General features: G+C 41.3%; 1 protein-coding gene and 1 pseudogene across 1 annotated transcript; both read left to right on the top strand.

The window, feature by feature from the left end:
• Nucleotides 1-18,729: 18,729 nt before the first annotated feature.
• Nucleotides 18,730-19,641, top strand: LOC132405777 (small ribosomal subunit protein eS7-like; annotated as a pseudogene).
• Nucleotides 19,642-26,478: 6,837 nt separating this feature from the next.
• On the top strand, nt 26,479-130,913 carry rexo1 (REX1, RNA exonuclease 1 homolog). The gene is made up of 16 exons (XM_059991084.1): nt 26,479-26,827; nt 79,513-81,338; nt 87,953-88,048; nt 90,022-90,223; nt 93,345-93,505; nt 96,325-96,459; nt 97,322-97,445; nt 99,846-99,971; nt 111,211-111,351; nt 112,090-112,203; nt 113,135-113,208; nt 118,514-118,624; nt 119,346-119,461; nt 120,442-120,580; nt 123,610-123,730; nt 127,129-130,913. Exons 1-16 carry the CDS (start codon nt 26,674-26,676, stop codon nt 127,215-127,217), a joined length of 3,729 nt encoding a protein of 1,242 aa, XP_059847067.1. The 5' UTR covers nt 26,479-26,673; the 3' UTR covers nt 127,218-130,913.
• The last annotated feature ends 6,827 nt before the right edge of the window (nt 130,914-137,740 follow it).

The raw sequence follows: 137,740 nt of genomic DNA, 5'->3' as shown, positions 1-137,740 counted from the left end.
TATCTAACTCTTTCTCAAAAGCATCCAGAGAATTGGCCTCCACTGCCTTCTGAGGCAGAGCATTCCATAGATCCACAATACTCTGGGTGAAAATGTTTTTCCTCAACTCCGATCTAAATGGCCTACCCCTTATTCTTAAACTGTGGCCTCTGGTTCTGGACTCCCCCAACATCGGGAACATGTTTCCTGCCTCTAGCGTGTCCAATCCCTTAATAATCTTATGTTTCAATCAGATCTCCTCTCATCCTTCTAAATTCCAGTGTATACAAGCCCAGTTGCTCCAATCCTTCAACATATGATAGTCCCGCCATTCCGGGAATTAACCTCGTGAACCTATGCTGCACTCCCTCAATAGCAAGAATGTCCTTCCTCAAATTTGGAGACCAAAACTGAACACAATACTCCAGGTGTGGTCTCACCAGGGCCCTGTATAACTGCAGAAGGACCTCTTTGCTCCTATACTCAACTCCCCTTGTTATGAAGGCCAACATGCCATTAGCTTTCTTCATTGCCTGCTGTACCTGCATGCTTACTTTCAGTGACTGATGAACAAGAACACCTAGATCTTGTTGTACGTCCCCTTTTCCTAACTTGACACCATTGAGATAGTAATCTACCTTCCTGTTCTTACTACCAAAGTGGATAACCTCACATTTATCCACATTAAACTGCATCTGCCATACATTTGCCCACTCACCCAACCTGTCCAAGTCACCCTGCATTCTCATAACATCCTCCTCACATTTCACACTGCCACCCAGCTTTGTGTCATCTGCAAATTTGCTAATGTTACTTTTAATCCCTTCATCTAAATCATTAACGCATATTGTAAATAGTTGCGGTCCCAGCACCGAGCCTTGCGGTACCCCACTAGTCTCTGCCTGCCATTCTGAAAGGGACCCATTAATTCCTACTTTTTGTTTCCTGTCTGCCAACCAATTTTCTATCCATGTCAGTACCCTACCCCCAATACCATGTGCTCTAATTTTGCCCACTAATCTCCTATGTGGGACCTTATCAAAGGCTTTCTGGAAGTCCAGGTACACTACATCCACTGGCTCTCCCTTGTCCATTTTCATAGTTACATCCTCAAAAAATTACAGAAGATTAGTCAAGCATGATTTCCCTTCGTAAATCCAAACTGACTCAGACTGATCCTGTTACTGCTATCCAAATGTGCCGTTATTTCATCTTTTATAATTGACTCCAGCATCTTCCCCACCACTGATGTCAAGCTGACTGATCTATAATTCCCGGTTTTCCCTCTCCCTCCTTTCTTAAAAAGTGGGATAACATTAGCTACCCTCCAATCCTCAGGAACTGATCCTGAATCTATAGAACATTGGAAAATGATTACCAATGCACCCACGATTTCCAGAGCCACCTTCTTAAGTACCCTGGGATGCAGACCATCAGGCGCTGGGGATTTATCAGCCTTCAGTCCCATCAGTCTACCCAACACCATTTTCTGCCTAATGTGAATTTCCTCAGTTCCTCTGTTATCCTAGGTCCTCTGGCCACTATTACATCTGGGAGATTGTGCCTTCCCTAATGAAGACAGATCCAACGTACCTGTTCAACTCGTCTGCCATTTCCTTGTTCCCCATATTAAATTCACCCGTTTCTGTCTTCAAGGGCCTAACTTTGGTCTTAACTAATTTTTTCCTCTTCACTCCTAAAGCAGCTTTTACTAATATCCAGCATCTCTTGAGCCTGTTATTCAAGATTCATTTATTATCAAAGAATATATAAATCATACAACCTTGAGACTTGCAAGGAACCTGAAAGGACCCAATTTGGAAAAAAAATACAAAACAATGCAAACTATTGAAGCAAATGACAATGGCATTCAGAACCAAAATTGAGTCCTCAGATCCAAACCCCGGAGTAGGCCCGAAGCCTCACTTTATCAGTTCATCACATTGGTGCGTACGGAGCCTCAGCACCACGGAGATGACCATCGCGGAGGACTGGAAAGGAAGGGTTAGAAGGCCAGAATAAAGTGTGGAGGGGAGGGAGGGGAAGAAGGCTAGCTCGAAGGTGATAGGACCTCATCCTGAGCTGGAAGGATCTTCACCTGGAAGATGTACAGATGGGTGACAGCTGAAGTAGAAAGACTGGCCCAGGGAGAGGGCACTGTGGAGCTGCTGCTGGTGACCACTGCCCTAGTAGCAGTGATGAGCTTAAGATGATCAAAGTTCAAAGTAAATTTATTATCAAAGTACACTGATGTCACAATATCCAACCCAGAGATTCATTTTCTTGCTGGTGTACTCAATAAATCCATTAATGGAATAATAACCATAACAGGAGAAATGAAAGACCACAACAACCGGGTGTTCAAACATACGTGCAAAGATCAACGAACTCGGCAAATGCAAAAAGAAAACTAAATAAGCAATTAATATCGAGAACGTTAATTACTATCCTGCTTTGGGAATGTATTCAAAATCTTGCACTAATTTTATTTTGAAATTCTGGAGCACCCTACCTAGCAGCACTGCACACGTCGTCATCACAAAACTCTAAAAGGTGGGTTTTCAGCACCTTTACTGACACTTAGGCACAAGCAACGAAACGGCAACCTCACCAATGGTGCTCAGGGATAGAAAACCGAACAAACAACCAAAAATAGAACACTTCACTTTAGAATGTCGAATATTCATTAACATATCAAAACAGCTTCAAAGTGATTTAATTTAAGTCACCCTCTTTACAAATTATTTTTAATTAGGAACAACCAATGGCACTATCACTCCAGCATTAGCTGTTCCCTAATTTGTGTTTCTGACTTGTCTTAGATTCCAAAGATCATCCATTCTTAAATTATATTCCCCCTGGGTAGCCTGCAACCTGATGGAATAAATATCGATGTCTCCTTTCAATAGTTTTTCCCCCTCCCAGTCTGCTCTTCTTCTATTTCCAACTCTGGGTTTGTCTCTTCTTACCTGCCCATCACCTCCCTCCTCCCCTTTCTCTGACAGTTCTCTCTCTCTTCTATCAGCTTCCTTCTCCAGCCCTTTACCTTTCCCACTCAGCTGGCTTCCCCTCCCTATTCTGGCATCTTTCCCCCTTTCCTTCCAGTCCTGAAGAAGGGTCTTGGCCCAAAATGCTGATCGTTTGTTCATTCCCATAGATGCTGCCTGTCCTTGCCGAGTTCCTCCGGTATTTTGTGTGTGTGTTACTTTGGATTTCCAGCTTCTGTCTACATTAAAAATAATGTTAATTACACACGCAGATCATGGAGGAACTCAGAATAACTAACATTAGTTCATTAAAAGACTATACATACAAATCTTCACATTTTTGTTTTAAAAGGGATATGGCACTACACAATTTGTGTCAGTGATGAGAGCACATGGAATGAACACTAAGGAGCAAAATGGCTTAGAATAAACATAGTACAGGCCCTTTGGTCCATGATGTTGTGCTAATGTTTTAACCTTCTCAATGATCAAATTAACCCTTCACTCCTATATAGACCTCTGTTTTTCTGTCATCCATGTGTCTATTAAAGAATTTCTCAAATGCCTGTACCACCACCCCTGGCAGCATCTTCCCTGCACCCACCACTCTCTGTGTCAAAAGCAAACTTACCTCTGACAATCCCCCCCCCCCCACCCTCAATATCTTCCTTCAATCACCTAAAACCACGGCAGCATAGCAATTAACGTGATGCTACCGCTCAGTGTGTTGGAGTTCAGAGTTCAATCTCAGCATCCTTTGTATGGACTGTGTTCATCCCCCCCATGGAGTACATAGGTTCCGGCCCACATTCCTACGATGTACCGGTTAGAGGGTTAATTAGCCATTGTAAATAGTCGCATGCTTAGACCGGGGTTGCTGGTGGTGTGGCTCGGAGGGCCTATTCTGTGGTGTATCAGGGTCCCCTTCACAGATGCTGCCTTGACTTGCTCAGTTCATGGTTACAACCATCACCTACTTGTAAGCCTGCCGGCTCATCCTCAGCTCTGTCACCCCGATTCCCATCCCGGCGCCGCGTTAGTTTAAACCATTCCCAACAGCTCTAGCAAACCTGCCCGCAAGGATATCAGTCCCCCTCGAATTCAAGTGCAACCCGTCCCTTTTGTACAGGTCCCACCTGCTCCAGAAGAGGTCCCAATTATCCAGAGATCTGAATCCCTATCCCTGCTCCAATTCTTCAGTCACTTATTTATCCACTACCTCATTCTATTCCTATCCTCACTGCTGCATGGCACAGGCAGCAATCCCGGGATCACTACCATTGAGGTCCTGCTTCCACGCCAACTCCCTGTACCCAGTTTTCAGCACCTCCTCCCTTTCTCGTTACCTGTGTTGTCAGTATCAATATGTACCACGACTTCTGACTGCTCACCTTCCCTTTTCAGGATATTGTGCTCACGGTGAGAAACATCGTGGACCCTGGCACCTGGCAGCAAACTCTTCCACGCCCACCATCTGCAGCAGGTCCTCTTCACGTTACTATCATTGATGAGGAGGGTACAGGACCCTGAAGACCCGAACTCAACGGTTTACGAACATCTCCACAATCCGATTTCCCAACGGTTCATTATTTGTCTGTTGCATTATTTATTTTGCTACATCGATGACTGCATTGGTGCTGCTTCCTGCACTCATGCTGAGCTCGTCAGCTTCATCAACTTTGCCTCCAGCTTCCACCCTGCCCTCAAATTTACCTGGTCCATTGCCAACCCCTCCCCCAACCCCCATTCTCAATCTCTCTGCCTCTATCTCCGGAGACAGTTTAACCTACTGATTTCTTTTATAAATCCACTGATTCTCACAGCTACCTGGACTTCACCTCTTCCCATCCTGTCACTTGTGAAAATACCTTCTCCTTCTCTCAGTTCCTCCGCCTCTGCCACGTCTGCTCTCAGGAAGTAGCTTTTCATTTCAGAACTAATGAGATGTCCTCCTCCTTCACAGAAAGGGGCCAATGCTGCCCTCACCTACATCTCCTCCATTTCACACATGCCTGCACTCACCCCATCCTCCTGCTGCCACACCAGGGATAGGGTCCCTCGTGCCCTCACCTAACACCCCACCATCCTCCGTGTTCAGCACATAATTCGCCGCAACTTCTGCCCTCTCCAATGGGATCCCAACACCAAGCACATCTCCTTCCTCCCCAACTTTCTGCAGAGATTGCTCCCTATACAGCTCCCTTGTCTATTCATCCCTCTCCACTGATCTCCCTCCTGGCACTTACACTTGCAAGTGGAACAGGTGCCACACGTGCCCCTACACCTCCTCCCTCACTACCATTCAGTGCCCCAAAACAGTCCTTCCAGATGAGGTGACACTTCACCTAAGTCTGCTGGGGTCAGTTGCTGTATCCATTGCTCCTGGTGTGGACTCCTGTATGTCTGCGAGACCCAACATAGACTGGGAGATCACTTTGCCAAGCACCTGTGCTCTGTCAATTCTACTTCACATTTCCATTCCAAAATATCACACCATGCCCTTCTCTACAGCCGCAATGATGCCCACTCAGGGTGGAGGAGCAACACTTTATATTCCGTCCGGGTAGCCTCCAACCTGATGGCATGGACATCGATTTCTCGAACTTCCAGTAATTGCCGCTTCTGCTATCACCACTCCCATTTCCCTCTCTCACCTTCTCTTTACCTGCCCATCACCTCCCACTGATGCTCCTCCCCCTTCTTTCTTCCATGTTATTTTATCCCCTCCTATCAAATTCCTCATTCTGCAGCCCTTTATTTCTTTCACCAATCAACTCCCCAGCTCTTTACCCCTCTCCCCCTCCCAGTTTCACCTGTCACCTTGTACCTCTTCTGCCCCTCCACCCAACTTCTTACTCTGACTGCTATTTTTTCCCCAGTCCTGATGAAGTGTCTCAGCCCAAAGAGTCTTTTCCATAGACACTGCCTGAGCTGCTGAGTTCCTCCAGCATTTTGTGTGTGTGCTTTAGTTTTCCAACATCTGTAGATTTTATCACGTCTAAAAATAACAGCCAGGTCTTTCAGAGGTGAAATCAGGAAACGCTTCTACAAGGAGAAGGCCAGAGAAGTGTGGAACTCCTCTGTTAATGACCTGCTAGTTATTATTGATACGAGTCTGATAGATTATTGTTAACCAAAAGTATGAAGGGATCAAGAGTAAAGGCAAGTAAATTGTTAACAGCACAATCATAAATGTTGGAACAGACTCAAAGTTGTCCCATCTGTTCAAGTGCTATATATTCACAAGAATATATTGATCATCAATTTCTGAAGAACTTCAGCAATCTCTCGTGAGATAACTTACTTTCCTGTTGCAAATATTAGTTTACATTTCCCATATAATATTTATTCTTCCCAAAATATTCTCAAGCTTCAATGGCCAGATACTAACATTCCCCACAGTATCAGTTAGTAAATACTTCTGCTTTTTCCCCCCTTCCTCCCGGGGAAAAGTGTATACGCATTCAATGATTCCCGATAATTTCTTAACCCTTCTGTACCAGCAACCAATATACGAGAGCTAGTTGCTGTCCCTCACCCCAACCGACTGTAAAGACTAAGTGATGGTCCTTCACGAGCTCATCCACACGAGGGCGCTCTGACACTGACTGTGGAACTCTATAGTCAGAAATTTATTTATGTACCCCCAGTACAGTGCAAAGACAAAGTTACCTTAAATTACAAATAAATAGTGCAAAAGAAGAATAATGAGGCAGTGTTCTTATAGAGAGGAATAAACAGTTAACATTTTGAGCCGAGTTTGGAAGGCAAAGGGGAAGAAGCCAGAACAACTTGGTACACACCCAACTTTGTGTGTGTGTATTCCAGCATCTGCAGAATCCCTTGTACTTATGAAGCACTGTAGTGTTCACGGGTTCACTAACCTTTCAGAAACCTGATAGCAGAGGAACAGTAGCTGTTCCCGAATCATTCAGTGTGGGTTTTCGGGATCCTGCACCATCTCCCTGACAACGGCAATGAGAAGAGGGGACGTCCGGGATGATGAAGGTCCATAGTGACGGATGCCACATTCTTGAAGATGCCCTCAATGGTAAGGGGGAATGATGACCATCATGGAGCTGACTGAATCAACAGCCGCTGTAGCCCTTTGGGATCCTGTGTATTGGAAGCTCCATACCAAGCTGGGATGCAAACCAGTCAGAATGCTGTCCAGTATATATATATATATATAAAAATTTGTAATGCTTTTAGTGATCTTACAAATCTCCTCAAACTCCTAACAAATTGGAGCTGAAAATGTGCCTTCCTCATGATTATGTCAATGTGTTGGGCCAAGAACAGACATTCCTGAGATGTTGAGTCCCAGAAGACCTGGAATACTTAGAGCAGTGATCTTGTACAAGTGATCTAATTCAGTTAATGCATCTCTAAATGCCACATCCTACCAACTGCACCCCTCACCTCAGAGGCTGCTCGTTTCATTAACAATACCCATCAATCAGAACTCATACTAATGGCCAAATCCTTTGTGCATTTAGTGCTACTGAAAATTCAATACCTTTTTTTTTTTACGTGCATACAGTGCCAATTGTTCAAACACATCACCCAAAGGTCAGGGCACATTGAGACACTTCATCCATCAAGGCAACAAACAAACCAAGGCTGTTGGTTCTGACTGTACTGGATCTGCTGTGACTGTCTATCCTAACCCATGCATGGGACAAAACTAGTCATTATTGAAACATCTTTTATTTTAGTTAAAGATACAGCATTGAACAGGCCCATCCAGTCCACTGAGCTGTACCAACCAGCAACCCACCAATTTTAAGCCAAGCCGAATCACAGAACAATTTACTAACTGCTATGCCACCACACATTCTGTCCATTGCGCCACTGGGGTTTAAAGCAATAATGAAGGTCCTCCATCTCTGTTGGTGTTCGGGGCTTCCTACATTGTGTCAGAAGCTTTCTCTCAGCTTTCACTACTGTCAGCCATGAAAGTCCCGGGTGGAGACTCAGGAATACTGTCGCAACCAGATGAATCAGAATCAGGTTTATCATCACTGGCATGTGATGTGAAATTTGTTAACTTATAGCAGCAGTTCAATGCAATACATAATCTAGCAGAGAAAATATGATAATAATAAATAAAAAAATAATAAGTAAATCAATTACAGTATATATATATTGAATAGATTTGAAAAGTGTGCAAAAAACAGAAATATTGTATATTAAAAAGAAATGAAGTAGTGTCCAAAGCTTCAAAGTCCATTCAGGAATTGGATGGCAGAGGGGAAGAAGCTGTTCCTGAATCGCTGAGAAGCTTTCAAGCTTCTGTATCTCCTACCTGATTATAACAGTGAGAAAAGAGCATGCCCTGGGTGCTGGAGGTCCTTAGTAATGGACGCTACCTTTCTGAGACACCGCTCCTTGAAGATGTCCTGGGTACTTTGTAGGCTAGTACCCAAGATGGAGCCAACTAAACTTACAACCCTCTGCAGCTTCTTTCAGTCCTGTGCAGTAGCCGCCTCCCCCCCCCCCCCCCCATACCAGACAGTGATGCAGCCTGTCAGAATGCTCTCCATGGTACAGTTATAGAAGTTTTTTTTTGAGTGTATTTGTTGACATGCCAAATCTCTTCAAACTCCTAATGAAGTATAGCTGCTGTCTTGCCCTCTTTATAACTATATCAATATTTTGGGACCAGGTTAGATCCTCAGAGATCTTGACACCCAGGAACTTGAAGCTGCTCACTCTCTCACTTCTGATCCCTCTATGAGGATTAGTATGTGTTCCTTTGTCTTACCCTTTCTGAAGTCCACAATCAGCTCTTTCATCTTATTGACGTTGAGTGCCAGGTTGTTGCTGAGGCACCATTCCACTAGTTGGCATATCTCACTCCTGTACACCCTCTTGTCACCACCTGAGATTCTACCAACAATGGCTGTATCATCAACAAATTTATAGATGGTATTTGACCTATGCTTATATAGAGAGTAAAGCAGTGGGCTAAGCACACACTCCTGCGGGGCGCCAGTGTTGATTGTCAGCAAGGAGGAGATGTTATCACCAATCCGCACAGATTGTGTCTTCCAGTTAGGAGGTCAAGGATCCAATTACAGAGGGAGGTACAGAGGCCCAGGTTCTGCAACTTATCAATCAGGTTTGTGGGATTGTTGTTTCCATCACAGTTTTGTTTTACCAGTCGGGGTTGTTAGCCCTGAGATGAACCCCTGAACCTGGAGGTCCATTGGCCCACTCTTAGTCTGGCCTCTACCCTTTGACCTGTTTGGCATGGGTGACCCTACCAAGAGCCAAAGCATAAAACCCTGACTCCAGCCAAAGCAGGTCTCTGGGTCACTGAGGCAAGCAAAGCCTCCAAACCCAACGACAAGGTTGTGATTATCTTGGAGGATATGTTACAATGAAAGTCCTGCTACTGGAAACAAGCAGCAACAAGTATATTACTGGTGCACGACCAAAGTCTTTGTCTTTCCCAATATATCATTATTCAGATAACAATCTGTATTTAGTTTAATACCACCAAAATAAATAAACTCACATATTGATATGACATTGCATACAACATGTATTTGTCCATTCAGTTAGGAAGCTTTCTACATGCTCTTCACAGCTCACACAAACTTGAATGGATTATATTTAATGATCATTCTTGTGTATATTGTGAATATTAATGTTAACACCCAAACAACAAGGACAAGTTTTTCTTTTGTTTAAACAACTTTACTTCTAACATCTCCCTTCAATACCTGAGGGCCACCACCTTCACATTGCATAATTCCTCTCCCTCCACACACGCAAAACAGGGAGAGTGTGCATAAATACTTGCATAGACCAAGTAAACAGAACTCAACAATCTCCCATCCTTTTTATGTATATAGTAAAAAATAAATAAATTTTGAAAACAAAATTAAAGATAATTCAAATCTCCATTAGGATATGGGAATTAAGTTCTAACCCTTAAAGTTAATATAATTCTCAAGGTACCAAATGCCTTCACTAAGTGCCTTTAACAACACAAGAGTTGGAGCTCCCTACTTTGTGAGACAGTCAGCTAGTTGTTCCTTTGTAGTTGACCAAAACACATGATGAATTTTCCGTGGTAGGATAAGTTCTTTGATGCTGCTTACCTCTAGACAAAGCCTCTTTTCTGTAAATGACTTGCTGGATTTGATGTATCAACCGAAGAGTAGTTGTCTGTGACACAAGTGTCATGTTCCCTTCTAGCAATCTTCCACCTTGCTAATTACCTCAGGAATTGGGCCTTAATCCCCTTGTTTAGTTTCCAATCACTCCCAGGTTCCACAAACTACACACACCTGCTTTCCATCAGAAAATGCAGTATAAAGACCCTGTGATCACAACAAGGAGCTACCAATTTGTTGGTTGACTCTGGTGTGAGTAACCTTGTTTCATGGTTCTTAGGACTGCCAGTTCTAAGTTTGGCATCACTCCCGGATACCGATTCCACGCTCACTATGTCAATAATACCTCCCGACTCTGCCTCCGTGCCCGTGTTCTGCACTTGGGTTCACCCACTGCCACGCTAACGTAACAACGAGTTACTTGTAGACTGTCCTTCTTTGGGTTCTCGTGGAAAAGTTCAGAATAGAGTATGGCCAGAGAAACAGCATTATCAATACCATCAGACATTGCAAGGGTTTCTCCTGCCAGCATACTCCATACAACTCTTCAGATCCTTTTTAATTGCTAAGAGAGGTAAAAAAAAACTTCCCTCTTCTCCTATCAGTACAATCAAATGTCCCCTTGAGTCCCCCTCCACCCCCCAGGAAGATTTCCAAGTGAGGCATCACGGCAGACAATGAGCCTCAGTGAGGTATCTTTTACAAGCTGTTGAAACTTCAAGACTACTTTTTCAGATTGAATTCTGTGTTTGCCTCATGTGAAGTTTGTACTGTGGTGATTTTTGTGCTGGATGCCAGTTGCAGGCATCAAACATCACGTCAAGTCTGCTCTGCCTTGCCACCCAAAGAATCTGACCAACCTTTGACCTAAGTTGCCCCGCTTCAGCTTCTCTGAGGGGAGCATCCCGTTCTGTGCCACGTGAGGATTCTATGCAGCTAGCCTGTAGATCCCTGACGCAGCTTTCCTGGTGCAGTTGTATGTCTATCCATACACAGCAGTATCTGTCATTTCCTCACGTCCAACCTGAAAGGCTGACCTCAGCTGAGGGATAACTGTTGTGGCGAAGTTTTGTGGGCTTCCCCATTTGACGTCATCTACTTGACAGGCATGTACCCCAATTACATGATATCCTGAATCTTGCCAGTAAAAAGAACAGCTGGATTCACTTATGACATCTTTTCACCTGTTTTCAATATTATTCCCTTTACCTTTTCACACCAGTAGGGTGATGCACTGCTGGACCATGCACACACTTTTTGAGCTTCTATAGTGTTTCTTCACTTCTGGCTTCAGGTGGAGGTTTAATTTCAATGTCACATGACAGCTCCATTCAAAGAACAACACAGCACAGTACAGGCCATTTGGCCCACAATGTTGTGCTGACCCTTAAACCCTGCCTCTCATATAACCACTCTCCTTAAATTCCTCCATATACCTGTCTAGTAGTCTCTTGAATTTCACTAGTGTATCTGCCTCCACCACTGACTCAGGCAGTGCATTCCAATCACCAAGCACTCTCTGAATAAAAAACCTTCTTCTAATATCCCCCTTGAACTTTCTTCCTCTTACCTTAAAGCCCTGACCTCTTGCCCTGGGGAAGAGGCGCTGGTTGTCCACTCTATCTATTCCTCTTAATATCTTGTATACCTCTATCATGTCTCCTCTCATCCTCCTTCTCTCCAAAGAGTAAAACCCTAGCTCCCTTAATCTCTGATCATAGTACATGCTCTCTAAACCAGGCAGCATCCTGGTAAATCTCCTCTGTACCCTTTCCAATGCTTCCACATCCTTCCTATAGTGAGGCGACCAGAACTGGACACAGTACTCCAAGTGTGGCCTAACCAGAGTTTTATAGAGCTGCATCATTACCCCGTGACTCTTAAACTCTATCCTTCAACTTATGAAATCTAACACTCCATAAGCTTTCTTAACTACCCTATCTACCTGTGAGGCAATTTTCAGGGATCTGTGGACATGTACCCCCAGATCCCTCTGCTCCTCTACATTCCCAAATATCCTGCCATTTACTTTGTACTCTGCCTTGTCCTTCCAAAGTGTACCACCTCACACTTCTCTGGGTTGAACTCCATCTGCCACTGCTCAGCCCATTTCTGGAAGAGGGGAGCACCAGAGGGAGATGGAGAACAGGCAGAGTGATGGGCAGAAAGAGAGAAAAAAAGAGGGGGGAAAATAAATATCAGGGATGGGGTAAGAAGGAGAAGAGGGGCATTAACAGAAGTTAGAGAAGTCAATGTTCATGCCATCAGGTTGGAGGCTACCCAGCCGATATATAAGGTGTTGTTCCTCCAACCTGAGTGTGGCTTCATCTTGACAGTAGATTTCACTCTGCCTGTTCTCCATCTCCCTCTGGTGCTCCCCTCCCCCTTTCTTTTGCCCTAGGCCTCCTGTCCCATGATCCTTTCCCTTCTCCAGCTCTGTATTCCTTTTGCCAATCATCTTTCCGGCTCTCAGCTTCACCCCACCCCCTCTGGTCTTCTCCTCTCATTTCGCATTTCCCCCTCCCCCCCACTACTTTCAAATCTCTTACTATCTTTCCTTTCAGTTAGTCCCGATGAAGGGTCTCGGCCCGAAACGTCGACAGTGCTTCTCCCTATAGATGCTGCCTGGCCTGCTGTGTTCTACCAGCAGTTTGCGTGTGTTGCTAGGTTCTCTTCTATATTCTTTCCAAGCTAAGGTGCATCTTAGAAATTTGACCTTGGACAATTTACCATCCTTTTTCTTAAGCTATTATGAGTTTTATTATAGAACCTGCAGTTTCCATTTGCCAAAGCAAGTTTTATTTGCAGGTGTGATCTGGGGCTCTTTTCAACAAATTTATTTTGTTCTCTTCCTGAACTGTAACATCAAGTACAAATTCTAGTGGAACTTGTCAGTCTATTTAAATTTTACATAATATTTGCAGTTGCAAAAATACCTTGATGCAAAGTACGCCACACCCAAAATAGCAAAAGTACACCAAAATGCAATTGCAAAATGCTTTTAGCTAATAATTATGCAGAGCATATAACAGCTGCCTCAGTGGAATATAATGTGACTCCGTTTTCATCTTAAAAATAGTGAAGATGGGTTTCACAGATATGCCAAAGTTGTTTAAGAATTTGAGACGGGGATCAGTATAGTTCAGGAGTTCACAACCTGGGGCCCAAGGACCACTTGCTTAATTACAATAGACAATAGGTGCAGAAGTAGACCATTTGGCCCTTCGAGCCTGCACCGGCATTTTGAGATCATGGTTGATCATCTACTATCAATACCCGGTTCCTGCCTTGTCCCCATATCCCTTGATTCCCCTATCCATAAGATACCTACCTAGCTCCTTCTTGAAAGCATCCAGAGAATTGGCCTCCACTGCCTTCCGAGGCAGTGCATTCCAGACCCCCACAACTCTCTGGGAGAAGAAGATTTTCCTTAACTCTGTCCTAAATGACCTACCCCTTATTCTCAAACCATGCCCTCTGGTACTGGACTCTCCCTGCATCTGGAACATATTTCCTGCCTCTATCTTGTCCAATCCCTTAATAATCTTATATGTTGCAATCAGCTCCCCTCTCAATGGTGTTGATCCATAGCACAAGAAAGGTTGGGAAGCCCTGGTATATTTCAAGGTGGATGTAAAGCATTGTGCTTTAGACTTAACAACCTAAAACCCTTTAAAACACATTGATGTTCCTAATGGACAATGTCCAGACTCTGTTGTCAGCTTATAATTGTCCTTGCATTTCTCTTCAAGCTAAAGTAGGGCCCCTGGCCCCTTGCGCCAGTTCTGTCATTCAAGGATCAAGGATCAAGTATCACACACCGAATTCCAGAGGAACTCAGCAGGTCAGGTAGCGTCTATGGAGGGGAATAAACAGTGAATGTTTCGGGCCAAGACCCTTCATCAGGACCTGAGTCCCAAGATGATTCACCTTGGTATGAAGAGTGGAAAAACCCAGTAACACTTTGGAACCTGGAAAGCAAATGGAGTACAAGAGTTGAAATATCCTGTTAGACAAATTGTTAAAAACAAAATTATATGTATGGAATACCAAAAAAAGTTGTAATGAGGCACTAGAAACTGTGCATTTCTAAAGGTCTAGAACTTAAAAGCAGTAATACACAGAGCTCTGATTTCCATACTGTAAAATGAATACTGAACATTGATACTTGGGAGAAAATATAACCAAGACTTATAGAGACGGTCACTACGGAATATAGCTCTTGTGAAGGGTTGGATTGGTAACACTGGACAACAAATATTTTACTTCCTGAATACCTTTAGGTGTATCTTATGGAGTTTGGGCTAATGAAAATGAAAATCACCGTGAAATTTCCTTATCACTCACCATTTTTTGAAATCACTTATATTATTTCAATTCATAATTCAAGTCAATTAAAATGTTGCCTACAATGTAAGCTGGAAAGTTTCCTACCTTGTCCAGGCATACTTGGACATGACTAGGTGGCACGGCTGCTGCATGGCAGGACAGATTTTAGTAATAATTATTGGGTTCAGGACTGTAAGGATGGAATTTGCTATCACCAGATACAGAAATTTCTATGAAGGATTTTAATATTTGAGATAGATGCTTCCCAGAATGACTGATGCCAAGATTCAGGAAAGCATTTTTGTTGGTCCATAGGTCATCGATGACAGGCAATTTGAAGAATTCCTAGTAGGACCGGAGAAAATCACATGGAAGGCATTCAAGGAAGTTGTTGAAATTTTTCTCGGCATCTACAGAGCACCGAACTACATGCAGCTGGTTGAAAGCATGCTTCAAGCATATAAAACCATGAAATGCAACAAGTCACTAAAGATTAATTTTCTGCATTCCCATTTAGACTTCTTCCCTGCAAATCTTGGTGCTGTCAGTGACAAGCATGGTGAAAGGTTTCACCAGGACATTGCGGTCATGGAGAAAAGATACCAGGGCAACTGGAATCCATCAATGCTGGCAAATTATTGTTGGACACTTAAGCAAGAAGCCTCAGACACTGAGGACAAATGAAAATCATTAACAAAATATTTTTAACTCAGTTGAACTATTGCAAAGCATCAGCACCATTATGCAATTAAACACATTATATTCAATAAAAGTTAATTTGTTTCTCCAAATTCCAAAGTGATACAAGTATTCTGAAATTATATTTGTATTCATCTTCAAGCAGTCTATCATAAACAGAAAAAAATAGAGGAAGCACCACTTTTGAAAAAAATTGTTGTCCAGTGATTGGAGACATTTATAAACAGGACATCCAATAGTCATGGAAGCTTTACTACCAAGTCCCAGGATTGGACATTTAGCCTTCTGCATTTGGCCTACATAAATGTAGGAGAGTGGGTGTCAATGAAAAGTTACACAATAAGTAAATATCAGGTTTCAAGTATTAATGATCACAGATTAAATATGTCATAATAACACCCATTTTCCTCAACATTGTTAAACACAGTATACAAGGTTATATGAACCGCAAATTGTAAGAGCTGGAAACGTTTCAGATTCCTAGCACCTTTAGTTTGTTTTTGGTTTTCTTTAACCAAGAGGTTGGCAATTTGATTTTAACACAGCAGAGACATGCGAAGTGTTACAGAAATGCATGAACAGTTAAAAACACCTCGCAGCATTAATAGAGGGCAAGGCTTCATCCTCAATCTTGTTTCTTGTCATCCACCCATCTAATCAGTTAATTAACTGATTGTTCTGACAATGTTACCCTTGGAATTTATGCAGCCTTGTTCTTTGAAGTCGGATGAAACACTGTTGGACAAAGCTGCTTCCTTCCAGTTCCCCTCTGGATATGATTTCCAGCCAAAGCTGTAATAGTAGTTTTTCTGCCATCTGTTTCACTTCAGTCTAATTCAAGCCAAATATAGTAATGTTAACTGCTGCCTTAAACTTTCTGATCACTTACTGTTATCAGTGTTCACCACAGGCCCTCCCCAGGTCACAAATGCCTGGGTTATGAATGAGCTTTAGGGAGATAGGTGGAATGGGTTTACTGTTTGCTACAGGGTTGCGGGCATCTTCTGCTGGGGGGGGTGGGGGAACAGAGAATTCCTGAGTGCCTTTTCAGCCTCTCCCCCAGAGCCACGCCACCTGGGGGCTGGATCGAGCTGGCAACACTGCGCAGAGTAAAGGCTGGTTTATACTTGTGCATATGGCCTACGCCGTAGCCCTGATTTTCGTGTCAGTGACTTTTCTGGAGAGGCGCACGTCACCCTACAGCGTAGATACGGCATAGGGTACGGCGTAGGGTACACAGTACCTACGGTGTCGATGCGACGCACAAGTATAATACAGACCATTGACCAAGTTGGTAAGGCCAGCTAGTGATTGCTCTGTGATGATGTTTCTGTGACCGGCTATAAAGCGATTAGCTGTATTTGTCACACGTACATTGAAACATACAGAGAAATGCATCACTTTGCGTCAGTGATCAACACAGTCTGAGGAGGCACTGGGAGCAGCCTGCAAGGGTCGCCATGTTTCCCGTGCCAACATGGTATTCTCATCACTTACTAACCTAAACCCTTATGTCTTTGGAATGTGGGAGGAAATTGGATCACCTGGAGGAAACCCACCCGGCTCATGGACTGTTTGTCCCACTTTCTTCAGGGAGGAGGCTACGTAGCATCCACACCAGGACCACCAGACTCAAAAAGAGTTACTTTCCCCAAGCAGTAAGACTGATCAACACCTCCACCCACTGGCCCACCACCACCTCTTAATCATTTCCTATCAGAGTCACCTTATGTACAGACACTCCTGTGCCTACTGTCACTTTATCAAAGTTCAAAGTAAATTTATTGTCAAAGTACATATAGGTCACTGTATACAACTCTGAGATTCAATTTCATGTGGGCATACTCAAGAAATCCATAATAGAATAGCAGCCATAACAGAATCCATGAAAGCCTGCATTAGCTTGTGGGTCCAGCCAATGTGCAAAACACAACAAACTGTCTAAACACAAATAGATAGATAGATAGATAGATAGATAGATAGATAGATAGATAGATAGATAGATAGATAGATAGATAGATAAATAGATAGATAGATAAATAGATAGATAGATAGATAGATAAATAAATAAATAAATAAATAGATGAGTATTGAGAACAATAGATAAAGAGTCCTTGAAAGTGAGACGCATAGGTTGTGGGAACATTTTAATGATGGGGCAAGTGAAGTGGAATGAAGTTCTCCCCTTTGGTTCAGGAGCCTGATGGATGAGGGGCAATAACTGTCCCTGAACCTGGTGGTGTGAGTCCTAAGGCTCCTGTACCTTCTTCCTGATGGCAATAGCAAGAAGAAAGCATGGCCTGGGTGGCTGGGGTCCTTGGTGATGGATGCTGCCTTCCTTTGACAATGTGCTCAATGGTGGGGAGGGCTTTACCTGTGTGGGACTGGACTGTATCCACTAGGTTTTGGAGGGTTGTCCATGCATGGGCAATATCCTCAGTCAATACACTCTCCACCATACATCTATAGAAGTTTGTTATAGTTTTAGATGTCATGACGAGTCTTCACCAATTCCTAAGAAAGTAGAGGCAGTGCTATGCTTTCTTTGTAATTGGATTTAGAAGCAGAGCCCAGGATAGGTCCTCTGAAATTGTAACACTGAGGAATTTAAAATTGCTGACCCTCTCTATTTCTGATCCTCCAATGAGGATTGGCTCATGGACCTTTAGTTTCTTTCTCCTGAAGTCAGTAGTCAGCTCCTTGGTCTTGCAATTGAGTAAGAGATTGTTGCTATGGCACCACTCAGCCAGATTCTCAATCTTCATCCTAAGTGCTGATTCATCACTGCCTTTGACTCAGCCCACAACAGTGGTGTCATCAGCAAACTTGAATATGGCATTGAAGCTGTGCTTAGCCACGTACCTTGTAGACAATTTATTCAAGCTATCATATATTTATACTTATTGTGTTTTTTTTTAGTATGATGTTCTTTATCTTGTGCTTTTTTTTGTGCTGCAACAGATCCGGAGTAACAATTATTTTATTCTCCTTTACACGTGTGTACCGGAAATGACATTTCACAATCTTGACTCAACTTGAAATTGCCAGGTCCTCATTCTGGCACTATACTCGCTGATTCTATATTCTGCAATGTGAGGAAACAGCTACTTATTATTTTTTTGCAGATATTTCCCAGAATCATATACATCTTAATGAGATCACTGTTCATCCTTCCAAGTACACATCTAGCTTACTCACTTCTTCCCATGAACAACTCCTCCTTCCAGAAATCAATCTAGTGATTTACAATGCCCTGACTCAAAGGAAATTAGGTATGAAAGCCAAAACTGCGCAGATGCAAATGGTATTTTGCATGCCATTCATACAGACAGGAGCCACAAAAAGGTGGATTGTGAGATCAGGAATTCATACAAGAGATCTGTTCAAGAGTTTTATAACACAGGGCTACAGGTTGTCTGGTCGACTGTCCATTTTATTGTACAAGAATGGTCTTATAAAAGGTCTGTATTATTTCAGCAAAGCTTTCTACTTATATTCTCCTGGTGATGGATGACTGAGTTTAAACATTTAAACTACAGAATATTCCCCAATTATAGAGTACCCCTACTATAGAAAACAGCTCCTTGGCATCTATTCCACTAAAACTTTCTTAAAACCTTGTGTGTTTTAATCAGATCACCTTTCATTCATCTAAACTCTAGTATCAGCCAATCTCCTCTCAGAGGACAACCCTCCGATCCCAAGAATCAATCCCGTGAAACTACCCTGCATTGGATGCTGAAGAATCTGAATCAGGTTTAAAATCACTAGCATGAGTCATGACATTTGTTGTTTTACAGCACCAGTACATTGCAATACATTAAAAAACTATACATTACATTAAGAAATATATATTAAAAGAAGTCTCGCGATACCTGACCCTCTTCCTCGGCCGCAGTTAGCTCAGCGATAGGCCATGTTTAGCAGCAGCGCCAAGATAATGAAGCATAATGGCGAAAAGCCAGATGAATTCGAGTCTGGCATTTCTCGGGCTCTTTTGGATCTAGAAATGAACTCTGACCTAAAGGCACAGTTAAGGGAATTGAATACTACAGCTGCCAAGGAAATTGAAGTTGGCAGTGGCAGAAAGGCAACCATCATCTTTGCGCCTGTGCCCCAACTGAAATCCAAGTGCGACTTGTGCGTGAAAACACGTTGTCTTCATTGCACAGAGGAGAATTCGACCAAAGCCAACCAGAAAAAGTAGAAACAAGAATAAGCAGAAGCGTCCCAGGAGCCGTACGTACACTGACTGCAGTGCATGATGCAATTCTTGAAGACCTGGTATTCCCTAGTGGAATTGTGGGCAAAGGAATTCGTGTGAAACTGGATGGAACAAGGCTCATCAAAGTCCACTTGGACGAGGCACAACAGAACAATGTAGAACATAAAGTGGATACATTTCCTGCTGTAGACAAGAAACTAACAGGCAAAGATGTTATATATGAATTCCCAGAGTTCCAGCTGTAAATGCTGCAGAATGATTTAAATAAAACAATTTGGACATTAAAAAAAAGAAATATATGTTTAAAATTAAATGAAATAAGTCGTGCAAAAAGAGAGTAATAATGGATGTCATATTTTTGAGGAATCGGCTTTTGAAGATGTCTTCAATGCTGGGGAGGCCAGTGCCCAAGATGGAGCTAGATAAGTTTGCAACCTTCTGCAGCTTTTTCAGATCCTGTGCAGTGCCCCCCCCCCCGCCCCCCATAACAGACGGTGATGCAACCAGTTAGAATGCTCTCCATGGTAACTCTGTAGAAATTACCGATGGTCTTTGGTCGCTTTCAAGGACTCTTCAACTTTTCATCTCATGTTTGCGATATTTATTACCTCTTTATTTATTATTTTTCTTTCCTTTTGAACTTGCACACTTTGTTGTTTATTGCACACAAGTTGTCCACCTTGTTGGTGTGGCATTTCATTGATTCTAGTACGGTTATTGGGATAATTAAGTATGCCTGCAAGATATGAATCTCAGGATGTTATATGGTGACATATATGTACTTCGATAATAAATTTACTTTGAACTTAGTCTTACTGATGTTGAGTGCAAGGTTACTGGTGCTATACCACTCAAGCAGCTGGTCTGTATGCCTTTATGCCACTGTCTGAGATTCTGCCAACAACAGTTGTACCAAATGCAAATTTATAGATAGCATTTGAGCTTTACCTAGCTGCACAGTCATGGATATAGAGAGAGTAGAACAGCGAGCTGAGTACATTGTCTTGAGGTGCGCCAGTGTTAATTGTTAGTGAGGGTAAAATATTATTTCCAACCTTCACTGACTGTGCTCTCCCAATAAGGAAGTCAAGGATCCTGTTGTAGAGGAAGGTACGGATGCCCGAGATTTGAAAGTCTCGAGGGCACTGGAGAGCACGTCATTATAGTCAAGATGGAAGTCAATGCATCAAAAATGGAAAGAGTGAGAAGTTTCAAGTTCCTGGGTGTCAACATCTCTGAGGATCTATCCTGGGCCCAATATATTGATGCAATTACAAAGAAGACACAACAGCGACTATACTTCATTAGGAGTTTGAAGGGACTTGGTATGTCACCAAACACACACGCAAATTTCTACAGATGTACCATGGAGAACATTCTAACTGGTTGCATCACCCTCTGGTATTGGGGGAGGGGGAACTGCACAGGATCAGAAAAAGCCGCAGAAAGTTGTAAACTCTGCCAACATCCAGCTCACTTTCAAAAGACGATAAAGGCAGCATCCATCATTAAGGACCACCATTGCTCAGGACATGCCCTCTTCTCATTGGTACCATCAAGGAGGTTCAGGAGTCTGAAGACATGCACTCAACATTTCAGGAACAGTTTCTTCCCCTCCATCATCAGAACCCATGAACACTACCTCACTATTTTCCCCTCTTTTTGCACTATGTAATTAATTTTAATTTTTTATGTATACTTATTGAAATTGTGTACTTTTTATTATTATGTGGTACAATGTGCTGCGACTGCAAGGCAAATTTAATGACATATGCCAGCGATATTAAATCAAAGTCAGGTTGATATCACTGGAGTAAGTCATGAAATTTGTTGTCCTTGTGGCAGCAGTACAATGCAATACATAATAGAGAAAAACATGCATTACAGTAAATATACCTACTATTTAAAAAAAAAATTCTAAATGCACTCTTCTGGACTGAGATCCCAGATGTTGTTCCTGGGATTTGTTGGAGCCACTCTCCCAGCCCAGGTGTCACAGCCCCAAGTGCCCCCATCAGCACCAGGATTACTCTGGCTTTAACCTTCCACATCCTTTCTATCTGCTCTTTCAAGCCCTGGAATTTCTCCAGCCTCTCATGTACTTTCTTCCTGATGTTACTGTCATTTGGGATTGCCTCACCTATTATGATTGTTTTCTTTGGTTCATTGTCCAGTATTACTATGAGTGGCTGGTTGGCAAGTACCTGCTTATCAGCCTGTATCTAGAAGTCCCACAGGATCTTGGCTCTGTCATTCTCCACTACCTTCTCGGGTGTTTCCCATTTGGTCTTGGGAGTGTACTCAGGGCAAATGTTCTTGTGCACAATTCCTGCAAAACTGTTATAGTCAGCCTTTGGAATTATGGTCAAAACTGACCCTGTACCCAGCTCCATTTTCAGTTTTGCACTGAACATACTTATAGTGATCCAGATGATTTTGTGATCAGCTGCAATTATACTATGCAGCTCTAGACTGACAGCTCACCTTTGTCAGACTCTATGTTGTCTGATTCTGTTTTACATTTGGTAGCTGTATGCACTTGTTTCTTTTGTGTTTGAAACTTTTCACTTGGTTGTCCCTTTTGCCTGCCTTGCACATTTCTTCTCTGTGACCTTGTCTGTGACACTTTCCGCAGACTTATCTTCGAACCAACAGTCGTTTGCACCATGGGAGGATTTGCCAGATTGATAACATTTTTGACTTTTTGCACCATTCAGGGACGTTTTGTGCATTTCACGTTCTAACCTCCTTTTCTGTAGTTCTGCCGCATCCTTTGTTGCAGTCTCTAATGATATTGCAATGGTCAATGCCCGTTCTAAGGTTAGATCTCTTTGCCCAGCAGCCTCGTTTGAGTGCCTTGACTATGCATGCCACACAATTCTCTCTCTTAATGCATCAGAAAGTCCACCTCTAAAGTCAGAGTACTGGAAAAGTTTGCACAGTTCTGTAATGTATTCAGAAATGCTTTCATCTTTTGACTGGTTTCATTTGTAAAATCTAAATCTCTCAGCTATTATCAGCGGTTTAGGGCCCAAGAGATTTTGTAAAATTGTAACATCCAATCACCCATTAAGCTAATATGTGCAGGGGCTTTCTTTTGCTCCTCCACATTATTCGTGTTTCAATACAGTCCAACCCTCTCAATATATGACTTTCAGCCTTTACTAACTCTACCAAATTCGTCAACTTTCCTGACTGAAGCCATCACCCTGTTATTTTCATATCAAATTCAGCGCATCTTTCACTGATACTCACGGGTTCCTTTGTTAGTGTCTGCGATGGCCTTCTCGCGCTGTTTGACTCTCCCTGTTTCGTCCCGTGACTGCTGGCGGGTGCAGTTCGTGATATTTTCTGACGTTCAGAACTCCATCCTCACCGCCAAATTGTTGTGACTGTGCACAACTACACATATATTAAATAAAAGCACGCACACGGGAGATAGCTTTAACTATTGTATTCACATTGCAGCGAGCGAGTGAGAGAGAGAGAGCGAGAGAGAGAACAGCACGTCCGCAGAAAGTGTGGGGGGGGGGGTCATTGCTCTAAAAGAATAGTTCCATATACTACAGCTACTGATGCATGATTGTAGTGCTAGATTCTGAATCAATTTTACTGATGAACCAACAGCAGGTGGCTTCATCAACAATGACGAAGAGACGGCATACAGAAAGGAGTTAGCAGAGTGCCCAACAACTTCAGTCTCTATGTTGACAGGACTGAAGATATGACTGTGGATTTCAGGAAGGTGCAGGCTGGCCAATCCTCACTAAGCAGCTCCTCTGTGGACAGGGAAAGGAGCACTGAGTTTCTGGGAATGCACACAATGGGCAATCTCACCTGGATCTGAAGTGGGTGCAGAACATCAGCTCCATCCTGAGGAAGGCCCAGCAGCGGATGTACTTCCTGCGGCTCTTGAGGAAATACGGTCTGCCTCAGGAATTGCTGCTGCAGTTCTATACTGCAGTCATTGAGTCTGTCCTGTGCACCTCCATCACTGTGTGGTTTGGAGCCGCCACCAAGCAGGATAGAACCAGACTACAGCGCACAGTGAGGACTGCCGAGCGCATCATTGGAGCCTCCCTGCCCTCTATTGTGGACCTGTACTCTTCCAGGTTGAAGAAGAGGGCGGGGAACATCATAAAGGACTCCTCCCATCCTGCGCACGGACTGTTTGAACTGCTTCCGTCTGGTAGGCGCTTCAGATCCCCCCAGACTAAGACTAATAGGCACTGGAGAAGTTTTTTCCCTACTGCGGTCACTTTGCTGAACAGTTAACTGCCGGTTAACTATCGGCTAACTATTACTTGGATTGCACTACTTGTATGTATAATCTATATTTTCATTTATATTTATCATTATTATTGTTATGAGCAGAGAGACAACATCTGCCGGAAGTAAATTCCTTGTATGTGCACAGGTACTTGGTGATTAAAGTCTGATTCTGATTCTGATTCCCTTGACACCACCTCCTCGGTCAAGAAAGCACAGCAACATCCCCACTTCCTGAGGTGTTTGAGGCCAATGAGGCTCCCCCCCTCCCAACCAGTCTAACCAATTTTGACAGGAGCACCACCGGGAGTGTCCTGACCAGCTGCATCAGGAATTGCAAGGCACCTAACTGCAAGACCCATCAGAGGATTATGAGGATAGCTGAGAGGATCATCAGGGTCTTTCTTCCCACCATTGAGATATTTATCAGGAGCACTGCGTATGCAGTGTCCTTAGCATTGTCAATGATCCCTCTCATCTGTCCGTCAATCTTTTTGACTCCACCCCACCCCCCAACCATCAAGCATTAGGGCAAGTACTGTTAGGATGGGACACAGATTCTTCCCCCAGGCTGTGAGGCTACTGAACTCCCTGCCACTAGCTGGATCTCATTACGGATGAAGCACCAATAGCATTAAACTGATTACTTTTTAACTTGTTTCGTAAAAGCAAAGGCAGGAAGCAGTCCGACTGCCAGGAAGGGCAGGCAGATAATAGGATAAAATTGCAGCCTGCGGGGTGCAGAATCAAAAATGGTGGCAAATACAGTACTCAAAGTGTTACATCTCAGTGCATGGAGTATAAGAAATAAGATGGATGATCTTGTCGCACTATTACAGATTGTCGGGTATGATGTTGTGGCCATCAATGAATTGTGGCTGAAGGATGGTTGTTGTTGGGAGCTGACACGGGACAAGATAGGACAAAGTCAGCATGGTTTCCTTCAAGGAAAATCCTGCCTGACGAACAGGTTGGAATTCTTTGAGGAGAATACAAGTAGGTTAGATAAAGGGGATGCAGTGGATGTTGTATATTTGGACTTTCAGAAGGCCTTTGACAAGGTGCCACATATGAGGCTGCTTAACAAGTTAAGAGCCCATGGTATTACAGGAAAGTTACTAATATGGTTAGAGCATTGGCTGATTGGTAGGAGGCAGCGAGTGGGAATAAAAGGATCCTTTTCTGGTTGGCTGCCAGTGACTAATGCTGCTTTGCAGGGGTCGGTGTTGGAACCACTTCTTTTTATGTTGTATATCAATGATTTAGATGACGGAATAGATGGCTTTGTTGCCAAGTTTGCAGGTGAAATGAAGATTGGTGGAGGGGCAGGTAGTGTTGAGGAAATAGGCACGATGCAGAAGGACTTAGACAAATTAGGAGAATGGGTCAGAAAGTGGCAAATGAAATACAGCGTTGGAAAATGCACAGTCATGCACTTTGGTCGTAGAAATGAATGTGCAGACTATTTTCTAAACAGGAAGAAAATCCACAAATCCAAGATGCAAAGTGACTTGGGAGTCCTTGTGCAGAATACCCTAAAGGTTAACTTACAGGTTGAGACAGTGACGAGGAAGCCAAATGCAACCTTAACATTCATTTCAAGAGGCCAAGAATACAGGAGCAGGGATGTGATGCGGAGACTTTATAAGGCACTGGTGAAGCCTCACCTTGTGTATTGTGACAGTTTTGGGCTCCTCATATAAGAAAAGATGAGCTGACATTGGAGAGGGTCCAGAGAAGGTTCACAAGGATGATTCCAGGAATATAAGGGTTATCATACGAGGAACGTTTGATAGTTCTGGGTCTGTACTTGCTGGAATTCAGAAAGATGAAAGGGGATCCCATTGAATCCTTTCGAACGTTGAAGGCCTAGACAGAGTAGATAATGAATGGATGTTTCCCATGTGGGGGGAGTCTAGGACAACAAGGCACAGCCTCAGGATAGAGGGTATCCATTTAAAACAGAGATGCAGAAACATTTCTTATCCAGATGGTGGTGAATTTGTTACCACAGGCAGCTACGGAGGCAGGGTCATTGGGTGTATTTAAGGCAGAGCTTGATAGGTTCTTGATTGGACATAGCATCAAAGGTTATGGGGAGAATCAAAGGTTATGGGGAGAAGACCAGGGAGTTGTGCTGAGGAGGGGAGTAAAATAAGGATCAGCCATGATTGAACGGTGGAGCAAACTCGATGGGCCAAGTGGCCTAATTCTGCTCCTATGTCTTATGGCAAGTGAACTTTATTATTTATTAATTTATTCATGGTAATATATTTATTGTGTTGTGTGTGAGTTATGTGCACTGTGTCATGCATCTTGATCCAGAAGAACGTTGTTTCGTTTGGCGTATACATGTGTACGGGTGAATAACAATAAACTTGAACTTGAAGTGACTCGATGTGAGGAGTGCGAGATTGAGATAAACTCAATACTTGGAAAACCTGACAGGGAAGTGGAGAGCAAAATTCAACAGCCCCAGACTTGCCACACAAAGACAGGTGACTGGCTTTCTGGGTGCACAATGCAAGCGGAGTGCGGAGAAAGAGGCCTGCCTCCTGGTTTGAGCCAATATTATTTTTCATGGGCCAGCATCTTTAGGTGAGGGTGAGGCAGCAAAAAGTACATCCCCCTTTTGACATTGAATAAGCTTCTCGACTACTTACGCATGGTTTCATTCTTATTCGATGCTGATAGGCTGCCTTGCTGATTCACACAGAGGAGAGGGGGAGAGAGAGAGAGAGAGAGAGAATAAAATAAAAAAGTAGTTTAATTACAGCCCATAACAAGCAAAAACTTGCGGCTTCAGTCCCAACTTTGGTCACGTGTGTTGTTGCTGCCCGGTGACGTCAGCGGTCGAAGGACCCAGGTTAAAGAGCCAAGATGGCGGCGGCGGCCGGACCAGGGCGACCGAACCGGGTATCTGTCCGCCGCTGAGCGTCCCTCACACCTCTCAATACATCTCCTCTCCGCCACCAACCCCCGTCCCCTTGTTCCTTGCGTCCACTCTCCGCGGGGTTATTATTATGCCTTGTTCCCGAGGCCAGGTCCCGTGTGCAGAATGCTGCGTCCCACCGAATTTTTCCGCAGCATCGAGTGCCCTTTCTACGGCGCCGGCGGTGGCTGCAACCGGCCCTACTGTCACTTCAGGCACCGCCACCAGAGGCCGAGGGAGAGGCAGCCGGCCGACGAACAGCCTCTAGCAGCCGACCGAGGTGAGTCGGCTCAGGGAGGGTGAGAGCAGTGAGGGGTGAACCGTTATGGGACGGGCTTGCAACCAGCCCTGGCCCCGGTCACTTGGTTCATGGGTGTTCTGTATGTGTCAAATTTTTCATCGGAAGGAGTGTGAGGGCCTTACCCTTTTCTGCATGTTTCCCTATTTACGAATTGAATTGTCCTTAGTCAAAGCATTAATGCAGAGCCATTAACTACCCCAACGACAGAATGGGTCACATTTATAAAGTATAAACCACATCATCATTTTTGTTATTGTGACTTACCTGCCTTGTTTGTTTTATGTAATCGACCCTGGTGGGTCCGCCCAGTGCTCCGAAAAGTCAGTGTACAGTGAAAGTTATGGTTTATCAGTTTGCAGAGATCTCACCAGATGTTGGCATGATCAGCTTTGTACTTCACGATAGAGATACTGTGGCTTTGCTTCTGAGAAGTGAAGCATAATCTGCAACTTTCTCGTAATTCTAATTTTGAGGTCTGCTTGGCTGCTGCCGTTTTTAGTAGATTTTTAAAGAAACCAGGGAAAAATAGGTTTTTGGTGTACAACACAAACTTCACTAAATTCATATGGAGCACTAATATTTTTCATAACTATATTGTGTCTTTTTCCATATGGTAATAATGAGAAGATTGTGTGCACTTCCCTGAATCTACAGAACTATGATGATTTACGGCCTACTTCCACATAATTTCAGAGTAAGCCATGTGTTTTTCTTGGTATCGTCCCAGATATTTTCATTTTAAATATTTGTTAGCCAGAAATGCATTGATCTCAGCTTCTTTTTTTGTCAGATCAGTCTAATCATCTTTCTATGTGAAGAAATCTATAATAACCTTGGTTTCTAAATTTTTTTCAAATTAGGATATTGTATTCTAGCTATCTACGTGTCAATATCAGTAAAGGAAACAGGCTTTCACCTTTCTGAAAGCATTTTACTTGACTCAAAGGGGGCCAGTAGCCAAGTAGCAAAATTTGCTTCTGCCATCAGGGAATCTTTAAACTAGACAGGCATGGTTGGGACTTGAGAGACGAAAATGGGCACATATGGCAACCAAAGAGTAAGCCTAGTGACCAAAATAGCTATATTGAGTATAGATAAGGCCTCTGCTTATAATTTCATCTAGCAGATAAGGGTGAAGAACCGAGGGTGTGGATAGCCTCAGAGGAATGAGATATTGCCATAATAGAAACGTAGCTTAAGAGAAAGGCAGGGCTGACAGCTCAGTGGTCCATGCTTTAGGCATGACAGAGGGACAGGTAAAATTGGAGGGGCTGTGATGAGGTATAACTTTACAGCAGTGCTGAGAGAGGATGTTTATTTATTTATTGAGATACAGCGCGGAATAGGCCCTTTGGCCCTTTGAGCCATGCCACCCCTGAGTTAATCCTACCCTAATCATGGGACAACTTGCAACATCCAATAAGCCTAGCAACTGGTAAGCCTTTGGACTGTGGAGGGAAACCGGAGCACTCTAGAGAAGCATGCAGTCACGGGGCGGATGTACAATCTCCTTACAGGCCGTGGAGGAAATTGAACCCAGATAGTGTTATGCTAACCACTACTCCACTGTGCTGCCCTGGTGTAGTGATTTTTGTAGTGACGCCATTTGGATAGATCTTAGAAATAAGAAAGAGTTAGTCAACTTGATTGAACTATATTACAGACCCTCCACCCCAAGCTGTCAGCAGGAGCTTGAGGAGCACCTTGTCAAGAAAGTAATAAGAGACATAGATCAAGTGGACAGCCAGAGATCTTTTCCCAGGACGGAAATAGCTAAGTCAAGGGGACATAACTTTAAGGTATTGGGAGGAAAGTATGGGGGGAGGTGGTCAGAGGCATGTTTTTTACATGATGTTATGTGTATTTACTAAAAAATATCTTGGATGACAAAGAAATGAGGTTAAAAGTAATGAGTCGGGTCATATATGTATTATGAGCCTTGAAGTGCATTATTGTGGGAAATCTCCAGGGCCTGACCCAAGTGCACCCTGAATTTTATAGGAGGACAAGGAAGAAACTGTGGAGACCCTGGTAGAGAGAATTGCTTCATTATTAGCCACTGGTGAAGTTCCAAAAGACCGCAGGGTGACTAATGTTCCATTGTTTAAGAAGGGTAGCAAAGAAAGGGCAGGAACTACAGGGAGTGAAGCTACGTTCAGTTGTAGTGAAGTTACTCAAGGGAATTCTGAGAGACGAGGTCTACCTTCACTTCAATTGTCAAATCTTGATCAGGAATCGTCACTGTAATTTTGTGCATGGGAGACCTGTTGAACAAATCTTTTTTTTGAAGAGATAACCAGGGGATAAACCATAAAACATAGAAGCAGCATTAGGCTGTTTGTCACATCAAGTTTGCTCTGTCATTTGATATGGTTGATTTATTTTCCCTCTCAATCCGATTCACCTGCCTTCTCGTAACATTTGGTGCCCTTTCTAATGAAAAAACCATCAATCTCTGCATTAAATACACTCATTAACTTGGCTCCACAGCAGTCTGTGGCAATGAATTCCACAAATTCTCTGCCCTCTGGCTAAAGAATTTCCTCCCCATCTCTCAAGTGCCTACAAAATTGCATAATATACAGTAACTTCATTTGCCAAAATGACAGCACTGAGAGCTCTTTCCTGGTGTTGCTTCTTGTCCCATTCCAGATGTGCAGTAGCCAATAAGTGTTGTCCTTATGGACATTAGTAAGGCCTATGACGAGGTCCCACATGGCAGATTGATCTGAAAGGTTGGGTCTCATGGGATTCAGCAAACGAGGTTCTCTCAGAAATGATAGGAAGCAGACAATGATGGTTTAAAGGTTGTTTCTCCTGTGATAAGTAAAACCTGTGATTAGTAGAGTACCCCCAGGGTTAATGTTGAACCTCTGTTATTCATTATTTATGTAGATGATTTGGATATAAATGTTCGTGGCATGATTAGCAATTTTACTGATGATACTACATTGGAGCTTGTTGATAGCGAAGCAGTTGACAATGAATTTCAAAGAAATCAGTTACTGAGTTGGGCTGAAAAAAGGCAAATGAATTTCAACTTGGGTAAGTGTTAGGACAGTCAGACCATTGTATTAGGACTTAATACAGTGAAGCACAGTGCACTGACGAGTGTTGTGACAAAGGGATCTGGAAGTACAAGTGGGCATTTCACTGAAAGCAGTACATAAGTACATGGTGGTGAAGAAGGCATTTAGCATGCTAGCCTTCAGTCAGGGCACAGAATTTAGGAGTAGGGATATTAAGTTGCGGTTATTCCAGTCATTGGTGAGGGTACACTGGAGTATTGAGTACAGTTTTGGTCACTCTGTTATAGGAAAGACATTGTCCAGGTGGTAAGGATGCACAAGAAATTTATGAGAATGCTGCCTGGACTAAAGGGTCTGAGTTATAGGAAGAGATTGGTCTTGATGGATGCTCTCAATTGTGCCCCTATAGAAAGTCCATAGGATTTGGAGACCCATACCAAACTTCTTCAGCCACCTGAGGTGAAAGAGGCACTGTTGTACTTCTTCCACCACACAGCTGGTATGTACAGACCACATGAGATCCTCAATGATGTGTATGTTGAGGAACTTAAAGCTGTTCACCCTCTCAACCCCAAATCCATTGATGTCAGAAGGGATTAGCCTGTCTCCATTCCCCCGTAGTTTTTCGACCAGCTCCTTCATTTTTGTGACATTGAGGGAGAGGTTGTTTTGGTGACACCACTGTGTCAGGGTGATGACTGCTTCTCTGTAGGCTACTCTATTATTTGAAATTAGGCCAATCAGTGTAATATCACAAGCAAATTTAATTAGCAGATTGGAGCTGTGGGTGGTGAGACAGTCATGGATATACAGAGAGGTAAGGAGGGGGCTTAGGACAATACCCTGAGGGGCACCTGTGTTGAGAGTCAGAGGGGCAGAGGTAAGGGAGCCCATTCTTACCACCTGCTGGCAATCTGACAGGAAGTCCAGGATTCAGCTACACAAGGCAGGGTGAAGGCCGAGGTCACTGAGCTTCTTGTTGAGCCTGGAGGGAGTTATTGTGTTGAATTCTGATCTGTAGTTCAAGAACAGCATTCTCGCATAAGCAACCTTCTCCAGATGTGTAAGGACTGTGTGTAGAGCATTGGCTATTGTGTCGTCTGTTGATCGGTTGTGTCAATAGGGAAATTGTAGGGGGTCCAGTGTGGGTGGCAGAGAGCTGCAGATGTAGTCCTTGACCAGCCTCTCAAAGCATTTGATTATTATTGAGGTGAGTGCAACAGGACACCAGATGTTCAGATATGTTACCTTGGTCTTTTTAGGTACAAGGACACTGGTAGATGTTTTGAAGCAGGAGGGGACTTTACACTGGGAGAGGGAGAGATTAAAAATGTCTGTCAACACACCTGCCAGTTGTGCCGTGCACATCCCGAGCATCTGCCCTGGGATGCCGTCCTCTCCGCAGCCTTGTGACTGTCCACTCGTTGGAAGCACATGCATAAGAGAACTTAATCTTACTATCCCTATTGAGAATTGGGATAAAATTCTTCAATTAGTTAGTATATCATCTATATGTGCTAAACATTCATTAATACAGTTTAAAGTTGTGCACAGGGCTCATATGTCCAAAGATAAATTGGCTCATTTTTATTCCTATATAAACCCTATTTGTGACAGATGTCATTCTGAGATAGCGTCTTTAACTCATATGTTCTGTTCGTGTCCACTTTTGAAAAAATATTGGGAATATATTTTTGATATTATTTCTGCAGTATTGAACATTGATTTACAACCTCATCCTATTACTGCAATTTTTGGTTTACCAATGATGGACTCAATCCATTTATCATCATCTGCTTGTCGAATGATTGCATTTCTTACACTAATGGCAAGAAGATCTATTTTGTTGAATTGGAAAGAAGTTAATCCTCCTACTGTATTTCATTGGTTTTCTCAAACTATGTTATGTCTAAATTTAGAAAAAATTAGAAGTGGTGTATTTGATACTTCTATTAAATTTGAGAAGATATGGAGACCATTTATTCAATATTTCCATATGATGTAATATGACCCTGTTCCAAGCCTATTTGATTTTCCAGTTTTAATTTTATATATGTTGAGAGGATCGGAGTTGACGACACTGATGATTTTGTATTTTTGTGAGATATTATAAACAGCCCTTTTTTCTTCCATTTTTTCTTTTTCTTTTTTTTCTTGTTTTTTTTCCCTTATTACTTACTAGATTATTAGTGTCACGTTCTCCTTCGGGTGTAACGAACGCCGAATTTAACGTCCGGATAAACCACAGTTAATAAGAAACAGATCGCAGTAAGATTAACCATTTACTGTTCACTCTTCACATTAACATATGGTGAAAACTGTTGATAAAACAATACAAGATTGATACAGTATTTGTTCCTTCCTTAATATCACATTTCAAGTGTAAATACTTGCAAAGGTGACTATAACTACATTACACTAAGGTGCAGTATACAGGGAGAGTTTACCTGCTCCATTGACTACTTTAAATACACTTCCATGCAAACTATCCGCGACTCTTTAACTAACGAAAGCATAAACATTATCTACCATCGTTACCTCTAACAGGATCAGCATTAACATCTTAGTTCAATATATCGATTATCTATTAACTTACAGCGTTGCTCTCACTGTGATTTCTCATGCCTGCAAAACTGCTTGTGCTCAGGTGAGCCTCGTGGAAAGCCCCCACCCTCGCGCTAATTTCAAACCGGTGTTTTCCCACAAGACGCGGCGAAACCGGATGTGACGTCATCGCATGCCGATATATTTTACATGCAATGAATACACTTTAAACACTTCTAATTCTAACTAGAAAATACTATTGAATGAATTACTAAGCGAAAATATTATAAACTAAATAACTGTCGTAAAGACAGCACACTCCCCGCTTGACCTTCGTAAGGTCACAATGAGCAGAGTACAAAACTTAGTCTCTTAATCAGTCATTGGGTAGAAGTAGAATAACTTCTGTAACTGGCCTTTGGTAAATTTTCACATCGCCTTGGTCGGTAGTCTTCAATTCGATCTTCCTGACATGTCCATCCTCGCTAGGGAATGTAGCAGTGATTCTGGCCATTGGCCAGCTGTTGCGGGTGATCTGCTTGTCCCTGAGCAGGACTAAGTCTCCAACTTGAAGATTCCTGCGGGGTTCTGTCCACTTTCGTCTCTGTTGCAACGAGGGTAGATATTCCTGTCTCCAGCGGGACCAGAACTGATTCGCCAGAGCCTGGACTTGTCTCCATTGCTTTGTGTACAGATCCCTGTCTGAAAAGTCTCCTGGTGGAGGAGGTGCCCCTGCCTTCTGTGTAAGGAGCATTGATGGCGAAAGGATGAAGGGGTTTTCTGGGTCAGAGGACACAGGCAGGAGTGGTCGTGAGTTCATAATGGCTGTGACCTCTGCCATTAGGGTGCACAGTACCTCGTGGGTCAATCGGGTGCGTTGCTGCAGAAACATTGAATCCAGAATTCTTCTGGCGATCCCAATCATCCGCTCCCATGCGCCTCCCATGTGGGAGGCGTGTGGTGTGTTGAACTCCCAGTCGCATCCCTGTTGACTGAGGTACCTTTGCACTGCTCTGTCCATCCCCAGCTCCTTTGATGCTCCTACAAAGTTCGTTCCGCGATCAGATCTTAACTGTTTTGCAGGGCCTCTTATCGCAAAGAATCGCCTGAGAGCATTGATGCAGCTGGAGGTATCCAAAGATTCGATGACCTCAATGTGTACCGCTCTTGAACTCATGCAGCTAAACATGATGGCCCACCGCTTGCTCTCTGCTTGTCCTCCTCTGGTGCGTCTTGTAGTGATAGACCAGGGGCCGAATACATCGAGCCCTACGTTTGTAAAGGGAGGGCAGGCTTCGAGGCGCTCAGGTGGGAGGTCCGCCATGCGTTGAACTTCTACTCTGCCTCGTAGTTTCCTGCAGGTTACACATTTATGAAGTACCGAATTGATCAGTGATTTACCTCCCAAGATCCACAGTCCCGCTGCTCTTATTGCTCCTTCGGTGAGGTGGCGGCCCTGGTGCTTTACCTGTTCATGGTAATGGCGGGCGAGCAGTAAGGATACATGGCTGCCTTTGGGCAGGAGTACTGGACTCTTTTCTGCGGCCGGAAACTGGCAGTGTATTAACCGGCCTCCAATGCAGATGATATTGTTCTTCAGGATCGGGCTGAACTTCCTCAAAGGGCTGTCCTTTGGTATTGGTTTGTTGACTTGGAGAGCTGAAAACTCCCTTGCAAAAGCCACTCTTTGCGTTGCTTTGAAGATGACATCCTTTGCCTGGGCTAATTCGTCCGCGGTGCGAGGCAAAGTACATTTGTGCCATCCCCTACATTTACTGTTTCGGGATGAATGTTTGTGTGATCTGGCCATATGAATGAGGAACGCAAGTCCTCTCATTAAAGAATTCAAAGTGGAGAACCGCCGAAAGCGTTCGTTGGTACCTATCGATTCCGTGAGGTTGGTGGCTCCTGTTTGTATTTGCGGCCGAATTTCCGAGTCTCTCTCGGGTTCGATCAGTTCAAATATCTCGTTCGTTTGAGTCTTTTCCGATGGTGGCTGATGAAGAAAGGGGGGTCCGGTAAGCCAGGTTGTCTGAGCCAGACGGGATGCAGGTAAGGATCTTGATGCATGGTCTGCAGGGTTATCCTCGGTACGTACATAATGCCATTGTTCGGGCTTTGATGACAGGCGGATGCGTTGAACTCTATTATGAACGTACACGTAGAAGCGTTTCGATTCGTTGTAAATATAACCAAGCACGACTTTACTGTCCGTGTAGAACTTGATATCGTCGAACCGTAGGTCCAGCTCGTCCTGGATAAGATCTGCCATTTCCACAGCCAGGACGGCTGCGCACAGTTCGAGCCTTGGAATCGTCGGCTCCGACGGAGGAGTGAGCTTCGCCTTACCCGTTACAAATCCCACTTCGACTTGGCCATCCTTTCCGACTACTTTCAAGTAAGCCACAGCGCCGATGGCCTTGGTGGACGCATCCGAAAAAACACACAATTCTGTGAGCGCTGCCTCGGTGGGTGAGGTCACAGTGTACCTGCGTTGGATATGAAGCTGTTTTAAATCCGGGAGTGAATCTCTCCAAGCCTCCCACTTGCTTCGCTTGTCTTCAGGCAGAAGAGTATCCCAGTCAGAGGGCTCAGACGTAAGTTCTCTGAGAAGGGCTCTTCCTTGAATCGTAACTGGTGTCAGTAGGCCCAAGGGATCGAAAATACTGTTGACGGTGGAGAGGACTCCACGACGGGTAAATGGTTTGATCACGGTCGGCACAGAGAATGTGAATGAGTCGGTCGTTATCTCCCAGAGAAGACCCAAGCTCCTTTGTGTAGGTATGGTTTCTCCATCTAAATCTAGGTCTTTGATTGCTGGAGCACAGTCATCGTGTGGAAAGGCCTCCATTACTGCCTGCCGGTTTGATGCAAACTTATGCAAGCGGAGGTTTGACTCCGCGAGTGAGGCTTGTGTACGTCGGAGCAGATCGATTGCTTCCTCTTCTGTCCGTAGTGATATCAAACCATCGTCAACGTAGAAGTGCCTTTCTACAAACTTAACGGTGTCGTCACCGTGCTCCTGTGCACCCTCTCTGATGGCTCTTCGCAGCCCATAGATGGCCACGGCAGGTGACGGGCTATTGCCGAAAACGTGGACTTTCATCCGGTACTCGATAACTTCTTTGTTGATGTCGTTGTCCTTATACCATAAGAAACGGAGGAAATCGCGATAGTTCTCCTGTACCAAGAAGCAATGGAACATCTGCTGGATGTCCGCTAAGATCGCGACCTTCTCCTTCCGGAAGCGCAGCAGGACCCCGAGTAGGGTATTGTTAAGGTCGGGGCCTGTGAGAAGCGCGTCATTTAGGGAGACGCCGGAACACTGGGCACTGGAGTCGAAGACCACCCTGATCTGATTGGGTTTTTGTGGGTGGTAAACTCCAAATGTTGGGAGGTACCAGCACTCCCCGCCTTCCGGCAGTGGTGGTGCTACTTCGGCATGTCCGTTAGCGAAGATCTTTCCCATAAATGCTATATATTGCTGTTGCATCTCGGGTTTCCGGTTCAGGGTTTTTTGTAAGGACGTGAACCGCTTGACCGCTTGCTCTTTGTTATTTGGCAACCGCTGGCGTGGTTCTCTGAAGGGTAGTGGGGCGACCCAATTATTTGCTTCATCCCTGAAGACTTTGGTGTCCATCATTTTTAAGAAGAAGACGTCTTGAGCTGATGGAGCAAGTTTATTGTCATACTTCGTTTGAGCGAAGACTGACTGGCCCAACGACTCGTCGCTTGCCTCGCGCTTGTTAACGCCTTGTTGTGCTTCCTTGATATACATGGAACTTGTGCAGGGTTGAAAAATCGAATGGCGGCCACTCTCTAGCACATTGGTCTTGAGTGTGTCGACCGTCGGTTTGTGTACGTCACCGAGACACACCTCTCCTATCACCACCCAGCCCAGATCCAGACGTTGCGCGAAGGGGGCGTCGAGTGGTCCATTGACCTGCTGCCTAACCTTGTGTACCTGGATAACATCTCTTCCTAATAGCAGGAGTATTTTCGCTTTCGGATCCAGTTCTGGGATGTGTTTGGCGATGTGGTGGAGATGCGGCTGGTGTAGCACCGCACTTGGTGTCGGGATTTCAGCGCGGTTATTCATGATTTCGTTGCACTCTAAGAGCGGAGGGAGACAGATGACGACTTTACCATCCAGGGACTCGATCTGGATGCCTTCTGCCTTCCTTCCTTGGGTTTTCATGTTGCCTGAGCAAGTTTTGAGGTAGTATGGGAACCGCTCACTCTCAATGTTGAACAATTTAAAGAACTCTGGACTGACTAGCGAACGATTGCTCTGATCGTCCAGAATCACATAGGCTTTGATGGCCTTGTCTTTGGCTCTTTTAGGGTACACCTTAGTGAGGCAGATCTTGGAACAAGAACGACTTGACTGAGCTTGACCGCAAACTTCTGTACAGTTCGTGCTGACAGCTATTGACCTAGAGTGAGCCTCTCCCTCCCCGCCGTCCTGTTGTGGGGGTGAAGGAGCGCTCTCGGTTTGTGGTGACAGGTCGGGATGCATGGCCTCGACGTGATCTGGGCTGCCACATTCCGGACACTTCACGGCGATCGTACACTCTCTGGCGAGGTGAGAGGTTGAGGAACAGCATCTAAAACATATTCTTTTCTCCTTGAGAAGAGCCGTCCTCTCTTCAAGGGGTTTTTCCCTAAACATTCTGCATGCTTTCAGGGGGTGAGGTTTGTTATGCAATGGACAATACTTGCCAGGGTCGTTGTTAGTCGTAAGGGCTTCGGTCTTGAGCACTGACACGGGTTTATCAATGTTGAAAACATTCGAAACGGATCTGCCTGGCTTGGTGTAAATCGAACTGCTTCCTGGACCTACAAGGCTAGGGTCGTTTCGCCTCTTCGCCTCCTTGCACACAAACCTAGTGAGGAGCTCAAAGGGAGGAAATCGACCATCGTGGTCTTCCTTGTACTCTGAGGCAACAGTCAGCCACTTGTCCTGCAGCCCAAATGGAAGTTTGTCCACAATTGGTCTAATCCCGGATGGAGTATCTAGGAATACTAGACCAGCTGAATAGCCATCTTCTTTGGCGCCTTGGATCTCCATGAGTAAATCTCCGAATTCTCTTAACTTAAAGTGATCTTTGGCTGACACCTTAGGAAAGTTTTCCAGACGTCGATATAGCGCCCCTTCAATAATGTCGGGGGACCCATATCTCTCCCAAAGTCTCTCCCACGCTTCGCTTAAGGCTAGCTCAGGTTTGTTGATGTACACTGAACGCATGCGTCTCACCTGGTCGCGTGATTCTTTCCCCAGCCATTTCGCCATAAGGTCCAACCTTTGGGTTGCACTGAGCTGGACCCCGTCAATCACGTTGGTGAATGTGGAGAGCCAAGCACGGTAATTTTCGGGTTTATCGTCAAACTGGTACAGTCCCGAAGTGACGAGATCCCGTCGTGCTAAATACTGCAGCGTGGGATCGGCTGCAAGCGGCATGCGGGCTGGAGAAGTACGTTGGCGCCCATATGACTGAGAACGCACGTTTCTCATGGAATTTGCCATCCTGGATTCAACCTCCGCGTCTCTTCGCATCGAACTTTGTAACTTTGGTGTCAAAGTATATCGGTTGTCAGCTCTTTCATTCTTGACTTCATCGCGGGGCCGCGAGGGTAAATTCTCTTCCTCGTAGCTGGGGAAGTTATCGAATAGGTATGGAGAGGGGAGACGAGCCTGCCTGTCTGCTTGATATTGTACATAGTCGCTCGTGCGTTCCAGTCTGGTCCTTTCCAAAGCAGAACTTGTTTCGGTCAGATCACGCGACCCTTCAGCTTCTTCTATGTACTCTGCTTCCATCCTGGCAGCTTCTCCTTCTCCTTCTAGCTGCAGCACATGCAACTCTGTCGATATTTTTGTCATTTCCAACTGGGTTTCGGCTTCTCTGGCGGCCCTTTCGGCTTCTTTGGTGGCCAGTTTCATTTTCAAAACTGCCTCTTGTTTGGCGTAATGCAGTCGCACCTTGGCGGCTTCTGCCTTGGCTCTTGCCTGTGTGGACTTACTTGATGTCGTTCTACTGCCCTTGTCGCTGGGCGCCATCGACTTGATCCCGGATCGAGCTGACATTGCAGCACTTGGAACACCTGATAACGCCTGGGTGGGCTTACTTGATGTCGGTTTACTGCCCTTGTCGCTGGGCGGCGTCGACTTGATGCTGGATTGAGCTGACATTGCAGCACTTGAAACACCTGATAATGCCGCTTTTTCACTGTCACGTTCTCCTTCGGGTGTAACGAACGCCGAATTTAACGTCCGGATAAACCACAGTTAATAAGAACCAGATCGCAGTAAGATTAACCATTTACTGTTCACTCTTCACATTAACATATGGTGAAAACTGTTGATAAAACAATACAAGATTGATACAGTATTTGTTCCTTCCTTAATATCACATTTCAAGTGTAAATACTTGCAAAGGTGACTATAACTACATTACACTAAGGTGCAGTATACAGGGAGAGTTTACCTGCTCCATTGACTACTTTAAATACACTTCCATGCAAACTATCCGCGACTCTTTAACTAACGAAAGCATAAACATTATCTACCATCGTTACCTCTAACAGGATCAGCATTAACATCTTAGTTCAATATATCGATTATCTATTAACTTACAGCGTTGCTCTCACTGTGATTTCTCATGCCTGCAAAACTGCTTGTGCTCAGGTGAGCCTCGTGGAAAGCCCCCACCCTCGCGCTAATTTCAAACCGGTGTTTTCCCACAAGACGCGGCGAAACCGGATGTGACGTCATCGCATGCCGATATATTTTACATGCAATGAATACACTTTAAACACTTCTAATTCTAACTAGAAAATACTATTGAATGAATTACTAAGCGAAAATATTATAAACTAAATAACTGTCGTAAAGACAGCACAATTAGATTAGTTTTTTTGCATAATTTTTTTTTCTTTTTTCTTGTTTTTTTCCCTTATTACTTACTAGATTATTAGATTAGTTTTTTTGCATAATTTTTTCTTTTTCTTTTTTCTGTTTTTTTTATTATATTATGATATACCTAGGTTTGCCTTGTTTATTTGTATATTGTATTGTCCATGATTTGGGAATACTCATTTATACTGTAATCATTGCTTATGTATTCTTTCATGTTCAGTTGAAATGTCTATGTTTGTAATCTCATTATTTATGTATCAATTTTATTTTGTTGATATTAATAACAATAATAAAAAGATTGAAAAAGAAAAGAAAAGAAGCACATGAATACTTCAGCCTCCGAGTTGACCAAGGTGGCTCTCCTGGGGGGCTTAGTGTTGGCGATATCGAACTGAGCATAAAAAATAATTTAGCTCACCTAAGAGAGGGGCAGCGTTGTTGGCAGCACCACTGTGCTCAGCTTTGAAGTCTGCAGTGGTGTGCTGACCTCGCCATAAACTGCGTGTTTTGTTAGTGGAGAGTTTTGTGAATGGATCTTATCCCTGTCTTGTTTTGCTGCCTTGATGACTTTGTGCAGGTCATAGCTGCGTTTTTTGAGTTACTATTGGTTACTGACAATGTAAGCTCTGTGTTGCAGAATAAGTGCTGCTCCTACAGAACTGTTGATCCAGCATTTCTGGTTTGGGTAGAACCTGACTGATTTCTGGGGGATAACCTCCTCAATGCGCTTATTTGAAATAGTGGCTGAGGGAGACACATTAGCAATGTTTGAAAGCCATCTAGCTTTAGGAACATGGCTTTTAAACATTAGTAAGCACTTGGATAGGAGAGGTTTAGAGGACTGAGCCAAATGCAGGCAGATAGGATTAGCTTACCGGGCTACACTGTTGGTATGGGCAGGTTGATTTGAAGAGACCTTCCATACTATGGGACTTTGTGATTGAATATTAATGGCATTTCCTTTTTAATATCTTTATTGAATCTTCAAGCTTTCTTCCATTTTATGAATTTCAGTTATTTGTAACTTTCTGCAAAAAAAAAGAAAGGAAGAAAGAAAGAAATTTTCCATATTGGTGTCAGGGTAAGGATAATTGGTTATGTTGAAAAAGCTAGGGTACTTGTATGTATGATTTAAGAGGATATTGGAATATTTTGGGGTAACCAAATAACCAGCAGCTGCAGAAATTGGCTAAAGAAGTAGAATTTTGTTCCCTACTTGAGGAGGGTTTATTGTCAAGTGTGAGAAACTGTATTTTGCATGCCGAATATTTAATCATATCAGTACATCAAAGATGAGGGCCTCTGTTGATCAGGGATGACTGTGGATATTCAAAGTTCGAAGAATGTTGCATTCTAGCTATCTACACGTTGATGCGCGAGCCAGGGCAGTATGATATGGCGAGAAAGCTGTTTTTTTATATGCAGCAGGCTCCCTGTGTCCCCACAACTGATGAATCCAAAGGGAGAGCAGATATTGATACAGTTTGACACCAGTGGTGTCACAGGAGTTGCTAGTCAGTATTGAACTTAACGTAGGACTGCTTTAGGGACTCCAGCTCTAGATTTTGCCTCTGGGTTTACTCCCAGAGTCTTTCCCAAGAGTTGAGTATAGCTGCAAGGCAGTGGAGATTTGAGATTAGAGTTTCCTTCTCCAAGATGAGCTGCCATCCATGGCTGATGAGTTTCATCTGTCCAAAGCAACTGGTTTTAAGGCACAAGTAACCTGCCTTTGCCCCTTCTGGCAGTAGAAATAGTTCCATTGAGCTTAGAAGCCACGCCCTAAGCCACACAGCCAGGAGCTGAACTTGGTTGTCAGAAGCTATTTGAGACACATTTCGTTGGGAGTATTTAATAGGTAATGGGAGCTTATCCTCATGTAACCCCCCCCCCCCCCCCCAAACCCCAATTATGACAACCTTGAGAAACCTACATCAAGGTAGTACAAGGGAAAAGCAGTAACAATGCAGAATAAGTAGTCATAGAAGCATAGAAAACCTACAGTACAATACAGGCCCTTCGGCCCACAAAGCTGTGCCGAACATGGCCCTACCTTAGAGCTACCTAGGCTTTACCCATAGCCCTCTCTTTTTCTAAGCTCCATGTAGTCATCCAGGATGCCTTTGGCCCACCTAGTCTGTGCCAACTATTAATCTGCCTAGTCCAGTCTTCGTGGACCTGGACCATAACCCTCCATACGCCTCCCATCCATGTACCTATCCGAAGTTCATTTAAATGTTGAAATCAAACCCACATACACCACTTCTGCTGGCAGCTCATTCCACTCTCTCACCACCTCTTAGTATAGAGGTTCCCCTTCATGTATTCATCTTAAAAGATTTCACCTTTCACCCTTAACCCATATCCTGTAGTTCTAGTCTCACCCAACCTCAGTGTAAAAAGCCTGCTTACATTTACCCTATCTATACCCTACATTTTACAAACCCCATTTCCAGAAAAGTTGGGATATTTTCCAAAATGCAATAAAAACAAAAATCCGTGATGTTAATTATAGACAATAGACAATAGGTGCAGAAGTAGACCATTCGGCCCCTCGAGTCTGCACCGCCATTCTGAGATCATGGCTGATCATTCACTATCAATACCCAGTCCCTGCCTTGTCCCCATATCCCTCGATTCCCCTATCCATCAGATATCTATCCAGCTCCTTCTTGAAAGCATCCAGAGAATTGGCCTCCACCGTCTTCCGAGGCAGTGCATTCCACACCTCCACAACTCTCTGGGAGAAGAAGCTCTTCCTCAACTCTGTTTTAAATAACTGACCTCTTATTCTCAATCCATGCCCTCTGGTACTGGACTCTCCCAACATCTGGAACATATTACCTGCCTCAATCCTATCAAATCCTTTAATTATCTTAAACGTTTCAATCAGATCCCCTCTCAATCTCCTCAATTCCAGCGTGTACAAGCCCAATCTCTCCAATCTCTCTGCTTAAGACAGCCCTGCCATCCCAGGAATCAACCTAGTGAATCTACGCTGCACTTCCTCAATTGCCAGAATGTCCTTCCTTAAACCTGGAGACCAAAACTGTACACAATATTCCAGGTGTGGTCTCACCAGGGCCCTGTACAAATGCAAAAGAACATCCTTGCTCTTGTATTCAATTCCCCTTGTAACAAAGGCCAACATTCCACTTGCCCTCTTCACTGCCTGTTGCACTTGCTCATTCACCTTCATTGACTGGTGAACTAGGACTCCTAGGTCTCTTTGCATTTCTCCCTTACCTAACTCGACACCGTTCAGACAATACTCTGCCCTCTTGTTCCAGCTTCCAAAGTGGATAACTTCACATTTATTCACATTGAATGACATCTGCCAAGTATTTGCCCACTCAGTCAGCCTATCCAAGTCTCCCTGTATTCTCCTAACGTCCTCTTCGCATGTCACACTGCCACCCAGTTTAGTATCGTCAGCAAACTTGCTGATATAGTTTTCAATGCCCTCATCTAAATCATTGACATAAATCGTAAAGAGCTGTGGTCCCAATACAGAGCCCTGTGGTACCCCACTAGTCACCTCCAGCCAGTCTGAGAAATACCCATTCACTGCTACCCTTTGCTTTCTATCTGCCAACCAGTTTTCTATCCATGTTGAAACCCTGCCCCCAATGCCATGAGCTCTGATTTTACTCACCAATCTCCTATGTGGCACCTTATCGAATGCCTTCTGAAAATCTAGGTACACAACATCCACTGGCTTACCCTCGTCTAACATCCTTGTTACACCCTCAAAAAACAACAGATTAGTCAAGCATGATTTGCCCTTGGTAAATCCATGCTGGCTCGGCCTAATCCTATTTCTGCCATCTAGATGTGCCACTATTTCGTCCTTAATAATGGACTCAAGCATCTTCCCCACGACTGACGTTAGGCTAACAGGGCGATAGTTCTCCGTTTTCTCCTTCCCTCCCTTCTTGAAAAGTGGGATAACATTAGCCACTCTCCAATCTTCAGGAACTGATCCTGAATCTAACGAACATTGGAAAATGATTACCAATGCATCCGCAATTTCCTGAGCCACCTCTTTTAGAACCCTCGGATGCAGACCATCTGGACCCGGGGATTTATTAGCCTTCAGTCCTACCAGTCTACTCATCACAGTTTCTTTCCTAATGTCAATTTGTCTCAATTCCTCTGATATCTTATGACCCTGGGCCATCCATACATCTGGGAGATTGCTTGTGTCCTCCCTGGTGAAGACAGATCTAAAGTATGCATTAAATTCTGTTGCCATTTCCCTGTTTCCCATAACAATTTCTCCCAATTCATTCTTCAAGGGGCCAACATTGTTCTTAACTATCTTCTTTCTCTTCACATAGCTAAAAAAGCTTTTGCTATCCCCTTTTATATTCCTGGCTAGACTCTCATACCTGATTTTTTTCTCTCCGTATTGCTTTTTTAGTTACAATCTGCTGTTCCTTAAAACTTTCCCAATCATCTGTATTCCCACTCATCTTAGCGCTGTCATACTTCTTTTTCTTTAATGCTATACAATCTCTGACTTCCTTTGTCAACCACTGTGGCCCCTTCCCCCTCTTTGAATCCTTCCTTCTCATTGGAATGAACTGCATTTGCATCTTTTGTATTATGCCCAAGAATATCTGCCACTGCTGATCCACTGTCTTTCCTGCCAGGGCATCCGCCCATTTAACTTTGGCCAGCTCTTCCCTCATGGCTCCGTAGTCTCCTTTATTTAATTGCAACACTGACACCTCTGATCTGCCCCTATCCCTCTCAAATTGTAGATAAAAACTTATCATGTTATGATCACTACTTCCTAATGGCTCCTTTACTTCAAGATCACTTAACAATTCCTGTTCATTACACATCACCAAGTCCAAAATAGCCTCGTTCCTGGTTGGCTCAAGCACAAGCTGTTCCAAAAATACATCCCTTAGACACTCCACAAACTCCCTATCCTGGGGTCCAGCACCTACCTGATTCTCCCAGTCCACCTGCATGTTGAAATCTCCCATAACGACTGCATTACCTTTAACACATGCCAATGTTAACTCCCTAATCAACTTGTACCCAATATCCACGCTACTGTTTGGGGGCCTGTACACAACACCCATTAGGGTCTTTTTACCCTTACTGTTCCTCAGCTCAATCCACACAGACTCTACTTCCCCTGTTCCCAAGTCACCTCTTGCTAAGGACTGAATCTCATTCCTCACCAACAGGGCCACCCCACCCCCTCTTCCCATATTTCTGTCTCTACGATAGCACGTATACCCTGGTACACTCAATTCCCAGGCCTGATCCCCTTGCAGCCATGTCTCCGTTATCCCAACAATATCATAGTTCCCCATTTTCATCTGAGCTTCAAGCTCATCTGTCTTATTTCTGACACTACGCGCATTCAAGTATAGAATTCTTAGCCCATTCCTCCTCTCTTTGCTTAAAACACTGTCTACTGTACCTAACCCAGCTCCTTGAACTTCCATCGGGCAAATTGCACCCTGAATTTTGATTACCTTCTCAAGATCACCCAAACCTTGTACACATTTAACCCCATGCACCTTCTGACCAACCCTCTGGATCTGGATCCCTGCCCCCTGCACATCTAGTTTAAACCCCCCCGAGCAGCACTGGCAAATACTCCTGCAAGAATGTTAGTACCCCTCCGGTTCAGATGTAGACCATCCCTTCGAAACAGATCCCAATGTCCCTGGAACAAAGACCAATTATCCAAAAACCTGAACCCTTCCTTCCTGCACCATGCTCTCAGCCTCGTATTAATGTGCATAATCATTCTATTCTTCGCCTCACTCGCACGTGGCACAGGTAGCAATCCCGAGATTGTCACCCTGGAGGTCCTGCCTTTCAGCTTCACTCCTAACTCCCTGAACTCTCTAAGCAGGACCCCCTCACTCACCTTACCTACATCGTTGGTCCCTACATGGACCACTACATCTGGGTTCATGCCCTCGTTCTCAAGAATAGCCTGCACCCGATCTGAGATGTCCCGGACCCTGGCACCAGGGAGGCAACATACCATCCGAGACTCCCGATCTGCCCCACAAAATCTCCTATCTGCCCCCCTGACTATAGAATCCCCTAAAACTATCGCTCTCTTCTCTTCCCTCCTCCCCGTCCTAGTTGAGGGTTCAACCTCTGTGCCAGAGGCAGGACCACTACAACTCATTCCTGGTAGGTCATCCCCATCAACAGTATCCAGTACAGTATACTTATTGTTAATGGGAATGGCCGCAGGGGTGCTCTGCTCTCTCTGCCTGCTCCCCCTGCCTCTCTGGACCGTCACCCATCTGCCTACTTCTTGGTTTTTTGGTGTGACTACCTCCTGATAACTCCTATCTATCTCTGCCTCCACCTCCCGAATGATCCGTAGTTCATCCAGCTCCAGCTCCAACTCCCTAACTCGGTCTGATAGGAGCTGCAGTTGGACGCACCTTTTGCAGGTGTGGTCATCAGGGACAACTGTGTTGACCCTGACCTCCCACATACTGCATACGGAGCACACCACTGCTCTGACTGTCTCCCCCATACCTGAACTGGATTAATAGAATAAGTCTAAAAAGCACCTAGCAACCTTACCTTCTTCCCCTCAGCGAGCAATCACACAAGCTTACCGAAGTCCCCTTACGCCGAAGCCCACTTAGCCAAAGCCCAGGACTCTGCTTCCACGGACTCCGCTGCCCGCTCTGAAAAGAAGTCCTGCCTTTTAAAGTGCGCGCTCGACGCTGACGTTACTCGCGCCTGCGCAGATCCCCCTCCTCTACAGGTATTGACCAGGTAGGCTTAAATCCTACCTACACGGTCGAATTCTCTGAGCTCCCAGCTGAATCACAAGCTGTAACTTGCTCCCGATTCAAATGACCATTCTGAAAAGAAGTCCTGCCTTTTAAAGTGCGCGCTCGACGCTGACGTTACTCGCGCCTGCGCAGATCCCCCTCCTCTACAGGTATTGACCAGGTAGGCTTAAATCCTACCTACACGGTCGAATTCTCTGAGCTCCCAGCTGAATCACAAGCTGTAACTTGCTCCCGATTCAAATGACCATTCTGAAAAGAAGTCCTGCCTTTTAAAGTGCGCGCTCGACGCTGACGTTACTCGCGCCTGCGCAGATCCCCCTCCTCTACAGGTATTGACCAGGTAGGCTTAAATCCTACCTACACGGTCGAATTCTCTGAGCTCCCAGCTGAATCACAAGCTGTAACTTGCTCCCGATTCAAAATTCACATGAACCTTTATTTAACTGACAAAAGTACAAAGAAAAGATTTTCAATAGTTTTACTGACCAACTTAATTGTATTTTGTAAATATACACAAATTTAGAATTTGATGACTGCAACACACTCAACAAAAGTTGAGACAGAGGCATGTTTACCATTGTGTTACATTGTAGCGATGTGCTACACACAGCGTAGTCGTAAGTCGTTTCGGAACTAGTTTATTCAAACTTTGCAGTGCTGGAATTTAAATCCCTAGCACCCTCCTTTCCGGGCGGAAATGACATCGGAGGTGCATTACCAAAGTCTCCCCCTATGTGCTGGCTTTGTGAGCTGGTTCGCCTGCGCAAAAAGTGGGTCGCCACATAATCCACCCCCCCCAGATCCGGCGATACACCCCCCAATGCCCCACAGTCTGGATCAGCCTCTGTTTGGGAGGTCTGCCTCTGCGCCACGGTGCCTGAACCTCGACCGGCTGCGCCAAGCCCACATGGGCTGGTTTGAGTCAGTCCACCGTGAAAACCTCCTCTTTCCCCCCAATGTCCAGAACGTACGTGGACCCGTTGTTGTTGATCACCTTGAACGGCCTCTCATACTGCCGCTGTAGCAGTACCCGGTGTCCACCCCTTCGTACAAACACAAACTTACAGTTTTGCAGGTCTTTGGGTACATGGGTCGGGTTCCGTCCGTGCTGTGAAGTTGGTACGGAGGCCAGGTTGCCGAGCCTTTCGCGTAGCCTGTCCAGGACTGCTGCGGGTTCTTCCTCTTGCCCCCTTGGGGCTGGTATGAACTCTCCCGGGATGGCCAGGGGCGCGCCGTACACCAACTCGGCCGACGAGGTGTGCAGATCCTCTTTGGGGGCAGTACAAATACCAAGCAGGACCCAGGGAAGTTCGTCCACCCAGTTAGGTCCTCTCAGGTGGGCCATGAGAGCCGACTTCAAGTGACGGTGGAAGCATTCCACCAGTCCGTTCGACTGTGGGTGGTAGGCAGTTGTGTGGTGCAGCTGCGTTCCCAACAGGCTGGCCACAGCTGCCCACAGGCTAGAGGTGAACTGGGTGCCTCTGTCGGAGGTAATGTGGGCCGGTACCCCGAAGCGTGCTACCCTGGTTGCGATCAGTGCTCGGCCGCAGGAATCGGCAGATGTGTCGGTGAGCGGGACTGCCTCTGGCCACCTCGTGAGCCGATATACCATTGTTAGGAGGTACTGCGCTCCTCGGGACACTGGTAGGGGGCCCACGTCATCCACATGAATGTGGTTGAACCTCCGGTGGGTGGGTTCAAACTGCTGCGGCGGGACTTTAGTGTGCCGCTGCACCTTGGCTGTTTGGCACTACGCGCATGTTCTGGCCCATTCACTGACCTGCTTGCGAAGTCCGTGCCACACGAACTTGCTGGAGACCAGCAGGACAGATGGGTGTGCCAAACCGTGTATGGAGTCGAAAACCCGCCGCCTCCAGGCTGCTGGGACGATGGGGCAAGGTTGGCCAGTAGCCACGTTGCACAGGAGGGTCTGTTATGAGTGATGGACAGTGGGGTACAGAGTTAACTATTCCCCTCCTGAGAAACACGAACTATTACTGTTGCTATTGTTGTGGTTTCTCGTGCCCCACAAACGACCAGGAGATGCAGAAGATTCTTCAAGAAGTATTAAACTTTAATTTGCAAATCAAAGCTGAGACAGTCATTGAGCTAGTCGCCGATCGCCCATCGATCCTTGGACATAGCATGTTTTATAGCAATCTCCTGGTTTAGTTGCATTAGCATATCCAATCGGTCTACAGTTGCATATCACAAGTACATACGCCACTATTGTTTCTACCCATTGACTTAATCATGTTGTAATCTACATCTCTTAGCTACCTCTCATTAACACACCATTATAAACTACATCTCTTAGCTAGCCTCTCATTAACACCCCATTATCTTCTACATTCTTAAGATTTTATTCTACTAAATTGGATACATGCATAGCAAATAGCAAGCTCAAAGCTGACTACATAGTTTTGGTTACACAGCAAACAATGCAACTTTTATACTCCAATATATCCCCCCTTTGAGACTAAGAGTCCGTGCACAAAAGCCCCAATAAACTCAAGCACTTATTCCCAAATCTCGGGTTAAACTATAATTTTCTGCGCCAAGACCTTAAAGTATTCTCTCCCTGTTACCCTGGGCCGCTGAGCCAAAAACCTGTCCCTCTGTACCTGAGACAGGGAAAAAGACTCAGAAGCCCTTACAATCTACTCCCACACTGTCGTTTTGCTCTTGTTCATCCTGCAGGTGTTGTAGGCTGTAACGATACATTTTCGGTGTTTCTTTCTCCACTAAGCTTGCTTCAGTAATTGCCACGAGCATCAGAAATTGTTTGGTTGCAGCACGCACTACAAGAGACTTGAGACAAGGAAGAAAACAGCACAGCACAAGCACACAGCTCAACAATACAATACAGACAGTTATTGCCATTTTAGTCAGCCATGCTCCCCATCTTCCAAGTCTACTTTCTAACCAGTCAAATAACTGATGTCCAAACCCTGCATTCTGTGCGCATACCTCGCACTGTGACAAGACAAAGTCCACTGAAGCCTGTAAATAGGGTGACCAAAAACCATCCTCCTTTATTTTCTTTATCACTTCCCCCTTTGCACAATGGTCAATCCCATGCGCTTCTGAAATCAGAATCGGCAGTAGAGGGGTGGGCGCTACCAACAAACCGTCTTCCATGCTCTGCAAGCCTTCTGGGTTCTGCTTGGCCCCCCTTCATCTCCACATTGTCTGTTCTGCCAAAGTTGCCTTACCTTGTATTTCAATTAGGTCCTCTACCACAGGTTCTGGAGCTAGGCTGACCTGAGGGGCAATGACAGCTGATGCACATCCAGATGCTTTTCTGGCTGCCTCGTCCACAGCTTGATTTCCCTTTGTTATTACATCATTTCCCTTTTTATGTGCCTGACATTTTACTATAGCCAATGCTTTAGGTTTCATTATGGCTTTTATTAAGTCTAGAATTTGCTGGCAATGTTGTATGGGATCTCCACTACTTTTTTAAAAATCTCTCTGTTTCCATACTGCCCCGAACAAATGGCAAACTCCATGAGCATATGCCGAATCAGTTTAGATGTCTACTTTCCTCACCTTCCATCATTTCACACACAGCTGTCAGGGCTTTGACTTCCGCTAGTTGGGCGGAACACGGTTGGGGACAGGACTCCATCTTAATAATCTTATAGCTCGACTGATCCTGCTGCACTATTGAGAACCCTGCATGATTTCCATCATAATCCCTATAACAAGAGCCATCTACGAACAGAACCTTTTTATCTGCATCCTCTAGTGGTTCTGACGGTAAATCTGCTCTTAATTTGGCAAATGTCGTTGTCTTCCCTACACAATCATGGGGTTCTCCTTCATAGCCCAAAGGGACAAAATCAGCTATATTACTGGTAGTGCATCTCTGTATAGTTATGTCTGGAAATGTCAATAGCATCTGATAAAGCTGCTATCCTGGCTGGCATCAGCACAAATTTCCCTCTTTCCAGCAATTCTGCTACTTTGTGGTGTGTGTACAGTCACAGGATAGCCCAGGGTTACAGATGATGCCTTTTCATATGCATAGTACAGCACCGCCAATCCCTGATAACAGGGTGGATACCCCTGAGCCACCTCATCTAGTCTCGTACTGTAGTATGCTATCGGCTGCTTTGCTTTTCCCGTGCCTGTCTCTTGTGTTAGAACCGCTGTGACATAACCCTCCTGTTGGTTGGATACATACAAATGAAAAACCTTCTCGTAGTCAGGCAAAGCTAATGCTGGTGCTGACTGCAATTCCTGCTTAATAGTATTGAAAGCTATCTCCGCCTTGCCATTCCACTGTAAGCCGTTCTTCAAATTTGTATGTCCTGCTTCTTTCTTTATCTTTCTCAAAGGTGCCACAATCTCAGCATATTCTCCTATCCAATGTGAGCTGTACCCTGCCATTCCCAAAAACGTCATCATCTGCCCTGCAGACTGGGGTTTTGGAGCCTTAGTTATTGCCTCAATCTGATCTGGTGGTATCGCCTTCACTCCCTTGGATATTACCCTGCCTAAGTATTCCACTTGTTGCATACAAAAATGCAGTTTCTTATTGGACACTTTATGTCCTCCGTGCGCCAGCTTCTCTAACAGAGTTATAGTGTCCTGCTCACACTGTTCCTTACTGTGGGAGCAAATCAACAGGTCATCCACATACTGTAACAATGTACTTTCCAATGGTATGCCCTCTAGGTCTGCCTTCAACACCTGATTAAAAACGTCCTGAATGTTTAAACCCTTGCGGCATTCTGGTATAGGTACTGAGCACCTTTGTAAGTAAATGCAAACAGATACTGACACTGGTTGGCCAGAGGAATGCTGAAGAAAGCCGAACACAAATCAATCACTGAAAAGTAACTTGCTTCTGGTGGAAAATTAGTCAAAAGCGTGTGTGGGTTGGGGACTACCGCTGGTCAGTCCTCTACCACATCATTTACCGCTCGCAAATCATGCACCAATCTCCACTTAGATTTATCTGCTTTTAAGACCGGCAGCAACGTGGTATTGCATGGACTGTTTGTTCTTTTAAGCACTCCTATTTCAAGCAACCCCTGCAGTCGATGCTATTCCCTCTTCTGCTTCTGGTCTTAGAGGGTATTGTGGTCTCCTGGGTGGAATTGCTCCCCTTTTCAGCTTTATTTCCACCGGACTAGCTGTTTTTATTTTCCCTAAGTCCGTGTCATGCTGTGACCACAGAATAGATGGCAACTCATCTAACCTTCTATCTTTCTGCTGGCCTCTTTCCTTTCCCAGTAATGGCATCTGTGGTTGGGGAGTTATTTCAACCTCTCTCACTGTCCCTACCATATCTGCACTTACCATTATTTTAATGCAATTGTTGTCTTCTGATATTCACACCTCTGGCGTGATTTTCCTCCACACTGTTACAGTTTCAGCACTCTTAACTAAGGGTCCTAAGTCTTTAGACTGAAATCCCTTGTCTAACAACAACGTTACATGTGGTGCAGCCTCCGGTATCCTGTACCATTTTTCTAAAAAGGTGTTCCACTTAACTTGCAAAGCTGCCCCTTGCTTTTCACTTATCACAGCCTCCCCTTCCAGGTGCTGTTGGGTACATGCTTCCAGGTGTCATCTCTCCTCTAACTCCCTGTTCTGAGTCTCGTCAAAAATCACTGTACAATATAGCTCATATTTGGGCATTACAGCCCTGGGTGATATAGCCTGCATGCCCTTTTTCCATTTTTCCCAGGTTTCCTGAATCTGATCTGCGATGTCTCCTATCCAAAAGACATTAGCCTTCTTGTCTTCTCGCACTATCAATTGAGCACCTGCTCTTTCCACACTCAGCCCATTTCTGGTGCATTCTAATTTTAATTCCAGTTTCAATAAGGTGTCTCTGCCTAACAAATTAATCGGAGTTCCTTTAAATACTAGCACCGGCAGAACAATTCCTTTATTTCCCATTCTCAACTGCACTGGAGCCGTGCACTGTGTCAACTGTGTTTTCCCTGAGAACCCTACCGTCTTAATAAACTTTCCTGACATGGGAAGGTGAGGGGTATACTGTGGCTGTACGCAAGTGTACGTGGCTCCAGTGTCTATCATCATTGGTGTCAGTTGCCCTTCTTACATAACCTGAACAATGGGTTCCTCGTCTGCCTCCCTTGTTATCATTGGGTAATGTCCCTTCCCACTCGAGTTCTCAGGGCACCCCCTAATACCTCGCATAGGGGTTCACAGGTCCGCTTGGGCCTGTGGGGGCTGGTCCTTGGCTAAATTTTAGTTCCCTTCTTATCGGTTCCTGCTGGTGTGTGACAGGCCATGGTGTAAACGGACAATCTCTTCTCATGTGACCTGGCTGATTACATTCCCAGCACAATCTCTCTATCTGTCTTTCCCCCTATTTCCTCACTGGTCCCCTCTGCCCATAGCTCCCCTGTCCCCCTCCTTGGGACTTCCAGTCCTGTCTGGGCTGTTTGAATTTGGTCTGTTCCTGATGGGGCATTTGTGTGAATGCTCCTCCAAAGACGTTGATTATTGGCATGGGGTTTTCCGGCCCTTGTCTTACAGTATGATCGGTTTCTCCATATAGTGGTGCTTCATCCAGTTCGATAGCTGTACTCGGACCGGTGGTTGCTGGCAGTATCTTTTTGCTTTTCTCTTTTTCCTTTGAGTTCTTCGAGCTGCATTTATATTAACTTTCTTTGCACCTCTTCCTGCTGCTCAGCCAACCTTCGTTTGTCTTTCCGGTATTTCTCAACCGCATGGACTACGTGGTCTCTAAATTCTTGTGGGGTCATTGACGTCAGTCCAACCACTTCCTCCAGTTTGGATTTTACTTGCAGAGGCATTGCATCCAAAATGCTATGTCGGAACAGTGTGGTGATTAAACTATTTTCCACCTCTTACTCAGTCTCCAGTCTCCACCTTTTCAACTGGTTTTCTACATAGGCTGCTGGGTTTTCAGTGTCTCCCAGTGGATCCCCCTTTAAGGCTTTGGGGTCCACTTTGGGTGGATAAAGCTTCCTGAGGGCCTGCCATACCCTCTGCCTCACTCTGTCAAACCCGTATCCATCAGTTCTCGGGTTGTTCGAGTTTACTATGCCAGCCATTTCCATTAGTTCGTTAAATTTGGAGGTTCCCAGCAACCTTATCAATAGTGCCTTCAAATCTCCCTTAGCCAATAATTGTCCTGCCGTTTCTTCTTCAAAGGCTCTAATCCATTTCCCTGCTCCTTCATGTAGATTGGGCAGAGTGTTTTTCAGCCCTTCTAGGTCCTGGGATCCCCAAGGGATGTACTGCACTTGTCCTGATCCTTTAACTAACAATGGCATCATTCTTCCTCCTTCTTCCCACCTGCCCTGGCTCTCTTCCTCGCCTGACTCCCCATCTGTCTCAGGGTATGTCTTTACTGCCTCCCACACAAATTTCTCTGGAGTCCTCCTCTTTCCTCGGTCTCCCTGTGGAGTCCTTCCTTTCTGTCCTGATTCAATACTTGGTTGGCCCCTGGAGTATTTTTCGCATCTCCTCTGGCAATCCCCTCTCAGTAACTTATGTAGCTCTCTCTCTACTTCCGCAAGTCGCTTCCCTACTGCCTCCTTCTACTCTTCTAGGCTCCTGCCTCCTACCTCTTCCCCACAAATTCTCGCATCCTCTCTCTCTCCACTTAACTCTTGCTCCTCCAGTGAGTCACCTTCTCTTTCTTCCTGTCCGTGTCTGTACCTCTTTGGCAGGGACTCCTCATGATCCTTACTCGTGCTTGATTCCCTTCTCTCTTGTGTTTCTCCAAGACTCTCATCTATCTTTTTTCCACTTCCTCTTGAATGCCTCATCTCTTCCTGCCCTGATGAGCCACTTTCTTTTCTAGTCTGTTTATTTCTATGGTATAACCGATACTCCTTTTCCTCTTTCTAGTATTTCTTCCATTCAATCTCTTCTTTCATTTCTCTCTTTGTGGGTTCCACCTTCATCCTTTCTGCCTGTATCTCCTTCCATATCGCCGCTTTTTCCTTCTTGTATTGTGTTTTTTCCTCCTCATTATCCCAAACTTGTACTTCTCCCTGCATGTTTACTGTCCCCGTCAGCAGGGGGCACTGCTTAGGGGTTCCTTCCTCATTATAGGGAGGGGGCTTTACTGTTTCTTTCGCATCCGGGTACGGAGCTGAAGCCAGCTTCACACTGTACCTTCCTCTCTCTCTAACAGACTATTTCTCCAGCACCTTAGTGTCTTCTTCGCTTGTACTCAATATTCTACCTGTCCTCAGCCTTTCTCCCTCCGTTCTGAAGAGTTTTAGCACTTCCTGTTCTCGTTCTCTTTTTTGCCCTCTTCTTAGATTTATCTTTTGGTTTGTAATTTTTAATTAGTGCCTCCATTTCTTCGCACAAGCTTACATCAAACGTTCCTTCTCTTGGCCATTTTGTGACCAGGTTTTTGGTTCTCTTTTCCCATTTTTCTGAAGTTTTTGTGATCTCATATTTATTTACCGGGATTTTTTTGCTCAGAATCTCTACTGCCATTCCTTTACCTGTCATGTTGTTCTCTCTTTTTAAGGTATTTCAGAGATTCACAGTTCGTTTACTGGATAATATTATTTACTCTAATTCTATGCCTAGTCTATCGTCTATCTACCAGCGCTTTAAACTATATATTGGACTGTCCTTGTTTCCTATTCTGTTCTGCCTGTACAGACCTCTACTCAGAGCGGTATCCACAGAACTTTCTCTTTGCACCTCGTCTATTCAGACCCTTATCTCTTAAGGCGGTATCCACGAGGATTTTCTCTATTTTTCCTTTCCCTGCCCGTTCAAACCTTCATTTCATATGAAGTGGTATCCACAGGGATTTTCTCTATGCACCTCGTCTATTCAGATCCTTATCTCTTAAGGCGGTATCCACAAGGATTTTTTCTATTTTTCCTTTCCCTGCCCGTTCAGACCTTCGTTTCATACGAAGCGGTATCCACAGGGACTTACCAACACCACGTGGAATTTTTCTTCACTTAACTTCTTATTAGCTTATTTGTACTTACCCTCACTGCAGTGTTCTTGATCAATCCTCTGAGCCTCCAGTTAACCCACAATTCTGCCAGATTCTTTGGACCGGAGAGACCCTTCGACAGTGGTTCCACACTTCTGAGACTCCAAGACCTCCCCAAAACCAACAGAGTTCTTAGTCCAAATTGTCGCAAAAAGCGCTTACCTTTTGTTTGGCTGCACCCTTAATTCTGTTAGCCTTGTGGAGGTCCCTAGAGGACTGGGAAGAGTCCCCAATCTGCTCTTTCCTTTCCGCGGGTCTCTTTCCGGTCCTGTCACGGTCGCCAATTTTGTTGTGGTTTCTCGTGCCCCACAAACGACCAGGAGACGCAGAAGATTCTTCAAGAAGTATTAAACTTTAATTTGCATATCAAAGTTGAGACAGTCATTGAACTAGTTGCTGATTGCCCACCGATCCTTGTACATAGAATTTTTTATAGCAATCTCCTGGTTTAGTTGTATTAGCATATCCAATCCGTCTACAGTTTCGTATCACAAGTACATCCGCCACTATTGTTTCTACCCATTGACTTAATCATGTTCTAACCTACATCTCTTAGCTACCTCTCATTAACACACCATTGTCTTCTACATTAAGATTTCATTCTACTGAATTGGATACATGCATGGCAAATAGCAAGCTCAAAGCTGACAACATAGTTTTGGTTACACAGCAAACAATGCAACTTTTATGCTCCAATATTATGCTGACCATGAGAAAGAGAGACGGAAAAACAAGAAAGAACATCGGCGACAGATAAGAGAGAGGGGGAAATTGCTGCTTTAACCTGATTGTGACTCCTTTTTGAATTATTTACTGGTTCGCTGCAAGGACAATAGTTTGCTCATAAACATTCCTCAGTGGGCTGAAGGAGTGGTCTTATTTAATGGACACAGTCATTCAGGAGTGATGGATAGCTGAGTCCCTGTGAGTAGGGATAAAAAGACAGGTCTGGAGAAACACCCTCCAGACACGCCAGTGGACACTGATTGAGTGTTGGAAACCACAAGAAAGGTGGGGGCTTTGAAGACCGAACCAGGAGGTCGGTCATTAAGGCTATCAGTGTTAACGCAGGGCCGGTGGGGACTTGTGTGTGTGTCCACTCATGTTAGGGTGACGAGTCCACCACAGAAGAACGGTCTAGCAGAAGGACGGAGAGGTCATAACTGAATGACCACACCGATACGACGGATTAAGAAAGCAAAGGAAGGTTTGCCTGGCTGTAGCTGTTATATCTTGCTCGCTCTCTCTCTCTAACGATTACAATACAACTATAACTACATCAGCACTCATGAACTGAACTTTATACTTTTCTATGACAATTTATTTACCCCTAGACATCGATAGAGCTTGCTTATTATTGATTATTATTATTCCTACACTTTTAGGTTTATTACTGCTAACTGGTTTTATATGTATATTTGCATTATTAATATGGTTTTGCTTATTTTTATTAATAAACACCTTTAGAATAGTACCACCAGACTCCAACGGATACTTCTTTCTCGGCTGGTTAGACACCCAGTTACGGGGTACGTAACAGGTCCTATCACCTGGGCCTACAAGAAAGTCCTGTAGCTGGGCATCTCGTCGTCTGCCTGCGGCGCCTCTGCCAGTGCTGCATAGTCCACCCCCAGGGACAGGGCCTGGACAGCTGGTCTGCAGAGTGCGTCCGCCACAACGTCTTTCCCCGAGACATGCTGGATGTCCATCGTGTACTCGGAGATGTAGGACAGATGTCGCTGCTGGCAAGCCGACCAGGAATTGGACACCTTTGTGAACGCGAAGGTCAGCGGTTTGTGGTCCGTGAACACGGCGAATGGCCTGCCTTCTAAGAAGTACCTGAAATGCTGGATTGCCAGATACCGTGCCAACAGCTCCCGGTCGAAAGCACTGTACTTGAGTTCGGGTGGTCATAGGCGCTTGCTGAAGAACACCAAGGGTTGCCAGCGCCCCTCGATGAGCTGCACCAGCACCCCACCAACTGCTGTGTCGGATGCGTCCATCGTGAGGGTGGTCAGAATGTCCGTTCTGGGGTGCATCAGCATCGCGGCATCTGTCAAGGCTTCCTTGGCTTTAACGAAAGCAGCCGCGGCCTCCTCGTCCCAAGTAATGTCCTGGCCTTTACCCGACATCAGGGTGTACAAGGGGCGCATGATATGGGCTGCTGAGGGGAGGAAACGGTGGTAGAAGTTCACCATACCAACGAACTCCTGCAGGCCTTTGACCGTGTTGGGCTGGGCAAAGTGGTGGATCGTGTCTACCTTGGCAAGCAGAGGTGTTGCCCTGTTTTTGGTAGTCCTGTGGCCCAGGAAGTCTATGGTATCGAGACCGAACTGGCACTTGGCCGGGTTGATCGTGAGGTCGAAATCACTCAGGCAGGAGTAGAGTTGGCGGAGGTGGGACAGATGCTCCTGACGACAACTGCTGGCTATAAGAATGTTGTCCAAATAGATGAACGCAAAGTCCAGGTCGCATCCCACCACGTCCATTAGCTGCTGGAATGTCTGTGTGGCATTCTTCAGGCCGAACGGGGTGATGAGTGCTGTTTTGGGGATGTCTTCAGGGTGCACTGGGATTTAATGGTATCCCTGGACGAGGTCTACTTTGGAAAACATTCTTGCCCCGTGCAGGTTTGCTGCAAAGTCCTGTATGTGCGGCACGGGGTAGCAGTCTGGAGTGGTAGCCTTGTTCAGTCTGTGGTAGTCGCCGCATGGTCTCCAATCCCCGGCTGCTTTGGGCACCATGTGCAGGGGGAAGGCCCATGGGCTGTCGGACCTCTGTACGATCCCCAATTCCTCCATCCTCTTGAACTCCTCCTTCACCAGGCAGAGCTTTTCCGGGGGGAGCCTTCGTGCGTGGGCATGGAGGAGTGGTTGGAATGTGGTGCTGTACCCCGTGTCTGGGCATGGCTTTCGTGAACTGCGGTGCCAGAATCGATGGGTAGTCCGCCAGGATTCTTGTGAATTCATTGTCCGACAGTGTGATGGAGTCCAGGTGTGGGGCTGGCAACTTGGCTTCACCCAGGGAGAATGTCTGGAAAGTCTCGGCATGCACCAGTCTTTTCCTTTGCAAGTCGACCAGCAGGCTGTGAGCTCGCAAGAAGTCCGCCCCCAGGAGTGGTTGGGCCACGGCGACCAGTGGGAAGTCCCACGTGAACCGGCTGGCGCCGAACTGCAGCTGCACTGTGCGGGTGCCGTAGGTCCGTATTGTGCTGCCGTTTGTGGCCCTCAGGGTGGGTCCTGGCTTCCTGTTGCAGGTGTTGTATCCCGTCAGGGGCAAGACACTGATCTCCGCTCCGGTGTCGACCAAGAAGCGGTGCGACTGTTTGTCCCAGACGTACAAGAGGCTGTCCTGGTGGCCTGCCACCATAGTCATAAGCGGCAGCTGGCCCTGGCCCTTGCAGGGCGGGCGACAACGGCGGGCTTTTGTGCCCCACCGCTGGTGGTAGAAACACCACTGTTCACTAGTCTCCTCACTCCTGCCTCTGTGTTGTGTGCGCCCCCCTGCCGGGCCTGGTCTGGTCTGCAGTTGGGTGCGTGGCCTGGCAATCTGACCGACGGATGCCACGCTCTCCCTCTTGGCTTTCCACAGCACATCTGCCCGGGCCGCCACCTTCCGGGGGTCTCTGAAATCTGCGTCGGCCAGCAGCAGATGTATGTCCTCGGGCAGCTGCTCCAGGAACGCTTACTCGAACATGAGGCAGGGCTTGTGTCCCTCGGCCAGGGACAGCATCTTGTTCATCAATGCTGACAGCAGTCTGTCTCCCAAACTGTTCAGGTGAAGCAGGCGGGCACCCTGCTCACGCCGTGAGAGGCCAAAGGTCTCAATGAGCAGCACTTTGAATGCTTCATATTTGCCTTCTTCCGGGGGCGACTGTATGAAATCCGCAACCTGGGCGGCTGTCTGCTGGTCAAGGGCACTCACCACGTGGTAGTAACGCGTGGAATCAGAAGAGATCTGCCAAATCTGGAACTGGGCTTCTGCTTGGCTAAACCACAGGCGTGGTCGCAGCATCCAGAAAGTCGGCAGTTTTAGTGAAACTGCGTGAACAGATGAAGAGTCGGTCATCTTTGGTCCAAATCCCGTTTGGACCGTCGGGGTCACCGATGTAGCGATGTGCTACACACAGCGCTGAAATAACGACACGCAGTCGGTAAGTCGTTTCAGGACTAGTTTATTCAAACTTCGCAGTGCTGGCATTTAAATCCCTAGCGCCCGCCCTCTCCTGGCAGAAATGATGTCGGAGGTGCATTACCAAAGTCTCCCCCCATGCGCTGGCTATTTGTGAGCCGGTTCACCTGTGCAGAAAGTGGGTGGCCACTTTCCTTTTAATAACACTTTTTAATCGTTTTGGAACTGAGGATACTAATTGTAGTAGGTTTGCAATTGGAAATTTTGTCCATTCTTGCTTGATATAAGACTTCAGCTGCTTAACAGTCTGTGGTCTCCATCGTCTGATTCTCCTCTTCATGATGTGCCATACGTTTTCAATAGAAGATAGATCTGGACTGGCAACAGGCCAGTCAAGCACACGCACTCTGTCTACAAAGCCACGCTGTTGTAGTCCGGGGAGATTGTGGTTTGGCATTGTCCTGCTGAAATAAGCATGGACGTCCTGGGAAGAGACGTTGCCTTGATGGCAACATATCTCTCCAAAGTCCTAATATACGCCTCAGAGTCAATGGTACCTTCACATACATGCAACTCACCCATGCCGTGGGCACTGATGCACCCCCATATCATCACAGATGCTGGCTTTTGCACCTTTCGCTGATAACAATCAGGATGGTCATTTTCGTCTTTGGCACGGAGAACTTGAAACCGTTTTTTATGAAAACTAGCTGAAACGTGGACTCACCTGACCACAGCACATGGTTCCACAGTCTTTCGGTCCATCTGATATGAGCTCGGGCCCAGAGAACTTGCCGGCGTTTCTGCATAGAGTTGATGTATGGCTTCCTTCTTGCATTATACAGTTTCAAGTTGCATTTCTAGATGCAGCGACTGACTGTGTTAAGTGACAATGGTTTTCCAAAGTACTCCCGAGACCAGATGGCTATAGTTGTCACAGTAGCATGACAGTTTCTTAGGCAGTGCTGCCTGAGGGCTCGAAGATCATGTGCATTCAACAGTGGTTTCCGACCTTGCCCTTTACACACTGAGGTGTCTCTGAATTCTCTGAATCTTTTCACAATATTATGTACTGTAGGTGTTGAAAGACCTAAATTCTCTGCAATCTTGCATTTGGAAATGCTCCTTTTGAACTGACTAACAATTCTGTCACGAATTTTGGCACAAAGGGGTGAGCTACCCATCGTTGCTTTCAAAGACTGAGCCTTTGATGGACGTTACTTTTATACCCAGTCATGATACCTCACCTGCTACCAATTAGCCTGCTTAACGTGAAGTCTTCCAAACCAGTGTTACTTGAATATTCTGTGCACTTTTCTAGCTTATTTTAACTCTGTCCCAACTTTTGTTGAGTGTGTTGCAGCCATCAAATTCTAAATTTGTGTATATTTACAAAATACAATTAAGTTGGTCAGTAAAACTATTGAAAATCTTTTCTTTGTTCTTTTGTCAGTTAAATAAAGGTTCACGCGAATTAACATATCACAGATTTTTGTTTTTATTGCATTTTGGAAAATATCCCAACTTTTCTGGAAATGGGGTTTGTATATACCTCTTATCAAATCTCCCCTCATTCCCCTTTTACTTAAGGGAATAAAGTCCTAACTGATTCAACCTTTCTCTATAACTCAGGTTCTCAAGTCCTGGCAACATCCTTATAAATTTTCCCTGCGCGCTTTCAATCTTATTGATCATCTTCCTTGTAGCTAGGTGACCAAAACTGCACACAATACTCCTAATTGAGTCTCGCCAATGTCTTAAATAATTTCAGCATAATATTCCATTTCCTGTGTTCAATGATTTATGAAGGCCAAAGTGTCAAAAAGCTCTCTTCAGACTCGTATCTACCTGTGACACTACATTCAAGGAATTATGGATCTGTATTCCCAGATTCCTCTGTTCTACTGCACTCCTTGGTGCCCTACTGTTCACCATGTAAGTCTTGCCCTGGTTTGTCCTCCTGAAGAACAGCAGATCACACCTGTCTGCATTAAATTCCATCTGCCATTTTTCAGCCCATGATTCTGGATCCTGCTGTAAACTTTGGCCTTCCTCACTGTCCACCGTTGCTGCAATCTTGGTGTGAACTGCAAATTTGATGGTCCAGTTTACTGCATTATTATCCAGATCATGGCTATAGATGACAAACAACAGAAGATTCAGCACTGATCTCTGCAGCACCCCACTAGTCACAGACTTCCAGTCAGAGAGGCAGCCATGTACTATTATTCTGGCTTCTCCTGTGACGCCAATGTCTGATCCATCATCTGAATGCTAAGTGACTGAACCTTCTTAACCAACCTCCAACGTGGACCTTGTCAAAGGCCTTTCTAAAGTCCACACAGATAACATCAACTGCCTTGCCTTCAACAACTTCCATGGCAATTTCCTCAAAAAACTCTTAAGATTGGTTAGACACGACCTACTGTGCGTGGAGTCATGTTGACTATTCAGTCCCTGTCTATCCAGATGCTTATGTATCCGGTCCCTTAAAATACATTCCAATAATTTTCCCACTACTGATGTCAGGCTCACTGGCTTATAAATTCCTGGCTTAATCTTAGAGCCTTTTTTTAAACTACAGAACGACATAGGCTATCCTCCAATCCTTGCCTATTGCTAAGGATGTTTTAAATATCTCTGACAGGGTCCCTGTAATTTCTGCATTAGCCTCCCATGAAATCCAAGGAAACACCTTGTCAGGCCCCAAAGAATTATCCACTGTAATTTGCCTCAAGACAGCACCTCTAATCTGTATTGGGTCCATGATCTCCTTGCTGTTTTGCCTCACTTCTATCAACTTTGTGTCTGTCTCCTGAGTGAATGCAGTTGCAAAAAAAGTTTCTTTCATCTCCATGCACAGTTGACCACTTTGATCTCCCACAGGATCAATTTTGTTCCTTGCTGTTCCTTTGCTTTTAATATATCTGTGGAACCCCTTGGGATTCTCCATAACCTGTGCTAGAGCAATCTCTTGTCTCCTTTTAGCCCTCCTGATTTCCTTAAGTGTTCTCTTGCATTCTTAACTGATTTGTTCCTTCCTCCCTGTACCTGCTAACACCTCTTCCTCAATCAGGGCCTCAGTATCTCTTCAAAATTCAAGGTTCCTTCAACCGGTTATCCTTGCCTTTTATTCTATCAGGAACATACAAATTCTGTACTTTGAAAACTTCACCTTTGAAGGCCTCCCAATTACCAAGCACACCTTTGCCGGAAGAGCAACCTGTCCCAATCTATAAAGTGCTACAGTTACAGAAAGTTCAATGCATGCAGGCAATAAGGTGCAAGACCTTATGAGATAGATTATAAAGTTGAGTCCATCTTGATAGATTGTGAAGTCAAGAGACCTCCAGTGTCCCTGATGCTTACAACTGAGAGAAGTGCATCCAGCTGCAGCTTCTAATGAAGCCCGTAAGAAGTTGGTGCTGGAACTGGATGAACTCTGGATCATTTGGAAGGCTAAGGGGGTGATAGATAGGACATACAGAGAGGTAGTTACACCCAGGGTGCTGGACACAAGAAACTGGGTGACAGTCAGGAAGAAGGGAGGGGTTAAGGAGCCACCAGAGCAGAGTACCCTTGTGGCCAACCCCCTCAATAACAGGTATATCACTTCGGAAACAGTTGAGGGAGGCTGGTGACCTAACAGAGGAAAGTCTCAGTGGGTGAGTCTCTGGCCCTGAGTCTGCTTCTGAGTCTGAAGGGAAGTGGGGAGAAGAGGCACGCTGTGTTGACAGAGACTTCTTTAGTCAGGAGAACGGACAGGAGGGTCTGTGGGCAAGAACAAGATTTCTGGATGGTATGTTGCCTCCCAGGTGCCAGGGTCTAGGATATCTCTGATCAAGCCCTCAGCATTCTTAAGTGGGAGTGTGAACAGCCAAAAGGCCTGGTCCATGTAGGTACCAATGACATGGGGAATGATGAGGTTCTGCACAGGGAGTTCAGGCAGTTAGGTGCTAAGTCAAAGAGTTATGATCTCAGGATTGCTACCCATGCCATGTGCTAGTGAGGCCAGAACTTGGAAGATTATGTTGTTTAATACATGGCTAAGGAGTTGATTTAGAAGGGAAGGCATAAGATTTTTGGATCATTGGGCTTTCTTCCAGAGGGGTGGACGCCTGAACAGGAGGGGAACTAATATCCTTGCGGGAAGGTTTGTTAATGCTGTATGGTTGGGGCTTAAACTAAAATTGCAGGGGATGAGAAGCGGAGTGCCAGAATGGCTAGTGGAGAGGTTGTGGAAGCAGATGTTGGAAAGACCTCAATTAGAAATCAGAAAGTTGGAACATGTACAACTAATGTCCTGAACTGCCCATATTTCAATGCAAGTAGTATGGTAGGAAAAGTGAATAGTGCTGAAGATGAGGTAGCTGGTTTACAAACGGGCGATGCACAGTGAGGAAAGGCTGTTGATAAACTGCAGTCAACAGGATGTTGCAACATAAAAGGCAAAATCAGAAAGGGTGAATATAGGACTGAAGGTGTTGTACAGTATATGGAACAAGGTAGATGAGCTTGCAGCACAGGTACAGATTGGCAGTTATGATGTTGTAGGCATCACAGTATCATGGCTGAAAGAAGAATTTAAATGGGAGCTTAATGCCCAAGGATAGATACACATTGTATCGAAGGCACAGACAGGAAAGCAGAGGGGGCAGTGTTGCTCTGTTGGTGAAAAATAAAATCAATATTTTTAGAAAGAGGTGACATAGGGCAGTGGTCCCCAACCACTGGGCCGCAAAGCATGTGCTACCAAGTCACAAGGTAATGATATGATTTGGCGATATGAAACAATATGAGTCAGCTGCACCTTTCCTCATTCCCTGTTGCACCCACTGTTGAACTTGACCGCACGCGAGGTCATCAGTCACCTAAACGCAGGGATCACTAGTTGGCCTCGGGTAACCGGCTGCCTCGCATGGTTGGCGAGAAGTGCAGTTGCCACTGGCCTGGTGCACAGACAGATGGGTGCCGCCTCTAAACCTGTTTAGCACACTGAATGTTCGTGGGGAACCCGGTGCTAAAATATTTGCAGACGACCTAATTTGGGCTCAGGGTTTCGTAAGTAGCAGAGCAGCTACCTCGCTGCAATCTACTGAAAGTCATCTCTTGAGCCAAACTTTTGTCGGCTGATAGATCCTACCTACCTACAAGGGGGGTGGGCACCCACTCTGTCGCACTCCTCACACGGTCGCTATCTCTGGACTGCGACTGCCGCGGCCCCGGTATGGGGACCTCCAACCCTTACCTTGTCCTCTCACTGGTGTGTTGCAATGATTTTATATATTTATACGAGCAAAATATGCACTGTGTGTTTAATATCGAAACATCACTTAAAATGTTATGATGCTTTTGACATAAGTGAATTATAATTGATTTATCACTATACTCATGCGCTGTGTTTAATATTAAATTCATTAGATAAACCCTTTTAGAAACGAAATTGAGTGTTTTAGCCACTTATAAGTGACTTATAACCTATATTCTGAGAGCAGCTCATGGTTGAGCCCACTAGAGGATCAGCTATTCTGGAATGGGTGTTGTGCAATGATCCAGAATTGATTAGCGAGCTTAAGGTAAAAGAACCCCCTGGGGGAAAGTGATCATAATATGATCAAATTCACCCAGAATTTTGAGAAGGAGTAGCTAAAGTCAGATGTATCAGTATTACAGTGGGGAAAAAAGGGAATTACAGAGGTCTGAGAGGGGAGCTGGCCAGAATTGATTGGAAAAGAACACTAGCGGGGATGATGGCAGATCCGCAATGGTAGGAGTTTCTGGAAGCAACTCAGGAGGTGTAACAGTTGCCAACAAGAGAATTCAAAGCCAACATAAAAACCAAAGAGGGCATATAATAGAGCAAAAATTAGTGGGAAGTTGGAGGATTGTGAAGCTTTAAATAAAACAGCAGAAGGCAACTAAAAAAAAGTCATTAAGAAGGTAAAGATGGAATATGAAAGTAAGCTAGCCAATCATGTTAAAGGGGATACCAAAAGTTTCTTCTGATACAAAGAGTATAAGAGTGGTGGGAGTGGATATTAGATGTCTGGAAAATGATGCTGGAGAGGTAGTAATGGGGATAAGGAAATGAATAAGTAAATAAGTGATTTGCATTAGTCTTCACTGTGGAAGATACTACAGGCCAGTTAGTCTGACCTCAGTGGTTAGGAAGATGTTGGAGTCGATCATTAAGGATTGGTCTCAGGGTACTTGGAGGCACATGATAAAATAGGCCATGGTCAGCATGGTTTCTTCAAGGCAATGTCTTGCCTGACAAATATGTTGAGATTCTTTGAAGAAAAAACAAGCAGGATAGATGAAGAAGAATTGGTTGATATTATGTATTTAGATTCTCAGAAGGCCTTTGACAATGTGACACACATGAGGCTGCTTAACCAGCTATAAGCTCATGGTTTAACAGGAAAGATTCTTGCATGGTTAAAACAGTGGCTGATTGGCAGGAGGTAAAGAATGGGAATAAAGGGAGCCTCTTCGGGCTGGCTGCCTTTGACTAGTGGTGTTCCATGATTCTTTTAACATTATATGTTTGAGATTTGGATGATGAAATTGATGGCTTTATTGCAAAGTTTGCTAATTATATGATGGAGGGGCAGGTAGTTTTGAGGAAGTAGAGAGGCTACAGAAGGACTTGGACGGATAAGGAGAATGAACAAAGAAATACAGTGTTGGGAAGTGTATGGTCATGTACTTTGGTAGAAGAAATGAAAGGGTTGACTATTTTATAAATGGAGAGAAAATACAAAAAACTGAGGTGCAAAGGGTCTCGGGAGTCTGCAGGATTCCTTAAAGGTTAATTTGCAGGTTGAGTCTATGGTGAGGAAGGCAAATGCAGTGTTAGCAATTCTTTCAAGAGAAGTAGAACCTAAAAGCAAGGATGCAATGTTGAGACTTTATAAAGCACTGGTGAGGCCTCACTTGGAGTACTATGAGCAGTTTTGGGCCCCTTATCTGCGAAACAATATGCTGAAGGTGGAGAGGGTTCAAAGGAAGTTCACAACAATGATTCCAGGAACGAATGGCTTGTCATATGAAGAGCATTTGATGGCTTTGTGACTGTATTCACAGATAGCTGTCTTCATTGAAGCCTATCGAATGGTAAAAGGCCTTGGTAGAGTGGATATGGAGAGGATGTTTACTGTGATGGCAGAGGCTCAGAACAGAGGGACGTCCTTTAGAATGGAGATGAGGAGGAATTTCTTTAGCCGGAGAGTGGTGAATCTCTTGAATTCTTTGCCACAGGCATCTGTGAAGGGCAAGTCTTTATGTATATTTAAGGCAGAGGTTGTTAGATTCTTGTTTAGTCAACGCATGAAGGGATACGGGGGAAAAGGCAGGAGCTGGGGGCTGAGAGGAAAATTGCATTAGCATTGATGAAATAGCAGAGAAGACTGTGCCAAATTTCTGATATTTGCATGCCAGCTAATCTGCTTCGACTATGTAGAAATTAGATGTTATTTACACATTTTTGTGCATTACTATTTCACTTCACTTAGCTTCATGAAAGATGTTTTTACTGCTTATTAACTCACAAAATATTTAAATTAATAGGGAATGAAGTAATGAAGAAATGCTTTATTGGAAAGTAATTCAATATTGGTAATTATAATTAGATACAAGTACCGCACTGTTAATATTGTGTAGATTCTGAATTTCCCAACTTTTGGGAATTTTTGTTTTAAATGGATTGCGAAACTTATGATTGTTCTTTGGATTAGAAAATTTCAACCTATTCTCTGCTTTTATGGCTAAAGAACAACTGAGAAGATATGTGCATATGATGATATCTGTCATTGGTTTTTTGTTTCTCTTTTAAAATCTATTTTAGTGGCAGCTTTTTTTAAACCAATTTACAAATCTCATTTAAATTACTCCAGTTTTTGTAAATATTTACAGGGGAAAAAGCTCCTGCAATTTCTGTAGGAGACTACTACTCTGAATTAGTATTGACTGAAGGTTCCATTTCAGTTTCATATTATTATCATCAGGCTTCTGATTGCAAGGGCATGGACTGATTGCTGGAAATGTGTCCTAGTGGTCATTGTTCATCTGCAATGTGCAGTTCAGGGTGTTCTACTGTGGTATCATGATAGTCAAGTCATACTACTGGTAGATATCTAAAATATACACTGAATGGGTTCTGAATGGTAATATGGTGTAGTGATATGTGATGTTTTTAAATTCCTTCTTTTTCTTGGTTGGAAGAGTTAAGGCTAGTCTTCAACACTCCTACCTTCACACTGAACTCATTTGTATGGGTCCAGTCAGTCCCTTGAATTTGGGGCTATTTTGCAAATCAGATGTAAGTTAACTAAATCAGAAGAGTGTGTTTTTGGGATTATCCTATGGATATTACAGATGTCTTTTCCTTGTTAAAATGAATAGAAGGTTGAATAACTATTTTCATCTTGTTATATTGTAATTTGGTTTACAGATTCATTCCTCTTCTTCCAGGATGTTTGGTGAACATTTTTTAACTAAACCCTGTAAAATGCATGGAAATAGGCAGCAGGATAGGCTTTTTTTTTGCTTTTCCCAAATTTTCTGCAACTGTTCTTCTGGCAGGAGTCATTTTCTGTAAACAAACTATTGAATTGGTTTTCTTTTATTCTAATGCCAGGTAATAATACATTGTGGCGACCCACTTTCTGCGCAGGCGAACCGGCTCACAAATAGCCAGCGCGCGGGGGGGGGAGACTTGGTAAAGCACCTCTGATGTCATTTCTGCCCGGAGAGGATGGGCGCTAGGGATTTAAATGCCAGCACCGTGAAGTTTGAATAAACTAGTCTCGAAATGACTTACCGACTGCGTGTCGTTATTTCAGCACATTGCTACAACACCATGCTTGTTCCCTGCTTTGGAATTGAGTATTCCAGTTACTTCAATATTAAATTCTGATTTGAGAAAATGACAATTATCCAATTAAATATACATGAAACAAAATGACATACTTTTCGTGCAAACACGAGGAAATCTGCAGATGCTGGAAATTCAAACAATACACTCAAAATGCTAGTAGAACACAGCAGGCCAGGCAGCATCTAAAGGGAGAAGCGCTGTTGACGTTTCGGGCCAAGACCCTTCGTCATACTTCTCGTCATTTGTAGGGGTGGGAGAATGAATTTGCTAATTTCCAGCCTGATAGACACTTGACATTAAAGGCAGTTTGGTTTTATTGTGTCCAACCAAGCTGCAATCAGTTCACTGATCACAGATTAATAATCACATGTGAGACTTTTCTGATGATACGGTAGTATTGCTTTTTTGAACCAGGCATATCCAAAATAGTACTTGATTGTTGCATCTTAAAATTCGTCAAGTAAATTTGCATGTTTCATACCTTTTACTGGTTTTTGAAATTTTTACAGTCAACAAGAAAGAAAAACTAGAAACAGAAAGTGAAATTGGGGGTTTCTGATGATCTGACTTGTACTCCATGTAGGCATTGTATTTCCCGTTGAGCTATTTGTACAAGGAAGTCAGAATATTTAATTGGGCAGTAAGAAATTACTCATCACCAAACTTTAGCAGAATTTCCAGACACCTAGACTTGTGTGAAAATTGTTAAGTGGCTGTTGGACCTGCATTACTTAGCTAATTGAAGAGCATCAGAATTGCATCTAAATTTATAAATGCACAAACGAGGGGTGATTGATATGTTCGTGGCCTAAGGTAGAAGGAATCAGTTTTAGAAAACAATTATTTTTCAGCAATTATTTTTAATCCCCTTCTACATTTGCACACTTAGTCCAGCAGTCGTGGAGCATAATGGATCTTGGACCTCCAGAAAGTGTCCACAGATGGGTGATTGATAAATTTGTGATCTCTGGTAGAAGGACATGAGTTACACAGTTCTCGTTACATGCACATGCAGGTCAACTCTTTGAGTGATTATGCAGAAAGTTTGAAGTTAATAACTCATCTCCTTCTACCTTAGGCCACGAACTTATCAATTACCCTGATGAGTTATCAACTTCAAACTTTCTGCATAATCACTCAGAGTTGAACTGCACGTGCATGTAACGAGAGCTGTATAACTCATCTCCTTCTACTGTAGGTCACGAACTTATCAATCACCTCTTGTAGAATGAATCGGATTGAAAGATAAAAAAGTCTATTTGAATAGTTACAGTTTGGGAAAGGTTACTTATAAAAGCACATCTCATTCTCAAATTTTCAAAAATTTTTGCCATTCTACGCTCAAGTGGCCACCTTTTTAGGTACACATTGGAACCTGGTGTGGCCTTCTGTTGCTGTAGCCCATTCAATTCAAGGTTCAACATGCTCTTCTGCACACCACTGTTAAAATAGGTGGTTATTTGAGTTATGGTCACCTTTCCTGTGAGCTTGAAGCATTTTCCTCTGACCTCTCTCATCTCACAGAACTGCCAATCACTTAATTTTTTTTTGTTTTTCACACCATTCTCTGTAAACTATTGTGTGTGAAAGTCCCAGTTTCAAACACCCCAACTGGCACCAAAAATCATTCTATGGTCAAAGTTACTTTGATCACATTTCTTCCCCGTTCTGATGTTTGATCTGAACTGCAACTGAACCTTGTGACTATATTTGCATGCTTTTATGCATTGGGTTGGTGGTTAGAAATTAGAAATTTTCATGAATGAGCCAATAAAGTGGCCACAGAGTATTTGGAATGTCATTGTATTTTGGTAGGTAATTTTACAGTTCAAGTTGTGATAATTGTTTTTTTAATAGAATGTATTTTTCTGGACAATTTCATCTTTTGTTATATTCTTCTATATTTTTGCTTTATTTTTGATTTAGATTCACATTCAGTTGTTTAAGTTTTAAGGAAGACTGTTCCAGTACTGTGTGTTTTGTGTCATAAATCTGATAAGATTTTCTTTTGTTGTTAATGAAATCTTAGAACAATTTTTTGTCTTCTCCCTTCTGTTTCTCATTCTCTTCACCTCTTGTGTGCTTGCTTTGTTTTCCTTATCTATCTGTGTCCTTGCATGGAACTTGGAGCCAGAGTTGAAGGATTAATTCTTGCTCTTCCTGAAAGGGTTAGTGGCATTGTATTGCTTGTGTATATGATAGAGAAATGCCTTGTCCTCTCTAGACCAAAGGTGATTGGCTGGATTGGTAGATAATTTGGAAGTTGAGTGTGAGAAAGAAGTGGTAAGATCAAAAGACTAGAAACTTGTGATAAAACTAGATACAACCTAATAATACTATGCTATTTTTATGACAACAAATACTTTGCAGTGCATCCACGACCATCTTAGACATTACTGATTGCAGTTACTGGCATGAGATTGCTGTCCATTTGGGAGAAAATAGAGCTTTTACTGCTAGCTCTGAGTTACTTTTGGAACTAGCTTAGATGGAAATCTTGGTTGGTGTGGGCCATTTGGGAAGTAAGGCCGTTTCCATACTCTATGACTCTTTGCTAAAAGGAGGTGAGAGATTTAAAAAAACATGCATTTGACCATCTTCTTGGCTACACATGAGAGATTCCACAGAATAAATTGTTGATTTTCTGGGCTAAAAAGATCAATTGAAATTATATTGAGTTATCATGTTGTTAAAATATATTACATTGTCAAATATTTATCTTTGTGGCAAGTTCAATAGTAATTAAAATGAAACTCTTGTGTTTAGCCCTGTGCTTCATAGATTCAGCTGCAATGGAGCAGTGATAAATTTGCTTAAATCCATTAAACTCTGCCTTTCATCAAGTAAAATTGTAGTGTGACCCTTTTTGTCAATATAAAAGTTGGGGTATTGAGTTGCAATTGTACAAGGAGTTGGTGAAACTGCATTTAGAAAATTGTGTTCAGAATTAAATGCTGCAAGTGATGAATGGAATGATTTTAAAATAATCAATTGGTATATTTGACTGAAAGCAGTCATAGTTTACCATGCTCCCATCCTCATTTTCTGTCAGAACAAATTAAGGTATTTAAACACATCTGAAGTAGGAGTTGCTGGTTTGTTTTGGCTCATGCCAGGTCATACCTCATTGAAACCACTCAGCTACTTTGGATAGGTTGCACATTATTCCTTTTTGTTTAAAGCTCATCACTTTTTTTTTAAGCTGTATTTATTTTGCCCCTGATGTATCAGAATTGCAAATTGCACCTCCCCCAATAATGGCTGTTCATCCTCTTGAGCATTATTCTGCAGCCAAGTTTATGCAATATAGTTCATTCTGGTGTTTGCATTACACCAATGCATTTACTCGTTGCTGCAGATGTCACGATACCATTTGGCAGTGCAGTTATCCTCCCTTTATTGTATCTAAGCTTCGGATTTAGGCCTCAGAAGTCATATGCGTACCCACAGTTGTTGACTGCGCAACACATTTGTCTTCCTCGGACTTTGAGAGACTACTACTATCCTCCCTTTCTCAGAGTCCTGTTGCATCTAGACAAGAGACTGGTTGCTTGATATGAGGACTTGAAGGGTTCAGATTGGGTTTATGTTTCAATAAAACACTTAACTGGGGCCTTGCAATGCTGGCATGGCTTAGTTCTTTATCCAAACCAGGATGATTTGCATGTGTCCTCAGTACTTTATCGATGTTTATTGTTTTGTTCTCAAGCAGATCAATACATGTTGGAGATTGTTAGGTGGATGAGTGCTTAGATTTAAATTGACTGTTTTTTTTTATTTTATACACAAACAATATCAAACGTCTGGCTGAAAGAAACAAAGATTAAATAGCATTTCTGGAAGAAATTAAGGTTAAACTTTCAACCATTTTATCAGAGCCCTTCCTATTTACAGATAGACAAATGGGCAGAATATCTGAAATATTGACCCCCCCCACCACTGTTCTTCATATATGCGTTTTAATCTGCGAAGGATTTTCATTAGTTTCTATTCTAATTTCAAATTCTAGAATCTTCAGCAATTTTGTTTTGCTATTTGATTTAGATGAATTCAGTAAGTATTTGTTCACGTTCAAAGTTTTGATTGCTTAGCATATGATAGTGGTTAGTGCTGTGCCTACAGTCTCCTTGTGAGATGCTTACCAAGAACAGTTTCTCTGTCTGATCCTGGAGACATTCAACATTGCTTTTCTTGCCCCAGTGTTTTGTTACCACTTTCTTTAGTTCAGCTGATGGTTATAAGTGGATTAGGCAATGGTCAGTCCAGCAGTCATCAGAACCTATCATGGTGCGTTTCCTTGTGGGCACTTACCCAAATGATGCCATGGGCTGGGATCATTTCAGGGCCTGAAATGGGATGCTGCCTTGAGGTGTGATAATAGTCTGGTGAAGGTCAGAAACCTGACACAAACTTGGTGATTCTTGCAGTGCATCACACTTCAGTCTGCAGGAGTGACCTTGGGTTTCAAGTTGCCTGTTGCTCCAATTCTCTATCCCACCAATAGGGTGTCATAGTAAGGGATCAGCCATTCAGAATCAGTTAGTTTTATTATCACTGACATATGTTGTGAAATTTGCTTTATGGCAACTGTGTACTGTGCATTTACTGAAAGTTGCAATAAAAATTAAAATAAATAGTGCAAGAGGAGAATGGTGAGATACTGTTCATGAATTGATGGACCGTTTTGAAATTTGATGGCAGAGGGAAGAAGCTGTTCCTCAGATGTCTTCAGGCTTCTTTACCTTCTCTGTAATTGTAGTAACGACAAGAGGGAGTGTCCCAGATGGTGAGGGTTCTTAATGATGGCTGCCACCTTCATGAGTGAAGAGAAAACTTACCTCACCCAGAGGGTGGCAAATTAGGGGCTCAGTTGCTGAGTGTATTCAAATACATGATCAATCAATTCTTAGATATCAAAAGCATCCAGAGGAGGCAAGGTTAATGCATTTTAGTGACACTTTAAGTAATCAGCTGTGATTTTATGGAACCGTGGAACATGCTTCCAGAGCTTGTTTCCTTCAGCTTTTGAATGTGCAATTTTACACGGTTGAGATGAGCATGCTTTTGAACTGCACGTGAGCTAACAATAAGCCTGTTATCTCCTGATGTTCACTGAAGATGTGTTTTTGTAGTTACTGTAGGAATTAAGGGTCTCAGATTTTTATTTTACCCATTATAAGGTGTGTGTCATTTTGCCATTGCACTGAAAGAAAACTGAACTTTATCTACAGATTAGTTGCAAGCTCACTTCACCTTTGCTTGTCTTACATGTAGATATTTTTGACTTGATCGAGTTTCATTCCCCACGGATACCTCAGCAGGGACCTGCAGCTAAGAGCAGGGAAAATTGGCGCATCAGTAGAAATTTGTGGTGTAAATAGTGTTTTTTCTGTGTTGATTTTTGAGTGGGAGCTGGTTATGCTTGGAAATCTGCAACCAGTTCATTGAACACATTGTGGGTATGATCTCTGACCAGGTTCAAAACTATTCAGTTGAAAATAATTCCAATTCAGTACTTGCTTGTGAATTAAGGACAATTATACCTTGTTTTATTTTAATTTTGATCTCAAGTTTGTCTTTGTTCAGTGGGAAAGTCTAACAAATAAGTATATTCTTGAGCATAGCAAAAAGGTTTTGAAGGAACCTTGAAATGAAATCATCACCTGAGGTAGATAGTTTCCTCATTCAGAGATGTTTTTGTAGGATGGTCTAGTGAGACATCAGCAGCTGCGCATTTGGGATCTCTGATACTGCAAACAAGTTATCTTCAGAAACCAAGTGGTCTCTAGTCATTCGTGCATACTGCAAGCATAGGAGGTGATGTGAGTAATCGCTGCAAAATTAAAGTCCAGAAAGACATGAACAAGTATATTTTATTCTTGTTGAGCAACCAGAAATGTGGTAATTATAGTTATTTGCTGATCTAACTTTACATTTTGGAAAATAGCTTGTTATACTTCAGACGGACCATACAGTTGCTAGATAATGCTTAAAATGCTTAATGTGTAGCCAAGCCAACTAGTATTTTAGAGTGTAATGCAAAATATAGTGCAAGCTTATGCTCTTCTGTAATATCAATAGAATATTGAAAAATATATTTGCTTTTCCTTTAGGGTAGTCACAAAATTAAATGTTCTTTTGCTAAAGCTCATGGATTTAGACAAAGGTTTCACCTAGTGTACTAAAACATTTGTTTACTGATAAATTAATAGAAAATGGATTTGTTAAGCAATTTTGTGTAGGGTTGTGTATTTAGTTTTGGATATTTATAGCAGGCTATTGCTTCATAACTTGTTTATTTAGAACATATTAAATTAAGCAGTTTTTTTTGTTTGCAGCAGTAATACCCATAGAGGTATTCAGAAAGCAGTTGATATTTTGCATTTTGTACATTGTGTGCAAAGTGGGTGGTCAGTAGTAGCTTTGAGCGCCTACCATACAAATTCTAATTTGGCATCATAATTGTGTGATTGAAAAACCTTTTGGTCAATAGCAAATGAGTTGTATTTTTTTATTATTGGTGATGTATGTCTTACCCTTACTGAGAAATGCATAGAAATGAAATCCTAGCCTGACTGCCACTTGCTGTCTTCAGATGTTGCTTTCCCTCTTACGCTATTAATCAACAAATGAAGAATGATCCTGAGATAACTCAGAAGACTGGCATTATCCGTGGAACCATACATCAGTGCATTAACTTTGATATTGGGGTGTATATATTTTTAAAAATTATTTTGCTTCCAAATTTGGTTTTTGAAGCCAATTGTATGGTTGTCATTATTACTGTATCCGAGCTTTTCTTGGCCCACATCAAAGGTGGGCGTATGTTCATCTTGGTCTGTTTCTGACTTGATTCCAATTACATTTTACACCAGAGCATACATTAGAAACATAGAAAACCTACAGCAGCACAATACAGACCCTTTGGCCCACAAAGCTGTGCTGAACATGTCCTTTACCTTGGGCAACGGAGGCCATTACCTGTTCCTTTAGAACATTCTTTGTGGCTTTGGCAGAATGGTTTTAAAGTTTGCTGAACTGAATCATTTAGTGTTCTTTCTTTATTCAATTTGCAAGTATGTAAATTTTCCTGAAGATGTATTTTCCAGCACACTAAAAAATTACTAGGAAATTAAGATGTTTGATTTATACATTTTATAGCATGATATAGCTTATTGTGTCCATACTTGTTAAGAAAATTATTCCCCCTTGGTGCAAAACTTCTTGAGTACTACCACGTCAGGTCCTCAGCTGTGTGTATTATAAATGTGTTGGTTTCCCTCTTCACAACCACTCCATAGCTCTTAAATGGTAAGAAATGAAAATTCTCTTCTGCTTTTCTGCCTCAACTTTGCACCTCCTAGTAATTGACCCCTCTGCTGCCAAAAATAGAGAGAATTTTCAGCCGACCTAACTGTGCCTTTCGAAACTTTATACATCTCTATTAAATTTCCCCCACCAACATCATGGTCTCAAAGCAAGCGCTTGCCATTGAAAGCTGAAGTGAAAAAATAAGGCTCTGGAATTCTGTACCCAAGAAGTTCAGCCGCATAGTTTTCGAGGCAACCTGATAGAATGTTGGATATTAAGTGAAGGGATATGGGGCTAATATAGAAAAATGAAACCTCTGCATTTGCAGTACTTACAAATTCCCAACCTACAATTTAAAAAATGCAAAACTTGTCTGGTTTAATTTAACGTTTTGGTAGTAGATATTGCATGTCCTTTCTCTTCAACGTATTGTAAAATGTCATTTTAGAATGGTTATTGTTTTTCACAGTCCTGGTCCAAGATGGCTCCTTTAGCTAATTTATACATGCAGAGCCCATCTCTTATAAATAAGATTGAGAGGTGGCGAAAAGATGTAGGAGCCGTACTGTAGTGGTCACTTTGGATTAAAACTTGACTGGTAATTGTATATCTCAATCCATAATGGAAAATCAGTTTTTACAAATTTGCCATTTGTGAAGATTAATGGAACTTGTGGGAGCTTGTCTGTCTTGCTGCGTGCTCTTTAAAAACAGAATCAAATGCATAATTGTTCTTATCCTGCATTGTAACCTAATAAAAATAATATAGTTGGCATACTTAATACATGTACTGATTTCAATTAAACAGTTAAAAACTGTTGAGGAACTAAAAGTTGGTTGGGAAAGTCCCTTGAATAAATGATATTGACCATCTTCAAAAACGGATACATTTAAGTTTCAGTTTAAATTTTTATCAGGCACTTACTATAATTGTGCTATAAGTAAGTTTGGCTGCAGGTAAAGATGTGCTGGTGTATTAGCTTTTTTTTAGATGAATAGTTATACCAGTGGTTCTCAACATTTTTCTACTCATGGTCTTCTTGTGACTTCCATTTTCCTCTGCGGACCCCCCCTCCCCCCCGAGTCTCCGTTAGTTACCGAAGCCTTTGTGGGTCAACTACTAATTATTCTAATATACAGTCAATATTTACATTTAGCACATTATAGATATTGAATGTTAAGTGTAATGTTACCGATATGTATGAAAAATGAAACTATTTCAAAACTCTGAATAAGATGCTTTGTAATATATATAATATTCTTCCAACCAACAATGAAAAACACTCTATTGTTACTTTGGGTATTTAGTGAGATCCTCGCAGCTGATGCAAGTTATTGAGTCCTAAGGAAGGGTCTCAATCTGAAACAGCAACTATTATTCATTTCCATAGTGCCTGACCGAGTTTCTCCAGCTGTTTGTGTGTTGCTGTGAGTTTTTGAATAACCTAGTGCAACTTGGTTGCAATCAGATTGTGATTTGGGAGTGATGTGGAGCGCGGCAGCCTAGACGCACACAGGCTAAGCTGTTTTTCTGCTTCATTTGCATCATCTAACATTTTCCGATTCATTTTATTCAGGGTTCCAATTAAAGTGCATATATTCATTTATTTTTTATTTATATATTTTAGTAATATTTTATTAAAACTAAACTTGTCATAGCCCATTCAGAAATTCCTGCTTCCACAGTTTGTTTTTGTTTTTACTTGTAGCTATACAAAATCCGGCCTGGGTGTCCTTATGGCCCACATTGAGACCACTGAGTTATACCAACACAACTCAGTATGGATGAGCAAACACGAGGAAATCTGCAGATGCTGGAAATTCAAGCAACACAAAATGCTGGTGGTACGCAGCAGGCCAGGCAGCATCTATAGGGAGAAGCACTGTCGACGTTTCAGGCTGAGACCCTTCATCAGGACTAACTGAGAGGAAAGATAGTAAGAGATTTGAAAGTAGGAGGGGGAGGGGCATGCAAAATGATAGGAGAAGACCAGAGGGGGTGGGGTGAAGCTGAGAGCTGGAAAGGTGATTGGCAAAAGGGATACAGAACCGGAGAAGGGAAAGGATCATGGGACGGGAGGCCTAGGGAGAAAGAAAGGGGGAGGGGAGCACCAGAGGGAGATGGAGAACAGGCAGAGAGATGGGCAGAAAAAAAGGATTTTTTCCTTTTTTTTTCCCCTCTCTCTGCCTGCCCCTCTTTGCCTTTTAGATATTAATTTTTTGGTCCCCACCCAATGGCAGATAGACTTTGGCAAATTTATCACCTCATGTGTGGTACCTTGTCAAAGGCCTTCTGAAAATCCAAGTAAACAAAATCCACCGAAGTTTGAATAGGTCCATAATAGGTGGGAGAGTTATGTGGGCTATGTGCAGGTGGAGGTAGGTATCACTAGGCAGAAAACCAAGCTGGCTTGGTTTAGGTAGGCAGAAGGGCCGGTTACTGTGCAGTAGTGCTCTAGGACTGATGGACTGTGGAGAAAGATTTAAAGTTTGGGGGAGCTGGGAGATAAAACGTACGACCCTCTAATATTGATGTTGGCATTACTTTTGCATTTAAGTGAACTGAATGAGCAGAACATTTATGGTTCAATAAAATGTCAGTTAAGTTCCTCATTCATATACCTCATCATTGAAATCTTCCCACAGCCTATGGCATATATGTCAAACTCAAGGCCCGCGGGCCAAATCCGGCCCGCGGTGGAATTATCTTTGGCCCGAGAGATAATATCTAATTATTATGAAAGCTGGCCCCAGTAATCGAAGCGCCTATGGCGTATGATATGGCTAATGCTGAGTTTATTCAGGTACCAGGTTTTCAGGGTTTTTAGTGTTTATTCTGTTTCCCTGGTTTATTTCCTGAATATCATTAATGAATAATTTTTTTTCTATTAGAGCTGGCACGCCGGTATAGTGCATGCACCACTAATACTACAAATCCCACAATGCACTGCCAGTGCATTGTTCGCACTTACCTTCCGTCTACATTGGTGTTTGCTAATGCTGGATAGATGGAGCTGGATAGATATCTGATGGATAGGGGAATCAAGGGATATGGGGACAAGGCAGGGACTGGGTATTGATAGTGAATGATCAGCCATGATCTCAGAATGGCGGTGCAGACTCGAGGGGCCGAATGGTCTACTTCTGCACCTATTGTCTATTGTCTATAATGCTTGATTTCAAACGGTTTATTAATGGAAAAGGTATGGCTCCCAAAACAATCTTAGCCGAAATAGCATTGTTTCTTTCTCGTTGCCTACTTTCTTGTAATCTACATGTGTAAGTTAATACCAATCATAAAAAGAATGCTTGCTAGGCAATCTGCTTCATAAAATACGAAATTCGTAAAGTGAAACAATTTTAGATATAGCAGAGACTGAGACACATGAGAGCAGGTTGAAAAAATGAAGGCAATGACAGCTGTGGGAGCACATGCGCGTGTACAACTGATCGGCCCGCATGGTCGCATTTTTCTCAATCCGGCCCGTGACCTAAAATGAGTTTGACACCCCTGGCCTATGGACTCGCTTTCAGGAACTTTTAATCTCATGTTCTTAATATTTATTGCTTATTTATTGTTATTCTTTCTTTTTGTATTTGTACAGTTGTGGCCTTTTGTACACTGATTGAATGCCCAAGATGGTATGATCTTTCATTGATCTATTCTGTTTATCACTCTATTATAGATTTATGGAGTATGCCCACAACAAAATGAATCTCAGGGTTGTATATGGTGACATATATGTACTTTGATAATATTGTACATTTATGTTGAACGTTGATTTTGAATTCAGAAATATCAGTTACCTTTCTAAATTATGATTTTTAGTTGATTTGTTATTAGGAATTGATTTCTATAGGAGGAGGGAAAAGCAAATCCAGTAGTTAAAATAGATAGTGTAACTGTACTTTCATTTCAGCTTTGACTTATGTTGAATGTGATCTCAGTAGTTTCTATTGGTGCTACTGGTTATAGAGTACTTTGAAGTGGATGAAACTTGTAGATTAATTCAGTAGTTTTCTACATTTGCTTGAACTTTTTAATATTTACAGTGCTTTAATCTGTCTTTTAGAACCAGGGTATGATCCTTACAATCCAGAACTTCCTAAGGGTTCGTCCAGAAATGGAGAGGAGATCTCGGGTGACCTTACAGAATCTAGTTCTCTAGAGTTGGAACTTGTCAACAAAGCAATAGAGGCTGTTAAGAATGAGGTTGAACAAGAACAGAAAAAACTGTCACAATATGAGGACCTTCTTAATGCAGAAGAAGAGTCTGTCCTTTCAGCATCATCTACACAAAAGACAGTTAGCAAAATCAAGAACTGCACAGAGATTTTGCCTAATGATAAATTGATAGACTCTTTAGAATATAATCCAAATGATTACCACCTAAATAGTAACATAGAATACACCCCTACTCCACTTTCTGTTACTGCCTCTTCCAGTAAATATACGTTGGATACAGATGATGAAGCTGATGCAAGAGTTAATTCTTTGAAATATGTCCCAACGCTTGTGACAAAGCCAGTCAAAAATGCTGCCTGTGCATCCAGTAATAAATATGTGATTGACAACACCAAGCCCTGCACTGATCTGGAGTATGATCCTTTGCTGAACTATTCAGCCCGGCTGATTAAAAGAAAGATAAAGGAACACGGGACTAAAAGGCCCAGAGGGAATGCCTTGGAAGAGCCTTATACACCTTCAGCAAAGAAACATTGCCATCACTTGAAATCAAGCAGCTATGACATGGACGCAGAGTTCTCTGACTCTGGAGATGAACTAAGTAATAACCATCAACAATGTTATGGTGAAAATAAGTCAGATCTATTGTCTCTAAAAGCAAAACACCTAAAAGAACAGTCCGTAAAGGAGAATTGCAATCAGTATGATGTAGATGTGAGCGGTCTTGATAGCAAAAAAGAGGACAGAAGGAAACAGAAGTTAAAATCCGGCAGTCAATCATCTAAAATTTCACATTACAGCAAGGAAGAACTTGAAAGAGGATGCAAAGAGAAAAAGGACAAAGATGGTGGCACAGATGGTTCAAAAGTGAAGGCCAGAAAGTTTAAAGTTGATGACATTAAAAGTAAATCACCCCACCTACAGAAAGTTGGTCGTAAGGAAAAAATAAAATGTGTAAAGGAAAGTGTAGAAACTAAGCGAGAAAAACAAGGGGAGAAGTTAAAAACCAGAAAGAATGGTGATAATACATTTGTTGAAAAGAAGCACAAAGATTCTGGGAAAAATGAGACCAAAGAAGAAAAGCAAAAAATTAAAATTGCTGAAAGTCTGAGTAGAAAAATGGGTAAAACAAAGGTGAACAAATTGGATGGGGTAAAAAATGAAAACAAATCCAAGTTTAGATCAGGCAGTTTTTCAGATAGTTTAGGAAAAGTCAAATGCCACGATGACAAGCTCGTAACAAGACAGAAATTTGACAAAAATAACAATGACGCAAAATGTAAAACATTGATACATAAAAATGGGGCTCGTTTAGATAGTAAAATCAAAGGCAAAGAGGCAATATCTGTCACAGATAAAGTAAAACACCAAGTCAAAAAATTGAAGCCAGCATTGACAAAGCGAACGCTCAGTCACACAGACTTATTTGGTGATGACAGCAGTAATGATGAAAGCACTGTTAAACCTGAGACTGCAGTGAATTATGAGTCTGATTCAGACTCTGACAGAAATCCACAAATCAACTCCAGTTCCAGTGAAGATGAAACCGAGGGAAATATTGAACAAGCAGCCTTTTCTTCTGAGGATGATATCGATTATCTCAGTTTAGAAAAGGATTTTGAATTTGAATCTGATCCTATGGAGGAATGTCTAAGGATTTTTAATGAGTCTAATGAAGTAAAGAATGAAGATAAGGGCAGAATTTCGAAACAGGTAAGATTCTAATTGTCTTTTAAATAAATTTAATAAAATCATATTTTGAGGGTCATCATCATTATGTACTTCGTATGTTGTAGGCAGTCATGGTCTTGACTATGATTGTATTTGGCAAATTTTTCTACAGAAATTGTTTTCTATTGCCTTTTGGGCTGTGTCTTTACAAGATGGGTGACCCTCAGCCATTATCAACGCTTTTCAGAGATTGTTTTCCTAGCATCGGTGATCACATAACTAGGACTTGTGATGTGCACTAGCTGCTCATACGACCGTCCACCATCTGCTCCCATGGCTTCATGTGACCCTGATTGATTGGTGGGGTGGGGGGGATTGTTCTAAGTAGGTGGTCAACTTTGCCCAAGGGTGACCTGCAGACTAACTGAGGGAAGGAGTGCTTTACACCTCCTTTGGTAGGGATGTATCTCCAACAGCTACCCAAGGGTTATGCACACAAAATGCTTAGGGTTTTATGTTTTTTTAAGTCATGGGCAAATATATTTTACTCTGATTTCCTTGGGCTTTACATAAACTCTATATTAAAGTTCAGGTGAAGTAGTTCTGGAATATTTATCACTGTCTCTGAGTTGATTATTTGGGCAATTGGTAGATTGATTAGGTTAGAAGTTTCTTCGAGCTGATTTATTCCTTGTGGGGAAATCTTTGATCTACAAGTAATTGAGATTCTAGCACTAAATGCAGGCATAATTTTCCAACATACTAAACTAATGTTTATTTTGGGATTAAGTTCAAGAAAACATTATTGCTGACTTGGCCTTAGCGGTATTAGATGCACACTTGAGGTATGCAAATGTCACATATCTAGCTGTATCACTATTAGATGCACACTTGAGGTATGCAAATGACACATATCTAGCTGTATCACTTTGAACTAAATTTGTAGATGAAATTCAGGAGCAGTTAAGGAGGTAAGAATGTCTAGGTCAAAGGCTAGGGAAAATGTGCAGAAAGCTTCCACTTTGAAAACTGGAGCACAGTATAGTAAATCTACCAAGATGGGGAATGGAGGTATTGAAGTGGAGAAATTATTCAAAATTTATTGTCTCATTTGTTGGAGCTGACATCTTGAACTTCTCAGAATCAATTTTTACCAATAAAAGCAAACTGCTTACGTAGAAAGTGAGCGTGATTTTTCTGTATCAATTGATAAAGGATTTTGGTTTGGAGACCTGATTTAATTCTTTAGTGATGAATGTTGAGCCACAATGTTGAATATACAGGAATAGCTGTATTGGCAAATGTCATGAGGAAAATAAGTGGGTTTGCAATTCAAAACAAACCTGAAACAATAAGCTTATTTTTAAAGAAGGATCCAGCTGACACCATGAGCTGTAACCAATGAATTTATGGCCATGTGCTTCATACTTTTTTCTTTTACTACTCAAAATCTCCATTTGGGTGCTGGAGCAAGTAATCAGAACCACATTTAACTAAAGCGTTGCCTCAAAGTCCCAAAACACCAGAACTTGCACAACTGAAAGTGTTTTTATTTAAATTCTGTTTCTTGTAAGTGGCAGTACTCATGATTTCAGTTGGATTGAAGCTGTTTTTGCCTGCAATGATGGCCTCTGGAGCACCAGTAAATGTGATAATTGCCCAAGACTTTGGGTCAGATATGCAAGTTAATAAATTCAAAATTAAAGTTTAGCTGCATTTAAGTATTCACTTGTAAGCAGGTAGATTCTGCAGCATTAAATATTAAACTTTACCCAGGCATTTTTTTATTTATAGAGTTATAAAATGCTTGCATAAATAAAACTAACTGATTTGTCATGTGCCCTGTTACTGGTTATCCTTTAACACTAAACTACTGATGCTTACCTATACATTCAGATAAGAATAAATCTTAAGTTTCATATTGAAATAACTAGAAGCCAATTGGATTGAGTCTTTATGATTTTCTATATTTATATGAAAAGTACATTTATAAGGGCTGATATTTACAGAATGTTTGTCAGGCTTAGTTGTAGCCAAATGTCATGAGAAAGACTTAATCTTTCAAGGTAAGAATGTAGTTTATTGTTGGAGTTTGCATTCTTTTGTTTTATCAATGGTGAGCACAGGGCAATTACAAGGCAGTAGGTTTTCTGATGTACAGTATGTGATGTACAAAGGTGGTTTAGGTTGAATTTGGGTAGTTGTCAGCTTACTTTGAGCTGCTGAATCTGTTAGATACTATTCCATCTTTATTTTTACTAAGATTGTATTTTAATTTTTGAAATGAAAAGAACTTTAAATTGCTCCTTTGCTAAATCCAAGCTGTTTTGAACAAAAGTAAACTAAAGTGATACATAGATGTTTTGAGCAAAAATCTAATTTTTTAAGAACTGTAGTTTACCACATACCTTTTTATTGATAAAGCTAAGAAAGATAACTGTGTAGTCTACATTTGCTTATTCCAAAAATTATTCTTTCAAGCATGCAGATTGATATCCAATTTTGAACTGTCATTATAAATTGCATATCAAAATGTGCTTGAATGTTAAGCTGTGCTCATTTATTCCTTAAAGTGTGGGACTATAATCTGGTAAAGCTAGAATGGATACGTTTGTCGGTATTTTTCAAGCAATATTAATAATAGACCTTGAAATATCAATTACCTCAGCACAATTGGCTGATTTGCCTGTCAGATATCACATTTACAATTTTTCCTTGTTATTCTCTACTATATGACATTCAGTCTCTGGATGTGGGTGTTAGTATAAAGAATGGTTGGTTAAGCCCATCATTCTTACTGGGGCATGGGTTGCTGACAGCAGCTTGCCACATTTCTGTGTCCCAGGCCAGTCTTGAAGTGTAGCTGATCTTTGAAGATCTTTCCTCTCCCAGGGATGAGAGCTTTGGAGTTGCTGTTGGTGTTTCTGCAGTACTGGGTTTTGACAGAATGGGGTTACAAGCCAAAACCCAAACCCTCCTCCTTTTGCAGCTGGGCTTGGGACCATCTGTGTTTTAGCTCTTTGATCAAAAAGCCATTACTTATTGCTAGCTCCTTATTTCTGTAGGGAATATGTTGGTGGACTATTTTCTTAAATTGCTACTACCTTTGTGGGGGGGGGGGGGGGGAGAGAAAGAAATGTTCCTACTCAGCAATTGAGGCTTGTGTGATTTTTATTCAATATAGTCTACATCTTATGCCCTTAATGATTGTGAAAGTTGTTTGCTTTAATTTTGGTGAATTTTGTCATCATTAATTGATTCTGGATCTGGAGCAGGGTGAGAGGATGCTGACCAAGTGAATTGCCCTTCCTTAGTAATGTGATGTGCAAAATATTAGCAAAAGAACAGTATTTCATCACACCCCCAATCTGAGCCTTTGGATGGCAGAGATGTTGTGTTAATGAGCCAATCACTGCATCTGATCCATCCGCATCATGCCATATAGGAGGCAGGTCTGATTCTATTTTCATTCACTGTTTACCTTCTGAATGTGAGAGCAGGGGACTTGGTACTGATGCTATTGAATATCAAGAAAAGATAGTTGCCTTTATCCAGGATAGTTGCATTATCCAGGATAATGTACTGTTCAAGACTTGTGTATCACATACAGCAACTCAACCAAATTTTGGCAGCTTATCTAAGGTGTACATTTGCAATGTTGTCTTAGTTTTTTCACTTTTCTCTCTGGGAGGTCTTTAGTAATCTGTTGTTTTTCAGTAATTTGAGCAGATGAAAAGGAAAGCACTTTGGGTCTCCCAGTGGGACAATGTTGCGTCTCAAACTTCTTGCAAATAGATGTTGAGTTGTCTCTGGAGGAGTGTGACTACAGGAGATACACTGAAATTACGGAGCTAATAGCAAGTTATTTTTACTTTCCTCCACTTCCCTGAGGAGTCATTGCTCTGTACCTCACACTCCATCATGACATAATTGGTCATTAAGCTAAAACAGGAGGAGGATTGGCCTGCCCCTTGGGATAATTCCTCCTAATAATTCTCTTGTACTATCGCTTTACCTGTGTTTACGTTATAGAAAATACTAGTTAGTGCACTGAACATTTGTCAGTACTGATTTTGAGTAAACAGGGTTAGAGGAATGCCATGGGTTAAAATGAGCATTAGAATGTTGCCTTGCTAATGTCATCAATTAGTGGGTATGCTTTATTTCTCATGAATGTTATGTTTTTAAAAAATCATCAGAGTAATATAAAATCATCAAGGGGAGCCTAAGAGCTCACGCTTTAGTTGCCTGCTCTAGTAAGCCACAAAAGTCGTGGAGTTACACAGACTCACGCCCTTTAGCCCAACTTGTACATGCTGACTGTTGCTTATCTGAGCAGTTCCATTTGCCCTAATTTGGCCCAAATTGCTTTGAACCTTTCCTATCCATGTACTTGTACAATTACCTTTTACACATTGTAATTGTATGTGCCTCTACCACTTCCCCGGCAGCTTGTTCCACATAGCCATGTGGAGAAAGTTGCTCCTTAATTCCCCTTCAAACTTTCTCCTTTCCCCTCTCACACTCTGATTTTAGACTTTACCCTGGATAAAACTGTTACCATCTACCTTGCTTATGTCTATATAGGATAATCCCTCTGGCCCCTTTGCTCCAGAGAAGACAGCCCTAGCCTATATCGTCTCATTCTAACTTAAGCCCTCCAATCCCAGTAACACCCAGATGTATCTTTTCTGCACTCTTTCCAGTTTAATGATATCACTGGTACAGCTGGATGACCAAAACTGCGCACATTGAGCAATAACAACTCTTTAATATACTATAAGAATAACTGACAAATACATCGATGCAAAGTAAAATATAATTCTAATTTACTGCTGAATGCTTCCATTTTGAAACCCACAACTGATCAGATCCTAGATTTCAGAAAATCTCACGTGAATTCAACAAAATTGTCATGTTTACATTTGTTTATGATAATTTGATTAACCTAAAGTTGAAAATGTTGATTGTCGATATTGAAATAGTCATGCAGACACTTGGAAGCTACACCACTTCAGTCTCCCATTCCCAATCAATCATTCTGTATTTATCTTTGTGACTATGTTTTTATCTGCTGTTGCTATATGTCTGATTCCCTATAAAAAGAATTCAAGGAATTGATAGACATTTTGAGCTTTGATAATCTATTGTCAAGTGTCCCACTCTCTGCTGGTTGATTAGCTTGTGTAAGGGTCAACTTTAAATGTGGTGTTCTAAAACTCTGGTTACATGTATGTAATCATTTGATCTTCCATGTTTGTTTCTACGCTATAATATTAGGGAGGTCAGTACTGAATATAGATCTTTATTTTATTCTTGTGTTTAATCACATTAAAGCACAGGCTTGTTTCTCACAGAATAATCTGCGCTTAAATTGATGTAAATTCCCAGACTCCTTATACATCCTTTGTTGCTGATGCTTATGTGACTACTTCTATTAGTGTACACAACCAAATCATTTATGAAGATGAACTGCTGCAATCCCGATGCAGCCCCCCTTGACTTTTATCTCTGTTCTGACTCAGTGCAGACTTCCTTTTGAGTTTGCTCTTTCAGTGAAATTGGGGTTGGGGGAAAAGCCCTCTACAACATACCATAGCATCGAACTGCCAGACTGGCGCACAGAAATTTGACCAGTAGCTTTGAATGCTTTCTGGGAAGTTAGGGTTTCATCATAATCCTAAATTCCAAAAATTGACCTCGAAGTGAATCTTTGTATACTAATAGTCCATCTTCTATAACAACTTGCTAAAATTCCCACATTCCAGCTTTTTCCTTTTTTTAATACTGCCTCTATCTGTATTCTTCCTCCCAAATGCCATTTTTCTACTGTTGTGGAAATTGCCTGAACAAGGTGTTGTTTTAAAAAGAACTAGTCTTTTTTTTCCCTCTATAGTTATGTTGGTTAAATTGTTGTGCATTTTTTGTGATTTTGTATTTATGCTTGATTTGTGGCATTTTTAATATTTTTGCTTTTGATTTTTAGCAGATTATTCCCTAACTTCAGTTTGCAAACTGTGTTGGGCTTAACCATTTGGCCAGAACCACTAAAAAAGCATTACCGTTTATAATTTGAAATGACTTGCATCAGCATATTACCCATACTGGGTCATAGACTTATGACAACAGCTCGCCAGAGTCTTTTGATTTGGGTTGATCTTTCACTTCCAGGCGAAGATCCTTCCTCTCCCAGGGATGAGGTCTTTGGAGCTTCTGTTGGTGTTTCTGTAGCTCTGGGTTTTTACAGAATGGGATTGCTAGTCCCGTGCCCAACTGTTCTCCATTCGCAACTGGGCTTGAGACCATTCTTGGTGGAGTTAAACTTGAAATGAAGTAGTAATAAGTGAATGCATTTTCTTTTACTATATTTTGCTTGGAAGTGCCAGTGTGCCCCTCCAGAAGAACTTAAACAATCCTGCTTTTATTTCGGTTATGGAGAAATCTTAATGTATTGAATGAGTTTAATTTCCTGTGTGATTTTGTACATTAACATTAAAATCATTATGGGAAGTATGTGTTTATGTTGCTACTTTTTATATAATTTTGATTTTTAAATATATATGCAAAAAAATCTATCTTAATAGAATATGAAAAACTGGAGCAATTTTGAGGGGTTGTCCTTCCAAGACTTACAAATTGTTTTTCATAATATACAGATAGTTGAGAAAAGTAAAGAAGAAAATGAATCGAGTCTAACTACACTTTTTCCAGGGCAGAAAAGAAGAATTTCACATGTTTCAAAGCAAGAAAACGTAAGTGAAGCAACGTGGATTCCAATTTTGTCTTGTATTTTATTGATATCTTCAATTATTTGCTTCCCTTGTAGTTCTGCTATAATGGCAATGGTTGTGTTTCCAAGACACTTTGTGTTATGGAAGAACAGTCTGCATTTGTCTTCAAAGCACAGATGTAAACAGGTTTTCGCAAATGCTATCATTTTAAGCAATGAAGCCAGTGTAATGCAACCGGTGTTCTTAATATATTAGTCACACAATATATTTGTGTTCTCTAATATTATACATTATACATTCAGAGTTCTGCTAATTGATTGTGTCATGCGAAGGACAGTTTTGGATTAGGGTTAATAGTTTCACACTGAGCTACAGAATATTTATTGCATTATTTTTACAAGTATATTGGCAAATTGGCAGGATGCATTTAGTGCATATTAATATAGTTGCCATACTTTTCCTTTGGTGCTGCAGGTGGTATTTTAAGTTACATTATAAGGTAAGCTAAGGAGGGGTTTGAGTTGTGATCTACATGGATTTTAGTAAGGCATTTGACAAGGTTCCACACGGTAGGCTTATTCAGAAAGTCAGAAGGCATGGGATGCAGGGAAGTTTGGCCAGGTGGATTCAGAATTGGCTTGCCTGCAGAAGGCAGAGGGTCGTGGTGGAGGGAGTACATTCAGATTGGAGGGTTGTGACTAGTGTTCCACAAGGATCTGTTCTGGGACCTCTACTTTTCGTGATTTTTATTAACAACTTGGATGTGGGGGTAGAAGGGTGGGTTGGCAAGTTTGCAGATAACACAAAGGTTGGTGGTGTTGTAGATAGTGTAGAGGATTGTTGAAGTTTGCAGAGAGACATTGATAGGATGCAGAAGTAGGCTGAGAAGCGGCAGATGGAGTACAACCCGGAAAAGTGTGAGGTGGTACACTTTGGACGGACAAACTCCAAGGCAGAGTACAAAGTGTGGAGGAACAGAGGGATCTGGGGGTACATGTCCACAGATCCCTGAAAGTTGCCTCACAGGTACATAGGGTAGTTAAGAAAGCTTATGGGGTGTTAGCTTTCATAAGTCGAGGGATAGAGTTTAAGAGACGCGATGTAATGATGCAGCTCTATAAAACTCTAGTTAGGCCACACCTGGAGTACTGTGTCCAGTTCTGGTCGCCTCAGTATAGGAAGGATGTGGAAGCATTGGAAAGGGTACAGAGGAGATTTACCAGGATGCTGCCTGGTTTAGAGAGTATGGATTATGATCAGAGATTAAGGGAGCTAAGGCTTTACTCTTTGGAGAGAAGGAGGATGAGAGGAGACATGATAGAGGTGTACAAGATATTAAGAGGAATAGACAGAGTGGACAGCCAGTGCCTCTTCCCCAGGGCACCACTGCTCAGTACAAGAGGACATGGCTTTAAGGTAAGGGGAGGGAAGTTCAAGGGGGATATTAGAGTAAGTTTTTCACTCAGAGAGTGGTTGGTGCGTAGAATGCACGGCCTGAGTCAGTGGTGGAGATAGATACACTAGTGAAGTTTAAGAGACTACTAGACAGGTATATGGAAGAACTTAAGGTCAGGGGTTATATGGGAGGCAGGGTTTGAGGGTCAGCACAACATTGTGGGCCGAAGGACCTGTAATGTGCTGTACTATTCTATGTTCTATGTAAGCGGCTATAAAAAGTAGCAACTTTTCTGTCCTGTCTTAATGGTCAGCTTTTCAATTCAACTTCACTGTGATAGTTAAGAGTATGGATGAAGATGGGTGTGTGGAGGCTTGTGCTAAACAAACATATCTTAGGTGAAATGGACAGTATTTTCTATGCCGATATATTTGTGGTATGAACTGAACATATGACTCTGTGGTACTGGACTCTATTGAAGCTAAAATCAGTGGTGAATCAGAATTTCTTTGAATGACTACTTTGAGTAGAATGGAGTGAGGAAGTTCTCACTGCTTGAATAGGAAAGCACATGATGATTTGAGTTATTTTTTCACAGGTTGAACCTGCCAAACCAGTTATCCGTCCTTTTCGTAGACTTACTGCCCAAGAGGTTTGTTATCAGCGGAGTCTGATGGCGCAACAGCAGGCGGCACAGCTTGCTGAAGTGGAAAAATCAGTTAGTGCATTTTTCAATCGGGGGAAGAAGACGAGAATTGCGCACAAGCCAAAGACAGAGATTATATCATCGGCTAATGAATGTAAGCAGTACTTTGCTTTCATACATAAGGCTGTATAATGTTCTTAATTCATTTGTATTCATTTTAATTGCCTAAAGTAGTTTTGTGGTCCATCATGCCATTGCCTGTGGTCTGCTTTTGCATCTTTGGGCCTGTATTTGTGTCATCTGGTATTTATGCCAGTTTGCAATGTGGTACTCCGAAAGAAGGTAACAATTGCAGATATGATGTAGCGTTTTGTCTTAGATGAAGTGAAAGGCTCTATTGAAGCTGAACTTGTCTCAAAATCCCAAAGATTTGGAAATAAGATAGGCATTGTAGGATAATTTTATATTCTATGGTGTATGTTTGTGTTCCTGGAAACTTTGGTGTTGATTCTCTCACAACAGTACTGAGAGTTCAGATTTTCCCTTGTCGATGACTGATAACATTACAACTTTATTTGAATCTACTTTTCTGTTGTTGGCATTTCAAACAGAAAATTATTTTTTTCCCCAAGTCACTCGAGCATGAATTTCTAAAAAGCAGTGGAACTAGAACTTCTGACTTTTCTTTTACTCAATGCACATAAAAAAAGTTATTGATGTGGGGCAATTTAAAATCTGAAGCTGATGCATTTTTAAGCAATGGCATTGAAAGTTAAAGAACTCACCAAGATCTAGTTAAATGGTTAAAATAGTTCTTGTGTTGTCAAAGAACTACCTAGACTTACCCATAGCCCTCTATTTTCCTAAACTCCATGTAGCCTTCCAGGAGTCTCTTAGGAGTCTCTTAATCTCATGTCCGCCTCCGCCGCCGGTAGCCCATTCCACGCACTCAGCACTCTGCGTTTATATATTAAAAAAAGCTTACCTCCTGTCATCTCCTCTACCTACTTCTGGGCACCTTAAACCTGTGCCCTCTTGTGACAGCCATTTCAACCCTGGGAAAATGACTATCCACACTATCCACATGATCAATGTCTCTCATCGTCTTATACAGCTCTATCAGGTCACTTCTCATCTTCCATCGCTCTAAAGAGAAAAGGCCAAGCTCACTTAACCTGTTTTCATAAAGCCTACTCCCTGATCCAGGCAACATCATTGTAAATTTCCTCTGCACCTTTTCTATATTTCCACATCCTTCCTGTAGTGAGGCGATCAGAACTGAGCACAGTACTCCGTACGTGATTTCTTGTGGGCCAGCCCTGATGAAGAGTCTCAACTTGAAACATGGACTGTTTTTTATATCATTTCCATAAATGCTGCCTGATCTGCAGAGTTCCTCCAGCATTTTGTGACTGATGCTTTTTACATGTTATTCTGGACAGTTAGACGTAACTTTTGAAGGGGAAGAGCACATCCTTTGCTGACCTTTACAACAGTACTCATCAGTTACTCACACTATAAAGGCATTGGTGCTTTGAAAATGTGGTAAACTTCAAGCTTTTGACCCTAGCAAAGCAATTTCTTTTGGACTCCTAGCACAATGCTTGAGGTTAGATAATTTGGTAAAGATTGAAAATTGCTGTACTCAGTGCCACAAAAATGCTGTTAACAGATGTTGAGCATTAATAATGCAGAATTGTATGCTGTCAGAAGTGTTGTGTTAACAGCCCACTTAAATTACAAGGTGTTTTTAAAAATTGTAGCTGAATTGCTGTCAAGACAAACAAGAATATAATAGTGACTTTTTATAATTTGTAACAACCTCAAGCAATGTGCTTGTTGGAGTCCTAAAAAAAATTAACTTGTCTCATAGCTGCTCTTGAGAGCTAGCTGTTATCCTTCCACAGGTATTAGACATTAAAATGACCAGGTGAAATGTAGCACTGATACATATATACACATAGACACACGCCTGGAGGAACTCAGCAGGTCAGGCAGCAGCTACGGAAGGAAATAATGACTCAACATTTCAGGTCTAACCTGTTGAGTTCCTTGAGCATTTTGTGTGTGTGTTGCTATAGAAGAACCCTTGTATTGAAGCAACAGTCTTTGCAAAATCCTGATTACATTTTGCCCCTCTATCATTTTTATGAACTTTAATTTGCTACCTTATGTAATTGGAGTATGAATATAATGGATCAAATTTTGCAGGTCAACAAAGAACCCCTTTTGCTCACCTGAATTTGATAAGTTTGGGTTACCTTAGAATGAGCTTGAGGTTAGAGAGCCGACAGAGCAGGTCAGAATTGGGCCTTGCACAAGTGAAGGGCTCTTGATACCAAACCAGCCCTGCTCCCTGTTGGATTATGATGTTTTTAATCCAAGGTTCTTTTGCAAGACAGGAAAGAAGCATAAAACTTGTTGCTTCATGATCATTTTATTAAGTGCTAATAGAACACAGAGAATTGGAAATGGAGCGTAGCATAGATCCAGTAGGGGAAGAAGCAAAGATGGTGGGCCAACATGTTCAGCTCTTCTTGTGTCCCAGGTGAACAGACATTTTATTCAAATTTGTAGTTGGGTTAACCAATCATATAGCTCCTGTTCACATAACTCGATACCACAAAGCTTCTGGAATCAAGCAAAGAACTGCAACCACAAAGGTACGCACTGAACAATTGCATGTACATACATTGACCACTAGGAAACATGCTAAACAGGTGTATATAAGCAGTTATACTGTGTGAAGTACAAGCAGCAATTAATTATTAATTTACAAAGATGATTATACAGCACTTAAATTGGGGCAATTTTTTTTTGCAGTTTAAGTCAAAGCAAAAAAATTCTGAGTGTCTCAGGTGTTCTAACAGAAACATTCAAAAAATATGAAAACCTAAAATAAATTAACCTTAAACACAGAATTTAAAAAGCCTGCATAATACTAATTAAAATATAATTAAGTCTTCTGCAGCTGCTACCCTGCACTGAAAATAAAGATGAACATTCTTATGTCAGGTCCAGCATAGTGTGGAATGCTTGTATGAATTCCACATCCTAGGCTGTGGGGAATTATCACAAATAAAGGATCTCTCACAGGATTTCACAAGGATTACAAGATTGGAGTGCAGAAAATTTTACCTCACAGTTCCTCGCCTAATTGTGGGGATTTGTCAGCAGCTATACCAGGACATCCTGACATTCCCCTACAAAATCTTGTCCAGGATTTACTGTTTAAATTATCAGACTGATACATATCACTCTTTTCTGTCCTATAGCTCCAATGAAGCAGAACCCAGAGCCAATAAAGAGAACTATATGTCCTAATGGTCCACAAAACAGCACCCCTGGCTTAAAACCTCAAACTACTATTGGCATGGCATCAAAAACTGTATCTACTATAGCACAGAAGAGGATAGCTCATGCTCCTACTGTGAAGGTAAACCTCCATAACTGGTTTCCATATATGTTTAATATGGATTTGGTAAATACAGTGCTGCATTGTATTTGTCAGTGTACGCCAATTCTCCTGCAGCAATTAAGCTGAAGTTAATTTTAATTTTGTATCCCAGCCACTGACCCTTTCATGCACTTCCCCCTCCCAAAAGATATTTTCAAGATTCAGGGTTGTTCATTGTAATTTCCAGTACACAAGTGTAAAGGAGAACAAAATAGGTGTTATTCTGGATTTGACACAGCACAGAAAAAAACACAATAGGATTTTAAAAAAGATAGAAAAACACTATAAATACATTGTACATTAATTGAATGTCCATAAAATAATGCTTGGCATAGTCGTGTCTGTACATAATGCGGCTGACAGGAAATTATGAAGTAGTGGTGGTTGGGGGTGTGAACGGGGTGGATTAATAGGTAGAGGTGTTGATCAGTCTTACTGCTTGGGGAGAAAATAACTTTTTTGAGTTTGGCGTCCCAGCGTGGATGCTATGTAGTCTCCTCTTTGGTGGGAGTAAGACATATAGTCCATGAGCAGGGTGAGTGGTTTCTTCCATGATGTTACTGATCCTTTTCCAGTGCCTTTCCTTTCATAACTTTTCATACTAGAAGTGTTCGGTTGTATGGCGCAATTTTGTTCCATTGTTGTTAGCACCTCTACCACTTGTCTTTACTGTGGGCATTTAAACTCTTCTTGTGCCTTAAAATCTTGGCTACTTTTAACAAACACAACACACATACCCACTCTTATTAGGGTAGAGTTTAAAACTATCTGTGTTGCATCTGCTCTGAATACGTTTCTCTTTGAATTCTAAATGCAGGTTAAGCATCTTCTATCCGAAATGCTTGGGGTCAGAAGTGTTTCAAATTTTGGAATATTCACATCCATGTAATGTGATACCTTGGAGACAGGAACCAAATCAAAACATAAAATCTATTTACATTACATATACAGCTTATATACAGCTGGTGCAAAGCTCACAGAGTGAACAGTCAGCTGTCAGAGCACGGTCTGACGTGATGGAACTGGGTCTTCCACAGACTGTCAGAGTTGAATGACCACCACAATCTATTACTGGGTTCCAGCGCTGCAATTAGCTTCATATCCTCCATTAATTTCAAACAGCCAACCACTGCACGGCAGCTATGATAGTGGGGGGAGAAGTAGTTTTATATAATAATATTGTGCATGAAACAATTACCCTCAATTTTCAGTTTGTTGTTATAGATCTCTGCTTGTTTTATGATCAGCATACCATTAAGCAGCGTATGTTCACTCTTAACTCCTTTAATACATGATCAAGATCTTCATTTATTCCTTTAGGCAGCCTTTTTCTATTTTTCATTAACTTTGTTCATTACATATGCGAGGTCACTTCTCAGAACTGACTATAGTGTGCAGAAACCTGAGCATCACCTGGAAACTTTCCCAACACCTTGTGGAATTTTCCATTTGATCGCTGACATGATGTCACTAAAAAATTTCAAATTTCTGAGGTTTTAGGATTTTGGAATTTCAGATAAGGGGTACTCAACCTGTAATATTGAACAGTGGTATTATAGTCTATTACCTTACACAATATACTGTTTGTTCTTCCATTTAATTTTAAGCAAAATAATCTGTAGTTATAATCTAAAAGAAATCGAGGTTCAATTGTTAACTCAAAATTTACTGAGCTAAAGGTCCAGACACCTTTCAGTATAATGTCAGCCACAGTGAGGGCAATTAGTACAAACCCACTGATTGAATAACATTGCTGATCTTAAATAGCAAATAGAAGTGGTTTATTATTTAATACCACTATCTTGGTTTAATGTACATAAATTGAATGGCTTGATTGATTTTCTACTTTTTAATTTTATGAAAAGTTTCTCAGTGCTTCCAAATGGGTCTGATCAGAATCAGGTTCAGTATCACTGGCATGTGTTGTGAAATTTGTTGTTCTGCAGCAGCAGTACATTGCAATACACAATTTAAAAACTATAAATTACTATAGATGTACTTGTTTAAATTAAATAAGTAATGCAAAAAGAGGGGAAAATTGAGAGGCAGTGTACATGTGTTCATCGTCCTTTCAGAAATCTGCTGGCAGTGTGGTAGAAGCTGTTCCTTAAACATTGAGTGTGTGTCTCCAAGCTCCTATACCACCACCTTGATGGTAGCAATGAGAAGAGGCCATGCCCTGGGTGGTGGGGTCCTTAATGTTGGATGCTGTTTTGTTCAAGGCATAATCTTTGGAAGATATTTTTGATGCTGGGGACACTAGTGCCCATGATGGAGATGGCTGAATTTGCAACTTTCTGTAGCTTTTTCTGTGCAGTAGCTCCCTCCATACCAAATAATGATAAAACCAGATAGAATGCTCTCCACAGTACATCTGTAGAAGTTTTAGAAGCCTTCAGAGTTGCCTTACGATCCATATCCTAGTTAGCACGTGTAATCTCCAGCACATATTGGAATTTGTATGATTATATAAAATGGCGCGAGACAGGAAATTACAACACAACATGAGTCTGCAATCTGTCGAGGTAGAGACTTGCATATGGACAATACCATTATTTTTGAAGACTGAAGATGACTTGTTTTTTGAAGGCTGGCATGGACTATATGGTAGTTTATTTTCTTGAAGACATACGCGGTGCAATATTTAGATTAGGAAATCTGCTGTTGTATTAGAATTATGTTGGTTACTTCTGTTTAAGTTGTTTATAAGTTTAAATTACAAATCATAAAAAGCAATAGGAACTAAAAACTCAACTGTACTTCCCACCCTGTTCCCCATTTCCTCCCCTCCAAATAAGTCAAGCCTGAAGAGACCCACAATTCCTACAGAATATGGCTCAAAAGTTCCAACAAACGTGAGACAACGATATCTGAATGTCTTCATCGATGAATGTTTGAAAACCTGTGGATCTGAACAAATGGCCTATGACAAGGTATAAACTTTCATATCTGTGTGAAGTTATTTAAATGACTATCTGGTAGTTGAAAAGCAATTCTAATAATGGAGGTCTCCAAGTATTTCAAAGTTAACAATTCCGTAAAAGGATTGCATGTCAAGCAATCAGTTTTATTGTGAAGTATGATTGCTTTAAGCTGGAGCTACTCTTTGAATTAGTGAATAATTATATTCAGTTAGCAATTATCATTTGTTAATAACCTAACCAAAAACAAGCATGTGAGAAGAGAAAGAATAAGCTAATGAATGTTTGTGGTAGAATTTAACATGTTTATTGAAGATAAAAGAATACTACAGGGGTTCCCAACCTTTTTTTGTGCCATGGAGCAATTAAGCAATTAATACTATTAAGCAAGGGGTCCATGGACCCCAGATTGGAAACCCCTACCCTACCTTAAAGAGAAAGAATTTGGAGACTATGGGACATGAGAGCAGAACTGGATCATTTAGCCCATCAAGTCTGCTCTGCAATTTTATCTTGACTGACTTAATATCCCTCTCAGCTTCTGTGTTTTCATGCAGTTATATGATGTTTTAATTTAATATTTCATTAAATTATTTTGATAATTAAATATGTATTAAGCACTAATTATAAATATCAAAATTAATTTTAAAAATGTAAATTGGTTTTGATAATAATACAACCTTTGTTACTTTTTTTAATAGCAAGAAGCTGGGAATTTTAGTTGTGGTGATAAAAATGTCAGCATTACCTCCTGAGATGTGTATTTCATTATAATTGTCGTCAGAAAATGTAAATTATTTCTCTAAATGCAAACTAGGGAATTTTATTAGATATACTTATATGACCAACTGAGAACTTAGATTTGACATTACAGGCTTTGAGTGAAGAAAATATAGTGTATCAACGAAGTACCAGCAGAACAGTGTACCTGAATGTGGCTGTAAACACCTTAAAGAAGTTGAGGAGTCAAAGCAATGCCAAGCCAACACCTACAAAAAGTATGTTACTACATGATTATCTGTTTACCTGTCATCACTCAACTTTGTTCTAGATAAATTTTGGTTAAGTTTACTTAGCTGAATTTGTTTAGATAAAATAATGGTGGTTTTCCATTGTGCACAATGATGGCAGGAAACCTGTGCGGGAGTGATTTTAAAATGGAAAAGCAGTTCCACTCTCTTGACCTCAGAAGTCCAAGTCAAACAAATGTCACAAACTAGGGTCTTCCTTGGTTGCAGAGAATGTCCATGACACCTTCTGTGCCTTGCCATGCCCTTCGCTTTGTACTGAGTGTTTCAGAACAGCTTTCCTGGCTGTTGGGTCTCACTGTAGATATCATCCACCTAGTCTGCAGGAGCTGACTTCACATGCTAGGACAGGCATGTTTCTATCTCACTGGGTATGAGGCCACTGGCTACCCTCACCTGATTTAGCCTGCCTGTCAAAGTGGTGTGCCAGGGTGTGGCCACTGTCATTTGCAGGCAGCTACTTGGAGCTGGTGAGGACCAAAGATGAGCTGTCCAGGAGTGAACATGACAAGCCCCTTCATACCACATGCACCCCTGGTAAAATGATGCAAAACATTATTTAGTACAAGGACCAATCTCATACAGTATGTGAGGCACTTAAAACAACTAAAAACTAACAAGAGTAAGTTTGTTCTGTGCCATACTCCAAGCAATCCTTCACATGAGTTTGGGTTCATAATATTTCAGGCCAATCTTTAGAAAGGTCTTGTTGATTTGTGCTCTGGCATTGAATGCTTTTGAGAATTGTAGCAAGTTTATGCTCCAGAGCTGCACTCCACCAGGCATTCAGACTCAGATTAATCATATGTACACCACATTTCACTGTTATGATGTACATGTGAAAAGTTCAAGTTAATTGTCTTGGACTCACCTTTTTATTCAGGCATCTTCTTCACTGGTCCTGATGAAGGGTCTCAGCCTGAAATACTGCCTGATCTGCTGAGTTCCTCCAGCAATTTGTATGTGTTGCTTTAATGTCATCTGACTGTATACACACTATATGCAACCAAACAAAGCAGCATTCCTCCAGACATTGGTGCACCCCCAAAATACATATCACACACAGCACCTAAACTAAAATATTGCCATAAATACGTTAATAAAGTCAAATTCAAAATGCTCGTAATGTGCAGCACAGATAGACAGTAAACAGCTCACTGTTCCAGTGATGGGACCTGAGTGGTGGCAGGTTATTCAACCTGCAGGAAGAAGCTGTTACCCAGTCTGGCAGTCCTAGTCCTGATGCTTCTGTACTGGGTCAAAGAGATTGTGGGATGAATGGTAGGGATCCTCAACATTGCATCAAAGGGCCTATAGTAACACTCTGGTAAAAGGTGGTAACAAATCAGCATATAGGAGGGAGCTTGAAATCTGGCCAAGTGGTGGCTAAGCAACAACATCTCACTATGTCTCTTAAGATCAAGGAGATGATCGTTGACTTCAGGATGCAGAATCCAGAGGTCCATGAGCCAGTCATCGTTGGGGGAATCAGAGGTGGAGAAGGCCAACAACTTTAAATTACTCAGTGTTATCATTTCAGAGGATATGTCTTGGGCCTAGTTTGTAAGTGCAATTACAAAGAAGTTTGGGAAAATTCAGCAAACTTCTATATGAGTGGTGGAGAGTATATTGACTGGTTGCATCACAGCCTGGTATGAAAACGCCAATGCCCTGTACGGAAAAGTCCATCATGGATAAAGCCCTCCCCACCATTGAACACATCTAAACGAAGCAATGTCCCTGGGACTCACAAGGAGAATGCTGTGGTCAGTATGGGCCGGTTGGGCCGATGAGCCCATTTCCATGCTGTATTACTACATGACTGTGGGATGATTCTATGATGTCTTCCATTAATTGCTGGCATAATGGTTTGGGTTTAGTATAAACTTAATCAATTGAAAAGCAGTTCTGATCTGACTTTTTTTAAATTGGGCATTTGTGGGAGTACTTATGTGAGGATTAAAATATTGGTAGCATTTTCAATTTAAGGTTGCTATTGCCATTTGTACAATCTAACTTCAGATTCAGCCTGAAAGTAAAAGGTTGTTGAATGTGATACAATGGCTTTATCCCAGTAATTTTAGATTTTGGAATCAGATGTGTGTCATAAGTTAATATTGCAAAATGGAAGCCAAAAGCTTAATGTGTGGAGTTATATGCATCTGCACTTACTTGGAAAAAGATACATAATGTTATCTTGATTATACACACAATGCTTAAGTGAAGCTGCTAAATGGTTAATAGACTGGAATACTGCATTGCAATTATTTTTTGTAACATAATAGTGCCTTGATATGAGCTATAATGTGCAATCTCAAACTGTTGTGGTCAGTCCTGTTTTTACTACTGATTGCATGTCCACTCTGTTAGAGACAACTACTGTATCTACAAACAAGAAGGTACAGTCACATGAAGCAGTACTTGGGGGAAAATTGGCCACGAAGACAAGTTTCACTCTGAATAGATCTAGAAAGCAGCAAGATGTTAATCTGAGAGGTAAGTGAACATTTGCCAAGATCATTCACAGTCATGAGACCATGATCAACCATGTCATATGACATGGCACATAATGATGATGCAGTGAACATATCTATTTAAGCCACAAACTTTAATTTCCCTAATTTATTTGTCTAAGTGTGACGAAGTAACACTGGCAGATGTTTTTAGTCATATTTATGTATGTAGTGCAATAATTGCAGCTTCCAACATACTGTGAAATTACTGTTCACATGATTTTTCACCTCAGTAGATTACTGATCTTAGCCATGAATGTTTTGAAAAACATTTCTCTCTAAAAGTTAAAGAATTTGGGAAATCTGGCTGCTAATTAAAACAGCACTTGCAAAAGATTAACCAATAGTCCTTTTGCTTTGTACAATACAGTCCGCCCTCCTTATCTGCAAGGGATTGGTTCCGGGACCCCTCGCGGATATCAAAAAAATCGGATGCTCAAATCCTTTATTTAACCTGTCTCAGTGTGGTGGACTTATAGGACCCAACAGAACCCCGGACCTTATTTAACCTGTCTCAGTGCGGTGGTCTTTAGGACCCGGCAGAGCTCTGAGTCCATAGTGTTTCTGTTCATGAAAATAATCACAATCATGATTGAAAATAAAGTGGAAATAATAAAGCGATTGGAATGAGGTGAAACGCCATCGATCATTGGAAAAGCGTTAGGCTACAGTCGGTTAACGATCAGAACATTTTTAAAGGTTAAAGTGAGAAAGGCCCTGCCCCGATGAAAGCTACAATTATTACTCAGCAATGCAGTGGTTTGATTATTGATATACATATATTTCTTAAGTATCTTATATGCCTAGAAAGGTAAAATATACTATATACTAAGACAAACATTTGACTAACTGACGCTAAATAATACCGGATGTACCTGTTCCGACTTACTTCATAAGAGAGCTTATGTTTTTTTTAATCCTGATCCACGATAACCTACGCACATCCTTCCGTATACTTTAAAGCATCTTTAGGTTACTTATAATACTATGTAACTAGTTGTTATACTGTATTGTTTAGGGATTAATGACAAGAAAAAAAAGTCTATACAGTCAGCGCTTCTTATCTGCAAAGGATTGGTTCCGGGACCCCTCACGGATACCAAAAAACGAGGATGCTCAAGTCCCTTATTCAACCTGTCTGAATGAGGTGGACCTTAGGACCCAGTGGAATCCCAGACCTTATTTAACCTGCCTCAGTGTGGTGGACATTAATACCCGGCAGCGGAGCTCTGAATCCACAGTGTTTCTGTTCACATAAATAATCACACTCACGATTGAAAATAAAATGGAAACAATAAAGCAATCGGAAAGAGGTGAAATGCCATCAGTCATTGGAAAAGCATTAGGCTACAGTTGGTCAACGATCGGAACAATTTTAAAGGATAAATTGAGAAAGGCCCTTCCCCAATGTAAGCTATAATTATTACTAGGTAACGCAGTGGTTTAATTATTGGGTTTCGGGTTTTTGATCCTCCACATTAACCAGGCACGGATCGAGAGCGCGCTAGGGAGCGATCTGTCACTGAATCGAACTCAGGAACTTCCGTTCCCAAGCCCGGCGCTGAAACATATGTTCTTAAGTGTTTTATATGCATAGAAAGGTAAAATATATACTATATACTAAGACAAACAGTTGACTAACTGATGCTAAATTATACCAGATGTACCTGTTCTGACTTACTTAGTAAGAGAACTTCTGATTTTTTTCGATCCGGATCCACGATAACCTACGCACATCCTCCTGTATACTTTAAATCATCTCTAGATTACTAGATTACCTAATACAATGTAAATGCCATGTAAAATAGTTGTTATACTGCATTGTTTCAGGAATAATTACAAGAAAAAAGGTCTGTACATGCTCAAACAACAAGTGCTGGAAGAGCACTTCCGGGTTTTCTTGCTTCGCGGTTGGTTGAATTCAAGCATGTGGAACTCGCGGATAAGGAGGGCTGACTGTACTTAAACATAAAAATCCTCAAGATTTAAGATTGTGTAATATGATTTCCAATACACAAGTGTAAAAGGGAATTAAATAATTGTCACACTGGATATGATGCAGCATAAAAATATAAAGAACATAATAATTAAAAAGAATACAAATCAGGATAGGACTTCCACAGTGAATGGTCGGGAACTGAAGTTGGCAGTAAAACAAAAGGATCTGGGAATACAGATAGAGGTGTACAAGATAATGAGAGGCATTGATCATGTGGATGGTCAGAGGCTTTTTCACAGGGCTGAAATGGCTAGCACGAGTGGGCATAGTTTTAAGGTGCTTGGAAATAGGTACAGAGGAGATGTCAGGGGTAAGTTTTTTACACTGAGAATGGTGAGTGCGTGGAATGGGCTGCCGGCTGTGGTGGTGGAGGTGGAAACTAGAGGGTCTTTTAAGAGACTCCTGGATGGATACATAGAGCTTAGGAAAATAGAGAGCTACGGGTAAGCCTAGGTATTTCTAAGGTAAGGACATGTCAGCACATTGTTGTGGGCTGAAGGGCAGTATTGTGCTGTAGGTTTTCTATGTTTAATTCCTTAACAGTGGTGTAGATAGGGTCGTATAGAGAGCTTTTGGCACACTGGCCTTCATAAATCACAGCACTAAGTGCAGGAGTTGGATGTTCTGGTGAAGTTTTATAAGACTTTTGGTGAGGCCAAATTTGGAGGGAGTACTGTGTACAGTTTTGGTCACCTACCTACAGGAACAATATCAATAAGCTTGAAAGGGTGCAGAGAAAATTTATGTTGTTGTTGCCAAGGCTTAAAGGATCTGAGTTATAAAGAAAGTTTGGATAGGATGGGACATTATTCCCAGGAGAATGGGAGAATGAGGTGAGAATCTTGTAGTGTTAGACAAAATTGAAGGGTATAAATGCAAACTGACTTTTTCCTCAGAGGTTGGGAGATATTAAAACTAGAAGTCATAGGTTTACAGTGAATGATGAAATATTTAAAGGGAACCTGAGGGGAACTTTATCCAGAAAGTGGTGAAAGTGATGGATGCGGGTTCAGTTGCAACATTTAAGAGAAGTTTGGTTAGGTTCGTGGACGAGAGGGGGTATAGAGTGTAATGTTTAGGTGCAGATGGATGGGGCTAATCAGAAAAGCAGGTTGGCACAGGCCAGACAGGCCTTGGGGCCTGTTTCTGTCTTTTAACATGCTGCTGACTCCTGTTAGATTTTTGTATGGTATCTGGAAGTACTGACAAATACCAGTGAATAAAGGTACTGATTATCAACTGTGATCTAATAGAATGTGGAACAGGCTGAAAGGTTTTCACCTCGTTCTGGTTTTGAACACAAGCCAGCCAGATCAGACACTTCAGGATCCTTTGATCAATTAGTCATGAATTGGATTGCAGTAATTGCTATATCCACTGGGCACTGAGATACCATTTGGCGTCAACTTACTTTGTGTAATTTGGTGGTTTCAGTTGAACAAGCAAAGTAAATCTGTGAATGTGGTAAGCAATTAAACGACACATTTTTGTTTTTAAGACTCTTTAACAGTACACCAGTGCAAACCTCAGAATAACCCACCCTTGGCTTTTACCAATGCATGTGCCTGTTTGCCAGGCTTGGCTTGGAATGCTCTTATAACAGAAGCCATATGTAAACTGAGTTAAAATAACCGCCAGATGAGGATTTCTTAGTGACTTGATTTGAAGACTGTTCCACATGGTGAATGATCTCTCCTTAATCAAAATAAAAAGAATCATCATTCATAATCTGTTATGTATTCAGGCAACAATAAATATATGAGTTAGGCAAGGGTTTATATAACAAATAACACGTTTATTAAACACTGAAAACAAACCCCCCCCCCCCCCCCCAAAAGTAAACAAACACTAACGTAACCGGAAATCAGCTGCTGTGCTGCAGCTCAAACAGTTCTTAAAGCGATGTTGCAAAAACAGTTCTTTAAAGTAGTATTGCCACAAGTTCAAAATGCTCACAGTCCATTTAAGGGAGAGACTTTTTAAGACGATTTAAATTCTCTTTCATGCCGCTTTGCTTCAGTCCCCGAAGTCGAACTTTTCCCACGAAGAATTTACGAAACATAACGGCTTAAAGGCTTTATCACACTGTCCTCAATCTTTTCTGCTATCCCGCAGAGATTAACACGAGAACAGTCAATGAATTCCTTCCGAATAAGGATCAAACAAGGTCGAACCCGTTTCACCGTCGAAAATCGATTCTTCTCAATCTTTAACTCCCGAACTCCGATCTTCACTCTCCACTGATTCTCAACTAGCAGTATTGTAAGGAAACTGCTGGCAAGGACCTTTTAAACTTTAGGCATTAGATAAAACTTCATCTTTCAACTAAACTGCGCCGTAACATTAAATCACACAGTGGCATGAAGTCAGCATGGCAAATCCAGCCACGATCTGCCCTTCCTCACAGGGAGCGGTCCTCCTTTTATACCCTGTAAAAAGAAAAAAAACTGTCACATGACCTCTACTGGCAGGAGAATGACATCACTCCACCATGACAAGGGTACCACTGTCACGTCACGAGTACGTAACAAATCCAACAATTTCAAATCTTTGGTGCTAGGGAAGTCTTTGATCATCTAAAACGAGTTCAGTTAATGGTGGAGGTCCATCGCACAAAAAAAGGTTGTGAATCCTAATAAATTGTAGAATACAAATTGCAGAATCTCTAATCCTGAACTTTGGTCAATTCAGGGACTAATCCTTTACAGATTTCCCCTGCTATCCGAAGGTAGAGCGTTCCTATGAAACCATTTTTTAAGCCGAAATGGCGTAAAGCGAAGAAGCAATTACCAATAATTTATATGGGAAAAATTTTGAGCTTTCCCAGACCCAAAAAATAACCTACCAAATTGTACATAAAACTTAAAGTAACACTAATGTATAGTAAAAGCAAGAATATGTTAAATACTCAGCTGTATAAAGTAGAGATAATGTATATACAGTGTAGTTTCACTTAAATTGGGAAGATTGAGCCAAAACTGATTTGTCGAGAAAAAATTGGCATGTACACGCATGCGCACACGCCTGCCCGAGCAAGGCTTCACGGTCATGGTAGTCTTTCTCTGGGTAAACACAGGTTTAAAGCGGGCGTCTTTTTTTCGTAAAAGCAAAAATCCTCTTTCGGTTAGCGAAAACAGGTACTAATTTAAATCTTTAGTAAAAGCGAAGTTGCGTAAAGTGAACGTTTGGAAAGTTGGGGACACCTTTATTTTCTAAAATACATTTGGCATTCAAGAAAAAGTGATAAGGTGGGAGCCATTTAATTGTGGCTAATTAGTCAGAAGTTATTAGCTCAAGTAAAAACTGTGAAATTAATGGCAATTAATTTAGAAAATTAATCATCTGCCATTTAGAAAATTATCTGAAAGTCAGGAGACAGGACGGGGAAAGAAGAGCTAATCCTCAAATTGGCCTGAGGTGACTTGCGGTGTTTGTCAAAGATCCGTGTTAGGGCGTCAACTGTTCACTATATTTACACATAAATTGGTTAAAGGGATAGAAAGCCACTAAAGCAAGCTTGCCAAATAATAAACATAGGCAGCATTGTAAGCAGTATAAATGGAATCATAAAATTAGTCATGTATTGGATGAAGTCAGCAGGATTGTGGTAAGTGGCATTCATTGCCGCTAAATGTGAACTTATTCGCTTTAGATTGAAAGAGGTGGGTGTAGATTTGCAGCAATTAGGACTAATAACAAGCCATTGAATCCAGGGGATTCTTGAAAATGGGCAAGTACAGGAAATAAAAGGCTAATGGTATGCTGAGCTTTATAACAAAATACAGAAAGACATAACAGGATCATATTCCCAAAATTGAGAATATTAAATAATTAATTGAAATTGGAGTATTAAAAAGAACTAATGGGAGATGTAAGCGCCAGCCTGCAGGTCACCATTGGACAAGGAGTAACACCTGCTTAATCCCCCCGATCAGGATCACGTGAAGCCATGGGAGCAGGTGATGGATGGTCGTATGAGCAGGTGGTATGTTTCACAAGTCCTGGTTATGTGACCACTGGCACCAGGCAGACAATCTCTGAAGAATATTTGTAATGGCTGGGGTCACCCATCTTGTAAAGACACTGCCCAGAAGAAGGCAGTGGCAAACCACTTCTGTAGAACAATTTACCAAGATCAGTCATGCTCGTGTAAAGACCATGATCGCTCACGTTACACAACACGGCACATAACAAATGGGACAGAATAAAAAAAATCATTGTATTTTGAATTGAGTTGAACTTAGGGCCAGGTTTTTCAGGGTTGACGTAAACTTTTACAAACAAAGGTTGGTACAATAGTGGAACGATATAGTGGCATATGGGGAGTAATGAATTATTGTGAGTGTTGATGTTAGACAAAAGTAATAAAAATACAGAAAAATGTGTGTATGGAGTTCACAGATCAGCCTTGGTTTCATCGAATGGCTGAATAGATTCAAGGATATAAATGGTCAGCTCCTGTTCCATCTTATTGTGTGATTTTTTTTTGGGGGTTGCACATTGTAATCAACGTCTAATCACTGCACTTGCCGGATAGTCTTCTGCTTTCATTTTGTTTGGTATCTATTGTTTATCTGAATCATAGTCATCTGTGTAGCAGGTGATGCTGGCTATGATACATAAATTTGTTTCTGGATTGAGGCAAAAGCTTAGAGTCAATGGGTCTGTCATCATTGCTGCCTCCTTCATGAATGTATGAACTATGTTGTGCCAACCAGCAAAGTGTAAAGTTGCTCACTAGATACAAATTTTGTTGGTGTCTAATCTATATGATCTACCCCGTTCTCTTCATGTTTTTGTCTCATAACCCCACAGTCTGGTTGCTGTTAAAACTACCAATGTTACAGCACTGGGATTGATGCTCCAGGGAACACTAGCTCAAGTCATTCTGAGACATATATACATAGTGGTTCTGTATAGCTCCCCCATTTTAAAGGAGGCATTGGAGATGGATTTGTAATCAGGTGGAAGAAAGACTTCAACATTAGTCAGGTGTTACTCACATTTATGACCAGCCCTTTATTAAGGTGATGGTCACTGGCATACTGTTGGCATAAGGGTTTCTGCATATTTAAAAATAAATATGTCTCATGTTTATAGCATCTTTTCAAGATTCATTGTCATTCTTCAGTACACAAATATAAAGGAGAATGAAATGATTGTTACTCTGGAGGCCAAGTCATTTGGTATATTTAAAGTGGAGGTTGAGTGGTTCTTGATGAGTAAAGGGCATCAAAGTTTACAGGGGGGTTAAGGCAGGAGAATGGGACTGAAAGGGAAAATAAAGCAGCCTTGATTGAATGGCAGAGCAGACTGAATGAGCTGAATGGATTATTTCTAAAAACAAACAAATGGATTATCTGGAAAAGCTAATACATGGTGGAAAAATAAAATAACAAGTCTTGCTTTCAGTATGCAACATGCGGGGTCGTAACGTGATGACGTAGGATCGAGACATGGAAATCCAGCTCTCCTGTAAAAAAAACAGTAAAATAATGTTTAAGTGAAGAAAAGTTAGTAAATACTTTTTAAAAATTACTTATCAGCTACTCAGGATTGTCTTAAGATATGTTGTGGCGACTCATTTCCTAGCGTATCCGAACCGACTCACAATTAGATAGCCTACGGGGGTTTGCGAGCACAGAGCTTTGGAGCCTCTTCGCCATGGGGGGCCGGTTGACAGAGGCTTAAAAGTGAGGCTGAAGTTTTCGAATAAAGTTTTTTTTCCTTCGACTGCAGTTACCGACTCCGTGTCGTAATTTTAGCGCTGCGTGTAGCACACCGCTACAATGTCTCCTAAACAGAAGCAGAAGAAGAAAACTACTACTTTGAAGACAACACAAGTTGGAAAAGAATTAAGGCCGGCAGCCATGAAAGAGCCTCAGGCTCAAGTGCATTTTACCTCCGGCGATACAGAACAGGAAACTGCGGCAACATCAACCGTTTCCAAAAAAAAAGAGCTACAGAAATTGTGCATGCATGAAGGAAGGAGCATGCACAAACAGGAGCAACCCAAACTACAAATCCCAGCTATGATCGGAACTGAAAGTGAGTGTGAGGTGGAATCAGATTCTCTGGATAAATCAGATGAAGATGAAGAGACAAACGAAGAAGAGCAACAGGAAGAGGTTGGAGGTGATATTGGAGACATAAAAAAATCTTTGGTGCAAATAATGCATGAATTAAAAGCATTAAAAGTAATAAAAATATTAAAAATATGAGGATTATGTTTGATAAAATGATGAAAAGACAGGACAAAATGGACAAGAAAATTTAAAAACTTGGAAGAAATAACGGGAGACACCATTGATAGAGGGAATAAAATGGAAGGTAATATTTCTGCCTGGACATCAGAAAGAAAACGGTTGTTGGAAAAAGTGGATGTGCTTGAAAATTTTAACAGACGAAATAATGTTAAGATTGTTGGACTTAAAGAAGGTATAGAGGGAGAGGATCCAATAAATTAACGATTTTCAAAAATGGATTCTGGAAATTTTGGAAATGGAAGAAGGAACCCAGTTAATTGAAATTGAAAGGGCTCACAGAGCCTTAAGATCAAGACCTCAAGTTGATCAAAACCCACGATCAATCTTGATAAAATGCTTAAGATACCAAGATAAAGAAAAGATCCTGAAGGCGGCTGCCCAATGTGCCAGATAGAGAAACGGGCCATTGATGATAGAAGGGAAAACAGTTCTTTTCTATCCTGATATAACTTATGACCTTTTGAAGAGAAAGAAGGAATTTAGCCCAGCGAAAATTTTTTTTATGGGAAAAGGGTTATAAATTTATATTATCAGGCAACCCTGATAATTTTTTTGGATGACGGAAAAAGATCTTTTACTAATTATCAGGATGCAGAAGAATTTGCACAAGAACTCCCAAATATTTGCTAACCACAGCCAAAGATTTAAAAGTGAAACGGATTAAAGATGAAAACAGGGACAGTGAATGGAGTTGATGGATGTTTAAGGACAGAAGAATATTTAAATATATTCTTAATTATATGATACAGTGGGAGAAAGGTAAAAATTTGAGAAATATTAATTGAGAGTAGTGATATTATTTTTTCTTCTCTTATATGTACTTTTTTATGTTACGGGGGAGCTGAGGGAATTTCGGATCGATTGCTACAGGATTCACGTGTGTAATCATGGCGATCGCCATGACCCGCACAACGGAGGGGGGTAATGTTGTGTTTTCTTTATTCACAATATTAGTAGGGGGGTATTTTGTTATTTTTTTTCTTTATAATCTATTTTTCTTTAATCTTTCTTTGACAATCGGGGGGGAGACACATAGCAACAAGGAGAATTTTAAAAAGATGGGGAATTAAAAAGAAGGTACTACGAAAGTTGGAAAGTTAGGTATAACTATAGACTGGAGTAACCCTGTTAAAAATAATGACTAATTTACTGAATTTTTAAAGTTTTAATGTTAATGGGCTTAATGAATCGGTGAAAAGAAAAAATTTTAACATACGTTAAGAAAATGAAAATAGATATAGCTTTTAGCTGCATTCCATTTGAAAAAATTACTTATAATTTAAGAGATAAATACAAAATATTTCTGAAAATTTGGCACCCTTATTTACAAAAGATAGGATTAAATATATAGGTGCTCTGAAGATAAAATTATTGATTATTTGGGGAAAGAAGTAAATATATATATTAAAGCTATTATGAACTCCATGGAGCATGTGGGGATCTTCCGATATCCAGGCATTCTTTCTTTTTCTCTTTTTTTCCCCTCTTTCTACAGGGATATGTTAGGGAGGAGGGGGGAAGGGTTGATAATATTTTTTTCCTTCTGTAACCATTTGAAAATTCAATTAAAAAATTTTATTATAATAATAACAAAATGTAACATGCCTATTTTACATGTTTAAGTTCTGCATAGAACTTATCATAGTTCTGCATAGAGTGTAGTGGAATTCATAATCAAACAGCCTTTATGTTCAGCATTATGGGCGTAGGACAATTTTAGACACCATCTGCATGTGGTGTTTGAAGCAAGCCATATTGAATATTGATTTTGGGTGAAGTTTGGAAGGGAAGAATATTAGCTTTTCTGTACCAAAACTTTTAAATTCAGGTAAACGATCAGTATAATTCATACTTGTTCCATTTGCTTCAGTAATATGCCAGAACCTTGGACCTCCCTCTGAGCATCAGCATTGTTCTTCCACTTCGGATTAAACCTTCAAATTGCTGGGGGGGGAAATGGAATTTGTTGTTTCCATGGACTAGAAAGAGGTTCCAGAGTTACCTTTTTTGCAAGCTGCTGTAACAACTTTTGCTCCATTGGGGGTAACTAACTAACTATGAAAGGTACAGGTCCACAATCCCTTATCCGAAATTCTGAAATCCAAAAAGGTCCAAAAACTGGGTTTTTTTCGCCAACAGCTGACGTCACTCAGGTGTGAAGTGGCAGCCCTAGCAGAAGCCACCAGACATCAGATGTGGCTCAGTGCTCGTACTGGTTACATGTGCATTTGCTGTTCGCTGATATTTTGTGTTCACTGTTGACTTTGTGTTTAATTTCACTGTGAAAATGTCAAAAAGAGCTGCAGATACCCCTATGGGTAACAATGAGAAAAAGAAGGAAGCATCTATCATTATCAGTAACGCAGAAAGTGGAGTTATTGCAGAAGCTTGATCGTGGTGTGTCTGTGCGGTGTCTTACTGAAGAATATGGTGTCGGAACTACCACTGTATATGATTTATAGAAACAAAGACAAGTTACTGAAGTTTTATAGTGACAGTGATGTTCTACATTTATTTCAATAAGTCATTTATCATGTGTTTGATTTGGCTTGTTTGAAGCTTTGTATTTTTGTTTTATTGAATGTTTTTGCTGGAAGTAAATTTTTTTCTTATTATTCCTTAAACAATACAGTATAACAACTATTTACATAACATTTACATTGTATTAGGTATTATAAGTAATCTAGAGATGATTTAAAGTATACGGAAGGATGTGTGTAGGTCGGGTGCTCCGCCAGATCTTAAAATCCACCGCACTGAGACAGGTTAAATAAAGGACTTGAGCATACATGTTTTTTGGTGTCCACGGGGGGAAATGTCCCAGAACCAATAAGGAGGGATTCTGAAATCCGAAAACTTCTGAATTCCAAAATGCAACTGGCCCGAAGAATTTCAGATAAGGGACTGTGGACCTGTGCTGCCAATTCCTCGCGTGATTCAAGTTTATTTCATTACAGGTGCTGTGTTATACAACAGATTAAGTGAGTACATTTTAACTGAAGAACAATTGCAGGAAAATTGTTATCCAAGGCCTCATCCAGACAAACCAGGTGTTGCAGTGATTTTTAACAAGACTGAGAAAAAGAATAGTGTTGACTGTGAGTAAATTATACTGCTTGATAAGGTTCATGTTAAATAAAAACTAAAAAGAATGATTAATATCCATTCACTTTTAATTTTAGAACATAGAAATCTACAGCACATTACAGGCCCTTCAGCCCACAATGTTGTGCCGACCATGTAACCTACTCTAGACACTGCCTAGAATTTCCTTAGCACATAGCCCTCTATTTTTCTAAACTCCATGTACTCTTAAGAGACCAAGAGTATCTTAAAAGACCCTACCACCACCATCACCAGCAGTGTATTCCACACACACACACACCATTCTCTGTGGGAAAACTTGCCTCTGGCATCCCCCTTATGCCTATTTCTGAGCACTTTAAAACTATGCCCCCTCGTGTTTGACATTTCAGCCCTGGGGAAAAAGCCTCTGGCTATCCACATGATCAATGCCTCTCATTATCTTGTACACCTCTATCAGGTCACTTCTCATCCTCCATCGCTCCAAGGAGAAAAGACTCAACCTATTCTCATAAGGCATACTTTCCAATCCAGGCAACATCCTTGTAAATCTCCTGTGCACACTCTCGATAATATCCACATCCTTCCTGTAGTGAGGTGACCAGAACTGAACACAGTACTCCAAGTAGATTATTGATACGATGATCTGTAATAATAACTAAGCATCGGTTTCAGAGTTAATGTATGAGTAAAATAATTTTTAAGTGTTCAAATAAAACTTCAAATTAAAAGTTTGTATTCTTGTAATTTAGCTTCAATAAGGATCTGTTGTCGTTGTGGAGCTGAATACGCTGTTTCCCTTAGTGGGAACTATATTCGGAAAGAGGAGTGTCACTATCACTGGGGACGGATGCGTCGTCAAAAAGGTAATGTAGGAACCACAAAGATCAATATTATAGTATATATATGTAGAATACACTTCTATGCATTCTGTACTGAACTGTAACTACAGTACATAAACTGATTGATAATACTCTAACCCTTTGAATTTGCAGGTTACAACCTTATTAGAGCTTAACTGTTTACATGTGTCTGTACTAAATCATTCTAATCTACAATTCTTCATAAGCCATAACAAAATTCATCTTTCATACATTGGCTTTTAATTTGAACAGTATTTCTAATTTAACAGCCCTTGAATATTTCCTTTAAATGCCTATTACTCCTAGAGCTAAAAACTGAAAGTTTTCAAGCTAACTTAAGGAGCCAAGTAGCTGTCTGTGTTGTGCAAATTCCAGCAATGATTCTCCAAGTGACTAGTTTTTATTCCCTGTTACTTGATCTTCACCCACCAGACTGACTGGATCCAATTGCCTCCATCAGTGCCTGATTAAAGTAAACATCCAACTATGTTTGGGATGCCACAGTAGCATCGGGGTTAGTGCAGCACTACTACTACAATGCTAACGGCCTCTGTAGGGAGTGTATGTTCCTCCCCGTGACTGCCTGAGCTTGCCCCAGTGCTCCAGTTTCCTCTCTCAGTCCAAACACCAGTTAATAGGCCATTGACTCTTGTCCAGTGATTAGGCTAGGGTTAAATAGGTGAGTTGCTGGGTGGTGTGGCTTGTTGGGCTGAAAGGGTCTGTTCCACACAGTATCGCTAAATTGAAAAAAATTTTTAAAAGATGCCTCCCCCATGACAAACTTTCATAGTCCAACTATGAAGCAGGAAGAAAGCGTCAACCTCTCGGTGCATTTGCGTTAAATGTGCTTTCTTCCCAGTGGTGAAGCATAAAGAAATCCTATATCTTCTGTTTTGTTATACCCAAACTATTTCTAATTTTGTTTATGCTGCAGTACCTGGTGGTTGGGAAACACAGTACACCTGCTGTGCAGGAGCAGTGGGATCTTCAGGCTGCCAAACGGCAAAGGTAAGAGCTTTAGGTGATCAATCGTGTTCCCCATTAACCAAATTAAATAAAAAGTCTGTTTAGAAATACTCCTACCCTCCAGGTATCAGTGATTTTCTGGTTATAAGTTAATTGTGGAACAGACTATCCATAATACCAATTTTAAAAATTGACCACTCTGAAATAGATGATCTTTGTATTGTTTGATGTGTTAATTATTGTGTTTTTTTTTCTGTGCTGCATCGGATCCAGAGTAACACTTCCTCAGCACTAACTACCCCTCCACCCATCTTTGTATCATCCACAAACTTTGCCACAAAGCCATTATCTAAATCATTGACAAACTTCATAGAAGAACTCTAACAGATTTGTCAGACAAGATTTTCCTTTACATAAACCATGCTGACTTTGACATAATTTATCATTAGACTCCAAGTACCCTGAAACCTTATCCTTAATAATAGACTCCAACTTTTTCCCAATCCCAGGTTAGGCTGACTGGCCTATAATTTACTTTCTTTAACCACCTTCTCTTAAAAGAGCAGAGTGATATTTGCAATCTTCCAGTCTTCCAGGACCATGCCAGAATCAAGTGATTCTTGAATGATCGTGAGCAATGTATCCATTACCTCTTCAGCAACCTTTTTCAGAACTCTGGGATGTAGTCCATCTGGTCTAGGTGCTTTGTCCACCTTTCAGTTTACCCAGCATGTTTCCCTTTAAAATAGCATTGGCACTCACACCAGCTCCGTGACACTTACAGACCTCTGGCACACTGCTGGTGTCTTCCACAGTGAAGACTAATCCAAAGTACTTATTAAGTTCATCTGCCATTTCTTTGCCCCCCCTGAAAAAGAAAGGTAGACTTGGCACCTATTGAGTTGTGGTATGGGATGGTAGATTCATCACCAATTGACATAGTACTGCAAGGTAGACTTAACACCCATTTTGACTTTTTAGACAATAGACAATAGGTGCAGAAGTAGACCATTTGGCCCCTCGAGCCTGCACTGCCATTTTGAGATCATGGCTGATCAATTACCATCAATACCCGGTTCCTGCCTTGTCCCCATATCCCCTGATTCCCCTATCCATAAGATACCTATCTAGCTCCTTCTTGAAAGCATCCAGAGAATTGGCCTCCACTACCTTCTGAGGCAGTGCATTCCAGACCCCCACAACTCTCTGGGAGAAGAAGTTTTTCCTTAACTCTGTCCTAAATGACCTACCCCTTATTCTCAAACCATGCCCTTTGGTACTGGACTCTCCCAGCATCTGGAACATATTTCCTGCCTCTATCTTGTCCAATCCCTTAATAATCTTATGTTACAATTAGATCCCCTCTCAATCTCCTTAATTCCAGCTTGTACAAGCCCAGTCTCTCTAACCTCTCTGCGTAAGACAGTCCAGACATCCCAGGAATTAACCTCGTGAATCTACGCTGCACTTCCTCTATAGCCAGGATGTCCTTCCTTAACCCTGGAGACCAAAACTGTACACAATACTCCAGGTGTGGTCTCACCAGGGCTCTGTACGAATGCAAGAGGATTTCCTTGCTCTTGTACTCAATTCCCTTTGTAATAAAGGCCAACATTCCATTAGCCTTCTTCACTGCCTGCTGCACTTGCTCATTCACCTTCAGTGACTGATGAACAAGGACTCCGAGATCTCTTTGTATTTCTCCCTTACCCAACCCTACACCGTTCAGATAATAATCTGCCTTCCTGTTCTTACTCTCAAAGTGGATAACCTCACACTTATTCACATTAAACGCCATCTGCCAAGTATCTGCCCACTCACCCAACCTATCCAAGTCACCCTGAATTCTCCTAACATCCTCATCACATTCATTAGTTCATTTATTTATTCATTCATTCATTAGTTCATTCATTTATTCATTAGTAATTTATGCTGCTGTACCCCACAACTGTGAGATGTTTTAATTTATCCTATGCAACAATAATAAATTTAAAAAAACACTCCAAATTATGAAGGCACTCACAAGATGCTAATCTATTGAGTAGACTATCAGGTTAGCACTGTTCACGTATGATGTATTAAGGTACTTTCACACTAAACTTGCCTTTTAACTGAATATGGAAATGAGTTAAAAAGATTTAAATAAAATACAACTGCAGTAGCATGCCAACTGAAAGGTGAAATTACAGATCCATAAAAATTCAGACATTTCAATAAACAGACAGACAGACTTTATTGATCCTGAGGGAAATTGGGTTTCGTTACAGTCACACGAACCAAGAATAGTGTAGAAATATAGCAATATAAAACCATAAATAATTAAATAATAAGTCAATTATGCCAAGTGGAATTAAGTCCAGGACCAGCCTATTGGCTCAGGGTGTCTGACACTCCGAGGGAGGAGTTGTAAAGTTTGATGGCCACAGGCAGGAATGACTTCCTATGACGCTCAGTGTTGCATCTCAGTGGAATGAGTCTCTGGCTGAATGTACTCCTGTGCCTAACCAGTACATTATGGAGTGGATGAGAGACATTGTCCAAGATGGCATGCAACTTGGACAGCATCCTCTTTTCAGACACCACCGTCAGAGAGTCCAGTTCAACCCCCACAACATCACTGGCCTTACGAATGAGTTTGTTGATTCTATTGGTGTCTGCTACCCTCAGCCTGCTGCCCCAGCACAAAACAGCAAACATGAAAGCACTGACCAAAGAAGCAATAGCTGCTAGCACCACTAATGTGAATGTCTTGAACTGTCATAGCCACAAAGATCAGCAGAGTCACTTTCTCAGAACCATTTGTGCTCTGCTCTGATAAAAACTGTTCCTTAATGTGACATAAGGCGGATGATTTTCTTGATCTTCTCCAACAGACTTTCATTGTCCTTGAACCTAATTGTTACATCAACCACAGCAGCATCTCTAACCTTGGAACAATATTAGAAGTTCAGCAGCTTCAGTTGTCCACAACAAATGTTGCTTTAAAAACAGACCATGTATGCTGCACCACCTTGTTTTGCACCAACTGGTCAATTTACTTGTACCTCTTGGGACATGGCATTGTTACGAGAGGGCACCAGCATCCCAATGACTCATTTCCAGACTACTCCTCCTATTAAATTTATCCATGTAGCAGTTTTTCATAAATTCTATTGTATTTCTTTATTTTCCTGTAAATGCCTGAAAGAAAATAATTTTCAAGGTGGTATATTGTGACCTACACTGAACTGTTCCCACAGCCTGTGGGCTCACTTTCAAGGGCTCTACATCTTGTGTTAGCAATATTTATTGCATTTTTTCTTTTTGTATTCATACAGTTTGTTCTTTGCACAATGGTTGTTAATCCGTCTTGTATGCGGTTTTTCATTGATTTAATTGTTTCTTTGTAGTTACTGTGAATGTCTGCAAGAAAATGAATCTCTGGGTTATATACATGTACTTTTATAATAACTTTAAATTTTGTACTTTGATATTTACTGGGATCCTTGTTCTGGTAGCTCAAAAGTTTCAGAATTGAAGTTAAGCTCAGGTATCCATCTGAACAGGGGTTCAAGATGGAATCCTGTTGGTCTTGGACTTTATAACTCAGCTTTCTCTCTCCAGTGTGTTGTATCCCTCAATTTTATATTTATTCTTTTGTAGGGCACTTCCCCATTCTGTATTTACCAAACAAATATGTTTCATGATTGTTTAGGAGTTGAGAAGCAGTGTGACTTTAATATAATGAAAAATGCTTAAAATTATATGATCAGTAATAAAATAACTAAAGTTGAAAATTCACTGGGGCTTTACAGATTTAGTACTTTTCAATTTTTTTTCAACATCTTGGAGTTTACAATACAATATAAGAAACGAATCCCCAGTGATACAAGAGTATGTTTCCCTCTTTCTGTTAACAGTGGCAAAATAGTTGGAAATCCTGTTTTGCATTTGGCTGCCTCAATAACATTGAGTAATAGTTCTGTGACTCTCGCTGCCTCAATGGCATCAAATAATAGTTATGTGACTATCACAGTAAAGTACCTTCAGTCTTTTTTACTGATTGATGTTTGAATGAAATATGAAATGCATAACTTCCTGGTGCATCAGAATCTACTGCAGAGTCAAATTAGCTTGAGAAAGGAGATCCAATTACTGATCTGTGATAAAATTGCTAATTATTTATGGCTCAATTAGTAGCACACACTGTTGAGAGATTGGTGGAATTGGGTCACACTAGAGACTTAATCTCACAAATCTAGGTTAGCATTCTTGTGCAGTGCTGGGAGTAATATTAAAAGTGCTATCATTTGGACGGGACATTTAAACTGCCCCATCTTAGCATAAGATTCCTAACTACCGTTTTGAGATTGCAAAGAAGTTGAGTGATACTGCTGAGGCGTAGTTGTACATAGTAATTTATCTAATTGTGATCCATCCAGCTACTATTTATTCCACAATCAACTTCATTAAATCTAGTTATTATCACATTCGTGTCTGGGACCTTACTTGGCTGAGTAGAAAGCCTTAGTTTCTACACTGCACCAGTAATTACAGTCAAAATAATACTTTTTTGTAGTGCATTTTGAGATGTCTTGAGGGAGTGAAAGGTGGAATATAAAAGGAAGTCTTTCCATGTAATATCAGCAGTAGGGATGCCAAGAGAAGCAAACTTTCCACACATTTGTAAATTTGTGTCCCTCTTTTAACACCAGTTGATAGCAGAATCCAGTTTATTATTACTGGTGTATGAAATGAAATTAGTTTTTTGCAGCAGCAGTACAGAGCAATACCAAAATAATTACTATAGGTTGCAAAAAGAAATATAAAAATAAATAATGCAAAGAGAGCAAAATAGTGTTTCAGAAACACAAGGTTCTGCAGATGCTGGAGTTTTTTTAAACACCATGGTAGCATAGCGATTACCATGACACTCTCACAGGTGGGGGTGTTCCAGAGTTCAACTCCCATTCAGTCGATGTTTCTGGCTGAGACCCTTCATCGGGACTGGAAAAGATGGGGGAAGATGCCAGAGTGAAGAGGTGGAGGGGGGATGGAGGAAGGAGGACAAGCTGGAAGGTGTACACGTGGTCGAAAAGTCGGAAGGCAGCAGAAATCACAGGTGAATCCCAGTGAACTCTTGATGAAGAGAGAGTTTAAACTTCAGGATAGGCACAAGATTCTGCAGGTGCTGAAAAATCATTAGTTAAGAGCAAAAAAACTACAAAGGAAGCTTTGAGGGAAACGTACAGAAACCAGGAAATTAAAACAAAATTGTTTAATATTTTACCATTTGTAATAATTATCTATTATGTTTTGTTACAATTATTCATGGAATGATGATACAGTAAATATCTTCTATTTGCAGCAACATGTTCAGGATGGTCGCAAAGAAAACTTAGCTGGCTTTATGAAGACCTTCGAAAAAGCAATGCCACCAGATGAAAACCCGGGAGTCTTTGCTCTAGATTGTGAAATGGTAGGAAATTTGAATGTACTAATTTGTTCCTCATTCCGTAACTGCTTCAAGAAAGTGTAATCATGCTAACCGCATTACTGAACTCCTAGATCAGCTATGATGATTCAGTAATATAACTTTTCACTAACTAAAGTTAACCTAATGAACATGTGATATCATTGAGCAGAGATGTAGGAATAGGTTAGCTCTACTTACAAGGAAAGTTTAAGGAAAACCATAAAATATATAGTTGCTGTTGCTATGGTTGTTATTCTGTGTTTAACTGAACTTTAAACATTCAAGTAATTATTTGAACAAAATAGTATATGCTCTGTAGCACAAATAGCCGATAATCTGCTTCTGGAATGATTTTATTTGAATTATAACAAACATAAGGTTTGAGTTTTGCATTAGGATTTTCCTTCTAATGTATTGAACCAGTTGCTTTAAGCATTTCCAATGGATATCCATAACTATATTTTCAATTGATTTGTAGAGTGATCTTTTTTTTAGTTTAGTTGGAGCATTATATTTTTTTTGAAGAAAACTAAATATTGGTTAATTTTTCAAAACTAAACTTCATAGAAGCTTGTCTGCCCTGAACAATGTTTCTGTAGGTGTCCAAAATGCTAACACTGCTATAAAATTTAATATAAGTTGGAAAGTTTAATAATATGAGGTTTCATGATACAATGGCTTGTTTTCATGAATACATTTAATAAATGGGTTGTTTTCTTTCTAGTGCTACACGAAGCAAGGCTTGGAGCTGACCAGATTGACTGTTATAGACTCTGATCTAAAGGTGGTGTATGATACATTTGTCAAACCAGACAATAAGGTCATTGATTATAACACCAGGTACGTTAATTAAGTTAACAGCTGGAGTTCTTTGCAGCCTTTGAGAATTAGCCTCACACGTCAAATGTTATCTGCAGTTTTCTCTTCAAAACTCATACTATAGTAGGATGGATTATTTCAAGGATCCAATTAGCATCTATCATGTGCCAGTTCTTGCTCCACCCCTCCCCCTTGCCTCTTCATATTAACAATTTTCTCTGTTCTTAGTCCAGAGGAAGAGTTTCAACCCAATAATCGACTGTCCATTTCCCTCCACAGATGCTGCCTGACTTGCTGAATTCCTCCAGCAGCTATTTTTTGTTGCAAATTCCAGCATCTTCAGTCTCTTGTGCATGTACTGTGTATTAGAAAATCGACCAGTTTTATTCAGAAAGATTACTAGTCATTCTGTAGAGCTTATTTTATTTCATGACTAATATTGTGGCCTCAGATATTATACTGGTCACTTTCATCTTTTATAGCTGCTGCTTCACATATTTGTATGACTGCTTGTTTTATTACAAGTGTCAGTGACATTATATCATAAACATGTACATCATACTTTGTCAACCTGTTCAGGCCATGACACTCGGACTTGTGCTAATATTATTTTGTGACTGTATATGCTGGATTGTAACTATATGTGTCATGTGTGACTATGTGCTGTATTGTGCACCTTGGCTTCAGGGCAGGGGTTCCCACATTTTTATGACATGGACCATTAACTGAGAGGTCCGTGAGCCCCAGATTGGGAGCCCCTGTCCCATTTAGCTGTATGCATGTATATGGTTGAATGATGAGGAACAAAGTTTCATTTAATCATATATGTGTGTGTGTGGTTCATTGACAATAAACTTGAACAGACTGATTCCTCATTCCCTCTGGTGCCTTTTAGGGCATCGTACTAGTTTATAGTGAGATTTTATTTGAATCTCTGTACTGATATGAAGGTCACATCTGAATTCATAATAAGAGGTTTTATTCTTCTGTGCTCATTGTAGATTTTCTGGAGTAACGGAGGAGGATATGACAAACACAACGATCACTATCCGTGATGTACAGGCAGTATTGCTGAATATGTTCAGTGCTGCCACCATATTAATCGGGCACAGCTTGGAAAGTGATTTATTCGCACTAAAGGTATGTTCTTTAAACATAACTAGTAATTTTAATTCACTCCTTCAAGCAAATGTTGCAGCATTTAACATAAATCTTGCTGTAATCCTGCAGCAAATTACAATTGGAGAGTGATTATTACTTGGAAAAGTATAGAGTATTATGATCTATAGTAGACTTTTATTTTTGAAATAATTAAAATGCTTCTCAATTTAAAAAATACTCAAAATGTCAATTACTACTTTATGCAGAAATTTGCATCCCATTCTTTATGCAGGAGAATACATCCCATTTGCTGATTAATAGGATTAACTATATGATGGTGGAAAGGAAATTGTACATATCTAGCAGTCTTATTATCCAAAATACCATGTAGATACATAATAGTAGCCGGCTTTTTTACAATTAATCCAAATATGCAGTAGAGAACTCTGAAAATTAATCAGAGAATGGGATGCAATGCGTTTTATGCAGTTAAAACAAAGGCAATGATTGGTAGCCAGTCAGATGCTGATCTAACCTATCTAAGCTAGTGAACTAACACAAGGAAATCTGCAGATGCTGGAAATTCAAGCAACACACACAAAATGCTGGTGGAACACAGCAGGCCAGGCAGCATCTATAAAGAGAAGCACTGTCGACATTTCGGGCCGAGACCCTTAGTCCTGACGAAGGGTCTCAGCCCGAAACGTCAACAGTCCTTCGCTTTATAGATGCTGCCTGGTCTGCTGTGTTCCACCAGCATTTTGTGTGTGTAAGCTAGTGAACTGGTCATTTGACTGATCCCACTGCCGCTTCTCATGGCTCTCGGGCAGAGAGCTGTATCCTGGTTCCCCTTCCCATTCCCACCTGTCCGTCTACCACCTTCTGTACTGGCAGGATGAGGGAGACCCAATGCAAAGTGGAGAAGCAGCACTTCACATTCTGCCTGGTTAGTCTCCAATCCAGTGGCATGAATAGTAAGTTCTCCAATTTTTTATATCCTCCCCTCCCCCATAACTCTTTCTGGTCCTCCTCCAGTTTATCCAATTTTGTCCCTTTTCCCTTGTACTTCCCCATTGCCTTTCACCCATCCTCTCCTCCACCTGATTTTTGTTTTCCAACTGCCATTCATCTCTCCCTTCATGGTAACTTTACTCAACCCAACACTGAGGACCCAACCAATTCCACAATCTATGGACCCTGCAACAATTATTAATATATTATTTTGTTTTTTTTATTTTTGTATTTGCACAATTTGGTGTATTTTGTACATTGGTTGTTTGCCAGTCTGTGTAGTTTTTTTTCACAGATTCTATTGTGTTACTCTGTATTTATTGTGAATGCCTGCAAGTAAATGAATCTCAGGGTAGTATATTGTGATATGTGTATGTACTTTGATAATAAATTTACTTTAAACTTGAATGTTTTCTCAGGTAGTCTTTGTGCTTCTGTTTATTTCTTTCCAGCAGCTGTCTCCAAACATCACTCTGTCTCCAATCACTTCCCCTGGATTGCTCCATCTGTTTTTTTTCCCCTTATTTTCTCTTCTCTCTCACTTTGTCTCCATCTCTCATTCACCTGCTACTCTATCCTGACCTCTTCCTCTACCTGGCACAACCTGTCTGTCACCTTACACATGCCATCTCTGTCCACCAATCACCACTTTTCCTACTGCTCTCTCTCTCTCTGCATACTGGCAACCTTCCATCTTCACTTGTAGCCTTGATGCAGGGTTTTGACCTGAAACATTGTCAGTTCCTTTCCTCGCAGAGATGCTGCATGACTTGCTGAATTCTTCCAGTAGATAGTTCGTTGCTCCAAATTTCAGCATCTCCAATCTCTTACAGAGAACTATATAGCGCTGTGCAGACCCTTCAGCCCAGAATTTTGTGCTGACCTTTTAACCTATTCCAAAATCAATCTTAATGCTTTGTATATAGCCCTTTTTATCATCCTTTTTCAGTTCCTCTTTTTTTAATCAATCACTCATCCCTTTCAAAGCATGAACGTGTTGATTTTACCAAATCTGTCCCCGTCTTTCTGAGATCTGCATGTGAAACTTTTCAGTCAGGTTTTCATCTAATCATGATTTGAAACAATCCTTTTCAAACTCCCAACAATAATGCATCATCTCTGTATTCACTGATCAACATTGAATCTCTATCAATACCTTAAGTTTAATATTCCTACCTACTGCCTGTTATGCTGCTGGTGTTTAGGTCAGCAATGAAGGGCCTCCATATCTGGTGATGTTCAGGGTGTCCTTCATTGTGTCAGAAGCTGTTTTCACTACTGTCAGTCATGCAAGTTCCAAGGAATATTATCACACTCAGATGTAGAAGGATTTTTTATTTCTGTTTCTGAAACAGTCGGAGTTGTTAGCCCTGAGTTGAACCCCCAAACCTGGAGGATCAGTGGACCACTCTTAGTCTGGCCTCTACACTGCGACATGGTTGATTCTACCAGGAGCTAAAGCGTAAAGTGTGGCAACAACCAATATAGCTCTCTGGGTCATTGAGGCACACAGGCCTCCAAACCACGACAAGTTTGTCATCCTCTTAGAGGAAACGTAATATTCTCCTCATTGTTATTTAGCTATTAACAAGGCTTTGCTCTCTTCCCCCCCCCCACCCCATCTTTCAAACTCCCTCAGATCTCTCTCTCATTTCTGAGCTCTTACACATCTCACATTTTAATTGTTTGATAGCCATGTCTTCATTTGCTTCATTGTTCAGTCCTGGAATTCACTTCTTAGACCTCTGTTATGAATTGCTTTCCCTTTTTGAGAACCTCCTTAAGACTTTCTTTGTGGACACGCTTTTGGTTGCCTGTCCTAATATTGTTTTTCATGCCTTGTTGTCAAATTTAAATTTATACCATTCCTGTGAAGCACTCTGGGGTTATGTTTTAAATGCTATATAAATCAAAGTTCTGTTGATGTACATTCAACTACAATTTGGCTGATAAGTTTAAAACAAACGCAAAGGAGATTGATTCTTATGAACTCCAATAAATGATTAGAAAAAATAGACATATAATGGAGTCAGCACACTGTACTTCCTTCTTTCCAGCTTATACATAGCACAGTGATTGATACAGCGATTGTGTTTCCACATCGGCTGGGATTGCCATATAAAAGAGCACTGAAAAATTTAATGGCAGACTACCTCAAGCGCATTATCCAGGATAATGGTAAGTTCTCAATGGTGAAGCATAGTTTCTATTATCTGTGAATTTACACAGATGCAAGAACTACAATTAGAAACGCTAGTTATGTGAAAATAATCTTAAGTATTTAAACGAGTTTACTTTAGCTTTGAAATTGTTAATATTGAATCTAAAGAATTAGATAGAACATAGAACAGCACATTGTGGTCCCTTTGACCAACAATGTTGTGCTGACCTTTTAACCAACCCATAAGGTCAATCTGAACCTTTCCCTTCTGCATAACCCTCCATTTGACTCTATTGCTCTTGTGCCAATCTAAGAGTTTCTTGTATGCTGTAATCTATCTGCCTCTACCACCACCCTGGCAGGGTGTTCTGTGCATCACTCTTTGATATCCCAGTTTCCTTCTTCTGAAGACCAACTTTATCTTCTTTCATGCCTGCATTGAATGGTACTGTGGTCAAAGTGTTCCTCCAAAGATCACAGTTAAGTAAGCTTCAATGCGGTCATGGAAGAAGATAAAGTTGGTAGGAGGTCCTTAATTGTCCGTGTGAGGAACTATAAGAAAAGAATGTTCATGCTCAGACCATTTACCTCACGGAGTAAGCTGTTAACGTGATAATCCTCCAATCTCCTTAAAAGTATGCCCCCTTAAATTAACTATTTCCACCTTTGGATAAAGTTTCTGGCTGTACACTCTATCAGTGCCTCTTATCATTTTGTACATCACCATCAGAACAAGATATGCCAGTAATATCCCATTACCCTTCTGCTAAGTAGGCTATAGATGACTGGAGATCGGAAATGTGTGCAGTTAAACTGAAAAGCATTTCTACAACTCCTCAAAGCTTGGGGTCCAATCAATTAATTGTATCTTAAAGAGCTGATCTGTCATCAATTTAAATCATTTGTTAGTGTGTCAAGGCTATAAGCCATCAACTGGAAAGCAACAAGTTGACAAGATAATGCTCAAAATTCTTTTAAATTCCTTTGTATCAAATAATTATATCTTATTTTTAAATGTCTGAGTCTCTTTAAATATTGAATATTCTTACTGTGAATAGGACAATGCAAAACCTTGAAATGTAAATGCAATATTTCTCAACACTCTTCGAAAGAGGCCCAGTCAAATAATTGTTCTTGAACATTTCTATGGCATATTGAAATAAATTAGCTTTCTATTTGTCCCTGCTCATAAATACCAGCACATAGGAAAGGAATTCTTAAAAAATAATAATTTTATCCTGGATTTTTTTTTATTGTAAAATCACTATTTTGTAGTATTTGTGGTGAAAATCCAGTGCCTATGCTGTACTGAATCATGCCCACTGTAGCTGACAAGTTCAAATGAAACTACTGGTGTTCAGTTGGCCAAACATAACTCAGCCCTCAGCCTGCACAACTGCACTGTGGAAGTCCAGTCAGACCTGGCACAGTATATGAAACCCTGTTCTTTGCACACTAGGAGGGAAAAGGAAAGTAAGATATATTAAAGTTATTTTTAAAACACACAATTTGATTTTAACTTTTTTTCAGTTTTGCTTTTATTTACCTCAACTTTATTAATTTTTAATAATTCCTTACAGATAATTGTGTAACATTAACCATTGCAATACTGTACCAGCCCCAAAATTTGTTTTAGTCAGGTTGCCAAGCTTTAGTCATGAGTGCATAAGTAATTCCAAATGTTTTCTACACTTTACTCAAAATATTTGAGTATTTTACAATGAGAGTCATTCATTAATATTGGAAATTTTTAATCAGGTTCAGGATCTCCAGAGGAAACTACAAAGCAGCACTACACTTTTTTGGGAGAGACAGGCTTTCACTGCCTCTGTGTTTAACTGCATTTTCGTACACTAGAATTTATTCTCAAACTGTATAATCTGAACCAGTTATAATTTTCTGTGGAATCAAGTTACCTTGCAATTGATTTGAAAATGTATGAATTCTAATTACTTCTAAGCCATCCAGGAGATTCAAAACCATCTGAGAGGTTCAGGAATAATTACTAGCATAAAACCACCAGGCTCCTGATCTAGCATGGATAACTTCATTCTCCTCAACTCTAAACTGATTCCACAATCTATGGACTCTACTACTCATATTCTCTGTATTATTGATTATCTTTTTTTGTATTTGCACATTGGTTGTTCGTTGGTTTTTATGTGTAGTTTTTCTTTCATTGATTCTATTATATTTGTTCTACAAGAAAATGAATCTCAGAGTAATATACGGTGACATAATACATCAATAATAAATTTACTTTGAACTTTGAGAGGCATGTGACTTAACACCACCCTTGCATTAGATTGTACCTCATCTTTTGCCCGGAATCATTTGCAAACTTTGGTATATCACCTATTGCAATTACTAAAAATAGTCTACTACATTCAAGTTGCATCCTATGTCATGATAATCTATTATTACACTAGATCATAGGTGTCAAACTCAAGGCCCACGGGCCAAATCCGGCCCGGCGTACAATTATAACCGGCCCGCGAGATCATTTTAGATAGATCTATTATTTTAATTATTAATGGCCCGGCGATATGAAGCCTATGATTGTAAGTTAATACCAATCATAAAAATAATGCTTGCTCAGCAGTCTTCTTCATAAGAAACAGAATTTGTGAAGTGAAACACTTTGTAGTTATAGCAGAGACTGAGACACATGAGAACAGGCTGAAAAAACAGAGGCAATGAAAGCTGCGTTCGCACGCGCCCGACTGATCCGGCCTGCATGAAGCTGCATTTTGCCCAATCCGGCCCGTGACCTAAAATGAGTTTGACACCCCTGCACTAGATTGTCCAAGTAAAAGAAAATCAAAAATCTGCAGATGCTGGAAATCTAAAATAAAAACAGAACATGCTGGAAACACACTGCATTTCAGGGTATATCTGTGAAATGAGAAACAGGTAATATTTTGGATCAGGGGCCCTTTAACCAGAAACATTAACTCCATTTCTCTTTCCAGCAGTGCATTCTGACCATTCGAATATTTCCAGTATTTCTAGCTTTATGTAAGCAGGCTTTTTCCACTGAGGTTGAATGAAACTAAATCTTAGAGGTCATGGATTGAAAGGTGAAATATTTGGGGGAACCTTGGGGGGGGGTGAATCATCTTCACTCAGAGGGTGGTGAGAATGTGGAATGAGAAGGAGGTGATGGATTTGGGTTTGATTTCAACATTTAAGACTAATTTGGATAACTGCATGGAGGTCTATGAACCAGGTGTGGGTCGGTAGGAATAGACATCATAACAGTTTAGCATTAACTAGATGGGCCAAAGGGACTGTTTCTGTTCTGTGTTACTCTGACTCCATTTTAAGAGATTCTCCAACGTTGTCTTGACAAATAACATGGTTATAAAATGAGGCAATTTCTTCAGTAATGCTCATCTTTATTTCCATTTTCCAGTTGAAGGTCATGATTCCAGTGAAGATGCTTGTGCCTGTATGGAACTAATGATCTGGCGAATAAAAGAAGATGCAAAACTAAGAAGATGACATCTCCTGTGTCCATTTTTGTCATGCATGTAAATAAATGACATTTCAACAAGATTCATAATGGGTATGAAGTGATAGGGATGTTACAATTTGTAGGATTTTTGAAAAACTAAAGGCAAAGTTTTGCTGTTTTTAAGAAAGAAAAAAATGCAATCTGATTCAAAATTGCCTTTTTGTTTACAGTATTTATTTGGTTTTGTACATGCAGTAATCTTTTCAGAAAAGTTGCCATGCCTGTTGTAAATGTTTAATTATCACAATTCAACTTCGTAGTATCATGACATTTCTGTAAAATGGCATTCCAAGAAATGCAGTCATTCTTGCGGCAGCTGTTGTATAACTCGAATGCGCCAAAAGCTAGTGAGTTGCATTTTTTAAGTCAGATTAAAGAAATGGAATTTTGACCCAAAGCAAATATGCTTTCTCCTACCTTTTTGTTTCCTGAGTTTAGTGAATAATCTGGTATCCAGTGCCGAATAAAAATTAATGGTATGACTTGTATGTAGTGCCTGCTCAATAATGTTTTCTATCTGCTGCACATGGCTCTTCAAAACTGTCTTAAAAGAATGGAATAGTGTGTTATCTTTTATATCTAGTGTTGCGTTATACTTGGGATATAGAAACTTAGTGAGTTGTTCTTCGGGCATCTCTTCCTCACTCCTTTCCCATTTTCTACCAAAAGGTAGAATAGACTTACACATTTTTTCTTTTAATTTTGTTTTGGTTAATCATCATCTCACCTCCGATACCTTTTTAATTGGCCATGAGGGTCCATTATCAGAGAAGTATAGACCAAGCAAGGCAAACGGTCTCCCTAGTTCATTGGATAATTAACTGCCTAATTTGATACCAAGCTTCAAATTGTACTGGCTGATATTCTTTGTTACTAGATTGATCTTTTGTGTGTATTTTCTTGTACTTTAATTTTTATCATGCCAACTGTTGCAATGGAAGTGGAAAAATTATTTGTGAGTATCTAATGAATACATAATTCTTAAACTTGATGCATTGTTTTCCTAACCCATGTACAATAGAAATGCTCCCCAATCCCATCACAGTGCACTGTTAAAAGGATGCACTAAATTGTTAAATATAGATGTTTATACTGAAAATATCAGCTGTTTTTTTAATAGCTCAACATTGTTCATCAATGCTAATGCCTTTATTTTAAAAATGAATACTGCTTTTATATGCAGAGTATTTAATGGGTTGGATTTCCTTAAGAAAACTCCAAGGTTGGCAGTAGACACTTGCTAATAATGAATATTCAAATAGAGCAGTAGTTGCACTTTCAGTTTTTGTACAGTAGTGTTCCTGTCCTGACTACTTTTGTTTTTTCAGAAAGTTGTATACATAGTTTAGATTCAGATTTATTTATCATATGTACAGCATGTTGAAGCACATAGCGAAATGCAGAATATCTCATGTTTATTCAGTGAAATGCATCGTTTGCGTTAACAACCAACACACCTGAGGATGTTCTGGGGGCAGCCCACAAGTGTCACCACACATTCCAGCGCCTACATAGCATACCCACAATGCTCAGAATTGTTTACGCTTATACTTTAATATTTAAAGATTGAAGCTAGGTGAAAGCAGTTTGTGAGTATCACTGGAATCCAAGTTTGTTCATGGAACTGCTTTCATTATATACAAGATCTCTTGGTGTAAAGGAGTCTTTTACCTTCAAACAGTAATTTGTGTTAGCTATGGATCTGCACAATAAGGTGGAAAGGTAGTCTTGATATTAACTTGGATAGCTGTATCATGGAGCATAATGGGCTGGTGTCTCAAATGGAATTTCACTAACAATAAAAAGAAAATTTCATTACTTAATATTACTGTGGACTTATTGAAAGTTAATTGAATGCTAATCAGAGTGGGATAGATCCATGCTGGAAGTATTTAGTGACTAGTTCCTAGGCAAGGCCAAATTGATGAACTTCAGTGAGTGGAAATGTGAATAGTACAGCTGGTCTCTGAGGTATTTAGAGAAAAGTCAGCTTGGCTACTCTATCCAATCAGTGTATGTGTAAGGAAAAATGGTAAAGATCACTCTGGGTTACTAGAGAGCTCTAGCATACTGCAAACAGTGCCTAAAGAAGCTAGTGACTTCAGGTAAAGAGAGTTAACTAAAGGACAATAAATAAATCTAAGTTATCTAGTTTTTTTTGAAGATGGTACTTAATTTTTATTAATCTTTGAATAGTAACTAAAAGGTCTTTGATTAGAAACAAGAAATTGCATTTACTGGAATCTGGAGGTTTGTTAATCTGTACTGAATATTTTGATAAGTTATTGTGTTAAACCAAATTATTTTCACAGAGCTCCTTAACTGCTTAGCAGACGAAGGTGCCATTTGCTGATCAGAAATCTCTGTTCTTTCCTGGTTTGAGCAGAGTGACTCATCTCAGGACAATCATTTGCGGCATCATGATTAGCCTTGTTCTTTTCATTAACCTAAAGACTTTATCTTGCTGTGCATGGTTCCTCTTCTGTAGGAGCTGCTGCTGTTTGTGGTAGGGTATAGTGAGGGTACATCTTCACTCAGGAGTTTGCAATTCACTGCAGCAGGAGTAGAGGAAGACTGTTCATGTTTAATTTTATTGAGTGTACAGCTTCAACTGCAAATATATGTTCATTGGCTAAGCTTCATCTTTTAACACTTTTGAAAAGATTAGAGGCCACAGAGATGGAATAACAGTAATTTTTAAATATATCCTCACAGCCCTGTTAGCAATAATTGTCCAGCTTTTTAACTGAACAACCCCAAGTTTTAATATATTGAATTATTAGTTACTGTGAAGATTGAGCTTACTATACAAGGGAACTAATTCTGAATCTCTGCTTCTGCCAGTATTCACCGCCTTGATTTTTACACTATTTAATTGAATAAGTCACTTCATGATGGCAGAATAGTCCATTAAAGGACAAAGCAAACAGTAACCTGCGGAGTTGCTTCCCTTGCTCACTGTTGGAGTGAGTGAGTGTTCAGACAATCTTTCCTGTCCTGAAAGAATGGGCTCTGACTTTAGTTGCAAACTTTGGGTCAAAATGAAGAAAGAAGCACATTCAGTAAACTGTATTGTAACTGCTAACAAAATTAGTAAGTTTGAGGAAAAGAAAGATTTTCTCAAGGCTGTTTGGTTTAACTACCATAAGACCAATAGTAAATTGACGAGTTTCACTAAACATGTACAGAAGATCAAAATATTTGCAACCATGATCTATTGAGTAATTTTTAAAATCTAAATAATTACCAAAGCAATTTACTACTTAATATCTTAATATGATTAATATGCTACATATTATTTGTTGTTTGACTTTAATAGATGTAAAGAGCTATGGTTCTTCATGAGAGTAATTCTGTGAAGGTTGAGCATTGGTCTGTGAACCAGAATGATGTTGAACCTTAAATGTTCCTTAACAATGCAAATAGTAAATTTTGTAAAGATTTGGTATTAAAAGGATGTAATTCCTCAATTTTTGTGGCTGTTCCCTCAGCAAAAAATAATTATGCTAATAATTTTTAAATGTTGATAAATTTAAATATATTACTGAAATTTTAAGCCAACCTTGCACATTGGATAAAAAACTAAACTTGTGTATAAACATTACTAAGAGCTGTGAGTATACAAAGCATATACTGTAGTAATTTACATTCTTTGTTTTGCAATAAACTTTTTTTTAAAAGTGTAAGAACTTGTACTTACTTACATTTTAGTGTTTTTAATTGTACCTCAATTTCAGTGAAAATTCTGCAGAAATCTGTTTTCAAATGGGTAGTTTTCACGAGATAGTTTATATCTTACTGCTTTTCTCAGTACTTATTTATCAAGATTTCTTTTGTAATGGAATTGGGCCAATGGGGAAGAGAGTTTCCAGTCTTAACTCGTCCATTGTCATTGCCACAACAAAGCTTCAATCAATAGAGAAATCCAGAAATTATCAAGAGAGAGTGCAAGGTGGCACATTAACTCCTGTTGGTAATTACAGGGAGCTAAAAATGGATTTGCAATATACAAATAGGTATCAAGAAAATTATTTAATGTATTAACTGATGTATATCATTAATTTCTTATTTTTGTTATAGAACTATGGATAAGCTTGACAGGAAAAGGTATTTTAAGATCTTCTCAGATGAAGTGGAATATACCTTCTCTACAAAACCACGATTTTTGCCATTAAACTTGAAAACCATTGTGCCTCAAATACAAGTAACTCAGTGGTTTCAAATGTTTGCTTAATAATGGATATTACTTTTTGGAGCCATTCCTTTTCAAAATGATTAACATTTTATGTTCTACAGTTATAACTTCAAATCCTGACAGATAGAAAAGCTTATTCTGGGTGACTGTCTGATCTGTGTAGATTTTCTTTTCCAGGGATAGCCTCATCTGTTGACCTCTACACAATGTCTGTGACCTTTAGGGTTATGGGTGACCAGGGAGATCGAATTTGATAATCAGGAAGTCTTTTAACTTTTTCCTGTATTGTGCTTTTGGAAGCACATGGTATGTTGTCATCTGTTTCTTAAAGTTGAAAAGCTACATTGTGGTGGCATTGATCACCAATTGAGTTTTGCAGTGCAGTAAAGAGCTTTTAAGTGCTTAACTGACCAGTGAATACCAATGTTAATTTCTATATTGATTGGTGATTACCAAATTGACCTTGGACAGATTGGCTGATTGAACATCTGTTGTAGAAGGAGAAAGCTAATGCTAATTTTTGGAAACCTAATTTTCACCTGCTTGTTTATGTTACTTTAAACACTCAGTGGCCACTTTATTAGGTACAGGAGGGGGTCTTCTGCTGCATTTCAGGGTTTGATGTATTGTGCATTCAGAGATGCTCTTCTGCACGTCGCCTTCCTGTCAGCTTGAACCAGTCTGGCCATCCTCTGATCTCTCTCATTAACCAGGCATTTTCACTCTCAGAACTGCTGCTCACTGGATGTTTTTTGTTTTTCAGACTATTCTCTGTAGAACTCTAGAAACTTGTGTGAAATTCCAAGAGGTCAGCAGCTTCTGAGATACTCAAATGACCCCATGTTCAAAGTCATTTCAGTCACATTTCTCCCTCACTCTGAAATTGTATAATTAGTCAGCTCCATCATGGGCACTAGCCTTTGGAGTATCCATGACATGTTCAAGGAGCGGTGCCTCAAAAAGGTGGCATCCATCGTTAAGGACCCCAACACCCAGGATATGTCCTCTTCTCATTGCCACCATCAGGAAGGGGGTCCAGGAGCCTGAAGGCATACACTCAACAATTCAGGAATAGCTTCTGCCCCTCTGCCATCCGATTTCTGAATGGACATTGAACCTATAAACGCTATCTTACTACTTTTTTTTATTTTTTGCACTAATTTAATTTAACTATATATAAGTATATTCATACTGTAATTGTTTTTTCTCTATTACGTATGAAGAAGTCGTGGAGGGATGGTCTACTGAGTCAGTGTGGGTGGAAATCAGAAACAGGAAAGGGGCAATAACTCTACTGGGTGTTTATTATAGACCCCCAATAGTAACAGGGATATCAAGGAGCAGACAGGGAGGCAGATTCTAGAACGGTGCATTAATAATAGGGTTATTGCGATGGGAGATTGGCATCTCCGTAACGCAAGGGGTTTAGATGGGGTGAAGTTTGTTAGGTGTTTTCAGGAAGGTTTCCTGACATAATATATAGATAAGCCAACTAGTGGTGAGGCTGTACTTAATCTGGTATTGAGAAATGAACCTGGTCAGGTGTCAGATCTCTCGGGAGAGCATTTTGGAGGTAGTGATTACAACTCTCATCAAACAATTTGGGAAAATATTTAAGTGGAGTAGGGAGAAATGTGATGCTATTAGGCAGGAACTTGGGAGCAGATGTTCTCAGGGAAATACACAGCAGAAACGTGAAAATGTTCAGGGAACATTTGCATGGAATTCTACATGGGTATGTTCCATTGAGACAGGGAAAAGATGGTAGAGTTAAAGAACCAAGATGTACAAAGTATGTAGAACATCTATTTAAGAAAGGAAAAACTTACGGAAGGTTCAAGAAACTAGGTACTATTAGAGCTCTAGAAAATTGCAGGGTTGCTAGGAAGGAGCTTAAGAATGGAATTACGAGAGCCAGAAGGGGCCATGAGAAGGCTTTGGTGAGAAAGATTAAGGAAAACCCAAAGACATTCTATAAATATGTGAAGAGCAAGAGATTGAGCCATGTGAGAATAGGACCAATGAAGTGTGATAGTAGAAATGTGCATGGAGTTGGAGGAGGTAGCAGAGATACTTAATGAATACTTTGTTTCAGTATTTACCAGGGAAAAAGACCTCAGTAATTGTTGGGATGACTTACAGCAGACTGAAAAAGCTTGAGCATATAGACATTAAGAAAGAGGATATACTGGAGGCTTTGAAAAGCATTAAGTTAGATAAGTCACTGGGACCAGATGAGATGTACCCCAGGCTACTGTGAGAAGCAAGGGAGGAGATTGCTGAGCCTCTTGCAATGATCTTTACATTATCAAAAGGGACGGGAGAGGTTCTGGAGGGTTGCAAATGTTGTTCCCTCGTTTAAGCAAGGAAGTAGAGGTAACCCAGGAAATTACAGACCCCTGAGTCTTACTTCAGTGGTGGGCAAATTGTGGAGAAGATCCTGAGAAGCAGGATTTTTTGAGTATTTGTAGAGAAAAAATCTGATAAGGGATGGCCTGCCTGGCTTTGTCAAGGGCAGGTGGTGCCTTACAGGTCTGATTGAATTCTTTGAGGCTGTACCAAAACACACTGATGAAGGTAGAGTAGTGGATGTAGTTTATATGGATTTCAGTAAGGCATTTGAAGCTTGGGGGTGTTGTGGATAGTCTGGAGGGTTGTCAGATTACAGCAGGGCATCAGTAGGATGCAGAACTGGGCTGAGATGTGGCAGATGGAGTTCAACCCAGATAAGTGTGAAGTGGTTCATTTTAGTAGGTCCAATTTGAAGACAGAATATAGAATCAATGGTAAGACTCTTGGCAGTGTGAAGGATCTGAGAGATCTTGGGGCTTGTGTCCATAGGACACTCAAAGCTGCTGTTTTGAGTTGTGATGTTAAGGAGGCATACGGTGTGTTGGCATTCATCAAACGTGGGATTGAGTTCAAGAGATGTGAGGTAATGTTACAGATATACAAGACCTTGGTCAGTCCCCACTTAGAGTACTGTGTTTAGTTCTGGTCACCTCACTACAGGAATGATGTGGATACTATAGATAGAATGCAGAGGAGATTTACAAGGATGTTGCCTGAATTTATGAGAATAGGTTGAGTGTACTTGGCCTTTTCTCCTTGGAATGATGGGGGATGAGAGGTGACCTGATAGAGGTGTAGAAGATAATGAGAGGCAATAATTGTGTGGATAGCCAGAGGCTTATTTCCCAGGGCTGAAAAGGCTAACATGAGGGGGCATAGTTTTAAGGTGCTTGGAAATAGATACTGAGGGGATGTCAGGGGTAAGTTTTTCCAGACAGTGGTGGGTGTGTGGAATTCACAGCTGGCTGCAGTGGTGGAAGTGGATACAATAGGGTCTTTTAAGACCCTCTTAGATAGGTACATGGAGCTTTGAAAAATGGAGGGCTATGCACTAGGGAAATTCTAGGCAGGCTCTAGAGTAGGATAAATTGTCGGCACAACATTGTAGACTGAAGGGCCTGTAATGTGTGTAAATGTATGCTCTTTGTTCTACAATGAACTGCTGCCATGAAGTTAACAACAAATTTCAAGACATGCCAGTGATATGAAAACAGGGTATTTTGGTCTTTAAAGATTATGAGGGACAAATGCAAAACAAAATGATTTGGAAACTGGCACCCATTTTCACTCAAAGCAAGTATAAGATTTCAGAAGTTCTTTGCGCAATGCATGGAATGGACTCATCTAAAGGGTGGCAGAGGTGCAATTCCAGGAAGAATTTGAAAGTTTGTTTGATGCATTGAGAGATAAAGTAATTTCAGATAAGTGGCCCAATATCTCTATGATAACTGATTTATAATATTACTCTTCAATAACTGTCATCGTCAAAGGATCTTGACCTCGTACTGCTTGCTTTGTTCTGTCTTATGGGACATTGGCAATCTAAATTATTTTACATGTAATAGGTGTACTTTATTTTTTGTATTACTATATCATTTATAATTTGTTCACGTTGTTATTAAGATGTTGTTTATCAAGATGTCCAAGCACACTTTTGTTCTTCAAATACAACATCAATTTTTCATAAAATTACGACATCCCAATGATACATATTCTATACTAGAATATTATCAAGTAGTATAATGGTAAAATGTAATGTTTTTCAAAATTTAGCTTATTAATTAAAAAAATAAAGTTGTCCTCCAGTGGGCTAATAGACTCAAAAATCTGCAGATGCTGGAAATCCAAGGAAAAGACAATTTGCTGGAGGAACTCAGCAGTCCAGGCAACGTCTATAGAAAAGAGTAAACAGTTGAAGTTTTGGGCTGAGACCCTTCATTTGTCCTGATTTTTTAAGCTCTCTTGTGCTTAAATATACTACAAAGAGAAGTAGTATTTCAGATCACCGTTCCAAACCTTGTTTCCCCTTTCATTAATTTTCATTTACTCGTGTGTCCCTTGTTGAACAGTCTGGTCAGTCTCAAATGTTGGGTGGATTGTAAGTGAAATTTTGTGAATTGGCCTTCACAGGGGAAGCAAAATTTGTATGTCATGTACCACATCACATCACTGCTCAGTGATGTTTTCCATTGTAGAGCTTACTTCACTGTGCTGTTGCTGGCGAGAGGATTGTGGATATGCTTACAAGAAATTCAAACTATTTTTACCAATTGTAAATATTATAAATAAACTATACTATGCACTCCATCAAAACAAGTTATTGGATGATATGCCTGGGGCACTAGAAAGAACTGTTGTTGAACACATGGTGATATTGGAGTTGATGATAATGGTTTGTTTTAAAAGAATAAGTGGAGCGGGTTTGTGGGATAATTAGAATTTAGGACATAGACTAGAATGTATCCCTGAAAATAGTGGGGGCAATTAAAATTGATAATGTGTACATACAGGGAATTGTAAAGGTTTTGAGGTCTTTGATCTCAACTGCAGCATTTAAGAAGCATTTGGATGGATACATCAAGGGGAAGGGCTTGCAGGGTATGGGCCAAACAGGCCACTAGGACTAGCAGGGAGGATGCTATGCTTCGTATGGACCAGTTGGGCCAAAGGGCCTGCTGTGCTGTATTACTCTTTCTGTGAAGGGGGTCTGAGTGAGGTTCTGGGCTCTAGAGAGTTCCCAACATTTTTTTTATATACCATGGGCCAATACCATTAAGCAAGGAGTCCGTTGGGAACCCCTGCTCTCGAGGAACTGGAGTGCAATCGAATCTGAAAGCTGAAATGATGCCATGCTGGGAAGAGTAACAATGATGGGTGAATGGGTCTTTGTGTTACAATGTGTGCTTCAGAGTTTTAGATAAATATGGGCATGGGAGATGGAGGATTGGAAATTGGCCAAGAGAGCATTACAATAGTGATATTGTGAGATAACCTCAGTGGGTGGTTATAATCTTATCCTGAGTGTACATAGAACACTGTGCTCGCAGGACAAGTGTGTTTGCACCTCACAGAGTGGACGGGGTGGATAACCAGGGAAAGCAACCTCTGCCAGGGACAGGTGGGATGGCTTTTGTCTTTTAAATATTTAATTAGAGAAGTTTTCTGCTTAGCTGTGGCTAGATGTTGGAATAATCTCTTGATACGGATGAGAATACCGTTTTTGGCAGAATCTCATGGTGACAAGGTGGTGTACAGGAGCGAGATAGATTGCTGGTTGAATGGAGTCACAGCAACCTTGCATTCAATATTAGTAACACCAAGAAATTGATTGTGGACTCAGGAACAAGAAGTTGGGAAAACACACCAATCCTCATCAAGACGTCAATAGTGGAAAGTATCATTGCCTACAATGGTTCTTATATGTGCAATTACTTGTGTACCGTTGTGCCATCCAAAAAAGGTGTCAAATAAGAAATGGCAGAAAGCACACTTGCAGAAAGCAATGAAGATATTACGTCTGGCACCGTCAAAAGTGTATTTTATTTTACAGTGATGAAGCCATGGTCACGCCATGTTTCCCCATTGTCAAGAGTATAAAGCCACAGCACATAGACTTAAGGTGACAGGGAAAGATTTTCCACACAGGAGGTGATGAGGATTTGGAACAAGTAGCAGAGATGAGTACAATGACAATGTTTAACGGACATTTAGAAAGGTCCATGGAAAGAAAAGATTTAGAACGGGTTCCCAATCTGGGGTCCATGGACCCCTTGCTTAACGGTATTGGTCCATGGCATAAAAAGATGGTGAACCCCTGGTTTGGAGGGATGCAAGGCTAAACACAGGCAAATGAGATTAGCTTAACAGACATTTTGTTTGGTATGAAGGAATTGGGCTAAAGAGTTTGTTTTTATGTTCTATGACTCTATCGCCAAGAGAATGCACTGAAACAGGTCCAAAGGG

This window comes from Hypanus sabinus, chromosome 16 (genome assembly GCF_030144855.1).
Source record: "Hypanus sabinus isolate sHypSab1 chromosome 16, sHypSab1.hap1, whole genome shotgun sequence".
NCBI lineage: Eukaryota > Metazoa > Chordata > Chondrichthyes > Myliobatiformes > Dasyatidae > Hypanus > Hypanus sabinus.
This window is presented reverse-complemented; position numbering and strand designations above follow the sequence as displayed.

What these genes read in the sequence shown, in the direction of transcription:
- rexo1 (XM_059991084.1), top strand. Translation starts at nt 26,674, where the DNA reads ATGCTGCGTCCCACCGAATTTTTCCGCAGCATCGAGTGCCCTTTCTAC. An exon ending in AGGGCAGAATTTCGAAACAG is followed by an intron (nt 81,339 to 87,952) that starts GTAAGATTCTAA and finishes CATAATATACAG; the next exon opens with ATAGTTGAGAAAAGTAAAGA. An exon ending in ACGGATGCGTCGTCAAAAAG is followed by an intron (nt 112,204 to 113,134) that starts GTAATGTAGGAA and finishes TTTATGCTGCAG; the next exon opens with TACCTGGTGGTTGGGAAACA.